The following is a 120,479-nucleotide window of genomic DNA, read 5'->3' as shown; positions in this document are numbered from 1 at the left end:
AACCAAATTATACCTGTCATAAAAACGTGGGACAAAAGTAATAACTTAAAACTCGAAACAATATAAAATGTGATGAAAATACACAAGTCATGATCACACATTTTTGCTAAGTATGGTTATCAAAAGCTCATTATTAGGCCTCGAAACAATCCAGAGGACATTTTGCACATTCTCACTTTAAATAAAGACGACAAGGTCACTTGTTCCAATAATATTAAACGCATAAAGTTTTGGAGAATTTTGGACCTCTAAGCTGCATTAACAATCTTTTAGAGAAAAACTCGACAACAGCTCATTTAAAGCTGATTGATTTGTATATAAAAAAGGAAAAAAAAAAACCTCTTGCTTGCTGAGCAATTCCGATATTCCTTTTCACCGAGCCAAAGGGTAATGGAAAAACTGTACACAATACACAGGTACTCAATACAAGGCCAGTGAGAGTGCATTTGGATCAAATCGTTACAATATTGGACTGGTTCTTAGGGACTCTGTGTGTGTTTGTGAGTGTGTGAGTGTGTGTAGTTCACGACAGACATACAGTACCATGTAGTTGCCAGTAATAGATAGGTACAGTACTGTACAGTCACAAAGTATTCACAAAGGGTATATACAACAGCTCTGGAAACACTGTTGGATCATGCAGGATGTTTTTTTCCCCCAAAAAATGCAGTTCAACAGTAACAAAACGACAAAAGGAAAAATCAGTACAATCACACAGACGTTTGTATAAAATACAGTGATTTAAAAACTTCTGTAGACGTCTGTAGGATGTTGATATCATAACATCCAGGCCGAATCCCTTACAAAAAGCATAGGACAACTTTGGTGATGTGTATATGATCAATTTCTATGTGGGACAAAGATAAAACACGTTAAAAAGGACAACAATGATAAAAAAAAAAAAAAAAAACAGACAAATTTGAAATAAAATAATAAATATATAGACGAGAGAGAATGATTTGATCAAGCACGTTTAGGCTGGACAAAGACAACAGGAGCCATTGGCACACATGCACTTGTGAACAAAAATGGTGCTGAGTTTGATGAGGAAGAGCCAAACATTACAATAAATATACAAGAACGACCGCAGACTTGTTGGAGAAGAAGAAGTGAGACAGTTCTTAAAGTAGATTGTTTTATCTTTATTCCATTCTCTATTTTTCTCCCCTCCGCTGTCTCAACCTTTCTCTCCCCGCTGTCTTTCACAAACGCTCGCAGGCAAACAAAACAGGACACGTAAACATACACACACATAGGTATATACACACACTGGCACACTCACACACACACACACACACACACACACACACACACACACACACACACACACTACATTGCACAATGTGCACTCATTTCCTCTGTTGACACTTGAGGACATTTTAGCTCGTCCTTTCAGTGCTCTGATTCTGATGAGTTCCAGTTATTCAACTGTCACACACACACACTGAGAAGTCTGGGGGTCAAAGGGCGTGGCATGTGCCAACGTTTTGGAAGAACATGTTTCAAATAGGTTAAAAACACTCTTACAAGACAATGTTTTTTTTTCACAAAGGAAAATTATAATAAAAAAAAAAAACAAAAAACAAAGCTACAACACTTTTCTGTCTCTCCTCTGTGTTGCTTACACATGATGATTATAGCTGCACAGTTTTCAGTTGAAAAGTCACAAATATCATATATGTGTATGTATAGTATCACTTTAGTGCCCGCCAATATGGCTGTAAATGGTGTGTTTCGAGTCAGGCGGTGGAACTGGTGCATGGAATCTTTACACAAGGAAAAAAGGGAGTGCGAGGATGATTGGCATTCCTGCTTTGTCCCTTGGAGTTCCCAAGCAGGTGCCTCTTTTCAGCCGTGCTCCTATGCCACACATTATCTGTTGAGAGACTTTGTACGTGTGTGCGTGCGTGAGCATAGGAAGCTGCTTGAAGTGTCGATAGGAAGTCGGTGAGGTGTCTGTGGACGGACAGTCAAACACATCACGACTCCCGAAGGTTCAGGAGGGTTTTTGTAGGGGAGGTGAAGGGCTAGTTGTTCTCGAAGAGGGAGAGAAGGTCGTCATTGCTATTGGCAGGAAGGTCGGGAGGGTCCAGGTATGATAGTAACTCATCAGGGTTGGCCAGCTCTGGAAGCAGCTGTGGATAGAAGGCACAAAGAGACTATGAGCGGCAAGGCACAACCTAAAAAAGGACATCTATCTTTCTGACGCTGGGTGACTTTGAATCATGCTCAAGTATCCGTTGAAGCCGGTTTACACATCAACACCGATACCGCTGCTTAGAAGCAATTTGATAGTCAAACACAAACAGAGCACACAGCAAAGAGATGAGAGCAGCTGTAGCAGACAATTAGCTGTTAACATGTAGCTTATAGTGCCCAGAAGCGGGCACACTTACATCCAGGGAGGGTTCAGGCATATCCTGGGCTCCCTGACCCATCTGCCCATCTGAGGAGGGGTTAAAGTTCAGATCGCTGTGGGGGTGACTGTTCTGCCCAGGCTGCTGAGGCTGCGGCTGAGGCTGCGACTGGCGAGGCGGCTGCGATGATTGGCCACTGTGATGCAAGGGCTGCCCTGACTGGCCACTGTGATGTAAGGGCGGCCCTGTTTGGCTGCCAGGGTGGGGAGACGCATGCAAGATCTGCTGCATGGAGTTATGGGACTGATCTGGATGGGACATCTGCAGGTGCGAGAGGGAGACAGAAAGCGAGAGGGACGGAGAGTGAAAAATAAGGAGGAAGATAAAGTGAAAGAGAGAGTGAAGGGGAGGATGTTAGGGGGGGGGGATGCGTGGGAAGAAAGAGAGGAAAAGCGAAATGAGCTCCAGCGTGAATAACATGGAACAGGCCCTCTAAATGGAAGCTGTGATCAGCAGACATGTACAGCTGCAACATTATACGGTGACATGAGCATGTGAGCATGACTGAGCACACATGCTGGCTAGAGGCACAGGCTGCACCTTGTTCAGATAACAAATCTGAATCTGTTTTTTCAGTATGGCACAGGTTGTCTGGACTTTCCCATATTATGCTACAGGGTAAAATACCTTTGCAGTAGATAAAAAAAAGAGACATAAAACTTAAAAGTCAGACCAAACTGCATTATATAGTGATATATTCCTCCCATAAGCATTGTTACATTGGCTTAGGAAAGCAAGCAGCCCTGGACAACTACTACTTACTGCATCATTCAAGCCATGATTAAGGGGCTTGTCCTGCGAGAGGAGACCACCAGGTCCATCTGGGGGGTGGGAGAGCTGCGGGCCATGGATGAAGTCACTCATAGGGGGGCCTCCTCCTCCTCCTCCTCCCCCTCCTCCAACTCCACCACCAGAGGGGTTCCCATGAGGGAAATCAAAGGTCCCTTGACTGTGGTAACTGTTGCCTTGAAGAGCAAAAAGAACACATTTTGTCAAGAGGTGGCCTTGCTGACTTGTCTGATGACCCCTTACTGTTGCAAAAAGTTATCTTTTCAAAGTGGTTGCATAACAGGATACACACACTCTACTTTTTTTTTTTTAATGTCAGAGCAATGAGCTTATAACATTTTGAAACAGGCTCAGCATAAAACTCTCCTTGCGGCTGTTTCTTTGTTTAATGCACTAGAGACACATAAGTAGTTCCCGCTGTAAAATGAAAAACAGCCCACTTTTCCAACAAATGAGCTGACTATCCTGTTATTTATCTACACAGTAGGATCCGGGCTGCTTTCTTTACCTGCTCCGGGATAATCTCCCCCGTTGCCGCTTGCATGTTGACCTAGGTGTGGGGGGTAAGGGCTGGGACCTGGTCCAGGGCCGGGCCCAGATCCCGGGCCAGGACCCGGCCCCAGCTGAGCAATCATCTCCATCACATTGGGCATGGTCATCTGACTGGGGCTCATGGTCTTAAAGCGCTTGGCAAGTGGTCCATCAGGGTCCTCTTTGATGTGTAGCTCAGATTTAATGGGGACAGGTCTCCAGCTACATGTAGGGTCAATAGTGACTTCCTCAAACTCTGAACTATTAAAGGAGAGAGTAGAAAGTGTTTGTTTAATTTTGAAACAATGGGCTCAAAGTTATAGGTGGATTTAGCGAACGAAAGAGAGGAAACTTACTTTTGGATGGCATTGAGGATTCCCCACATGTACTGGTCCACCTCCAGACCTTCTAATAATGCTGTTTTACTGAAAAGAGAATAAGCAGATATAATACATTAATAGAGGCATTCCTTATTAGTAATTCCATCTTTACATCCCAGAGATTTTCACTTACTTGCACACAGGACATCTCCATGTTCCCCTCTCACAATTGAGTTGCAAGTAGGACTCCAGATCAAAGCACTGCGAAGAATAACATCAGCTCATTAGAATGATCTTCTCCCACTGACAACAATGTGTGTCACAATTTTTAAATCAACCACAAAGTGTAGCTGCCTTTTTAAATCTGAACAAACCTGGACATGTTTGCAGTCGTGCCCTCGTGCGGGTAGCTGGATGCGTCGGAAAGTAATAGGACATTTCAGCGACACTTTAATGGCCGTTTGCTCCACACCGTCTTCTCCGTTTAGGGTGGTGTTGCCTGCTGAGGCCGCCACGCTGCTGAAGTTCCTCTTGACTAAAAAGACAAATCATTTTAAAAAGGAACGCAAACAGTTGCAGGTGTACTTCAAGACCTATTTTAAAACAAACCATAAGGAGAAACAGGTGTGAGCTTGTGTAATTAAGATGTACTTATGCATATTAACAACGCTAAGGGACAAAATTAGCCGTACTCTTGGTGATGCAGTGTTCTGCAGGAAGGAGTCTTTTCTTCAGGAGCCCCTGGAGGACAGATCGCACAGATGGCCTGTGGACCAGCTGCAGCACAAACAGGTGCGACTGCAAAGCAACACAAGAACATTAAAAAACAACCAAAAACAAAATCCAACAGAAAATTAAATTAGTGGCATGTATATAATAAGTCAAATCGCCTATGTCATAATCATTCTAGCGAATCTTTCTCTGTATTGTTGGTAGTTAGACATCGTCCTGGTAGTGTGTACTCACACAACAGCAGGCGGTGACTGTGATCTGGATGGTGTTTCTCCCAGGTTGGCATACGTGCTTCAGGTGCAGGGGTTTGTGGGAGGTTTTGTTGTCTCCCCTCTCGATGGTGAGGGGCGTGGCGTTGACGCTGACCTGGACGGAGGCGGGCCAGTTGGTGTTCATCTGCCTGTCTTCATGGTGGTAGCATTTAAACTGCAGCTCGAGGTCAGACCTATGGGAGTCATAGGACAAGAGGATCAGCGGTTAGCGATAATATTCAGAAACATAAAGTACTGATTCTGTGTCTGCAAATGCGTCGAGTCCATAAACCACATTCCTATTTTTTGTGATTTTGGTGCAAACTGCAACTGATGTGCAAACATAATGCAAGTGAAGGCTTGTGCAGCGGTCCTACCTCCACATGAGGGTCTGGTGGACGGAGGGTCGAAGGTGGAAGACGTGGTTGCTGACAGCCAGGTTGTGCTCCAGGCGGAAGGGCTCCAGCACCACTCCATCCCTGACTGGGAACGTCAGCCGCAGCTCCTCATTGGGGTTAGCTGGGACAAGAAAAACAGGGGGTCAACTTTTAATCTAACACTGGTTAAGTCACGCAGCGCCTCAGAGGAAATAAAAGAGCACAAGGAAAAAAGCAAAGAAATACATCATATGAACCATGTGTTTCTGCAAGAGCTAGAGCTAGCTGGAACTGCTAGAGCGCTCACATGGAGGGGGAGGAAGTGCTGTCATATTTGGTTTCATGTCGGGTGGAAATGGGGGCTTCACGTCCGGGTTTGGCGACAGGTACGGCGGAATACCACTTCCTGGGGTCATAGGAGGTGTGGGATTTCCAGGGACCGGGGAGTGGGGGTAGTTACCCGGTCTGGGGGGCTGTAAAAGGCAGGAAAGTGCAATAATGTAAACATCTGCAAAACTCATTTCACATACATGACTGGGTCAAATTCAGCACTAAGGCACTGCTGAATACATACCCCGTTGCCTTGGCCGTAGGAGTATCCACCTCCAGAGAAATTGGTGCTTTGACCATTGAAGGGCTCTTGCTGTAAAAGAAATAAAAGCAAACATATTTTAATATTGTTTGTTACAGCACCCAGGTATAGACTATGTAGTTTGTCACAGTGCTTGCTGAGATAAGCTCCAGCCCCCATTTTGACCCTGAGTAGGAATAAGATATTGTAGAAAATGGATAGATGGATGAACGGTGTGGCGTTACAGACCTTGTAATACTGGCCCATGGGCATGCCGGGTGGGTATTGTCCTTGTCCCTGCTGACCTGGCATCCTCTGGCTGGGGTAGTTAGGAGATGGCAGCGGCCTGGAGGCGCTTGATGTGGGGTACTGCCCCTGCTGTGGTGGGAACTGATTGTTTGGCCCGTACTGCTGAGCCCCATAACTTGCCTGGAAGTTAGAGGAAAGATTTTTGGTAATATTTAACACATTTGGGCTCTATTTTCCAAAAATCAACAAACACAAAGGCACCAGCATTGTTTTGGAAAATTCTGCTCATATGTGTGAACTTCAAGACGCCATCACTGATGTGTTTTGTTTGCAGCATTTTGCATAGGATGTTGCATTTCTGTGGTGTTACTAATTATATGAATATGCTTTTATGCGCATAGGACGCAACTGCAAATACTCATAAGACATGACAGCAAACGGCAAAAACGCAATACTATAATAATCCTCTTGACATTACAGAAATATATTGTGAAGCTGAGTTTGGACTTCTGTTTTTTAATAGAAATGACAGTGTAGATTTGATGGCACTCAGGAATTATCCTAAGGAAAGGCCCGCCACTGTTATTCTTGGAATCTGTGAGTAATAGCTTTCCAGTAGATTAAAACAAGTGTGGTGAATGGAAACATGGAACACACATGAAAGGTGATTTGGGAGGTCTGTGTAAATGTGCCTCTGCCAACTAAAGCCACAGAAATATCCTGCATTTGTGATAAGAGGTGGCCTGAGCAGGGTTTAACACAAAAGCAATTCTGTGCCAAAATGAGCACTAAAATTATACTGTGCCATCTAATCACCATAATCACGGCCTCTTTTGCATCTCACCTGGGTGCAAACATGTTTATAGATGCAAAAAATGCTGCAGGCCCATGATCTGGTGTTTGGCACCAGAAAGAAAATGGAGTCCATAACCTATTCTATCAGATCTTTCCACTCACCTCCCCAGGATAAGGCCTCTTGATCCCCTGCATGGGCATGGACTGCCGTGGTCCTCCGGGATACCCTTGCTGAGGCATCCTTTGGCCGTGAGCTCCAAAAGGCCCCATGCCTGGAGTTCGAGCCTGGTTCATGCCCATGGGGGGGCCACTCATATTAGGGTTGTTCATTGCTGATCCCATGCTGGCTGGGTTCATACCTCCAGGGGGGCCTCGTGGGCCTGGCTGGTTCATGAACTGGCTATTGTAGGGCTGAGTGGGGCCCATTTGGAACGACGAACACATCTGGAGGCAAAACAGAAGGTTTCAGTGTTTAATATGGTTATTTTGGATCTTCAGCAGCTGACTGGATTATAGGTTCCTGTGTAGTGTATTTGTACTTTATCATCTCTTTTGGTAAGTGGCTACATGTGTTAGCAGGTGTGTACTATACCTGTCCATACTGGTTCATATCTTTATTCTGGGTTTCCTGCAGAGCTGCCACCGTGGCTGTTGCTGTGGCTGTCGCCGTGGCAGCAGCGGCAGCGACAGCAGCAGCTGCAGCGGCGGCGGCCGGCTGAGTGAAGTCACCAGGAGGACGCGTGTGGGATGTTATTCCCATACCTCCTGGAGGAGCGTTTGGACCTCCAGAATAACTGCAAACATGACAGAATGAATCATTATGGTACATTTTATTGCTTGATGTTTTTTTTAAACGGAAAAGCAGAGCGCCCAGTCTCTTACCTCCCACTATATCCCCCAGGACCTCCAGGGTAACCAGGCCTGCCGTACATGCCCTGCTGCATGTACGCTTGGCTGGATCCCCCTTTGTTTGGAAACTGTTGCTGCTGAGCGTTGAACTGGGGTGAGTTGAGCCCTGCTGCGCTGCCAGACATGCCTGATCCCATAGGGTTACCTCCAGGATTCATGGGGTTATTGCTATTTGCCATTGGGTTACCAAGCACCTGGATTTAACAAAGCATGACACAGGACGATAAAAGATGCATTAGTAAAATAAACAAAGCAGACAAACTGTTTGAGTCAAACACTGATTGTGTGTGAGAACTTATATAATAACAGACCGGATGCTCCTGCTGCATGGACATACCTGACTCTGTGACGTATTGGTCACGCCCCACACTGTTGTAACCACAGACAATGACCCTGGGGGCTGGTTGGTGTTTTGTTGCCAGGGGACAGAGTCATAGGGAAAGGATCCATCACTGGAAAGTAGATCAAAACAAAAACATGTGCCTGATGTCACTTGAAGTTTCAATTGGCCAAGACAAGAGCCAATAGAAAGCCAACCGAGTTGCATATCCATCCAAAAATGTGAATAATTTGGGAATTCTTCTTGCCAAAATGTTAGTCAATTTGAAATGGTTGGCGTTCAATTTCAAAACATGTTTTCAGCCAGGATATCTGCTAATGGCTGCACAGTGAGATGAGTAAAAAGCTCCAAATGAGCCGATCAAGAGTTGCATGCCCACACACACACACACACACACCACTAAGAGCTAAATATGATTAAATCATTAGTTGCTGAAAAGTCTTTGGATATGAATAGGCAGAGAGCAGTTGGAATGTTTAGCAATCAGATTTAAAACAAATATCAGGGCAAAATATGAGATTCTGTTACATATAATAAACAAGCTAAATCCTCATGGGGAGAGGCAAGTGGCCAGTGGAGTGGGAAGGAACTGCTGCTTTTGGAGAGCAGCTTGTTTTCCCTCAGAGGTTAGCTCTTGGAGAGGACGACATGTTCAATATTTCCTCATAAAGGCACAACATTATCCCAAGATCCTGAGCAGAGGTAAACAGGACTATTGGCTAACTCCAGGCTTTCTTCTTCTTCAGGAGAGATATGAGCACACAATGTTCTCCAAAAACATTACTTCACAGTTCTCTTCCCGGCCGGTTTGTCCCTCCACCCCTCAGCTCCACTCAAAGTAACTCTGGTTCTTCTACAAACAATGGAAATCTGCTGTGTCTTAGCATACGTATGAAAAAAGCTCTGAATTCGAGATGATAGATACTGAAGTGAACCTCAGTAGGCTTTCATGAATTAGTTTGGTACACAGATTACCTAGATTTGTCAGTGGTACCACTTTGGACTACTTTGTCTGACATGAATAATTTAAAATTATTAACTGCACGCAACCATATCTTTTTTTTAATTTTCTTTATCCTGCATTTTCAATGATTACATTTCTCTTTCTCTACATCTTCCCTGACATCCACATCTCCCATCTCCCTACACACAGCACCCATCTAAACTAAAAAAAAACGTGACTATGCAAAGGCTTAAGTCAGGCAACCTCACTGTTGGTATATTTCAGATGACAGTCTGCAGTGACAGCCAGCTGACAAAGGCCACAGTATCTATAACTGGTGACATTACATCAACTTCTCCCTTTAATGTCATGTACGTGTGGGACGGATGTAGGCTTGGGACTGATGTTTGTGGGTAATGTGGGTGCGTCTGTGTGAGCAAATTTTCCACTGATTTGTACTATGAAAATCAAATAAAAGTGTTTAAATCATAAAGATGTAATTAAAAGTAAAGTTTGTAACTTTATACTGTATATGTACTGCACTCAATTGGTAATAACTAGATTTTATGCTGTCCAGTTTGTCCTTCACACTCCTCTTTTGGGATACATAATGACCCCAGGAAAAAGCATCATTTCACTGGTAAGGTGGGAAACCAATAACCTTGAATTGAATCGTGAATCGACTACAAGACAAGCACACTCTTTATTCAACTGGCAGGAAGCGTCTCACAGGCTCCCCACTGACCTGTGCGTGAGGCCGGGCTTCATGCTGTTCATGCTGGGCTGCATGGGGACTTTTCCCGGCGGTTCGTTCTGCCTGTTCTTCTGGTGACGCAGCAGGAGGAGACGACCCAGCTCCTCGCACCACGACGACAGCAGGGCTGAAAGGAAGACGCACACAGACATGCATGTGCACAGGCGTTAGTCTCCCCTCAATACACACACACACACACACACATATGTGCCTTCATGAACATGGGTCTGCACTGTGTATTCATGTGGCTTTAAGTGCATGTTTTGAGATCTGTGTGTGGATGATCACACGGAAAACAATTGGATTTTCTTGCATTCAACTGTTATAAGTGAGCATCTAATGAATAGATGCAGCCTGTCGGTCTCTCAACAGTGCAGTGTACAGCTGTGATTCACACTATAGGCTTTGTCCAGAGCCATTCTGCCTGAAGTTATTGCTAAAACCTCCGGGGGGCAGCATAACTCAATAAACCTACATTGATTGTTTGCCTCTGTGGATTTCACAACAGTTACATCACACCATCTCTACCTGCAGTGTAAAATATAAACTGAAATCTAGCTAAAGCACAAGGGACCTCCCAGTTTTTCTGCCACAGAGAGAGGGAGAGGCTGAAATGGAGCATGAGAGGCAGACAGAGAGTGGCTGAGGTCACAGGTATGATCTAAGCGGGAACTACAATACTGTGATATCTTCACTCATCACCACCAAACTTTCCATGTCATCTCATATCTCTAAGGACTAATCATAACGTGCGGCACTCTCATTCTCTTTATGAGGACAAGGGTGCTTATGATTAATGATGATTTTATTTTGGGTTTTTTTTTTCCAGTGCCAATCAACTTGTCTGTCTTGAATCCATCAGAGTTGTGTGGCTTTTTTAAACACGCTGTGTCTTGGTTGTAGAAAGTTGTGTGTACAAACAAACAAAAGAAAGATTGCTGTGTTCAGTACCTAATTAAATTATTTAAGATGCTATTTTTAGCGGTGTAGACCCAGATACACCAGCTATTAGGAAGTGCTGTTACCAGATTTTGAGTTTCAAGATGTAGAGTTTTTTTTTGTGTGTGTGTCTGGGGTTTAAAAAGTACGTAACACTGGAACTGACAAAGCATTGTGAAGATTTACATAAAAATGTCTGTAATGGCCTCGTAAATGAAATGAAAATACAAACATGGTTGTAAACGGAAAAATGAATCAAGCATTGTGATTTTTTAAAGTGAAACCTGTGAGTCTACAATGAGCTGTGCCATCATTCACCTGTGCTAATAAATTGCTTGAGCTAATAATGAATTAGGTTTTCTGAGGGATTCATGTCTTGACCTGACAAGTGACTATTTACACAGACAAATAAAAAAGGGAGAGGAGGAAGGGGAAGAAAAAAAAAAAAGAAAGGGATGAAGAACAAAGTATAGGAGCAGTAACATTTTCTTTTGGAGGGTGGAGAGAGCCAAGCCTCCTAGTTAAAGAGGAATTATTCCACCCTGCCATTACAGAGAGCTTATCTCCCCACTAAATCACCACCTCCACATCGAGGGACTGTCTCTTCAACTGGCAACCTACCATTTAGACCTAAAGATCAGCTCCAAGCACAAGTGATGGAGTCAGAGAGAGAGGGAGAGAGAGAGAGAGAGAGAGAGAATCAGAGGAGAAAAGAAAGAGGTGACATATCAGTGTGGCTACGAGCGACCAAATCTAACAAGCGGCCAAGGCCAGAGGTAGTTCGTAACAGACAGAGGGTCCCGCCTGGGGCAACGTGCATATTTAGCAACCTTAGTACAGCGTGCACGACCTTGTTCTCACCTCATAGCCCCCTGTGTTAAAGCCCCTGCCAACACCACCACACACCCGCAAGTGGGCCACCATGCTCGTCTCACTGTATCTCTCCACTCTGCATTGAATGTCTTCCTCACACACTGTACACACCCACAATGCTCTCAGTCACTTTGTACACTTTCTGTTTGCAACCTCAAGCTCTATTGAGATCCATCCTTCTAAACTATCATCAGGAATGGAGAGCAAGAGGGTCAGACGCCAAGAGCGCAGACAATCCAGCTAACAAAACCAACACAAGATTATTAAGGCAAGGTTTCAGTCTTGTTACACCTATCTCGTTTGTCCTCTTTCATTTTGCCATTTATTCACATTTCATGTACACTAAAGTGCTGAAGTTAAGCCATTCACTTTCCACTGCGAGCTCAAAGAGCTACCTGACGGAGACGATCCAAGGCCAATTGCTTAAGAACTTCTCGCTAAAACCTTATTCATTCTGCACGGTCTTTACATCAGCAGCTTCCACGGTCAAAGAAAATGTCAGCGATGTGTATTAAAACTATGCAGAATGTAAAAAAAAAAAGGTATGATTTTAGTGATATATAATGCTCAGCTGGATCATTGTGAACCACATCTGGAGAATTTCTATCACAAGACTGAATATAACAACAACAACATAAAATAAAAGCTTTGATTTGTGATGAGAAAACTCTGCAACAGGTGAGATCAAAGCAACAGCTCAGGTTTTGGGTAAATGGCACTAGTTTTTCCACCTTGTGCAGAATAGGATCTTTTTCTTATGTCTCTACGTGCAGTGTGAGTGTTAAACGGCGAGTTTAGCCTGCCCATGCCCAAACACTGCATATCTAGAGGATCAAGTAGCAGCTCTGCAGAACGTCAGAGCTATTTGATAATGTGTTGACATGACAGTTTGCAGTTGGGTAAGAAAGTAGAGAGACTGTAGCCGCAGAACGTAACATTAGGCATATTGGAAGCTTGTGACAGCATCGCCTGAAGGCACCTTCTCCAGCACTGCGGGTTTGTAGTTGTAAGTCTAATATTAACACTGTTTTCTTCCTCAGTACTCCCACTTTAACTACACTAGAGTTTCAAATAAACGTATCTGCCTGTAGGAGTGTGTAAAAAGGAGTCGATCGGCAGTCACATGTACAATTTCTCTGCGAGTTAACAACAGCATTTGAGGTTGTCTCTATTTAAATATGGAAATTACATCATAGTTTACTTAGACATCGCAGTCGTCTATGGGGGCATTTAAAGGTGTATTTCCCGGCCTTTGAGAGAAGCTGCTGCTAATCCCGAAGAAATCCGGTAATTGAGTTTATCTAGGCTAATCTCACCATTCATACCTTTAAACTGCAAGCAGAGACATTAAACAATCCCTTAAATTACGCGGCTATTGCTGTGATTGACTAACGTCTACAGACTGCAGTGACACCTGAGCCTTAGTCTGAAGCTATTGTGTCGTGTTGAGGTGCTTTCAGAAGCTTCTCCGTAATGGGCTTTGACACAGAGACCTCCCTAACAAGTGGTCTGTTCTGTCCTCTACCAGCAGAGAGAGCAGAACATGAGCTACATTTTCAGGAACTCCTGAACCCTCCCGGAACGGCTCCATATCTTGGAAGCTGCAGCTTTTAATTGAGTAATGCCCAGAGACATATGGGACCTCCTAACTCAGGCCGTATTTAATGCTGTATGGCTGACTGATAGCAGAAGCCCTGGCTCATTCTCACCTCACCTCAGCCCCTCTGGGAGCAGCACGGAGGGAGAGTAAGCCCTGGTAACAGGCTGCAAGGCCCATTAACTAATGACAGAGTGAGTGTACAAGTCCTCTTTTACAAGGAACCCCAATGCTAATTACTATGAACTGTGATAGTGCTGTGTGTGTGTGTGCAAACATTTGTGTGGGTCTGTATGTGGTAAAAGCCTCCAAGCTATCATTTGCCGGTTAAATCATGACAGATTGCTAACTATATAATTCTAGGACACTTTAAATGTGAGCACCCCAAAATAATTCAGTTAGCTGCATGACGGTAGTCCCCCAAATGTGAAGCCCTCCAGCCGCCACATGAACGCAATGGGCACATCAGGTTTAGGAAGGTGACTGAGATATCGTTGCCTCTCCATGAACTACTGTGTCCTACAGCAAGGCAGTTAACACTCTACTCTTTCAATGGAGATGCTGAAGCCAGCAGCAGAGGAGGTGTCATTGTGCTGTTCCCAGGAGTAAATCACTGAGCGAAATGTGTTATATGACTACAGAGGAGAGTATAATTTTCGTTATAACCCAGCAATTGGCCTACACAGTAGAAAAGAATGAGCTAAAATGGCCTAATTCTCTGCTAGTGCATGTCAGATACAAAATGAGGTGAACTTTCACCCACTGAACGGCATTTTCAGTGGGTGCAAACAGATGTTATATTTTTAGTGCACTCAATCTATAATTTTGCAGTTCATGACATCTGAGTTACAGGGGCAGTAGAGCTCATAAAGCACGGAGCACAGCGCAAACCATCCTAATTGGCAATCCAACCTGTTTTCATGACTTTGCCTGGTAAAGCTAGGAAGGCGTTCCAACATGGCAGAAACACAATCTAAGTCCTCATTACAGCTAACTAATTGTGACAGAAAATCACTTAAATATGACAAAGAGTGGAACATTTAATGTCTTTATTAAATCGAAAGTAAGGAAGTATAACTGCAAAATTATACGTATGTGTAAATGTGGCTTTATGCAACATTTACATGTGCACAACAATAAAGCAAGCAAAGATGGCGTCCATTGTTGTGCTGGGTAACACTGTCTCACTGCGTTGTTGTTAGTATCCTGACATCCAGCAGAGTGAAATATCGCTGACTGACCACCTAACTTCAATATCAATACACAGCGTTATCTACTTTCTTTTAACAATGCCAACTAGCACATACGTCATCCAAAAAAAACATTCTCAATAGCACAATATGGAGTCCATGTCTGTATTATGTATGTTACCAAAGCTCCTGACCTGCTATTATGGAACTTTTTCAAAAGTAATTACAGCTACGAGTTTATTTCTCCATATCAAACATAAGAAAAAGCCAGCCCCCTCGATTGGTGATTAAAATAAAATAATTCAGCTCTTGTCTTGATCGCTTTGGTGAATTTTATTTACAGCTATCTGACTGACAAAGCTGGGTTTTGGCGTTTGACTTGTTACAGCCATCATTGGAGTGCCACTTCTTTTTCTGAATTTGTTTTGGGGAAACAAACACATTGGAGTTGGGTTTTTTTTTTTTTTTTGGAGGGGGAGAAGTGCATCTGTTTCCTCTTAATGCACTACCATATCATGTTATTAATATGGCACCAGAGATAAGCTACTGATATGATATCATGTAGCAGCTGTAGGGCTCAGCTTCTTTGTTGTATTATCAATATTATTCATGTTTATGTTGCTACATCCAAGAAACCTGTTACATGTGACAGTTGCAGCCTCAAAACTACTTTTTTCACTATGACTGTACGTGTTCCTCTACCTTTGTTGTTGACAGTGGCAACAGCAAAGTTGAACCTTGGAGGCACAGTTATATGGCTAATAGAAGTTTGTGTCATATTCTGCAAGCGCAATTTTTAGATTTAATCCGTCTATGTATGTTAGACAAATCTCCAGGTGGAACACACATGCCTGCTCTCATACTGTACATCCTCACATCACCTCTGCTTCTGAAATGACCAAAAACTCTGGCTGTAATGCCAAATCATGAGCACCAACATCGGTCACACCAGGCTTTGATAGAGACATGTAATACTATGCATGCAGCTCTGCAGTAGTTTTGTTGATGACAACACAGACAAAGGAGAAAGTACTACATGAAAATTACACTTTCTGAGCATGAACACTGCTGCACTAGACATAAAAGCCTTCTGAGACAATGTGTGGGATGATAAAAAAGAAGCAATTTATAATAGGTATCATAGGCAGAAGTCTGTAAAACACTAGCAGGTAGGTCTGTGCTGTGTGGGTACAAAATATTATGTAAAAGACAAATATGGAGGGGATATAAAATCCTGCAAAATAAAAAAAAAAGTCATGCTTTTTGCAGAAGTGTAATGGAAGCCATTTAAGCAGTCAATGATATCCCCCATCCTGCCCCCTCTCTGTTCAGCCCACTTCTCCCAAGAGAAGAGCATATCAAATGGGCTTTAGTCTCAACAGCTTGGAGGCAGAACAACTCAAAAATGCCCTGCAGAGAGACAGCTCCGTGTCACAAATCACAATCAACCAAAACCAGGACTTTAACATAACTAACTGTTCGCACATATCAAAAAATTCCAAATCTGAAATGGCCTCTAAGTTAAAATGTGTTTTTTAGTGCCATTTTTTTTTCTCACTTTTAATTTTCCATAAATTTGTGTTCATTTGCATTGGTAAAACAATGCAGTTTGGCTGGTTTGACAGAGTTTCATCCACAACCTCTGGCAGTACACCAGACTTGAGGACAGAGGGGGGAGAAGATGGATGGAAGGATGCTACACAGAGGACAAGTGGAGATGGAGGGAGTGGGCAGATCCCCTCCTCCCTGGGATGTGTGTGGGTCACAAGCCAAAGAGATGCTGCAGCCCAGAAGGGAGGGTAGCTCTACCTGAGTCACTCTGACATCTCCTGCAGGTGCTGGTTTCTGTGGGGTTCAAATTACACATTTTTAAATGGGGCAGAGTTATAAGAATCAGCATGAACACCAAACATAATGTAGCATGACGGCTAGATCTGACTAAGGGTGCAAAATGTCAGAGCTTGGGTGGGAAATGTGGGATGTCCGTGTCGCATGTGGCCACAAAAAACATCCAACACAGTCCATTACATGTTTAATGTATTGTGGGGTGTGACTAGTTAAATTGAGCTAGATTGAGACTCAATGCAAAGATGAACATTTTTTAATATTTATGCCATCTTTAAATGGCCACTCATTAGTCAGATACTAAAGGACAAGCACATATCCCTTTTATATTACTTAAAGTCCATTTCCAAATGTATTTAGGAAATGAATGAGTAGTTGTTAACATTTTCCCTGACATATTTATAATCCCAAAGCACCTTATAATCTAAAAAAGTCCCATAGTCCTATGACTAATTGTTGCAGGTGTGACTGATGTGGTATTTTTTTGGATCCTGTGACGCCAGCGCATGGAGCGACATAACAGACCACATCAGTTCCACAGCACTGCAGGTTTTCCTCTGGTACAGTTGTTATGACAGGGGTTATGGCATCGACCTATGGATTCGACCTACACCCTCGCTGGGATATGAAATTCAGGTGGCCGGTGTATCTGCGTCACACGCTCGGAGACGGCACGTCCCGCTCACAGCTCTAAGCCTGGGGTCACGACCTTCCACATCTGTATCAGAGAACTGTCGCCGCACTCACGATGATCCTACATATGCTCGCACCACCCATTATCCACAGATCTGAGTCACACAGTAAATATGCACTGTTGCACTCAAAGGCATGTAAAGGTAAACAGGGAAATAAACATTGGTATACAGGTATGTGGAGACAAGCATACGTACAAAAACAGAGAACGAGGAAAGTAAATATGGAAACTGAGGTCTGTGCTGGTGAGTAAACAAGCGCAGCCAGCGTCTGGGCTTTGTTAAGATGTGCTTATACAGTGAAGCACCTCACACGGCTAGGAAGAGCATCAAAGAACAGCAAGCTGTGAATGAACTGCTCTTATCAGCCACGCGCAGCTCCCCACCACTGGAGGGGAACTAGTAAATATCACATGCCTAATTATAACACACTCCTTGTCTCAACTTCTACAATGTGTCTTTCATCTCGCACTGTTGTTCCTCCAATGAAATCATTAGGGTGAAAAACACAATCAAGAATTCTGAGATTTCCTGGGGCTGCTGTTTCATAATATAAGACAGTGATTAAAAAGTAATAAAATTCCAGCTGTGGCTCTTTTACAGGTGGATTAGCAGAGGAAGACTTTCTTATCTTGTCAGTTGTCCACAATAAGATGTCAAATCACTTTGACTGAAGCACAGAATAGATAAGAAGGTGATTAACAAGGCTGAAGAATTTCCTGAAACAAGAACGCGGTATTGCCCCGGGGTGCTGAGAGCTCCATTCTCGCAGCTATCAATACTTGACAACAGTTTGTCCAACCTGAAATTCCTCTCTCAATCCTCAGGAAAGGAGATCTAACGCTAATTGACTCGGCCACCAGCTTTCCGTGGCAGGAGGGAGGGAGGGGCGTCGGGCATGGCAATGATTCACAGAAAAAGCAGAAACAAACTGCAAAAACAAACCTAAGATGAACACATACAGTTCAAAGTCAAATGTCATGAATGAGTCACTAAACACACTGATGGGAAGTGCTCAGACTGCAGTCACTGGAGGCCACCGAAGTGTGTAGAGTAAGTGATACAAACAAAGCGTTAAGAGTCAGAGAGAAAGGAGGAAGGTGGGAGGCTGGAGGGGGAGAAGGGCTGCATGTGGCTGCAAAGTTGAGAATGGTTTACATCCTGCTCAGGCTAACAGGAAGTGCTGCAGCCCCGAGACGGCTAGCTGGAAGTCGTGTTGTGTTATACTGCATTCTACATAGGTCAATGGATGGTTGTGTTATTGTTTGCAAGAGCCATTTGCTAATTAAGTTGTCACTTTTAAGGTTAGATTAAACACTGACTGACTAGCCTGCAGCATCGAGTCGCCTTTATTGCCTGGCTGCCCTTTACTCATTCACGTGAAGGAAGTGTTGCGTCCCTCTGTGAGCCATTTGACAATAAGAGGTACGTGGAATGCTTTTAAACATCGCTGAAAGATTGCAACAAAAAAAGCAGCCATTTCTGAGCGCTGATCTAACTGCATTGTCTTTCCATGACTACACCCCCCCCCGTCCCCCGTCCCCGCTCCCCCCCTCCCCTCCTCCCCTCCTAATGAGTGGACAGGCAGACAAGCTCTGGCTCCGAGCACAGGTCAACAACTTAAAAAAAGAACCCACAGTGGAAAAGTGGGTCATCTTCTCCTGACGTAGAAAACACATACACTAACGCACATGCACTCGCACTCTTAACACCAACGTGCATTCGTGCTTCTTTAGCTGCCGTCAACTGGAAGAAGTTAGTGAACGTGTGGACTCATACAATCTTTATTCTCCATATCAACAAAAAGGGAAGTGAGAGTTAACATTATTGCATTTGCATTTGCATTAGTGTGTAACATTAAATAAACTAAATGCAAACTGAAAAAAAGCACACTTGAGTTAGTTTTCTTATCTCTGTGAGAACTAAAGACTTAATGTACAACCAAAACTTATTTCCCTAACCCTAAGCATGGCCAACAATCCCCTTAAAATAACACACATTTAAACCCACTTTAAACCCCAAACTTAACTCCTTTGATATTAAGGCCAAAGCATGACCACAACCTCAACTGTGACCCTGACCCACAGAGCCTGGAAATAAGCCAAAAATGAAGCAATAAGTCGTACTATCCTTGTGCACAGTGCACACAGACAAGAACCCACTCAGAATAACCCCATGACAGAACAGCATGTAGGTCAACCTGTGGTCAGCTGATCTGTCCTGATCCTGTCTTGTGTGAGCAGCCAGTGATTTAAACTGCAGTAACACTAGCACACAAGACAAGATAGAAGCACATATTATTTATGGCCTAAATTGGTCACAACAGACACACGTGAAACCACAGTTGAAATGAACAGGTATGCATTTAGCATATATTAGAGAATTTACTTTAAAGAGAAAAATCTTAACTTATTACACTTAAATACTGTAATTCTAATAGCATTTTAGACCTAAATCAGATGTTTAATTGGCCTCTGTTAACCCCATATCCTGCCTCATGCATGCACACACACTCAAATCATATACCAAATAGTTTTGTGCAGAGATACACACATGGACAGCAGGCACAAACACACACACACACACACACACACACACACTTACCCAGAGCCAAGCAAAGTCCCTGCGCATCTCATCTCATTCCCTTCATAGCGTAGAGAAAAGACTCAAGTGTCACAAATGCTCCTGTTCCCGCAGAGGCCAGTGGCAACTCTCAAAGCTTTTGCTGTTTCCAAGCCTCCTGCCAGTGCCTTATCACTCTCACTCTCTGCACATATCCCTTTCTCTGCTCTCTCTTTCTTTCTCACTTCCTCTCTCTTCTCCTGTCTTCCCCCCTCTCTCTCTCTCTCTCTCTTTTTCTTTTGCTCACTCTCTTTCTCCTCCCTTGCTCTCTGATCTGTCTTTTTCCCTTGTCCAGCGTCTGCACAATGCACATCAATTATTCAGAGGCAGTCTCCCGGTTTCTCCTGCTTATCCAATCAGAGAAGGGCTCTGCACTAATGGGCTCCTGCTGTACCTGCTACCGGCTCCAACACACTCTTGAGACAGCACAGGGTGGGGGTGGGGGGGGGAAGAGAGGGAGAGAAATAGACAGAGGGAGCAGAGGAGACAGCCTAGGAGGAGGGAGGATGAGAGGAAGAGATAAGACAGTGAGCCGACGCAGACAAACAGGAGCAGAGATAGAGAAGACAAGATATTCAAGTGATTCTCACCTCTGTCGTGAGGTGCTGTTATTGATGTGCTCAGCCTAGTTTGTCTGGAGCTCCATTGCCCTGTTTCCCTAAGCTGCAATCACACACTTAGACAGTGCACACAGAAAAACACATGCACCCGTGCATAATCCAGCAATGGGACTGCCATTTGTCACGAGGGAAAAAGAAAAAACAGAAGACATCAACGGAAAAAAAAACCCAGCAAGCTCAGATTGCAAACTTGCATAAATGGGTGGAGCTTAATATGCTAGGCTGGCAAGAAGCCAATGCATGAGAGAGGAAGTGAGAGGAGAAGAAAGTATGTGATGTAAAGATCAATCCATTCAAAGGCAGACAAATAGTAAGTTATCAGCCTTATCAGAGAGGGGATTTTTGCCTGCAGGACAATCTAACCTGACAAAGTCCCCTTGTCTCAATTAGAGGCCACTTTGTAAAACCAACTAACATCAGAGGCTAGCAGAATATCAACTGAGTGCAACTGAATAAGGAAGAGAGGCTTGTTGAGGGTGAATCTGAGTTCATCTTCTCTTCGCCTGCCCCCTAACATAACCCGACATGGCAAAACAAACAATCTGGATGAATGAACAGGAAAGACATTAGCTGTCATTGTTCTCTCTCTCCTTACCAAAATGTCGAGATGTGCTGTGCAGCCGAACAGCGGGTAAGCCCACTGGCCTTGTGACAGCAGAGGGAAGTTGTCTTTGGTGTGGCTTTTGTGTGACAGACACAGTCAGTCATCAACACTTTCACAAATATCCCATGCAGAATTGAAACATACACAACAGAGGCATTCATGGGCAGATATATAACTTTAAAAGGGTGTGTCAAAAGGCCCTGGGGGATGATGGGTGGGTGGGGTGGGGGGGGTTCAGTCCTGAGGTGTGGGTGCCAAATCAGTCAACCCTGAACAAAAGGAGGATTTAAATCATTTGCTCATCCGGTTTTGTCAAGAACAAAGTCTTCTGTGTATTGTGTACGACTGCACTGCTGGCTCAGCTGGGATTTTACCAAAATGAATTTACTTGCAACTGTGTAAACCAAACCAATTAAGTAGCAAGTGATAGAAGACCCAATCAGCCAGAGGCAGCAAATGCAGCTGCCATAATAAGTATTTCCCCATGAGCTTTATTTCTATAAACTTAATAGTGAAGTTCTGAAGGTAGTTTTGGGTTGCAAAGGGGTTTCATCATCTAAGGCGAACCACTGGAGAGTGTCAGATGAGAGGCCCGTCTGCTAAAAATAAACCCTGTTTCCTGTTAATAATTCAGCGCGCTGCTCTTACTCAGCAGTAATTAAATATAAAAGTCTGTAAGGTTGATTGGGTCAGTAACAAAGGATGCCTACACCTTCCTCTAGTTCTACACACACAGCTCAAAGATGGAGAGAAAGAAGGAGTGAGAAAATCAATCAAGTGAAAGTAAACTGAGACAGATAAGTGGAAGACATGTCGGGTTGTACGTACGCTCAGGCACCCACACAAAGTGGAGGGGGTCTACACAAAGTCTAACAGGAGCACTTATTTTTCATTCATTCTCTTGCATTGCTTGCGGAATTATGGGAGATATGACTTGGTGAAATGTTGTTTTGTGATCTATGTGTGTGTGTGTGTGTGTGTGTGTGTGTGTGTGTGTTTCACAGGCCATGGGGTGACTTACAGCCACACCCTGGGAGTTTTCTGTCACTGTTGACAGTCTAGCTGTATTCCTGAAGTCATACACCAGATCGCTCCGTTAACTGACCGACGATTCTGCAGCTCTGCTGGGACAATTTCTTTTTAATGTCAGATGTGAGTGGGCGGGGGAATTTACCAACCATGCAGAACAAAGCTGAACTCTTTTCATCATATTTCCACAGTCTTTTTTGTAACCCTTGTTCTAAATCAGCAGAAGAGGAAATAACACACGAAAACATCAAAGACAACTGCCACTTGTGTGGATAAAAGGTATCTTTAAAATCACCTAATATTTTACCACAATAGCAAGCGTTGAGTTCTGCAGCTCATCTGTGTGACTCCTGATGCCCACATAAATTATTGAATCATTATTTCTTTGAGCAAGACAGAAGACAACAAGCGGCAACCTGCATCTGACTTAAACATTAAAGTAGGTTTCTGAGAACATAGCGATCATTCCATACCTTTAATCTGCAGCGTGTTAAGTCACGTTGAAAAGATAATACACAAACGCTTAAGTCACGCTTTAGATTCACTTTCCTCTAATTAAACCTTAACAGGACGCGGCAATGCCAGGCAGCAGAGGCAGGAAAGTTGACATCGACTAACTGCTTGGTGACAAGAGAGGCAGATTCACCGAGGAAGGAAACTGTAAAACCCTTGATAGATTATGTGGCTAATCTGATTTGTTGTCTGCTGTATTTCACAGTAGCCCAACAGCTCAGAGTCTATTAGGGTTGTGTGTGTTTGTAGGACAGCAGCACACCTATTATCTAATGAACCTCTCAGTTGGAAGTCTCTGGTTGGCAGACCACAGATTATGATGAAGGAAACATCTCTAAGAAGATTTAAAAACCGACTACGGCTTTGTAAAACACAGCATTTGAAAAAGAAACGGCGCGCATCAAGTGCGACGACACAAAAAAAAAAAAAAATCCCAACCTGGAAGTCAGTAAAAGAGAGTAAACTATGTAAAGATGCTAACTGCTAGTAATGCTAACAGCATAAAAGCTGTGCATCCTCGCTGGCTCTGAGAGTTAACAGTGCTAATGCTAGCTCGCCTTACAGCAGATAAGTCTCTTCACTGGCTGATTCCAGATTAGAGCAACGCGGTAATCCCTTAGGCCTCGCTGCAAGGGTCGCAATCTCCAGACAGCTCATCAGCAGCAGTCTGCTGTTGCTGAAAATCTCTCCACTTCACTCAACAGGTCTCACAGGGCGGCAGTTCACACTTTTCTAACAAGAGGACTCTTGCATGGAGGGAAGACACTGACAGACGGACAAACAAATAGAAAATTAGAAATGCAAGACTTGGTGCAAAATGTTCTTTTTTACTTATGGAGGTCATATAATTCCTTGTTCGGCAAAACATTTCTAGTAAACTATTTGTCTAATCACCCACATCACCTAGTATCTGCATGCGCTCCGCAGAACAGAGGGTGTTTTGTAGCTGCAGTGAGAAATACGCACGTCAACTTAATTTTGCAACAACCCAAGTTGTCAATCTGCTAAAAAAAAAAAAAAGCAGGATAACCATAATTGCTTTATCAATTTCCACTTTAACTGATGCTCTGAAAGAAAGCATCAGAGCAATTGATCTGCAGTCTTAGGACTCTGCCTCTTCCCCCTGAGGAGCCCACAGAGAGCATCCCAGACTCCTTGGCCCTTGTCTGGGCTCTCAGGTGTCACATTTGTGGCCCTCTGTCGCCATGCAGACTGTCAGGAGATTTTGCTGGGGCTGCACAATTAGACACACATTCATGCATGCACACACACACACACAGACAATAAAAATACACAAATGTGACCATACAGACGGAGCTGACAGAGCAGCAAATGCTTCTCTGCATCTTTTTTGATGCATTTGTATGAGCGGAAGGACGTATCTCTGAGTTTAAGTGTGCATCACGTCTCCTCTGTCGCCCTCCCGTCTGCTTTCTCAGACAGACGTCCTTGTAACGGAGGTAAGACGGATGCTCACGGAGTAAGATCTGCCCTGAGTCACATCTAACTCCCACCCCAACAGCCGGCGTGCCTGCCTGTCTCGTTTGATGACTGGCCGCATCATATCTCCCATCCCCTCCACCCCTCCCTTCCCACCCCGCATAATTACACTACAGTTCCCATTTGTCCGCTGTGCATAAACAGCTCTTCCTGAAACCCAGTGCTGTCTTCTATTAGATCCCAGAACCATCAGCAGGCCTGAGGATGATTCTGACTGTCAGTTGGGCCCAGACAGCCAGTCAGTCCGAGCCATGCCTGAACAACAATCACATTATCCCAACACAGGAACACAGACAGAGAGAGAAATACAGCAATCAATATTGTACACTGACGTCTGTCTGACCACTTAAGTTCCTCCCAACAAGAAGCTTCCCACCACAACTGAAAGGGGATATTCAGCTTGTGCAAATGTTCATATGATAGGACCATGTGAGAGCAGAAAAACAGCAGAAACAGATACGTTTCTGCTACCTGCATATTCAGTTGCAACACATTGCAGCTCGCATGAGGAATTATGGGATAAGATTTCAGAGCGTTACTGTCAGTACCGCTGCTGCAGTTCCTGTTTTGAAATACTGACATACTGTATTCGTCCTGTCAGAAAAACTAAGAAATCAGACAGTTTTATCAAAATATTTGACTCTCACTACTACTCCTACTTATGTAACTGCAGCACAAAGGTTTATCTGTGTTCTGACTGGCTGGCTACAGCTCTGTCAGGTCTCTGTCAAGCAGAGTGACTGGTCCAGCACACATCAGCGACACCTCCCCGGCCATCCATCTCTTTCTCTCTCTCTCTCTCTCTCTCTCTCTCTCTCTCTCTCTCTCTCCTCTCTCCCGCCTCTACACATTTCACTTTGACAAATATACATGAACAGGCCGCTCCTGCAGGACTGTAGGAGGCAGAGAGGGGAGGTATGGATCGGGGGGAAATTGGATTTGATAGATCAATGTCTGAGGACAGCGTTAGTGCTCCCTCTTTCTCTCCCTCGCTTCACATGCGAGTGCATGCAGTCTGCACACATGCGAGCGTGGGTTTGTGCAGAGAGACAGTTGAGTAGACTGTTTTTGTGAGGCTACCACCCGGGCAGCTCATCTCAATAGCATATTAATGTTTAATGGGGGCTAAAAATATCTGACATTATAATGCTCTATGGGCTTTTTGTGTGATGTCTGTGGTCGCAGTCGTTTGTAGGAATCAAACATTTCTAAACCACAGACTCATGGTGACTCCAACAAACATTTTTATTTGTACTTATGTAATGAAAATATAATATTTGGCTATTTTAACTGCCTGTTAGGATAATTATGAGATTCTCCCTGTGTTGCTAACAAAGCGTTGTAATGACCTTTATATAGTGCTCAAAACACCATTCACAGCTACGTCGTGCGCTCACGGCCTGAGCAGAATAATTAAATGTGTCTGACTGGATAATGGTTTTAAGCCATACAGCTATCTGTTGTATTGTTTTATTTCATGAAAAGGTGAGTAAGCGCAGCATTAAGAACAATGAGCACTGTATGGTTCCACGGTCTTGCAAGTCAACAGAGAGTAAATGGGATGATGTATGAGCATGCATCTGATGGCATTTTAGTAAAGCGGTGTGTCTTACCTGCAGACTTGGGAGTGAATTTGTCTCTGTTGGCAGCGCAGACAGCCAGCAACCTGTAGCCCAGGTCCAAGTCAAACCCCTGCTGAGCAGCGACACGACTCACCACCTGGGGAGAGAGCGATGGTTCATGAGCGTAGCTGCTATCTCTGTCTATCGAAAAATTAGTAAATTAAGCACTTTTTTATGCAGTACCATAAAATATTGATCTCTTTCATGAATAATGAACGCTAAATAAACAGTGAGCCGCAGTAATGGCATCTTATCCTTTCACTTTCCTAATTGTGTTAATATTTTGAGCCACTGCTATCGTTTCTTTTGCTTTCACACTCAGATTCAGGACACACAGTGAGATGTGGACTCTGCTGTCTGGGTTGCTCCAGTGATCCACAGTCAGGATGAGTCTGATGACTTTATCAACCTCCAGGAGAGGTGAGAGCCGCTCTGCAGAACGAGAGTGTCTGTCTGAAAGGTTATCCTCAAACAAGCCCGCTCTGGCCCTAAAGTGAACAGTTTGTCTCCAAACTAAAGGTTGGTTCAGTTACAGAGCAGGAAAATGTGGAAATGATAAGTATCGGGGGGGCCTGTCACTGTTGGTGTGCATTGGAAGCCAGTGTAGAAAAAGAGTAAGTAAAGTGTGTTTCAGAAGAATTCCCTGGGTGAACAAAGGTTAAACAATCCTCCTTTGCCCTCTAGTTTTGAGAGGAACCAGTCCCCAGCTGTAAGATTTCAATAATCTGTTTTTGTTAATGACTTCAAAACGAGGTTGAACATTTATGGGGTCTCCCTGCTCCCTGACTCTGATATAACGCTAAAGGGGATGCTGAGTGAGGTTAAACAGGACTCCGGAGACAGGGGTAAATCATTATTAAAAGGGAAACCCCTTTGCTTTTATCTGCTAACAGATGACAACTCCTCTGCTCCCTCTGACCTCAAAACACACATTACCATTAACAAGGTCTGCTGGGGTGCCTTTTAGAGAGCCAACATAACAGCTAGCAGAGATCATAAAGTGCCTTTGTCACAGGTAATATAGCCGCTTGAGCACTGAATGAAAAACTGTGGAAATTAAGTCAATAAATAAGGCTCGTTTGATTGTTTTAAATACTTCACAACAGGATCTATTCAACCCAACTGAATTTTGCAAACGACGATGATTCTGACAAGCGGTCGAATCATGTTGCTGTCAGTCGTTTCATTTCCTGCGTGTGTGAGTCTGCCCTACAGTTTGTGCAGGGCAGGCAGCCAGCTACAGAGGCTAGCATAGATTCAACACGGATTTAACTGTGTTTCACCTCATAAGCCTTTTTCAGCTTAATCTCCCTCTGAGAATGTACATCCAGGCCCATATTCCTGTCAATATGAAAACAGCGCTGTAAGAGGTGCTGGAAGGTTACTGGGCCGTTCATGTTCCTGTTTATCTTTTTGCTGGAGGAAAAAAAAAATGTTTTGTAGTTTATTTTTGCTTGTCGTTGAAACAGTTGTATGTGAAAACAGCTCCTAGTGAACAAAACTGGCTATTTTCTAGAAGCAGAAATAACACAGACGTCTGCGTGCAAACTCTTGATACAATATGCATAAAGAAAGGCGACATAGTTTGTATATACTGTGACTTTGTTGGTCTGTTCTGTGCACACAGCATCAATTGTATGTCTGCAATCCTGAGAGAGGGATCTCTCCTCTGTTGTTCTTCCCGAGGTTTCTTCCATTTTTCTTTGCTAAAAGGGCTTTTTAGGGAGTTTTTCTTTATTCAAACCAAAGGTCTTAGGATAGAGGGCGGTGCAAGCTGCACAGACTGTGAAGCCCCCTAAGTCAAATCGTGATTTGTGATTTTGGGCTATATTAATAAAATCTCACATGACCTGACATGAAGACAAAATCCCTGAAAGAATGCGCGGACTTGTTGCGAGCTGTAATTCTCCAGATAAGAAGCCATTTGCTCTGTGAGTCTGATGAAACAATTTAGCTGATGGAAACAGCCCCATGCTGAGAGGGATCTCAGTGGTGGGCTCCATTGTATAGCTCTTTATCAGCCTTTAAGAGGCTTTTATTGTGATTTACACATTAATGAGCATTTATCTGTTTGCTCACGCTACCACTTCAGCTGGGGACAATGTTCCCTCTCAGTGTTTCAAAGACTGATCTCAGCGATAAAAGCGTGAAACTTTCAATTCTCTGCTCTGCAGCCTCATTCAGACATGTGATAGTGTGCGAGAGTTTTTTCACACACCTGGCACAGGCCACTTCTTCGGTCCTGCACCCAGTTTGAAGAATGGTAGCTGTTGAACTGAAAGGTGATAGCCAGAGGTGACTGGCTACCCACAATCCTGTTCAAGCCTCTTTTTTTGTGTGTGTGTGTGTGTGTGTGTGTGTGTGTGTGCGTATGTGTGTATAAAGCGCAAAGTGGAGACCAGCAGTGGGTGACAAGGACTTTAACCTGTGTCACTGGCCCCTGATGGCCTGAGCAGCTGCCTTGGATAACTGCTGCATCCAAACCTGGTGCGATTAAAACCTGCTACTAACTGCTTTTACATAACTTTGCAGGGAGGAAAAGGTATAACCCAAATATGATATGAATATGAGGCTAACAGACTCAGAAGTGGACACATAAGGCTGTCTTTTTTTCCCCCCCGAAGTATCCAAAATCTAATTATTGTTTTGCTCCCGTCTCCTAAAAAGTACCTGAAAAACCAAAAGAAAACCATAATTAGTGTTTGCGTACCGTCAGACATCCCATGAGGCTTTGCTCGAAAGGTCGCTGGAACGCCCGGGGATCTCCACACCAGTCGAGCAGCTCTGTAGCCGCTGAGTGGAAGTTGGCTGGGTTCTGTAAGTGCTGTGCAAACACAGAGAAAGGACATTGCCATTAGAAACAATGGGAAATAATCAGCGTTATTTTTTTCAGATTAAGTACAAATTAGAAAAACACTGAAACCAAATAGTTTCGCAGCCTTGCGCTCTCCCTCCAAACTGCCTTGATTTAATGTCTTGTGTTTCTGCACAACCCTGTGAGGACCTTGACTCCTTCCAATGTACGCCCACTCGGGGCTCTGCTGCATTGTGGGAAGAAGATCACACCCATATCAACAATGATGCCAGTGTTTCCTGTTAATCTCTCTTGGCAACACCCAGGCCTCACCCCCATGACCCACACAGCAACCAAATCTTTCCCTCCAATCCTCCGTCTCTCTCTTCCCCTCATTCATTGCCTGTTTTCAGACTGTAACAGAGCCTCTGCACCAGAAGTCCACTGGCTGGCTTGGCTGTTCACAAAGAAAACAACCTTGGTTCTGGCAGCTATGTGTGCAGACTCAATACGCGCCTTTGGTGTGTTGTCTAATCTCTTTCAGTCTCTGTCTGTCTCTCTCGCTTGTTCACTGAGGCCTGAAACAGTTGAGTCTTTTCTTCCCAGTGTCTGAAGGCTACTCAGGCTGGCAGGACACAATAAGCGGTTTTAAAATTGGGCTCCCTTTCTTCATGGCTCAGGAGGTTAATAGCTCTGAAATGGCGCAGAGCTGCAGCTTGTTCAGTCGGCGAGATTGAGCCCACTTGAAAGCATTTATTATTCTCATCTGGAGCTGAAGTATTTTGTTTTGTGTGTTCTTGCAGAGAAGGTAGAACTATTGTCTTTAGGGGGCAGCAGAGGTGAACATTTTTGAAAGGGCAGCTTTGCGGCGGCGTGTGACAAAAGGGCTCTTCGGTGCGAGCGAGGCCTAACATGTCAGGCCTGGTACCCGCCCGCAGGGAAAATCTCTAAGAGTTTCCAATGATACCATAAGCTTCAAGAGAGGCCTTGAGTGACTCATCTTTTTTGATGTGAAGATTAGCCATTATAGGGTTAGCCATGGACTCTCGTGGGTTTGACTGACGATGGAGAGAACCACGGAGAGTGAGAGAAAGTGAGAGATGCTCTTGTTGGGTGAGAGGGAGGAGAAGAGCCTGTTCTAGATGAGTGATATAATCTGGCATTATTGCTGCTTGATGGGAGGCGTATCAGCCTCCAGCGCGAGGGGAATCAGAACTAGCACAGCAGGGGCTGTCTGTCTAGATCTGAACTCACAGCTCCTCCTGCTGCACCGCTCGCCACCGACTCTGCCTGACAACCTCGACTCTGGTGTGAGGGGGAGGACAGCAGAGTGAAACAGCTCTGCTGAATTTTGGGAGGAGGATGGGGTCTGAGCTTTTCTTGTTGTTGTCGCTCTTCAGGGTTGGATGAGGACAAGAATGGGGAGGTGGGGGGGGAGACGGCTGAGCAGCAGCAGCAGCAGCAGCAGTGAGTTTCACCAGACAAGCAGCCAGACGTTTGACAGACTGTTCTCTGTTAGATAATGGACTGACTTACCCTTTTCCAGGCCAGCCAAGGATCAGGCTGTTCAGTGCCTACCTGGCTGCATGAAAAACAATAAGACCTGGCTTCCTGCCAGCGGCTTTCCCCAAACCAAAACAACACCCTGCTAGCAGAGCCGCCACAAGCTCAGAGCTCGCTGACTAACTCGCTGCCTTTGAAGTCAGGTTTTACTACCAGTTCTATTACAGCCAGTGCTGAGGAATATACAAACCAAACTACAATTAGTGCATTTATTAAGCTAGAAGTGTTAACTCAGGCTATTTAGGGCTTATCAGTGACGCTTGAGAAAATAACTGAGGAGGCTTTGTGGAGCAAGGAGTGTCAATTCCACCAAATTTTACTTGTATGAGAAAAGCTGACATTTAGAAATAAAGCTCTCGTGACGTCGAGCACATCGCTACGAGCAAAGCAGCAAAGGACTGAGGGCAATAGCCTGTTTAGATAAAGGTTATAATAGTGGGTGCCCAGGAATTTAGGTGAGGTGGGATGGGGAGATTTAACAGCAGGCACAGAGAAAAGGGATGTGTCACCTCATAATCGCGAGCTCAAAGCCCCATCATTCACTGATTCACTGTAAGGCATGGTGTCATATGGATGTTGGGAGATCTAAAGGATCACACCCACATAGCATAAACAAATAAGCCCACAGCCTGACAGCCAGCCAGCCAGCCAGCGAGCTCTTGTAGACTATTAATCACAGGCAGAGGCGGTAGCCCTGGGTTATGTCTGTCTGTCTGACTGTGTCTTTCTATCTATATCTGTCTGCAAGGAGTCTCCTGAACGCTCGCAGTCAAGGAAGCATTTAAGCAAAACCACAACAAGGGCCAGCATACGTCAAGAGTCAGCAACGTGATGTAAGGGAGCACAGGAGCAGGAAAACAGAGAAACAGAGTCGGTTATGTTTCTAGTCTCTTTGAAGTCTCTTCTTGTGGTCCCTGCCAGATTTGCCTCCCTCTCTCTCTCTCCCTCTATGACCCTGCGCAACATGATCTGTGTGACTGGAGCTAATGGCCAGCAAAACTGATGCCCATATAAGGTGCTGAAAGGAGAAAGGAGCGTAGGAAAGGAGAGGAAATGTAGAGAAAATGCAGATTCTTGTGTCTCTGCCTCTGGAATCCATGTCTGCGGAGCACTGAAGTTAAATGGGCTGCTACACACGGGTCGTAATACACACCTGTTTGATGCACTGCAGCCTGTCATTGGTCTGCTGGATGTGCCGGTCCATTGATGGTAACGTGTTCATCTTGATGTCTCTACCGGGACGCCATTAAAGTTCTTTACTCTGTAAAAGAGGAGGAGGAGGGGTACATTTGTTAGAACAAGGTTATTTTGTCAGGTCATCCGTGTGAAGAGTTTGTAGCCTGTGAAGTTCAAACAGCATTTTAGCAGTTTGACAAATTCTCAAACAGGGAAGCCAGCTTGTTTACGCACTGACTCATCACAGGGCTCGATCCGCCTCGAGCGAGTTTTTTTGGCAAGTGCATGAAACTGAGATGTTCCACAGCAGCACCGTTAACGACAAATAGAAACGAGACGAAGTAGAAGGGAAACTTTTTTTTTTTTGTTTGTTTTATGTTACCTATAGGAGGAAAATCTTACACTCGCTGCAACTGAGAAAGGACATCAACCGTTATCTCTGTTTAAAAGAAGCACACCTTACAGTCAAGGTTATCGGTGTGACACATAATTTATGCCCAACGTCTACGAGCAGATAACGCTCAGCTGTTCAGCATCTCTTTCTTTGTGTGTGTGTCTTCTTCTGATCCAACAGTGAGCAGCAACAACAAGACAATTTCAGCCCCACGCTCACTACTCTGACCATCTCTGAGAAATGGGTTGAGGCTGGATTAATAGGTATCATGCTGGTTTGCCAGCGAGGCCTCCGTCCCTCACCATCCCTCTGTGTTTATCTCCATCAGTGTTGGTCCGCCTCACATTCCTCCACACAAAAGCCGAACTGAGAAACCATAGGTGGGGGGGAGGGGGGGGGGGAGCCAGGCTCTAGAAAGCTGCTCAGTACTGATAAAGGGTCCCCCAAGATCCCCCGCTGTGACAAACGGAGCGAGAGAACGAATACGATGGAAGCATAGTGCTCAGCCAGGGAGTTTGTCTGGTGGGCTTATCTAAGAAAGAGTATTACAAGTATACGCACTCTTTTTCTTGCTGTTACACACACACACACACACACACACACACAGACACACACACACACTTAAGAGCATGTAAACACAAAAGCTCAAATTCTTCACTTTGATTAAGCGTAAAGGTAAAACTTCAAAAGAACACCTTGAGAATAAGAGTGTATTACTAATCCTCTGAGCTTAAGCATTACCAGAGTAGAATTACCTGGAGTGCACTTGCATAAAGTCTCACATTGCTTGAATGAGTAAGGGGGAATTCTGGAGCAAATGTGGTCAAACGGTGGGCAGCCAAATGTCTCTCGTTAGGTTAAATGGACATGACGCCGCATTGGTTTTTCACTGCTTGTGAGAAGTCCCTACAAAACAGTTAAGTTTACATTCTGCAGGGCACAAAGCCACCCTGACCACACATAAAATGACCATAACTTTGGGTGGCCTAATTCTGCCGCGCTGTGGTGTCTCCCAGACTCCAGCAGATGTCTCCCTCTCCTGCTGCTAACCACCGTGTCTCTTTCACACACTACACCCAGAGCAAGTGGTCCAGAGAGGGCTCCTTTAAGCCCTGACAAGTGCTACAAATCCCCTTCAGCGGCCAGGCAGCTCCCCGGACCGCTAACAGGGCACGCTCCAGCCCTGTGTTAGCCGTCTGACCTTGTGGCTATTGATTAACTGTTTCTCCTCCAGATCCCCTTCCTGCTGTCCCAACACACCCACAGCCAAGACTGTGGAGGAAGAGGGTTGGAGGCAGTTGAGAAATCTGCCTCTTTTACCCAATAAGCTCTTCTTTTCTTCCTCCTTCCCTCTGTTGTGCATTCACAAGGTCCAGCACACACACACACACACACACACACACAGAGACACACACACAGAGACACACCTCCTCCTACAAACGGGCAATGCTTTTGTTAGTCGATGAAAAGATGGGCCCTCAGGTTCTGAAAGCAAAATGAGTGAGGTGAAAATGTGACTAGCCAGCCAGGCTGTGTTCAGTCAGCGGTGTTGTAACTGAGATAAGAAGTCAATCCAAATATGTGTTGCATAACAGACAATGCTTCAGTGGAAACATGGCAGAAGCCCTCCTCCTGCCCCACATCCTCGCCCCTCCCAGTTTACGATCAAAATAAAGCACTAATCTGTCATATCATCATAGGAAGGGGAACAAGTTGAATGTTTTCACAGCAAAATGTTAACATCTCAACCTCTACTTATTCCTCCGTGGGATGACTAATTACCTTTGGACTGAAAAAGCTTGGGATAGCAGCAGTATGCGATTTTTCTCTCCTTTTCTGGATTATTCTGTTTCAGACTTTTCGGGCTACTGCTTGTTTGAGCGTGCACACGCTGCAGACACACGCTTAATCTTTATTGTCTTCCAAATGTCTTAATCAGCTCCACTCAGCACTGCTTACCAGAGGTGCAAAGAAACGGATTACACATCCAATTAAGCTGTGCACATTACAACCTCCCTTTAAGCAGTGGGAGGATGCTGTTATGAATCAGAGCAAAGTAGCAAATCACAAATAATACTAACATCCGAGGAGGCTTCTGTTTCGTTCTCTTGCCGTCTTAAAAAAATAATAATACACATACACACTTTTTTGTTTCAGTCCTTCTCTCTATCCTGAGCACACACAAAAAAAAAAGCTGGAGGAAGTGGGGCAAGAAATAAGTGCTCAGAAACAAAAGCAGAGTAATATGAAAGGCACTGGAGTATGGCAGGAAGGGGGCAAAAAGGGACAGGCTCAGTGGGGAAAAGAGACAGAGCGAAAGGGAAAGAGAGTGTGTTGGAATTATCTCTTCATTATCAGCAGCAGCACACACACACACACCCACTTATTCATGCACACACACACACACAGCATATGATCACTCATAGCATGAGTGATTTCTCATTTCAGACAAATGACTACCACCTTTGTCAAGTGCGGCTTGCTTTGTGAATGTGTTCAGTCAGTGGGGGTTGCATGGAAGCTGTTACACAAGCGTTCATGATACACTCCAATACTGTGTATTGTACAGAAGCACATTAGGAGCGGGGCAGAATCAGAGTCAAGATATCAATATTGGTTATTTCCAACAACTATATATATATTTTTGGACGATACAAGTGTGTACAAAAGCACCTTTAAAATCATCAAACATTCACTTTAATCTAATTCAGTTCAGTTTGTCCTGAGTCTGCCAACACAAGCACACATCTAGAAATAAAGATATGATAGTGTAAAAAAGGACACGGCTAAGGTCAGTAGCCAATCCACATCTGGTCAACAATATCCAACACCACCACAGCACACTATGTTAAAAAGTGTTACCAAACAAAGCAAACTAAACAACAGCTTAAAGTAGTCACAGAGGACATGTTAGGAATCATATACATCTTTTTACTCTGCGTTTTTATCAATAATTATAGAGGCGAGGTTAACAACCCCCCCGAAATTGATTCATGTCCTTCTGATAAAGGGATGTAAACCAGTATATCAATGAAAAGGTTGCGTAATACATAAGAACTCTTCATATGTGTAAAGCAAAAATAAATTATCTAGACAACAGAAATTTGCTGATAAAAATACATGACTTGTGTTATAGGAATATGATCCCACTGAAAGGCAATTATATCAAATTATAAGCCCTGTTATGGAGCACAAGTCCAGTAGCCACATGAAAACTTACCATGGTGTTTTCTTAAAGCTGTCTACTACATTTCTGAAGTTATGCTGTGGTTTGAATGCATTTCACAGGCCCAGAAGGGAAGATGTATATTCAGTGCAGAAAAGATTTTCAGTGCAAGTTAAATAATTATAGGTTACCACTGCAAATAACATCTTTGGTGGTGTGCTTAATCTTCTACTGTCCAGCCGATCCTGTATGTAAAGTGTAGAGGGCAGTGCTCAACAGTATAAAAGGTGAAACCAAGGGTGAAGTCTGGCCAGAGATCATCTTCATTATTCAGCAAAAGTCTGAAAAATGAGAACAGAACTATCACTCCTGCTCACTGGACACAGTAGGGAGGATCTCCTCCTCCTCCTCCTCCTCCTCCTCCTCCTCCTCCTCCTCCTCCTCCTCCTCCTCCTCCTCCTCCTCCTCCTCCTCCTCCTCCTCCTCCTCCTCCTCCTCCTGGCCACAGCTTTTCTTCCTTTCACTACTATGTGCTTTTTGCTTCCCTTCTCTATAGCCCTCAGACATCATTAGAGCCACCCAGCATGCGACTCCTTTCCACCACCTTCCATTTTCCGTTCTATCATTTTCCTCTCCACGTCCCTCATATCTCAACCCTCCTGCCACTCTTCCTCCCTCTCTCCCTCCCTTCCTCCCTCCCTCCCTCCCTCCCTCCCTCCTCCTTCTCCTTCCTGGGGCCCCGTGCGGGAGCTGCCATAACAGGAGGTGGAATGGATTCATTTGCTCTAATGTGGTTTGGGCTGCAGCGTGGCACGGCACAGAGCGACACTTTCTCCTGGTGCACAGAGCTCCTCTCCCTCTCTTTCTCCCTCTGTCTGCAGTTCATGTGTTTTCAAACAGGCCAATCAACACCACTCAGCTGTGCTGGCCTCTCTCTCCCTCCCACAATCTCTGCTCTCAGTGTGTCTCTAAAAAGCCACCAGCCCTCTCTAACACACACTATTATCTCTAGTGGCAAACTCCCATAGCCAGACAGTCCCTTTTTCCTCTCATTGCCTTTATTTTCTCCAGTCCACTCTGTCCTCAGCTATGGTTTCATTTTTTTTAGAAACCTGCATCCATCCTCATAATCTCTGTCTTTCTGCCTTGTTTTGTTCTTTGCATTATTTTGCTAATCCTCTCCTCCGCTAATCTCTAACCTCTCTCCCTTTCCCTCCCTTGGTCATATCGTTCCCTCTGGCCTTTATAAAAAAGTCTCCACACGGCATCATAACCGCCAGCCTCTATAAAAATTTGAAATGATTTGTCCCAGGGGTGGGAAAAATAAACTCCAAATGTTGCCGTTTGTTTATCTTCTGTTTTAATGTGACAACCACAGGAGCACCGGGCAGCTATGTGACACCCAACACTGCAATGCAAACAGCTGTGATGTGGGGATATGCGAGCTGTTCTGTTGCCGTCTATAAATATGGAGCTTCAGTTGTGGAGTATTGCAGGTATGCGCCACCAGATACCCCCGGGAGCAGCCGATTATTTCACCACTCAATGTGTGGGATCAAAAAAAGAGCACCATGTACTAAGTGAGCACAGAGGTGCCCTCTCTTTTAGTGCACACTTAGGTTTCAGTTAGACACTGGCAGCATTCTAATCAATAAATCCATTCATTTGTTTGTTGATTAATTGATTCATTGTTTAGAATAGAAGATTTCCTCCATGGTGTCTTTGAGTTGCTTTGTTTAACAGTGATACAAAACAGAAATAAAAAAAGCTACAAATCCCCATATTTGAATATGTCAGTGTTGCGTCGACAGCTTGTCCCAAAGTGACCAAAAAGTCAGTTATTGAAGGTTTGAGCTGCCAGCACACTCCCCCAGAACTGCTTGTCAGATGGTTGAAAAAAATCAGAAGGCCCTTTCCCCCCGCACCTTTCCAACGTCGGATTATGGGGTGTGTGTGTGTGTGTGTGTGTGTGTGTGTGTGTGTGTGCGTTTCAGACCATTTATGTAACTTTCCGGAACTGACAAATCTGACATTCACTCCCACTTCACACCACGATTGGTCAACTGTGCAGAGGTGGGAGAGGAGCCGGGGCTTGGACGACTCTCTCAAGCTCTCTTTTTTTTTTTCCGTTCTCGACACAACTATTTCTGTCGCTTTTCATGTGAACAACCAAGTGCAACACTTCGAACGTCTTCCAGAAGAAACTGTCACAAAATGTGTGCTGTCATCCACGGCTTTTCACTCCAGTATGGCCGCCCGGAAACAACACGACTTGACTTTCGACAAGGACAGCATGTCGTACAAACTAGTTGTGTTTATCCATAACCCAACCCCTTCACTCCGCCATTTGTTATGTCATAACCATAACAAAAACCTCAGGCGGTGTCTTGTCGCCTGCTGTATCATGTAACGATATTGGATCAAAATACAATTCGATTCTAGTGTCAGTAGACGGTTGCTTTATGCCACTTTGCTCTCTCTTCCTTCTATTTGTGTGCGGTTAGTGCACACGCCCGTGTTTTTGTTTTTATTGTCCCAAGTGCGTCAGTGGAGAGGAGCCATCTATCTAACCATGAGATATGAAATCAGGTCATCCACGAGCAGAACGGAGCTTGAGCGTCACATGATGAATGAATGAACTCCTTATTCCATAGAATGTTCCAGTTGCTAAGAACTATAAATACCAGCTGGGGAAGATTGTATGTCCTGGCTGCCACATGTGATTTTCCACTTTCACGAAAGGCGAGATTCTATCACTCGTGATGCGCGAGGGATAAAGCAAGTGTGTGTGAGTGTAAGTGTGTGTGTGAAGAGAACACAAGGCTCATGTGTGGCCTTTATCACTGTACCAGGCCATCACAGGACTGTCTGAAACACTGAGCCCTTTCCGTGAAACAGTGCATAAATCTCATAAGCTTTATTAAGCGGAATAACAGCAGTCTAGTACATTTTTAAGAGGAATATGAGAGAGGAGATGACAGAGTATGAGAGGAGAGGAGAGGAGAGGAGAGGAGAGGAGAGGAGAGGAGAGGAGAGGAGAGGAGAGGAGAGGAGAGGAGAGTGATTGACAGCGCAGTCTGACAGGCTTGTGTAAAGCTAACCTTATGGGCCTGACTCCAGCAGAGCTGTTAGCTCACACACCGCCCCCTGTGACTGCTGAATGGGTAAACTGACAAATTCCATGTCCTTCGGTTTCAGCACTGGCAAACTGCTGACCCAAATGCAATTAAACAACCTCCACTGGGGTGAGTGTAACACATCAATGTACGGCAGCATATGTATGTGCATGTGATAGTCCACAGTATGTGAGGAGAGAGTGATGAAGTGCGTGCAGGAAAGAGAAACAGAGAGACAGGGGCAGGGAGTGAGACTTGCAAAGAGTGAGTGCGATTCAATCTGCTCAGTAAGCCATGAAATGGTATTGGTGTCATTAGGGAGAGCAAAAATATATCTGTGCCAGTCTGCCCTCCACTCCCCTTGTCTTTGACACTGCAAAAGCACAATCCTTACTAAAAAAGCAACAAGCCCAGCCTCTCTGCGCTTGGCGGAACAAAACGTCCTACGGTGCTCTAGCTCCTGCAGAACAACCTTCATTTTAACCTCTGATCTTTTGCAGGACAAATCCAATAAATCAGGAAAAAGAAACTATTCTTTCTCATTCGAAAGTAGAAATCACTGTGAAATTATACACATATAGTACAGCTGCTTAAGTACAGAACATGCCATTTGAATAAAACTCAATAAAACGGTTATTAGACAGCAGTACATGGAATGCTTTGTGAAATGATTTTTTTTTTTCAGTAAATAAGCGATGAGGAAAAAAAAAATTTCACGGCCTTGCTCACTCAGTTATCACAGCGTTGATCGACAGCGCACAGCCCTGAGTAAATTCAAAGGACAAAGGACAAAGTCAGTGGATGGCTCATAACTATTAACTCAAATATCAGAGGTATTAAAAGTACATAATAAAAACAGAAATTCTGACAATCAGCTGTGAAAGAATCAATACCAAGTGGCCACATCAGATCACAGGTAGATTTGTTTTTGAGTTTCCTAAACTCAAAACTGCCTGCATTCAACTTCAGTCAATACCAATGTGATAGTTTATAATAATTTATCAAGCAACAGCTTCTCTTAAGAAGATTACGGGATGATGGCATCTAAAGAGAACATCCAAACTTAGGCTGGTCAACTGTCCAACAGCATATAACTAAGATGTCAAAATCTATCCAAAAAAAAATCCTTATTGATTTTTCCACCACACTGCCTACAGTAGAGTTGATACAGAATAAGAGATTGTTCAAGGGCACTAGAATAAGACTGGTGTTTGCTAGTACCTGCACCAGGTTCTCCGATGGAAGAAAAGTCTGGGTTAACAATGATGCAACAAATACAAACAAATCGTGCTTTCAAGCTTTGCACACTGAAATCCTTTGATAGTGGATTTTTACTGAAACGGTTAATAACCTCAGAGGCAGCGAGACCTTCCTACAGGGGCAGAGGGGATTCATTCATCTTGCTCTGTGTGTGTTTGTTCACCACTGTGTGTCGGAGTGAGGGTATGAGCTGCAAAGAACTCAAAACATCTGCTGGCTGTGAAAATCAAACAGCCTAATGGTGTACACAGAGCACCAGCTTCATTCACTGATGGGACAATCCACACAGGTACTATTTGGCACAGTGAGCGCAGAAACCAGCGTTGAAAGGCTAATGTGCTTCACTGCAGCTTTAACAAAACACTCTTTTAGTGCTACAAAACACTCGACTGGTGTGTGTGTGTGTGTATTTATTTGTGATCTCAAGCATCGTTACACAAAGTCCATCCTATCAGCTTATCTTCACGCTTGCATGTGTGCATAACATGTCGAAATGATGTTTGACATCGCAGGCAGACAGAGAAACGCACATCTTCCATCCTCAAGAGGCTTTAATGTGTGCTCTGATATGCTTTCTCTCTAAAATGTTATTCTACTGTGGCTCTGCTTGGGAGATTTGAGGTATGTAGATGGAAGTGCAGGAAGACAAGACAGACAAATTGATGGGAAGAGAGAGGGAGAGAGAAAAACACTCATACAACATATAACATGTAGAGGGAGGCAGGGAGAGACGTGCACGGGGAGATAGTGGAAATGGTTACAGAGCAGGAGAGAGAGATGGCGAGAGGTCATCCCTGGGTAATTTGTTTCGGTCCACTCGGAGCGCAGACACACAGGGAGCAGGTAAACCAATTACAGTGTGACATGAATCACTAAGACCTACAGACAGCCACGCAGCCGGCCGTCCGGCTAGCCAAACAGCCAACCAAGTGCACGCTGTCTCGTTCCCTAAATGCTGGTCAATCACGAGCCACAGCCGTCGCTCCTCCCTTGACCATGATTGCACATCTGCATGGAACTGATGAGAGACAAAAACAAACATAACTTCCCCACAGAAAGATCCTGTGAAGCTCGGACATCTTTTTTAGCATTCATCTCCAATTCATCTGGGCGTTCTTTTGAGGAAAATACTAACATACAACGCCTGCTGGGGAACATTGGGGATTGACCCCCAACATGAAAGCTGAATAGGTGATGCATTTTCCAAAAGCTGGCACTTCTATGGTGGCGTTATCTGCAATAAATCTAATCTGACATTGTGTGTTTTGGTTCTTCATCATTTTCAAACCACAAACCATAATAATAACAATAATAATGATAATGATACACCGGCTTTGAAGAGGCACAAGGTTGGATGTCAGATCCCAATGGATGTCAAAGCCAAGCCAAATACTCCAGGGGGAGGTTATAAGTATTTACATGACAAAGACTTAACCAATTACTTTAATTTCCTTAATCGCCCAACGGCTGTCAAGATGATGTCGTGTCAGGCCTCACTCACACTAATGCCACAGGCTATATAATAGAGAAGCTGGAAACAACATGAAAATAAACAATCATGTAGGTTCCTTTCTCTATGGCAACGTTCCTAATCCTCAAATAGATGCTAAACTGACAGGAGCGTCATGAAAATCTGTCGACCACAGAAAGGGAAGAGAATGAAGGTGACAAGGAGAGGGATTGGACTGGATTAGATATCACCTTGGCACTTGGTTTGATTTGATGTGGCCTTGGTGCACGTCGTAGATTCAGGAGGGGTAAATATTTGATGAGGGGTGTTACGGCGTTGGGCTTGCTGCTGCCAGGGGCTGTTCTAAGGGAGCAACTAATAAAGACAGCAGCAGGCAGGTTGTCGATCACCGCTGGGGCGCTGGCTGTGCAGAAGTGGCTGGAGAGCAGAGCGGAGCCTGTCGCCCCTTCAACATGTTTACCAAAAGCACCGGGTCCTCTAATGTTAGCTCAGCGGGCAGAGATGGCTCTTCCCTCGACTGTACATCAGTATGCACTCTCATGCATTTGCACACACACACACACACACACACACACACACACACAGGCAGGGAGCACCAGTGGGGCTGTAGCGAGACACAGTTGGAAGAGATTTCTTAAGATGTTAAATCTACCATCTTGCTTCCCCTTGAAATTAATAAGGGCCTCTGAGCTGCTCTCTGAGAGCCACTAACTGGCCATTTGCACTGTCTGGCTTCACTGGAAAGGGCACTCCCTGCTTCCCCTCACGAACCCTCCGCTCTCTTTCTCCATTTTTTTTTTCTCTGTCCTCTCTCCATCACACCCGTTGCTCTCTTTCGTGCCTGCCTGTCTAAGCCCACAACTTCTTATTTTTCTTCCCTCCATCTCTATTGTCTTCCTTCCATATCCACCCTCTTCATCTCAGTCCCCTCTCCTCTCCCTCTCTCTCTCTCTCTACCCCACCTCCTCCTCTTTTCTCTCTCTCTCTCTCTCTCTCTCTCCATTCCTCTGGCCCTAAAACCAGCCCCTCGGCCGCCCGCTTGTGCTCACTCAGATGGCTGTTACCATGACAACCCTGTTCTTTCAGCTCTTGCAAAATAATGAAGACAATGTGTTTTCCATTTAGATGAGTTTTCTGGCGCAGCGGGGAGATATGGAGTGTCCATCTTGCCTCCTCTTTCACTGCGGAGGAAATGTAATAAAAAAAAAAAAAAAGGGTTTCTAACCTCTTTCTCTCCGACACTCCTTAGCTGTGCCTCTCTCCCTCTCTACACACTTGCACGCACACAGGTTAGGGTGCTGTGTAAGCCAGATGGGTGGTAAAATGAGCTCAGTGTTTTAACCACAGACAGACAGAATAGCAGCAAAAGCTAACGTTTGACTGGTGTTACAACAAAGAACATCATCTGCAGCATTTTGTTGCATCTGCAGTGTCATCCCAATGTCAAAAAATGGACTGATAGAGGTAGAGATGAGACTGCGCTGATTAAGAAGAAAGGCAATGAAATCACAGTGGCCAACTTGTCCGTGATCAATTTCAGGAGTCCTACATCCTGTAGTCACATTCACGCTCTGACAGTGATAAACCGGGAACATTTTAACTCGTATTTGGGGTTTTTTGGACTTACTGATGATATTTTCACAGCATAATGCTCCAGTGCGGGAATAAATGCCATGACAACTAAAATTAATGGAAAGAGCCTTTCTTTTTTTTTCTTTCGCTCACTGGTGTGGATTTATTAACTTGCACAGCACACTAGGGGATTTGCAAGCCAACCACTTGTTAAAGACTGAAAAGTAACATTTACACTGCACCGATTAACTCAGTTACAACATCCTGCCATTTTTCCCCAGGGGTTCAACATGAACAAGCAAATCTGGGATTTATTATTATTTATTATAGACCTGCAATAAAAAGATTTAAATGTGAAAAAAGGTAGACTTTTCACAAGACTTGAAAATTGGTCTGTGTTTAAGTTGAAAGTGAAATACTGATTAATTTGAGAGTTCCTCGTTGTTTGTATTCACTGTTAGGACTTCGCAAAGGCTTCAGAATAACATGTCAGCATTTAAAAGTTCACGCAGCTGATCTGTATAGGTCAGGACTTGGTTTTCTGGATCACACACTCTGGCATACTGTATGCACCGTTGGGAAAATATATTGCCCTCTGCCCAAGAGAAGAAACACATATGAGAGAAGTAGAGAGAGGGAGCAGTATAATATGTGTATGTCTGTGTGTTTACAGTGGAAATAGTGAGTCTGGGACATTTTCTTTGGGTCTCTTTTCCAGTGTTTATGGAGAGTGGTGAGGAACAACACTTCCTGAGAGGAAAGCCAGCTTTCCGAGCCCAAACCCTCTTCCAAGCCCTGCAGACGGGGAACGCTCTGTCTCCAATTTATGTTTTCCATCCAGTGCCGTGTAAACACGAGTGTAGAGAAACTGGTATGTGTGTGCATGTGCGTGTTTCAGATAATACACACACACACAAAACAAAGGCAGGCAGGCAGGCAGGCTAATCACGGACAAATAAGCCAAAACATCTCAGAACGCAGTGATAGCCCAGCGCGCACAGTGTTTACCGGCTGCGATAGACCTTTCTCATAAAGAAGCTGCTACAGAAATATGACATAAAGAGGGTCAAAGCTTCATCTAAAACCCACTCCACTGACCTCCGCCTACTCCACTCTCAAGTTCTCTTTCCTCAGCCTGTCAACACCGGTGACAGAGGGATTTTAAAAGGAAGCTGGGAGGAGAGTCTCCTACTCTCCTTCTCACTGTCTCTCTCCCTGCCGACCGCCCTCCGCTCATTTTTAATTACATCCAGATTAGACTATTAATGAAGTCAGTCTGATTTTAACAACACCTACAGGGAGCGAAGGAGGGCTTTCCTCAGCCGACGAACATATCAAATCACACATGGCTCCTGGCCTTGACAGGTTGTGTGGCCATTAGCCCAAGTCAAATGACTCGTGTCATTTTATTTGGGCTGATGATTTGATTCTTTTTTTTTTTGTTTGTTTGATGAGAAGAGTTCTCCACCTTTTCACAATGTGCAGTTTTTAAAAAAGGACACAGAACCAGAGATATCGTCTTCTCTTTTCAAAGCATTCCACCTCCCTTGTCAGAACTGGATGCCTACATTACCCACAATGCATCCAAACCGCCCACAGTTCAGTCAGAGATTGAGGTGTTTTATGTTCGGATGCACCATCCATCGGCTCTCTGCTGTTTGAAGTGCACGGAGGTGGTGACGACTCGCCTTTTGTGTGCCGTTGTCTGCGCTTAAACAAACCTAATCATCGACTACAGATACGCCGTCATAGCGCCTTCTTTTCTTACGTTGTTTACCGACCTGCTGCGAGGCAAGTGACTGATCAGTGACTGATCCTCAAAGAATGCACATCCAGTGATGCACATACGAACATGTGCAAATACAAGGTGGGGATTGTACATTATACAGTATAGTGCCGTATGTATACAGCGATGGCAGCCCTTTCATGAGCAGGGTGCCCGTATGGGGGCTTTTAAGTGCTCTGGTGATGCAGTTGCTTCCCACACGCATCCATATTTGATGTACAGCATGTGGTGGGAAACAGTCTCTGTGCTCTAGGCACTCTGATCTTCTCAAGACAGTCCTGTCAAAAAGCATGATGGCACGATACGCAACAGTAACAACCGTAACAGTCTCATCTATCTGTTTACACGTGTGCTCATCCCAGGTGCGTGCCATTAGGCGTGTGTTCTTGTCCATGCGTGCACTCCAATGTCTACCTCTCTCTGTACTGCCATTGTCCAGTGCCACCTGCAAAGCACAGTAGCATTAGAACCTCTTCACCACCACACACACACACACACACACAAATCCAAACAGATCAAAACACTGCACTCCATGAATCCAGAGAAAAGCCTGTTTACTGATGATCTGGTGTGAATACAACAGGCGGCTGGACTGGGAGATGGAAAGAGAGAGAGAAAGAGAGAGGTGAGGGGTGAGAGTGGTTGAGGCAGTGATGCAATCGGGGAGTGGCCGACTGCAGGGGCTTTTATTATCAGCCATTGTAAAGGAGCAAGGTGGGATAATTGGTCTCCTAAGCTCAATGCGCAGCATGCATCTTTAATGAGCCCACACTGTTGCTTATTTAATATATAGGCAAGAGATTGCAGATTAGGAAGAAATGCTGTAAAATGCCGATGTTTAGAGAAAATGATGGGCTGAGGGAGAGATAGAGATTTTTAATTATTCCTCTGTTTTGGCTTCTGTTAATGTTATTAGTTATCTGTTGCACACTTGCCGCATGAATCGTGCCAGAAAGACAACTTCTAAATCAATTGTGTAAACTGAGAGTGATACACTATTACTGTATGGGGACATTTGTGTGCACGAGTGTGCATACAATACATGGTCATTTCATGATATCAAATTTAGGGGTGCATATTCAATGTTGATTTTCTCAATTAATAAAAATAAGTTAACTAAAATAAGTTTAGTCATAAAATGAAAATACGGAAAAAAACAGAAAAATGATCAACATTTCTGCTGATCAATTTTCTGTTTTCTGTTCAGCAAATCCATTAATTTATGGTCTTATGGTTTCAGCTCTAACTGACCCAGCCTTTGTCGCGTGCTCTTACAAGGCAACAGCAGATTATATCATTCATTCTTGCAGCAAACAAAAAAAAAAGACACATTTTCATTATCCTAAGAGGGCTTGAGAGGGTGATTGAATCTCACCAGCGACCTGTTAACTAGGACATATCGAGAACCAGGATCTGCACACTCCTTTCCAAATTCACTGTCTGTAAACCGGCAACCAGAAGGCCAACCCTGCTCAGCCAGATACTGTGGGGAAGTATAGTTAGCGAATAAAACACACACCAGCTCCAGCCAAGACTTCTGACATGTCAAAGCACCTCGTAATGTTCTTACCGACCTCAAAGCAACAAAAAGAGCAACCTTTCGCATTACAGCAGTCTCAGGTGGGCATTAGAGTGCTGCACTGACCAGGAAGTTAAAAGGCTGGTGGCAGGGGGCAGAAGCACCCAAATTTAAGTGAATTAGGAAAACTAAGTCGTGTCTAGCCCTGGCATGAGTCCATCCCTCCTTGTTGGAGGGCATAGTGCCTGGGCTGCCACCTCATAATAGCATTAAACACCTCCCAAAGTGATGTTTGGGAGTGAGTACACTACAACCCAAAGGCTGTAAAAGAGCTGCTCACAATAGAGGACTGCACTTGGACTTAGAACAAAAAGTGTTTGGGAAGAAGGGGGGGATTATAGAGGGGTGGCAGGAGGGATAAAGAGAGGACAGGAGGCAGAGAGGAGAAGTGGCAGGTGGAGGGAGGTTGATTAATGACAGGTCTTTTTGCTTCTCCCCCCGTCCCCCCCACCCCGCCGTCCTACAGTACTTCCTTCAGGGACCCCACAGACCTCCTCCAGCATCCTGCTCCGAAGCCCTCCATGAGATTTTCAGTCTGGGTCCATCCATCAACCCCCGCTCCCATCGTGACTGCATGAAGCAACAAGCCACAACAGAGGACCCCAGTCCCCTAACCCTAACTCAGCCTGTTAACACGGCAATGAAAAGTGCCTGTCACATTTTTAAAGAGCTTACAGTGACATCTTGAAATTGTTTCGTCCAACCAGAATCAAACGTATGTCGTTAACAATGACGCAAAACAAACTGAAAGCATTATTATCCAGTGCTGCTACAAGTTTCAGCGCTTTTCTCACACTTTTCTTACTTTAGGAAATTATTTTTCAATGTAATGTAAAATGCTGTCTAACCAAAAGCACCTTTACTAGAACTCTGCCTACATTAAATAACAGCAACAGTTCATGTGTTCATCGGCAGCTCTGATAGCTGACGACCTTTAACACTCTTCTTCTACCACACATTTTGATCGGAGCCAAAAAAGTTTTGTGGTTCCATAACCAGCTCTGCATTTGAGGTGCTGAAAAATATTGACAAAACAATAATGGTGAAAGCACAGCAGGGGTGAACAGGACCTATGTTCTCTGTACATATGTCGGTACATATTTCTGTTTATACTGTACTCTGTCAGGTTGGGTAAACAGGGTACATAGTCAGCAGGCCATGGCCGTTCTCTTTGATGCGAGTACAAAAGCAGCCTAGCGGATGTGAGCTAGCCCCCACCTCCACCTCCACCTCCACCTCCACCTCCTCCCCCAGCCCAGCGGCCAATCCTCTCCTCGGACTGAGCAACACACACAAACAGAGACGCAGAGAGCTGAGCATAAGCATCTGGATCATACAAATGAATTCTATTTTCTGACGGCAGACAGACGGACCCACCGCACGGCCCGCCGCTAATCTGCCACCTCCCCTCCTCCTCCCACTACCACCTATAATCCCTGACAGAGAGACAGACAGCGAGAAAGAAAGAGTTTAGGATAGGCTGAGGGAGAGAGGGAGGGACACTTGCATAATAGTGAAAATAGGCTTGATCTTATCCCCGTGCCCGAAATGAAATAGACTGCCCCCACTGGCTAAATAAACACTTGTTGGCCACTTTGCTAATGCTACTCAACACAATGGAAGACAGATGATGTTTCATTCACACTCTCGGCTGCCTTGTTTGATTTGCTGGCACAGCACAGTGTATATAGTAGGAGAAAAATAAACTGTGCAGTCCGATGAAAGCTGCAGCAGTGTAGGTCTGACTCCAGTCCTGTTAGGTGACAGAAGACTCGGCCTCAAACATGCTCTGAATGAGAAAACACATGGTTAGGGCCATATGTCTTCCAATTAAGCGTAACTGACTCGTAGTTTAGCGTAATCTCCTATGGGTTTGTGTGTGACCCCGGCACAGCGGCGAAAGGGGAGTGGACATAAAGATGAGCGTGTCTCGTGTGCTACAATATGCGCTTTGTATTCATTGCAGATAACAGGAGGCAGAGGAAAGAAAACAGCAGCCATTGATTTTGTGTGCTGGGCAGGCGTTTCTCCATTCCAGAGTCTGGTCGATACATACACCAAGAGCAAGGAGCACAGGGGGAGTGAGGGGGTTATACATCACTCTGGACACTGCATACACTACACACATACACATCGACAGTCAGCGGGAAGTGGACACAAGATCTGTCAGGTAATCACAGCCATCTTATTACCTACCGGCACCTTCAGAAAAACTAACACACATTCACGATCAGAGGCGAATACCAGCACTTTGCAAATATAAGCCTGAATAAAGGCAAAATGAACAAATGGACTCGATTAGGCAATATCTTTACTGAGAGTGGGGCAGAAGAGAGTGCGGGCATGTTTCAGCATTAAATCCTTTATCAAGTAGCCGGCAAATCAAACATTGATTTCCATGGGCCACTGTGCCGGGGGCAATAAGGATCTCCCTCATCAACTGGAGGCAGCGCAGACCACACACACACACACACACACACACACACACAAAACAATACATACACAAACACACCGACAGCAGCCACTAAATGGACTTTATGTCGAATAATAATCATCACAATCTGAAAAGGAAAAGCATTTGCAAGGCTATCCTGTGGTTGTCCTGGTTTTAGAGCCAGAGGGAAACACCGGTCAGCTTTGATCAAAGATGCACAGCCGGGCGGCGCCGGACAAGTGGCCATTAGTGACAAATACGAGCTCAACTCATGTTTAATTAGACACAGAAAAAAAAATAACACTGCTTTTACTTGAAGCTTGCTGCTTTTCTTAACTTGTGTCCACTGCTTTTCTGCATAATTTGTGTCATATCAATACTCTCATCGGTGCCGTCTATGAAATCTAATGTTTATCTATCCAAAGAGTAAAACATTTAACAAACTCTTTAACTGTGGACCAGCTTGTTGTAAAGTGCACATTACCTAATGAGTACCACCTGTTCTTGAGTGGGTGTGTGTCCATGAGATTAACATAATTGACACTCTTTAAGTTTTATAAGGCTATCTGTTCTGCTCCATTTGTGGAAAAAAAAAAAAAAAAAATCACAAAAATGTCACCCAAGGGTAAATGGAAAAAAAAATAAAACGCAAGCACTACGGAGCTTTACGTCCAGCTGTGAGGAACCAGCAGACAATAAAGAATAATAATGTCAGCTGTAGTGTTCGATAAAACGTGATTAAATCAGAAAAAATAACTACATCTGTCGACAACACGTCACTGCAGAATCACAGCAGAAATAAAAAAAGAATGGTTTGACAAAGTTAGATGTGAAAAAATTCTTGCAAAGCAAAGTGGTCCGGGACTTGGATGGGAGGTAATCAAGGGGACGTGACATACATGAACTGAGGGCAAAATACCTCCATTGCAGGCGACACTGTTGGGGGCAAAGGATGTTCCAGTGGAGTCATGCACATGAACCCTGAGGAAGCTGTTGGAGCGGGAGAATTTTTCTCCAAACCGACCGCCAACATATAGCAGTGAAATATTGGAAGAAAAAAAAAAAGTTGCCAAACCACTCATAGCAGTTGATTTTTGCTGAGTTGCTTTATTTGTTTGTAGTTGATTTAGGTGACATATTTGATCTCTAGACTTCACACCAAGGCTACGACACACTGTGTGTATCATTGAGGTCTAAAAAACATGTTAACTGTATATTTACATTATACATTTTATTAATTTTTTTAAGTATTTTTTTTAAAAGTGTAAAGCCTGCATTGTTTACATCCGTGTTTACTTGATGGCACACTTCTTCTTCTTCTTCTGTGCTGATAGATGTTCTGATAGTACGAAACAATGTCTATCACGTCACCTCTGTGCATATGCAACAAAAAAACGAGTAAAATGGGGATGCAGGGAAAACGCTGATCCATAGTATAACTAGCGATCAACTACTAGTGGTATCTGTAAGGGCTCTTGCATGAAGATGATGCGCTATGAGAAAAATATCACTAATCTTTCCTGGAAAATCAATAGTAAGCATTTAAGCAATTTCCAAAAAAACACATTTGTTGATGTGAGAGCGTCAAGCTGAAACAGTCACAACACGACTGAAACTCCACCGAGTACACTGGGTCATTCTCAAACCAGCTCGGTCCCATGAAATTAAACTGTTGTGACATTTTAAGCTGTTAGCTGAGAGCCAGTCTGAGACAGAGGATGACGAACAGGCGCACACAGAGGAACATAGAAACACAGGCATGTAAGAGATACACGCACAGGGAAGCAAAATGGAAAAACAGGCTCAGGAAATTGTCCGGTTCCTGTATAAGAGAGGTATAGAAGGAAAGAGGAGGGAGTTCGAATGGAAGAAAACAAGAGGGAGAGAAAGACTGACAGAAAAAGACAGACAACAAGTCTTATGTAACATTCGGTTACTTTATTTTTCAGACGCACCGACATGTCAGATTGTCAAGAGTTTCCACTAATTGTCAAAGCCTCCAAATCCTCTAAGAGAACAGTCAATTGTTCCAAAGGGTTTTTACTAAGACATGTAAGTCAGGATGTGGCGGCATGTGCATCACGTGCAAGCGACTTGTTATAGTTTCACATGTATGGGCCACATCCTCCATGTTCGTTGATTTGTAAGAATATTTGCACATTAAATCTGACCAAAAGTGTGTGAATGCATCAGACATGGGCTGCGAAGCATCTGTTTCAAGTCATTTATCCACATAAATACTGGTGAATCCCCATTCAACTGGAAATAGAAACAAACGCTGAATACTAATTAATAGTCAATTAGCATAATTCCCCCCCTCCGGTAAGCGATATGGTATTTAGGGCAAAGGAGACCACCTCCATTCTTATGGAATCAGATTTGTTTCAAAAGTTTCAAGCAAAACTTATTAAAAGTCAATCAAAATAAATGGATTTGAGAGAGAAAAAAATGAACTCAAGCAAAAAATTATAACCTTCAAAATAAAAAATGTCTCTTGAAAACAAATAACTCTAACGCTTGGTAATTAAAAAAAGTTCAAAAAACTTTTTTTTTTATGATCCTCAGGAGTCAATTCAAGCAAACAGGGGAACAACCTCCGGGTCACAGCCGCGTCGCTCAAAAACTCAACAGCCAATAGGAACGCGCCCTTGAAAGAGCCCGCCCACGTGATAGGTCTGTGTCAAAACTCAAACAAAGAATCTGGCAGCGCAAACGAAAAAGCCAGAAGTGAAATCAAAAGAGAGAGAGAGGGCGAGAGCAAAACTACATCCTTGAACAAAATAAAAGACAGAGTTATTTGTTTTCAAGAGACATTTTTTATTTTGAAGGTTATAATTTTTTTGCTTGAGTTCATTTTTTTCTCTCTCAAATCCATTGATTTTGATTGACTTTTAATAAGTTTTGCTTGAAACTTTTGAAACAAATCTGATTCCATACATTCTTAACCGCCTTCATCACAAAATAAAAAAAAAGAAGAATGTCTGTTTGAATGTAGCAGAAAATTATAAATGTCACAAAATTCATTTAAAAAGTCAGTAAAAGTTTGATCAATACCAAAATGTTGTACGTCTCCTTTTCTACCAACATTTTAAGTGTGTAAACTGGAAGATGAGTTGCCAAAGTTTAGTGACCCTGAAGATAAATACTCAAGGAAACATGAATGAATGAATGTGTGTCTGAACTGTCTGCAAGCTGTTATTTAGAGCAGAAACAATTAATCAGTTAATCATTAACCGCCGTCAACTATTTTTATAATTGATTTGCATTAGAAGCATTTATGAGGGTGTAAAAGTACAGTGGTATATTCACTGTAATCTTCTAAGAATTAAAATAACAATGGGAAAAACAAAAAAATGTTGTTATGTTTTATTTCCCAATGCACCAACAAAATGCAATGTGTCTTGTGAGGAATGTAATGTATGTGTATATGTGTGTGTGTGTGTAACGGAGCCTGGCCAGACCAGTGCTTCCCTGACCGTGCCAAAACAGAGTAAACTTTAACCTCTGAGGAGCAGGACAGAAGACCCCGGCTGAAATCTGACCTTTGGGTTTCCACTCTAACGTGAAACCAGACAGACACCTGACACTCTGGGTTCTCTCTGATGCATGTGGACTCAGACACACACACACACACACACACACACACATAAAACACACTAACACATACACACAACATACACAAACATGGGTGTCGAGAGGTCAGTCGGAGCCACTTGTATATCCAGTCCACATAGACATGCACTAAAAGTACACACGGGACACAAAGAATTCAACAGGCACATAAAGGCGCTCAATGTCAATGACGCACAAAACCTGCACTCAAGTGACTCTTGTGTGTCATTATCCTCGTACACACAGGCAGTTCTCACTTTAAACAAGCATTTCTCAACACGAGCAGCAGATATTACTATGCTATTGTATCTGGTGCAGTGGGCGAGTATGTGTGTGTGTGCGTCTGGAGACAATAACAAAAGAAACACAGTAAGTGTGCACTGCTCATGTTTCTCCAGCAGACGTGTTGAGTCTTTGTTATTGGACGAACAGAGTAGAAAAGAAAGTTTGTGGGTGGTGGGGGGGGGTGAGACTATTACTGTGTTTTCTTGATCCATTAAAAGAAGTAGACTCCTCGTGTGCTTGTGTATGCATGTGTTCATCTGTATGTGGCTCTGGAAGTTCCTGTTCGGCAACATGTCACATTGACTCACTGGAAGGTTTTGTTAAAGTGAAAAAAGGGGTTTTTAGAAATAAAGGGTAACATATCTTGTTCTTGTTGCAAACAAATCGCGTAAAAAGAATAAAACCAACAATGCTTTTGTATGTCTCTCAATAATTTTGATTTCCCTGTCAGTCCAAAGTCCATTCCTTCTTGCTGAGGACAGACATTTTTAAAATATCACAAATATATAGTTTTGTTTCAAGTCTTTTCCTAAAAACAGTGGGACACTGTAGTTTTTGGCACATGTTTCTCAAACAGGAGTAAACAAAGATCTTTCACTTAAGCGAAAGTAGCAATACCACGCTGTGGAAATACAAGATCAGCATGATTTAAGGGTGTAATGTTTCGTTCGTTGAAATAGCCTATGTGTGCTTTTCTCATGTAGAGTTCAACGTTTTTTTTTACTGTCATACTAGAAATGTGAAATAACTCCTTAATGGCAATGGAAGGTGGACAAGACAAAGTAAAAGATGTGCAGCCCTGTGCAGACGAGGATGATGCAGGAATTCAGCAAATGATTAGAGCACTTGAGCCATGTAAGAATATCTCTTCTCGCAAAATATACCAAACCGAAACTAAAACCGTGACCCCGAAACCATGATATGAGCCAAATCGTGAATTTTTAACCGTTTAACCCCTAGTGCAAATGTGTGCAAGCATGTCCTTTTCCTTTTCACGGTTCATTAAGAGTAACCACTTCACCACTAGCTGTTTTGAAAGGGGGAGCAGCAGCTCCAAGCTCATTGTGGATCCACTAATCCTTCACTTATCTGAACTACGTCAATACTGCTGCTGGCCACCACCTTCCACTCCATTCCCTGCTCTGTGCTTCCTTCTCCTCCGTTTATTCCCTCAGCCCTCCACACCCTCACCGTTTCCCCCTCCAGCCTCCCAAGGTGCTGCCTGAAATCCATCCTCTCTCTTTTCCTTCCTCTGGACAAAACAGAAAGGGTGCAGGGAGTAATAAGGCAGACCAGCAGGGGTGGGATGGCCCTAGTAAGGTTATTAAGCCTCACACACAAACACAAGGTTCGCCACAAGGCCGGTAAGGTGAGGCCCCAGGGGGCTGGGGGCCATTTCTGTTTGTGTGTGTGTGTGTGTGTGTGTGTGTGTGTGTGTTGGAACACTTTGTGTGTTCATGCTGGCCACCCACCTTTTATTGGCAGCAACAAAACAGCGTTCGCTTGATATTGTTTTCTGAAGGCCAAAACCAATACCCACTACTACATCGTTTTAGACTAAAGCTGCCAGTATTCACTGCTTTGTGCTGTCAGTCAATGTCTTAGAATTGGATCATATTCGTGCTGAAAAGGAGCCAGATTCTGCATGTTCTCCAAAACTTTATTCTTCAAAAATAAAGGACTCTTCAAGCATCATTTAGGCCACCGTGTCATAGCAAAACTCTCCACAGAAACCTAAACAAATTCAATTCATTTAAGTGGGTTAACAGCTCCTTGAGGCAGAGTGAGACATGTTTCACTGCAGGTTTTACAGGCTGTCAGCCCCTGTAGCTGGTTGAGTACAAAAATTTGCACATCAAGCTGTAAAAAGGTCTTTGGTTTCCTTTGTCAAATAAAAGAGTAAAAATATACGCCGTACATGGAAATTATGAATGGAGTCGGACCAAAATGCTGCATTAGTCTGACCTGGACTTACTGTGGGTTGAGTAGAGGAGAGGTGAGGTTCAATTGTAACTAGCTCCATCATTACAGCAATAAGGATAAAGGCTCTTTAAACAGGATTTGGCCTGACCCACTCTATAGCTGGGAGCTGATACAGCAGTGCTCAGCCAGTGGTGGATCATTTTTCATCTCCAAATCTGCTTTGGCGTGGTCAGGAGTGCCAGTGCGAGTGTGGGTGTGTGTGTATAGCTAGGAGGGGAAGCATGGCACACACACAAAACATGGAGGGAGGGAGGGAGGAAGGGAAGGGCTGCCAGCTAGGGTGGGTTGTGGTCCATCTCTTGTGGTTTTTATTGGTGCTATCCTGACAACACGAGGCTGGGTCTTCCCTCACTGCTCAGCTGAGCAATCAGGTCACCTCATCTTGACAGACACAAACACACGCACACACAGACGTAAACACACAGAGACACACACACACACACACACACACACACATACACACACACACACACACACACACACACGCATAGACACACAGTACATGCCGCCTGCAGCTGTTGCCAATGATGTCAGTCCTGATTTGGCCAAACTAGCCTTTTGTTTCACAGCATGAACACAGAAGAGAGGAGGAGGCTTCATGTGGCAGTGCAGCAAGAGTTTTTCTGTCTCTAAGATTTGTTTGGATTAAGGATTAGCTACCGGTTGCTGACATGAAATTCTCAAAGTAAAACAAAGACATTTTTTGTGCTCAAACAGTTCATAGCTTAGAAAAACTGACAATTACTTTTGATAATTAATTCATGATTAAATCATGTATCAGTGAGAGAGTGGAGGGAATGCACACCAGTTGTTAGAGGGGTGATGTCCTCGATGAAAATACAGCTTTGGGAGGAGGAAGTGGCACAATCCACAGCAGCTACGAAGCAAGAAATTCTATTTTATCACTGAGAGATTTCGACATAAAAGTCCTCCTCGGGGTATTGAAGGTGTTGAGGAATCGTAGCTATGAGCGTGCAACTTCCTTCTCTCACATCTAAATCATTCATCAAGCAAAACTCTAAACATTCTCTAGTTACGCCTCCTAAAATGTGATGATTTTCTGCTTTTTCTGTTTCATAGTCTTGAAAATAAATATCCTTGGGTGTTGGACTGCTTGTTGGACAGAACAATTAACTTAATGGATGTCACTTTGAACTCTAGGGACTTGTGATGTCTGGTGACATTTTCAAGATGAGCTGATCTGTAGATTAATTAGATGAAAATAACAACTTTGCAGCCATTTTCTTACAAATTCATAGATAAACGAATGATATGCATGTACCCCCATAGCTAACATTCAGAATGTATCTCTACACTGTATGCGTTTGTGAATGTGTAAACCGTTTTAGACACACTAAATGGTAAAAGTGAATGGAAGGAACAAACAGCAACAAGTATGATTTTACACCAGTGTATGTGCAGTAAATTGCCAAAAAAAAAAAGAAATATCAAAACCTACGAGCTCTCGATAAGTGCCAGCCTCTACAGAAGGTTACTGACACCTCAAGTACGAAACGGATTTAGTGTAACACAAAGTTAGAGACCACAGCTCTAGTCAAACGCCCCCCTACCCTGTTCTCCAACACACACACACACACACACTCCGCCTCCAACCCCCTGATGTCTGTTGGCAGAACTGTCTGAGGAGCTTAATTGGTACTTTCTCATTTTTTTCATCTTTCTCACTCTCTTCCTCTCTCCGTCTCTCTATCTTTGTCACTCTCTCATTCAGCTGCGAGCGTGCACATGTGCACACGTCTGTTACAGTGTAGGAAAAGCACGAGTGCCTGTGCGTTTCCGTGGCAAGAGGACAAGAGCGTGGGTGCCACTAAATGAAACAGAGGCCGGAGCAACTGCGCACTCTGTGGCAATGTGATGGGGCGAGCCAACTCGGTTAACCAAATCTTGGAATGAGCCTCGACTGAACAAAGCTCATGCCACAAACACACACACACAAAAGCAAGCGCATGCACGGATACACAGACACAAGTTGTCCTAGAGCCCAGGCAGCTTTCCTGCTGCCGATAATGAGGAGGCTTGGAGATGTGCATTTGTTTGTGCAGATCTAAAACACACACTTAAATGGCTTGCACACCCTGCCAATCACACACCAGTTTCAGTCAACAAAAACAGCATTCTGCTTACTTTCACATTTGTGTACAGTAGCTATTATTACTGCACACTCAGAAACACACACGGAGTCACATATCACACCTGCTGACATGAGATACAAACATGAGCATGAGACGCTCTTCCACTGAGCCATTATGCTGTCAGTGACATTTTCGGAAATAATCCTACTTCTCCTGACATTTCAAGCAGCGGCTGGTTACAGTACATACTGCTGTACAAGCAGCCTGCCTCTTGATCTGAGATGTGTTTCGTGGAAGCCCGGCAGCCAGGGCTGCTTGTTGGAGCAATGATTTGATTAGGTTTGCGCTGATTACAGCCTTGTTGGTTACAATATACGGCTCTATCAGAGGCAGCAAGAGGGAGAGAGGCAGGGAGAAAGAGTGATTGAGAATGGGATTGTCAGTTTGTCAAGCTGTCAAGAGCAATGCTGTATTGTACTTCTGTGTTTAGCCGAGGTGTGCGTGAGTAGCCGAGCGGAAATTCAAAATGAATCAGCTGATATCAAAGAGTACCAGTGAGGATATTAATACAAATCTGGGAGCAGTTATCAGCACTCAGGAGAGCGATACGATGCTGTGCGTGGACTGGCCCCTTTGAATCGGATCACGGCAAAGAAAAAGGAACAGTACATCTGAACGGCTCCCATTTCACAAACAACGCTATCACAGACAAACACTTTCAACGGCAAGTGCCTTGTCTTGGCATTGTGCTCGAGTGCTGTAGACTTTGCAGCGCAGTGGCACAGCAGCTCAACCGTGGTGTGTAATATTGGCTGAGAACAAATAATCTGAAAAGCCTCAAATGCCCTCTGCCTTTGTAAGCTTTATGAAATATTAACCAAATTAATCTACAGTCTTTTTTTTTTTCCAAGAGAACATACTGTGCTGCAACTGATTCACTGTAAACCAACAATCATTCCTGAGATTGATCTGAAGAACTGCAGTAATATTAACATTAATTATTCTCATCCATATATTATGTTTTCTATTAATTAGGTCTGTGCCAGTGAATGCTGCTCTGCTTGTTGAAGTGTCAGCCACAGAGCCACAGGCGTCTCTCAGCGAAGCTTCATTCCAAACAGCAAGTGTGCCGGGTGGAACACGTTATTATAACATTATGGGGGCTTAACAGCAGCACAGCATCTGATCAGAGGGCAGATTCGTGCTGTACCTCCTGAAGATATTTATAAAGACCGATATGATACCCTGTTTAGCAAAGCAATTTCTAGTGGCCTCAAGGCAGAACAAAAGGGCAGAGTTCACTGAGAGCAGAAAGAGCTTCACTCCAAACATGTGACCGGAAAATGAGGGCTGCAAAGTAAAATAGAAAATCATTTGAAGGGATTTTATAGATTGCAGATTTAATGTCCGTCTGATGGAAAAAAAAAAAAAGAGGGAGAGAGAGAGATCAGAATTAATCCTCTTAGCTGTTTGTTTGGTAATCTGATTTAGTCTGATTTTTAGGCTGCTATCTCTGGTTATGGTTACTGATGCTGTCTCTGGATTTGACCACAGCCATTTTCACCTTCAACACCCCCCCCCCTTTTCCCTCTGGTATATTAGGGTTTCAGCCTGACGTATAAACAAAATATCTGTATATGTAGATCCCTTGCACGGTTCACCAAATCCAGCAATGTGTCTGCTTATGAAATGATTCCCCACTCTGACATAGCTCCAGAGAGGCACACTATGGCTGTCCCTGCTCCAAATAAATGACCTACTTTGCACATTAACACACATTTACATGCAGGCAAATTCCATGGCAGGTTCATAGTTTCTGTTCCCGGATCAGACACTTTTCGCTTCAAGTACAACGTGGCTCCCGTCCAATTCTTAGAAAACGCAGCGTTTTTTTCTTTCTAACTCTCCTGCCATCTTTAAGGGGATCACTCAAGCAGCACAGCTAAATGGAGACAGGTTAAACCATATTTCCTTTCAACCTAACTGGAAAATAGGTGCTTAATATGTGCCAGGTTCTCTTGCTGAGTGGTACTTTTGTTGTGCAAGCATGTTAAAGCAAGGTGAGGCTGGCACAGAGGCCCACCTAAGGTGCTCTCAGCTCAGGCAGAGCTATTTCCAGACCACCAGCCCCTCCCGTCTCCTCCACCTCCACCTCCACCTCTGGTGGGGAAACCAAACCACTGCACAGGCCCCACTCACAGACACGACTCAAGAATGGATCCATTATTCACACAGGCTGTTAGGGGACTGGCACACAAGGGTGGGATGTGGGAGTGGGACACGAACACTCACTTTTACTTAACTTAAAATTGCTCAAGCAAGCAAAATACTAATGAGAGTTGAGTATTTTTCACAAAAGAAAACAGGTAGCTCAGCATTCCATGTATCATTAGATGTGCAGTACAGACGTACAATTGAACAAATTCGTACACATTTCTCCGCAGTGATTCGATAATGTAAAGTAATTGAAACAGCTCCTATAGAAACAGACTTGCCACTGTGCCTCGGTGTGGAAATGATATGTGCGAACTATCAGGGGCCATGTGACTTTAGACGCACACTGAGAAACACAACACAAAGCAGGGCAACACAATAGTGCAATGAAAGTCAACAAAGCTTTAGACACACGTCATATCAAGTTCAGAGAACGCTTGACGGCACAACACAGCTCGATGGATGAATGTGTAAATGCTCTTTCTTACACACACACACACACACACACACACACACACACACTCACTCACTCACTCACAGGGGCCAGATTGTATACGAGTTTGCTCACGGACCATGATAAGAAAATGTGGTAAATGCGTAATCTGATATGCATGACTTGAGGTTTCTCTCTGCCTTTCTTTTCCTCTTGGAAATCGCAGGTTGCATCCATAATTTACACCAGCCTCCGTCTGTTTCTCTCTTTTCCACTCTGCTCCCTCCCTCTTTTTTCTCTCTCCATCTCCTCTTCTCTCTCTTGGCAATCTGGCTTTTGCAGCTTTGCTCATTAGCATATTGCAGAATGTGCAGATGCCACCAAAAATTATTCACCTTCCAGCGCTTTGATGCCGTTTCGCATGTACACAAACTACACTGTCGACATTTTGCAAAGCCTCCCAAACAAAAGCAGAAGGACAAGGTCTTCTTTTACTCAACTGTGTTGGGGCCGTAATGCGATGTCCTTTAGTCTAATGTCGCTCCTCACATCCTCGCTCACCCCAATTATATCATCCATCACACCAGTCAAAGGTTTTTGACACTGTGATGACGATTGATGGAGTGTTTCTTCTCAGGCAAGGTTTAAATGAACACTTTTCATGCAGTCTAAGGGATAACTGAATACATAATATTCATGCTGTTCAAAGGCTAATTGAACACAGTATTCATGCATGTTTTTGCATCTAATGAGGCCTTTTCCTGCAGGTTATGGCAGCAAATGACTGGAGGACTGGAATATGGGGATTAGCAGTTTTTCTCCACTTGGAGATTGATATTGGCACTGATACAGGCAGATCAATAGCCATACATGTTAACTCACCATTGGTTCAACACTGCTCATACTACTGTTCAGGTTTCACACTCAAGGGACAGCTTGAAGCAGCCGCCAGAAAAGTATCACTACTGTGGTATACATGCGAGAATGTGGTCTTGTAAACATCACTCAAACAGGCGTTTTTCTATATCGACCACATCAGAGGAAGAATAGTGATACAGTGAAGCAGGCATCACAACTTGTTTGGGCTCTTGTGATTTACAGCTCTGTTACCTGACAAGTACCAGATGTCTACCAAACAAGGAGGAAATGCCATCACCCATAAAAATCCAAGCCCTGTTATGCAAATCATCATGTAAGCATATGCTTTCATTCAAAACAATGGCAGTTAATTCACCATGTTCTCATCTGTACGTGGTCCTATAATGTTCTCTAAAGGTGTTTTGACAGTAAGACAAAGACTACTATTAATTCCGCATCACAGGATTTTCCTCCACAGATGATTCAAATTTAAGTATTTCTGCCCTGAAACTGAAAATTCTGTACATTCTTTTGCTCCTCAGAATCAAAACATATTCTGTTTTCAATTCATTCTCTAAAACACACTGTCTTCTGCCTCAGTTACTGCATAACATGATCACCAGTGCATTCTGTTCTAGGACAAAACGCCTGTGTGTTTAGTGGCTGGTGTGACACAACAAAAGACAAAATACAAATAGCAGCCGTCTTATCTTGTTTGCAAAACCACGCTGAAGCATATCTGTATCAGCGTATGAGTTGATGCTTAACAGTTTCGGATGAAGACATAGGTGATAAATCGGGATCCTTACCAGAGTGGATGAGCACGTTCCTGTGTTTCCTATTAGGCAAAATCGGTTTCCTAATCCTCATCAATCACAGAGCAAGTCTAAAATGAAACAAAACAGAATGCAACGCACATCAGGGAGTGTGACAAACCACAATCTGCTTTTTAGTGATAGGAAAACAAGACTTAGGTGGCATCATTTATCGAGATGAAATAAAGCACCCTGTTGTGCATCTGACAGATTGGAAGCTCATAACAAGGACTGACAGAGCTGGAGAAAATGTGCATCTCTAATCCCCGCCAAATATGAAAGATAAAACACTTAAATGACAAATACAAGTTGATTTCTTGTCTTCCCTGTGAATATTTTGCGCCCATCTAGTTGCCGAAGCAGCTGTCTTTGAACTCTCCAGGCTCTAATCATGGAGGAATATTTCTCCTCTGCTTCTGGCTCTTCTCTAACTACGATGTGCAGATCTCCTAATGGGACGACCACTCGCTGACTATTAATGCACATCTTACTTTACAGCACCGCATCTTTAACTCACTTATTTCTGTGTTTGAAACTCCCACATTATTTCATTAATATTCTGCTACGCTGCTTCCTAAAACCGTCTGGCTTACATTTTCTCCACGTGCACTCGTACAGTAGGTGGAAAGAAGACTTGAGCTATCATCACAGGCTACAGATTGCCCCATATTTAATTACTGTTAACACCAGCGCTAGCAAGCTAAATACGCCTCCATGTTTTATTCATTTTCCCCCATATTTGAGTCAAATTAAATTAGTCATATGAGTTTAATTAACTAAATATGATCTGATATTGTAATTTCACACTTGGATATGGGATACAAAAAAGGGTACTTGAGCACAAAGAAACCATAGTAAACCAGTGCTCATTAGAGGCTTGCATATGCAGTAATGTTGGCATTATCAACAGCAGCATTAGCTGACGGGCAGCTCCTAATCAAGGTTTACACACTGCTAGGCTACTTTTTCTCTTAAAGAACCGGGATCACTCTGTTAAACCATTATTCATTGCTCCCATTAGTCATCGAACCGTAGCTAATACGAGTGACTCCCCTCATATTTTCAGGGACCTGTGCTCTGCTCATTATTGTTACTGAGGAACACAGTAACTGCAATTAGACAAAATATGTAAGTAGGAGAAAATAATTGTTTTTTACTCCCATTTAAAGGGTCATTTCCACCATAAAAAAAAAAGTTTCAATTTACCTCTCGTTGTGGCTAGCCACAGAGGGAGCACTCGGTTTTATGATGTAGGTGAAAGAAATTGTGGTTTTCACAACAAAATCAATCATCTCCAATGCATTACTCATAGTAACAGAAACGCAGTTTCTTGAAAGAATATTTATAAGTCACCCACACATTGATTTGGGGTAGGGGCAGAAACCTGAGAGACAGATATGTCGAAACCTAGCCAAACAAAAACCAAAGAAAAATATCTGCATGGCTAGAGGCGACTGAAGGCAATTGAGAAAACTGTGCTTTTAAGAGCTTTAAGAATACATCAAAATGGCTTTGAAAAACGTTTTTATACACTTTTGTTATAATGCAAACAAGCTTGAGAAAAGTATTACCAGCGGTGTTTTCCCCATACACAGTATACTTCACATTCAACCATTTTTAAGCACTTGTGCTGGGGAAGGTCATCCTTTTGCAACGAATCAATGATGCTGACATAGACTACAAATGCACTCACCTCAAGACCTGCTGTGGGTTTCCCTATTCATCTGAACCTGGTAATTTCAATGCCTATGTGTCTTTAGTTAGTCTTTAGCAGTTCTACAGCACAATGTCTAATGCTGGTGTAATTTCCCACCCATACAAATGCTCCATCATGGCACTAAATGAGCTGCAGTGAGTGATATAAAAAAGAACAGTTATTTACTGATCCCTGATAATGAAACATGAGGCCGGTGTGGCGTGTTTTCTCACTCTCCCCGGGAGGAAATATGGCTGCTCAGAGCTACGCAGGCTTGCAAAACACTGTCACACTGCCTCACGACACAGGCAGAATTATCAGAGAAAAAACAAATGGAGACATTGATTCACAACTTGTTTATTTACAGCCCTCTCTGGAGAAGAAATAAATTCCCCTGTTGAGGCTTTGTTTCCCCATCATACGACACAACGGGATGCATGAGAAGAGGGGTGAGCAGGCCACACACACACACACACACACACACAGAAACACACATACAAACGTAAGCACATGCACAAACACACACACGAAAGTCTTACATCTGGATTAATCTCCAACGGGCGTCATCGCAGATGCCATTAAACGTAGCAGAAGGCGAGAATCATGCAGGAAAGAGGCTGCCATCTGAATAATTTATTCAGGCTCATCTTGTCTCACACCAGGGGGACTTCTGCTTTCAATTTACGCTGTTCTCCTACCCATATTCAAATCAGGGAGCAGATTTGTTGTGATTGGCACACGGAAGGTCAACGTTAGCGAGCTAGCGTCAACGCTGTCCTCAGTGGGCTGGTATGCTGGTCTATTAGCACACTAGGGTAGTGTGTGTGTGTGTGTGTGTGTGTGTGTGTGTGTGTATACGTGTGGCAGTCTTTGTTTACCTCAATGTGTGCTGGATGACACTGGAGAATAGGCCTGTGGAGCGCAAAGACAGCAGTGTGTGTCTGAGCTTATTAGGCTGCTTTCCAAGGACACAGGAGGCTCTAGACATTACACTGGCTGGGGAAAAACACTATTGCTAATCATAGCAGGAAGATGTTAGGACTGCAGACACAGAGGGGGGGGGGGGGTAGGGGATGAAGACAAAAAGTACAAGGGAGGGAAGGGAGGACGAGATGAGAGGTGGAGGAGGAGAGGAGGAGAGGGGGAGGGAGGCGGAGAGGAGGGAGAGTGCAGGATGAAGTCATGGCTCTCATGCGTGTCCTCACTCTGGGTGTCACACTGGGACTGAGAAGAGGACGGAGGACGTTTCAGTAAGGCGCAGGTCATCTGTGACAGGATGAGCTGCCATTAGCCAAAGGCACACAGAGCAACTGACAAGCAAGAGGGGAAAAAAAAAAAAAAAAAACACTCTCTACGAATGACAAAGTGTATTTTCAAGTCTTCCAGCATTGGAGGCAGCACAAAGGATCAGTTTTGTTGTTCTGTGCTGTTGTTGTGTGATTCCTTGGGGAACGGACAAGTCTATTTCACTTCATACTCCATGTAAGGGGCATACATGCAACGGAGACAGACGCCACATTTGAGACGTGAGCGCTGTGTCCAACGGCGCTTGCTCTTCTAGAATCGAGCCTCTCGTTCTCTGAAAAGTAATCCAAACTTTCAAGAAACGGGTTACGAGGTTGCTCGGGTGCAACTGTGCTTACCAAGCAAAATGCCCTTGTCATTTCCAGTAGTAAATTGGTATGTGCAAGCTAGCGCTGATGACAGGACTTGGCTGTTCCAAACCGTTACAGGCATGAATGGCCCTGTAGTAGCCGGGCACAGTGTAACGGTTCAACAAGGCCTCTTTAACCAGCTGAATGACAGGCAAGCAGACGGGCGGCGAGCCAACCACAGACATTCAGCTCTGGCTGCTGTAATGATGCCAATTCAGCCAGACCAGAGAGACCACGTGATGAGGGCAGAAAGAGTGGGAGAGGCCAGTCGAATTCTATGAGCGCATCAACAGTTAGGTCACCAGGCTCTGTCTGTGTGGCTGATTTCTCTTCCATGTATCAAACCGCCATATGTTTCCAATTTTTCCACCATTGTCTAGCAGGTCTCTTAAGTTTACTCTTTAAACAGTTCTGCTGTCTTTTCGTTACCGTGGGGAGTCTACGAATGGGTTGACTTTTTCTACTTTAAATGCCAGGCCTGAGCGTTGCATCAGTAGCCTTTTGCACCCACTGCCTTGTGGAAATCTCCGTGCAAACTGAGGGGAAACTCGGCACCAGTATGACACAGCATGGAGGAATGCACCAGCGGATGTGGCTCTCTCCCTCTCTTTCTCCTTCTCAGTCAACCCCCATCCTCTCCTCCTCCCTCTCCCGCTGTGGGCAGGTCCATGTGCACCCAGTAATTATCAAGGTTATTTTCTCCAGAGGGCCAAATCCCTGTTTATGGGCATGAGCGTGTGTCACAGGGCCCTGGCTGTCAACCCACAGGACGCCGACTCTGTAGACAAACCCAGAGTAAAATCACGGCTTTGGCGACACCGCGGTCGCAAGACCCTCCTTTGCGTTTGCTCCCATTAAAAAATTTAAAAAAACATGTGATTTTCGGTAGCTGTGTCATGACCTCAAGTGAGACAGCAAAAATGATGTTCTGTGTGAGCTTCCACCTCAGCTCTTGCCAAAACTGAAGAGTTATTTCTGGAAACCACCAACTTGAAGAAGGGTATCCAGCAGCAAAGAGAAAAATGACACTGAAGCGCAAAAAATAGCAGAGCCTAACATGTCTTTGATTTAAATCAGTGATATTTACTTATTGCGGACACAAGGGCAAGAGCACTTTATGTTAGTTCTATTGAACTATAAAAAAAAAAAAGGCTACAATTTTGTATTATCATCAGTTTGAATCCAGTCCTTTCCCAGAGCCAGACACTCTGGAGAATTGTGACCTGGGCTACAGCACACATTTCCTTTTGGCAGTGACTACAGAGGAAGTGAAAGGCCAGTGGTCAACAAGCCACGTAAAAAAAACACTGACCAAACAGACAAGCTAGGTATTTTACCGGTTAATTAGAGGCAAATGGGAGGCAACTTTGTCTTCTGAATGGAATTCAGAGTAGGTTTGTTCTCATGCTAAAGTAGGTTCGTAAGCAAACAAGAGCCTGGAGCAGCTTGAATTACTAGCTCAAAAGTAAATCTGCATGTAACAAACTGCTAGCCAGGGTCAGCAGTGCACGCACACACACACACACACACACACACACACACACACACACACACACACACACACACACACACACACACACACACACACACACACACACACACACACACACACACACACACACACACACACACACACACACACACACACACACACACACACACACACACACACACACACCAAAATCGGCTGTTCCCTTCACAAAAGCTGCTTCCTCTCCGTTTCATCACGCAGGCCGGGCTTTGTTAGTGTGCGGAAATGCCTCCAGAGGGAATGAAAATACTGGCAAGTCCATGCAGCTCTTTCTGGAGATAGACGCTGGGGAAAGAGACAGGTCCTGCAGCTGCAAGATCACACACACACACACACACGCAACCACACACATGTATGCCAAGTGCCCATGTAGGTTGAGGGCTCAGGTTACGTACAGAGATAACCGTGTTAACCTAAAGAACATAAACACCGGTGTGTGGTTACAGGGCTGACAGGGAACCAGAGGAGTCAGAGGAAGCTTGCACTGACAGTACAGAATCTAAAGTTGGACTAATGTTGTCACGGCTGCCACAAAATTATAGGCAGTGTCACTGTGAAAGCTCATACCACTGCTAAAATCAGGGGTTTTCCAGCCTGGAAATTACATTTGGAGAATTTATTGACCCAGCTTCCTAGATTCATTAAATCATACAAGTATTGTTGTCTTGTTAAGAGATCCCAAGATCCCAACAGTCACAGAGAGGCCAAGAGTAGTCTGAGGAGCTAAAAATCATAACTGATGGCTAAACTGCAGTGTCTACCCAGTTTCTATACCCGCTTATCCCATTCAGTGCAATCTAGAGTCCCCGGTTCACCTAAGCTGCACAAAAACCACCCAGAGGAAACGCAGGCTGCGACCAGGAAAATGTGCAGACTTCACACTGAACGACCCCCAGCCGCCACGTGGGTGTGAACTCCCGACCTTCATGATAACCACTGAGCCACTGTGCAGCCTCGTACCTTACTAATGCTCTTAAATGTTTGTGATATTCCATTACCTCACTCGATGGCTATCTCATTTTGGCAAAAAAAACACGTGTTTGCAATCTGACGACGGCAATCCGACAACAGATGATTGCAATCAAGCAGTCAATGGCCAGCACAAAAGGCAAAAACACAGCAAATGAGTAAGAAACAGAAACCCCTGATTTATAGGAAAACATAATGTTTTGAAGAGATTGGTCCATTGTTCGTGTAATGAAACTGCAGACACTGAAACCAACCATGTGCTTTATGCTAATCCATTCTATTCAGTATGTTAAATGATTGCAGCCATTCTATCATATCTGTGGCATTATTATCCAAAATAAGAGGTCAAACCTTCAGTAAACGGTTGTCAGTGGTGTTTGTTACTTTGCCCTGCAAATTCACAAACTGTAAAACATTAAAGAAATCTAAAATACACCCAACACGCCTGCCAGGTTAATTAATTGAACTATTTTGGGCAGGCAACCACTGTACATAGTGATTTTCAGCTCTGCACCGTCTCCCTGTGCCACCCACACTCGAATTCAGTTGACCCCGGACATTTCAAGCAATATGCTATTTTTATTTAATATTTCATGTAAATTGTACCTCCTACACAAAACTGACAAAACTCAGCTGCCTACTGCCATGTCTTTTTAATACAGCTGCTACAGTTTACTGAGATCACAGTAGCAGCCTGTGTAAATATTAAAGGTGCATTCTGGAAATCCAAAAGCAGAACTAGATAGCTTAACATTGTAGGTTACTAGTATCATATCAGTATTGATAAATACCCTGAGTTAATATATCTAAATTGGTATCTGGGGAGAAAAACTCTCTGGTGATCTCTAGAGTCCATTTCCCACATGCACTGCAACCCGGAAATCATGTGGACATTGCCCGAAGGAGCTGCATTTGAAAACGCAAATGTCCGAATCAGCTGGACCAGACATTTAACAGACTTTACCCTGCCAGAGTCTGTGGAATATCCAGTTGAGCCGGTGCGTGAATGGAGCAGGAGTGGGCGTGTTAATGTCGCCTCCATCATGTGACCAGTAGAAAACAAACGTCATGCTCTTCTCTCCACTCTTTTGTTGCTATTGCAGATATTTCAAATTACATAACTTGTCTGCCAAACTGGCTACTTTACTGTACTTTTTGCACCATGTCCTGCTTCTTGCATGAGTATTTCCAGTAGGTGAGCATGCATCTGACACGTAAGATCTCCTGTTGCGTACCACACTTGTGAAGGGTAAACTCCGGACAATGTCTAGACCCGATTCTCCGTTTTCTCCGATAGTGCCTGCAGTTCATATGAGAAAACAGCTCAAGATAGAACCACCAACCCCGTAATTAGTTTAAGATCCGCCATCCCACCTAAGCCACAGCCAGGTGCTTTCACTCTTGCACTAGCCAGATCCCACATATCACGGTAAACAAAAACATGTACTAAAACCTAGCGCTGCGTTGAGAAAGACAGCTGTAACAGATAACTCTGGTAATGATTTTTTATGTTCACCCTCAATTAGACCTTTTAAATAACTGCCTTTGAAAGTTAGCTTGGACTCATTGAACTCTGTTGTAAATCAGGGGGTCCCTCCTAGAGGAAAGGAGAAGTCAAAATAAGATTCCTGCTTTGCCCAGATCATTTCTCCTACACATAACTGAGCTCAATTTAACATCCATATGAGATTTTGACCATTTTCTCATTGTTAAACTCGGTTCCTGGGGAACAGCCTTCCTCTTGTCTCAGCATGATCCTAATTCAACATTAATGTAACAGTAACATCTAACAGAAAACTTGATTGGCTTGTAAATGAGTCTGCACAATATCAGAAATTCGTCTCAGTGATCGAATTCAAGTCTTAAGTCTGTGTATTTTATCTGTTTTCAGGGTCGTCTCATTTCTATGTGCCTCTGGCCACAGCAAAAGAACTCCTGCGTTTCTTGTGTTTCAACCGTTATTCTCAGGCTGGACATGATAATTTGCCTTTGATTGATTTATTCTGTTGCTCCTTATTTCTACTAAAGGTGGGGGTCAGAATTCAGTAATCCCCAAATAAGATGCTTGACCTCTGGGTTTTGTCCATTATCTCTACAGTGAAATGACAGTAGATGTGTAGATGTATGTGACAGATGTACCGGCTACAAGTCCGTATTAGGAAGTTTTCTTTACATATAAGCGTGGAAAACTGGTGTACTGGGGACATATGGTTATTTAGTGTGTCTGATCTCATAACTTAACTGACAAGCTGTGCGACACGCTGATTTCCCAAAACTGTGTTCCTTTAACAGCAAAAAGGTGGACTTTTGACCAAACATTTCACTGAGACACTGTTTTACCAGGATGGTATCAGGGGAAAGCAGATTCAAGATGTACTGACTGAGTGAAGGAGCTTTCAAGACAGCTGCTCGAGTTTCTTTCTGTCACTCTCGCTCGCACACACACACCCGTGCAAACACGCACTCCACTCCCTCTCTCCTTTTTAGCCAGTGACAGCAGGCACCCAGCGATGACATGAGGAGTGTCTCTGGCAGCCAGTAAGGCAGCACTAAACGGACAGAAATATCTGCTCTGACAGACGGACAGACCGTCACCCACTACGACGTGCGTGCAGCTGTCACTGAGCTTACCACTCCTCTGGTTTGATTTTCCTTTATGTGCTTCTCTCTGCACTCCAAACTGTGTCTCCCTCATTTTTCTTAGAGCTATCTTACTACATTGAGAGGCTACATTGTGCTTGGCTCTGTTTTGGCTCATGGCCAGAGAGGAGGAGGAGGCAGTGGACAGAGGGGAGGAAGGAAATTTGGTTTTCATGAGGCCAACTGTGGAGCATACAGCCATCCTCCACTTGATGAGCACTGGCCTGTACAGGTCTGGCTCTTTGCTCCTTTCATTTGCTCATTCTTTTGTTCTAAGTTTCTTTCGCTTTCACACAAGAATCTGTTCTCCCTCGCTCTGCCTGTGTAGCTCTCTCAGCCACAGCCGTTCTCAATTAGGAGGGTCACGGAGCGGAGCGGAGAATAACTGAGGGCCTGGTATCTGGAGCTGGAAGGATCTAAAGATCAGCAGCAACAAGAAACCACTGCTATGACATGCTGCGCCAAAAACTGGGCTGTGGCCGCCTGTGTGTTTGCATATGTGCGTGTGCGTGCATGTTGCATAAATCTGCTCCGTGTCAACAGGTTGTTAGTGACCTCTGACCTCCACAGTTAAACAGACATGAATATGACAGAGCCGCTAATGTTGTGATCGGCAGAGCTGTCCTCTGCCCTGCTGACATATAGATCTATTTGTTGTTCAATTTTGAGTTCTAAGGGTTAAAACAATGGGAAATCACTAATACACAGGGAGGCACACCCACGCACAAGATCTTCAACCCATGCAGAGCGCTGCTTTAATTGCTTTGTTTCAATGGTCCCCTCTGAATGGCGGAGAAGCTGGGGGCTGCAGTTTACAAGACACATCTGCAGGTGTTGCATTTCAAACTGAGAAACTCAAGCTGTGAGAAAGAACACATACACTAACGCAGGCACACAGACAGAGGAATATACAGACAGACTGTCTCTGTCTCTTTCTCTCGCTCATACACACACTGCAGGTGCAGCACTGTTCAGTACTTTCCTCCACGGCATTGAGCCTGAAAATGCCGGCACATCTGAGCGAGGTGAAATTGAAAATCTCTTAACATCTGTGTCTCTTTCTATAAAAATACTGACTTTAATGTGAGACAACACCAAATACATGACAAGACAAAGCCGAGGCACAGTATATTGAGCACAGACATTTCAAATAAAGAGAAAATATGTGCGTATCAATTGGGAGTACCACAATGTGGCTGACGCTTCCCATACTAATACTTTCACACTAAAAGTCTGACAAAGCCATAAATACCACCACCTAATGTGGCTTGGGGTCACGTAGGCTTTAGATAACCTCTCCAATGACGGTACAACTTTGTGAAAAACTACTTTGTCGCCACACAGCCACCGGTGCATGTAGACTCCCTCCACAATGGATCATTCAGAACTATTTTCACCCATTTAATGTGAAACCTCTCGGAGCAGTGTCTCTATGAGAATCAAATCTGTTTGTTATAGCTCGGAGTCGAGTAGTTTGGAGGATCGCGGGTAGCATGTCTCCTAATTCACTGGAAGAAAGAGCAATCAGCTAAGCTTCAGATGGCATCCGACAGATTCAATATCCTTTCTTCAAGCATCTCTATTGTAATGCTCTCCCCACGTTAGCGTGCATGCCGAATTTAACACGTTTCTGATAATCTATGCAAATAGGCCACAGATGGACAAGACGGTATCTAATTGAGAAACATATGTATCGCACTTTTAGAAATAATTCTTACATCTCCCTTAGCTTTTTCTCCTTCATCCTATTTCCGTCAGCCTTCATTCATTCGTTATGAGTTACGTGCGACTGTGATGCTGGCGGCTTGCCACGCCATTTGTAAAAATTATTCAAATGAGGACACCATGTTTCTTTTGTTTACTGCCTTGAATGGCAACATGGAAACAAGGTTGGAGTATTCATGAACGCCATTTCTCACTCTGACTCTCGCGCTACGACTAACAGCGCCTCTCTCTCTCTCTCTCTCTCTCATCCTCTCTGTGAATCCCGCCGCGCCACTGGGGGAACGTCCTGGGCATTAAGAGCGGCCATTAATGAGTGTGTGGCGTGGCGTGTTGTGATGCACGGCATATTACAGCCATTCATCAGGGCCGGGAGACACTTGACAGGCGGACAGCCAACAGGTTGTGTAATCATATAACACAGTCATGTCAGGCCTGCCACAGCTCCGTGTCCCATTCAGGCCTCTAATGTTATTTTCCTCTGGGTAATTGACGACGCCAGACAGAGAGACCCAATGATGGATAACATCATGGAAGGACCGGCACAAAAAGATGGCGGCCTACCGGTGTGATGTCATTTCAGATTACATCAGCATTTGGAAATATTTAAAGGAAAATTACAATTTATTTATGTAGTATTGGCCAACATTTCTATTGATCACGATCATTTTGTACTCACCTTAGCAATTGCTGAGATCACATGTAACATGATGATATCAGTAAAACTAAGTCAGCTGAGGCAAAAAAAAAAAACACTTGTAATTGTAAACAACCAAATTATCTAAACTACTTGATACAGAGCTAAAACTGAAAATGAGTGCACCCACAATATTGGTAATAGTCCCTCACTGCACAATAAATCAATTAAACCAGAGAGCCATCTGGAAACTGAATGTGAATGTTCATGGGTAGTTTGTGTAATAATTGAACCTCTTCACCTTTGTTTTCTCTGCCAGAGTTTGGGGTTTGTTTCCAACCTGTCTCTTTTCAGCCCCATCTGACTTATTTTTAGCAATGTCGCCTTGTTCCCAGATCACAGCAGCACAATGCTATTATTACCTGTTTGTCCCTTTTTATTTTTTTATTTTAATTATTTAGGAATTAAAGGAAACTAGAAAAGTAAGACCCAAGTTGTATGCATGCAAGAAAACAAAGCCAGGATCACACCTTCTTGATTCATTCTGATCTATTTGAATTGCACACTAAATCCATGTGTATTGCTTATTAGGTTTAATGAGTCATAATTGTGCAAATGGGAAAAAGTCATCTAAATCTTTAAAAGGAAAACATTATCAGACATTAATCTAAGTTACTGCATTAATTATGTCAAAACACGACAAAGTTAAAGTGTTTCTCTGGTAATTATAGTGTACTAGGAATGCCATCTGACACTGAGGAATGTGTTGCAAATATTCCACCTCCTCTGCACAACATAACTCTCAGCTGCATCAGAGAAGTAGAGGTGGCCCCGAGGCAGTGTTAGACATTGTTAAGGATAGCAAGTATCCTCACACAACCTGTTCTGCTCTGTCCCTAAGCTGGAAAAGAGAAGACAATGTTCTCTCTCATCCTCCCACTCTCACCACTTTATACCTCTGCTTGTTTGTGAGATGCCTCTCGCAGCGCACAATCCAAAACAGGCCAGCTTGTGTACATGAAAAATGGGCCGATAGACGCAATGAATATCACCAGCAAGGATAAAAATACACATTTCTGTCTTTTGAATATCATCAGTGTCCTAAGCTGCAGGACCCCAAGAAACTCCTTCTAGACTGAGAGTCTTGATTAGACTCTTATCCTATCTTTGTGCATGTCTCTCACACTCTGTGTCACACATATACGGTATAATACCTACATGTACAGAAGGACACACAGGAGCGTGCACAGCTGTGGTGTCCATTACATGAAAACATTTATCCCAGACAAACTGAAATAAAGGAGGAAGAGGAGAGGGATGATGGAGCAGGACACAAAATGGAGGGAAAGAAACAGACAAGAATGAGAAAAGACGACTGGGAATGGGAAGTTAATTCCCTTGGTGTGAGCTAATCCCTAGGGGCTCTGACATCCTTTGCTTTATCTAGAAACAGCGTGCGGCAGAGGCGCAGACAACACACCAAAAGAGCCAGACCTAGCAGTGGCATACTCAGACTACGTCCACGACATCCAATAATATGAAGATGCTCCTTAAAGAGCAAACGATATGCCTCCATGCTATAGTTTTTAGATTGTTTTCATAATGATCTGACACCCAGCCCAGTTATTCTGCTGATTCTCAGCTTGTTGAACTCCGTTTTTCTGCTGCTGTGTTGAGATGTCAATCATATTGCTAGTTTATGAACACAAAATCTTACAAATAAACAAATACAGGCTAATGGCAACATCTGTACTGAGTAATAGGTGACATCTAAAATGAGTGAGTGACAACAGAGTGGGTTAGAGGCACCTATGTCTGTGTTTTTCTTTCCCAAATATATTTTATGTTTTCAATGTCTAACAGCATTGGGAAACTGCATGACAAACGCACACAGTTCAAGCTAACCAGTCACAGCTCTTATTGTTGCCAAGAGGCATCCGAGCAGTCCCAATAACCCCAAAGTGTAGATACATTTTTGAGGAGGTGCACATAGCTACAGCAGTACATGTGTAGACTCTGTATGTAAGCTGTAACTCTTAATTTCACCTCTAGTGTGAACACAGAGCACTGAAGGAATCCACCCAACCATTATACAGTCCCACACACACACACACACTCTTCCTCAATCTCAACTCCATCACCTCACAACAGCCACAGTGTTCAGTGTCAACAGTGGTCACACTATGTGGTGCTAACATTAAAAATGCATCCAATTAAAGCTGCAGGGGAAAATACTCCTCTGTAAACGGCAACAGTCTGTAACATGTTTGCTGCGATGATAGGCTTTCTAAACAAATTAAGCCAGAGGAGCTCTACATTACTCATCCCGGCTGGCTGTCTGGCCAAATTCTGCCTCAATTGCACAGTTGTTTGATCAACTGTTGGTGCGCTGAGTATGTGTTAATGTGAGAGGGGGAGAAAAAAAAAAGATACGAGTCCATGGATACCAGGCAAGATGAATACAGTATGACAGCAGCAGAGAAACGCAGTAAAACTTCTTTTCCTATACTTTCATGTGTCTGCAGTCATGAGCTGTCACACTCTGCAGCTCTGTTCTGTCGGCTGGCAGCGTCTCTCTTTCTTTCACTGTGCATTACTTGTCACTCTGCCGATGGTCGGCGCTGGCGTGTGTGTTTGTGCGAGTGTGTGTTAAACCTGTCGCTCTCTGTGCTCTGACGTCCGTGTGCTTATCGCTTCGGCTGATCCCTGCATGTGTGTACAGTATCTGTGTCTGTCTGTCTGGACATACGTGTGCATGTGTGTGTGTTTGTGTGCCAGGCAGATGTTCGTCGGGCGGTGCCATTGCTCAGCGTTCACACACACACACACACACACACCGCACTAAGGAAGATTAACCAGCACTTTATTTATCCATTTGCTTCCTGGATCTGCTCCCTCCTACCATCCAAAACCCACCAATCCTCCTTAATCCCTAGTAGCAAAGACTACAGGAGGAAAGGCAGAAAGACAGTGTAAAAAGGTGGCAGAGTTTTGCACCACTCTAGACCTACTTTAAAAATGAGAAAACGTTGAGTGCACACGCACTAGAACTTTGAATTTGAACCACAAAAAGATCACAATACGCTCTTAAAAATATCACAATTTATCTATTTTTATTGCTCTTGTGTATACATTTTGGGCAGTGCTGATATTCAATTTAATATCAACTGACTATAATAAGCCACCTAAAACCACAAAAAGCAGACAAACAGACAAAAGCAGCCCATTGTTAATTCAGATTAGAAATAGGGTCAGGTTAGAGTCGGGTAAAGTCTAATTCTAAGTCAGGACTGTGGTTACTAGAAACACACTAAATCCGAAAACTACACTTGCATGAATCTTTTTCCCTATTCTGCAGAACAGAAAGTGTGTTTTTTGGAAGCGAATGGTTCTTGAATCATCATGGTTTTGTTCTATTCTCCAAGTATTGACACTGGCCACAGGCTCAGTGGGGACTGGCTGGGTTTTTTCAGAGAGAGCCAAACAAGATCCTGCACAGCTCCTCATAAACAGCAGCTGCAGACTGCTCTGTTCCCAGTTCCTCCCCGGGCCACCAGCCCAGGAGGGTCCAATCAAAACCAGCCACATTACGCCCTCACTTCACTTTTGCGTGCCAAGTCTGCTCCTTGTCGGAAAAAAAAAAAAAAATCCAGGACTGAACCAAAGAGCATGCACAATCACCAAGCTGTGGATAAAAAGAAAATTCTGTTTACCTGTGTGAACTTTGACCTTGGTCGTACAGCCGCTGTGGTCGCCACCCCCTCCCCCACCCGGCCCTTCATGTATTCCTCACGCACGGTCCCTCAGTGAAACCTCCTTAAGTGGTGATCTGAGGGGAAGGAAGAAGGAAGAAAAGGCGGTTAAATTTCTTTTAATGGAATGCCAGGGAGAACCTGGTTCAGACAAAGGACAAATTTATCACAGAGAAATACACCCTGGTGTTGAAAAATGTATGCAGGAAGCCATGAGGGAGTTTGCTATACTGCCCCATTTACTCTACCTCCTAACCCTGCCGGAAAGTCAATGAACCAATGAACAACTGCACCACCTATCACACTGCCGTGCCTGTATACTGCAGCAGTCCTGTATATCCCCCCACGCGACCCCATCCCCCGCTGCACAGGAACAATGTCCTTCCTAAAGGTTATCAGCAGCCTGGCTCTTGGTCAGCCCTCATCCTGAGTCCATTACACACACAGCAGCGAGATTCACTGCCTTAATACACCTCTCTTAGTCTCTCCTCACTGCTTGGGTGCACCCGTTACAGACTAATACAAATCCAGGGTAGGCTCAGAGTATACACAGGTTCTGGGATTAGCCCACCAGCGCCGGTCTGTTTCCAGACAATCTGCAATGCACTTCAATACAAATAGTGGAAGTTTCATTAGGAAAGCTGTGATGAACCACCATACCAGTGTGCATATTATATGACCATGATTTTAAGACTAACCCCTCCCTCCCACCTTTGGATTTTTTTATCCATGCAAGCTCCATCACTAGGTCAAAACTTCAATTTGTCCAACACTAATGACCTGAAATATCTGTAAAACTACAGCACAGCCACATCTATAGTTTGTGTTTGGCGGTAATGAGCAAATTCTGCTTAGCTTAGCTTAGCATGCTAACAGGTTTAACTCAGGTGGTGAACCAGGTGAATACTACATACTGAATATCAGCATGTTAGCTTTGTTACTGTGGTCATGTCAGCATGCTAACGTTTGAGCCAAGTCACACAGAGTGACTGTAGACTGTAGTTTTAGTCGTGCTTTAGGATCCAAAACGTCTTAAAGACGTCAATTACGGCTGATGTACCACATTAAACACACCTTAAACATAATGTCATATTGATAATATCTGACAATATATAATAATATGTTTATTATAACAATGGATCAAATGATCAATATGTATAAAAAGGATCACTTGTGGTGACAAAGCCATGAATTATCACCCGAGTCTGCAGCTTTTCGGCATCTTAAAGATTATTGTTTTGGTTTTGGGATGCACAACTTTACTGGTTTGATACAGATCGCCTCTCATATTTGCAAGCAGCTTTTTTCAGCAAAAAAGCTCTGATAAACCCACAATGCATTACCTGCCCAGCAACAAATGACTGACAGACAAAATAGCAATTGTGGTGAACACAGTGGAGCAATTAGCTGCAAAAGAGAATCTCCCTCAGGAGTTGGTGGAGACCAAAATCAGAGCTATATGTCAGTGAATATTGGACTCCAAATGAATGCTAATGTTACTGAATGTCTACTAGACGTGTAAACAGGTAATGGTTTGCTAATGTTTTCAGCACAACAACTTAGTAATAATGCGTCACTGTTTGTGTTTACAGCTTATTGTTCTGGCCCCAAGTAGCCAAAAAAAAAATCAATAACCACTACAATCTGTTATTATTAAATATCTTACTATTAGTGAAGACTTTTCATTTAAGATGGAACAAAAACAGATATTTGAAAATAATACTTCTCTTTTCTTTACATAACTCTTAACAGAAAAACATGAGATGAAAGTGTGTACGCCAACAGAAACAGAGACTAACAATTTTATTAACTTCAGTCTTTATCTTAAGGTCTTCTGGCAAAGGAAGTCCCATAGGAGGACACTCCAGTCTCTTTACTCTTCCATTGTTTCATCACTTAAAATCTCAACCACTGGTGCAAACAAGCTTCCTTTGCTCGGGGCTGCCCTTGTGGACATTTTCCAAGAGGTGCAGTATATTTTGGTACTTCTAATCAGAGTCAAAGAAATCTTGGCCGGTGGGACGCAGCCATTTACGTACAAATATGGGAAAGTAGAAGAGATTTGATATCAGTAATAGGCTACTGGAAGGAACTACAACAACAGTACGAGTGACTTGCTTTAGAACATTTGTGTCTATGGGGTACAGTTTAATTTTTGGAAAACACCATGCTTAATCAACATCAAGGTAAAAAACATGGCAGAAAATTTTAAATTTGACAAAGTCTGACAAAAATGGCTTTCTTCTCAAGAATAAAAAAAAATGTTTTAAAAAGAACAACACATGGATGTTTTTAACAGAAGGGGTGAAAGGATAGAAAGGGCCCCCCCATACTTCTTAACACCTGCTCATTCATTTAATCCACGAGAAGAAGGGAGCATACTGAAGAACATACTGTGGGAAGAGGGGGTTGATTTTGGACTTAAGCCAAAAAGAAGAGGACAGGATGGAGGAGAAAGCCATAAATACGCAGGGAGGCGAGCAGGTGTCGCAGACAAATGTGATTTACAGGGTCGATGTCCCGTACAGTGCTGACAGGTAAGCCTATTAGGTTGATATTACCCAGCCATAACACGCACCGATGGACCCTCTTAAAAACGTGTGCGCGCCGAATGTGTAAAGGTTATGGGTTTAAGAGAAAGATTATAATATCACTTTGTTAAGTTGTCCATACATTAAGTTCTTAAAATTCAATTATTACATTTAAGCTGATTTGCTATTGGCTTATTCATTCAATTACATTTTTTTTCCCCCCCCAAAGGTGACAACATATAGAAAACCATACAAAGAGCTATGAAGGTTTCTGAATGTTGGTGCAAAAACAACATGGTTTTACTACAGCAGAGGTTTTAGTTTAAGAGCACTACTGGGAAAACATTTTTTCTCATACTCTGAAATGACATCAGGCTTCAAAGCCAAAAAGTGCGAGAGAGAGCTAAATACTGAGATGGCGGTGCATTTCTTCATATTGGAAACTGTCGGGGAGCAATCACTGAAGAATGCAAACGTTTATGAGAAACTAAATGCACTAGAACATCGAGCGGAGATCTGCAATCGAGTTTCACTTGTAATACTGCATGAGAGACACGAGACTACAGGAAAATTGCTACCACTTGAGCCGCACACTACAGATGGTGTTGAGAGCAACACAGCACAAAGCAATGTGTTCCTTAATAATGTGGTGAATATTGCAGTGAAAAGCTGAGTGCTTCGTACTAGCTTCTGCAGACTCCAACCTTTTTTTTTTTTTTCTGTCACAAGTGTGAAGTCTTTCATCCCAGATATAAGAGGCTGCGGTAAAATCCTCAAAGAAACTAATCGTGTTAAATGAGGTTTGTGTCTGTATCTATGACTTTTGAGTGTGTGTGTGTGTGTGGGGGGGTGCTGTGGGGGGTTATAGGTGCCTCTGACAGACTAAAAATTCCTGTCACCTTTGAATCTAAACTCTGTGTCAACTCTCCACTCCAACCAGCCATCTCCTGCTTCATAAAAACGCTTGGTATTACACTCTTAACACTTCAATCCTGGTAATCGTATCTGATGATGTGGCTGCTCATTGACTGAGGTAAACCAATTTTCTGCGCAAAGTCTTTAAAGTGATTCAAATGCTGGAGATGACAAAGCCCAAGTTTGCCAGTTAAAAGCCCTTAACACCACAACGTTTACTTTAGCTTCCTGGGGGGGAATTCTAATCTCAAGCGACTGCTCGACCCATCTCAGACTCACACGTGCACATAACTCACATATATACACACACACACACACACACACATATATATATATATACACACACACGCACAGACCCACACGTATCTTATGATCCAAGGCTGAGGAAGCAGGAGAGCTATAAAAGCCGACCTCATCTCCTTAAAACAGGCAGGGCTGTCCCTGGGCGTCTTAACACAACTCATCAACTGTTAAACCAGAGAGAGAGGCAGAGCAGTAAAAATCAATGCCCCCCAACACGGCAAACAGCAGTCAATGATGTTAGGTGGAAGAGGAAAGAGCGAGAATTTGCAGCTGCGTCTGGAGAGGTACGGAGAAGCAGGAGGAGAGGAGGAGAAAGGCGGAGAAAGTCCACGTTGAGCTAAAAGCAGTGAGCTAATATATGTAATTGATTACCTCTATGCAAATAGAAGAACTCTAAAAAACCAGAGAATGCAATTTAAAGCAGGAGAGTCTCGAAATCGATTGTCACTGTGAGTGAGAGAAGCCATTTCCCTCTGGCCAAGATAAAACACTTTACTAGGAGCTGTCAGATACTTATCAGGAGGAAATTAGCAGAGGAATACCATTTTCCCCAAAACAAACAGGTCAAGCGTTCCTCCTCCTCCAGTGGTCTCTCCCTCTTCTTCACTCTTTCCCACTCTGATATCATCGTCTGTTATTTCCTTCCGTTTAAATGCCAACAGAGAGGAGGCTGGGGCTACATTTCATTCAAATAGATCATCTGTGAGGCCGGCCCCGTGCTCCAGCAGGAGCGGGCTGTTGTTTGAAAAGGAGAGGATGAGGTCCCCGGCTCGCCCCGGCTCCCGGGAGCAACCCCGGAGCCTGCCAGCGCCCGCACGAACACACTGACGCAAGTCTGTCCTCAATCTCTGAGCCAGATCTCACCAAAACAATATTTGCCTTTTTGGCCTGCAGTCTGTGTTCCCGGCTGAAGGGAGAAAAAAAAAAAAAAAGACAGAAAGAAAACACACATAGAACAGAGCACAAAGAGATGTGTCGAAGGCAGCAGCCCACACAAGACCGCATCGTAGGAGAGAGAAGAGGGCAGCTCGGCGTCAACATCAACACCAGTCCTGCAGTCATCGCTCAGCAGGTAATTATGATAACAACATGTTCCCTAGGCAGCTTCTCTCTGATTTAGTTTCCGAGCACTCGCTCTTCCTAAAATCTCCACCCGATAACATCTGATATGATTACAAAGGCAAGATTCTTTTCAAGGAGCGCCCACTTACGTGCCTCTAATTTGGTGTATAGTAACTCTCCCTCTTGTCACTACTCAATGATGCTTCTCATCTTATTGTGTATGCTTAGTTAAGATGTAGCACCATTCGGAATTTCAAAACATTTTGGAAAATGCAGTGACTTTAATGAACCTCACCTACTAACACCATCTGTTATTGAGCGCTCCACTGCCTGCTATTGCTTTCAATTGTAAACACAGCCTTGCCACATGGGGAAATACATCATTTCATTGTGTCTTTTATCATCCAGTTTTAACAGTGGGAGTTTGGCCCTGAATGGAGTCAGCAGAGTTGACCCTGTGATTACCTCTGCGATGCGGCATTTTCCTTGGCTGTCATCACAGTCAACCCCTTAAACAGCCTGAGCTGCTCTGCAACGGGGCTAGGCTGTTGACATACTGAAGACATTTAAGATAATCCCAGAGATGTCTCTGTGTTTTCCAAGATTACATCTTCAAAGGGGAAATGCGGCCGACAGCCTCTACTTGAAAGGGAGCGAGATGCGGAGGGCTCTTGTTCTGAAGGAGGGGGTGGAATAGCTCAAGAATGCAATCATGGTTTTGGAGTGGAAGAAGGCCTGTCCTGGCTAGCTAAGCAGGCGGGAGGGTGAGAGGATAAGAGGGGGCGGGTGGTGGAATCAGACCTGAGAAAGAAAACACACCTGTTGGATGGGACAAAACAGAGGGAGGTAAAGAAAGGACTCTCACCTGTGTGACCTGACAACGGCTGTAAATCACACAGTTCAATCAGTAGCCCATCCCGTGCCTTTTATAACGTTTGGTATGCTGTCCTATTGAGGGTAATGGTCAGGTTTAGAAGCTGTAATAAGCACAGTATATGGCAGTTGAAAGCTAACTGGTATCAGCCTGTAATGTCATTACTTTATTGATCCATCATTCAGAGCTTCCATAATAATTTGATAAAAATGGCAGACATGGTTATGTTTTAACATTGCTTTCAGAAATTCAGAAATAGGTCATACAAGGATATATTTCACTGAACAACACTGTAACTTAACTGATACTGGATTTGCAGATGAAGCCGTGATGAAATATCAATTGATTTTATTTCTGGATTGTGACCATAATATGTACTAAGCAAGATAGTTGTACAATAAACTTGTCAAAGCTCAAAACTATGACATAAAGTTTCTCTGTCAACTCAAACAAGTCTTTTCCATTTCTCCATAGCAATTTCTTATTACTGAGCAGCCAACACACACACCAATATCAATACATCTAATATCAGCTGATATATTGCCGGGCCACATTTATCAGCCTAGTGGTACAAAATACTGATTTGATTAAGGATCTCAATCCTAAAAGCTAGAAATTACCATTTGCTATCATCAAAACACTATGGAAACAGTTGTATAATTTCCTCTGGAGCTTTCTGAAGTCTGAGAAATAACCCTGATGATGTCAGCAGGGTTATCTCTGTTTGGGTTTGAAGACTACAAATTGATAACAGAAAGTCTGTGTTACCAACTGGGGCTTGTGGGAATTAAAAAGGCAGGGGGAGTCTCACAAAAGATGTTATTAAGTTGTTAAGTTATGTTTTTGGAGCTTGACCTTTACAACGGACTGAAAGTTGGGGAATCTCAGCCTCAGATAACTTGGATTCTGACGAGCCCTTTCTGTCTCTCTGTTGGAAGACTCATAACTGTGTGAAAACCTTTGCTAAAATTCTAAAGTAAAGTAGATTTATACTGTTTCTCATTTCAATGCAGATGGAAAACTGTTATAGAAGTGTATGCTAGTATGTCCTGGTGCAGACTATCCACATTCCTGTGGTTTCAAAGTGATCTGTTGGATCAAAATGTGACAAAGTGTGACGTTTGCCAAGTAAAGTGAAGTTAGAGTTTATTAATCCCCGAGGGAAGATTTGTCTGCTGCATGTGACCCAACCTGACTGTTTAGGATGTAGGAACTTCCTGGTCCCTGGCTGCTGTGGCTCCAGTGATCATGACTCAACTCCTGCATAGCTTCCAGGCAGTTCTCTTCCACAGTGTGCTTTACATACTGCATCACCACAAAGCATTTCTCTATACTTTGCGTGACATCTGTGAGGAGCAGTGAGCTGCTGCGCCAGCACGGACACTTTGCAGCTCCCGCCATAAGACCAACATTAGAGATTCTACATGCAATGTGCAACGCACAAATTGGTCAGGAAGCACTGAATAAAAGCAAGAAATTATGACTCATATCTGAAACAAATGTCAGCAGTGACGTCCTCTGTGGCTGTGAGCACCTCTTAATGACTCATGGAAGTGCTCACTAACGTGGTTCTGACAGACGTAGAAGTATCCTTCTAGTCGCTGAGCGGCATTGTGATGACATTGATGACAATTATAGGACAGGAGTATTTTCAGGGGGAGAACTGTGAAGACCTCACAAGTGATAATGGCAATTTCTATTACATCAAGTAGCAGGCAAAAAACTGCTTCCCTTTATGCTTCCCTTCTGCTCGGTCCTACTTCTCGACCGGCTTGTTGACATCATCAGTGAGTCAGCGACCAGAGCCCAGAGCTGGGATCAAAAAGCACAGAATGAGGTCTGTCTATTATCAGCTGCACATACTGTACGCCATGAGAAGGCGCAAACACCCAGACAACGAGGCACACAAGTCACATAACCACCAGAAGGCTATTTTTGAGCTGCGGAAGAAGGGGAGACAGAGGAAAACAAATATGTCATCAGCAGGAGGTTGGGGCTGAGTAGATGTATCAGCTGAATCATAATTGAGTCTCACAGAAAGCAGCGTATTTTAGAACGAGCACCAATAAACAGCGATGTAAGTGAAGGCAGACAAAGCAGCAGCAGCATTAGATACAGCGTGGTTCCTCTGAGCGAGCTCTGCGGTGGGCCCCTCCTCCGTCCCTCCAGCCTCACAGGCCACGGTTGAAAAATTAATGCAGCAAACTGACAACACTTAGGGCCTCCCTTTCCCTCTCTCTCTCTCTCTCTCTCCCCTCCCCATGTACCAAACAGGATCAATTACCAAAGCAGGACTCCACTCAGTAGCGCTAAAGAAACAAGAGGCACTCTCAATCACAGCTGTGTGTGTGTGTGTGTGTGTGTGTGTGAGGTTCAGGCAGGCTTATGATGAGCAGAAAGAGGAGGAGGAGGTGGTAATAGTCTGTTTGCTTCTCTCTAATGACAGCAGCAGAGTGGATTAGTGAGCCTCCTAACCCATCAGCATCACTCCTCTCAGTAAGTGACAGAGCATGTAAATAACCAGTTGTGGCCACTAGCGGGAGGAAAGAAAAGAGGGCGACAAGGAGCATGTCTAAATGTGTGTAATGCGAGTGTGCGCGTGTGAGCATTTTGTGCGTGGCCCCTCATTTGTATGCAGGTGGAGATTTCGAGGAGTTCCATTTCTACAACATCAGCCAAGTTATTCAAATGCAGCACATGTGACTGAAGAGGATAACATAAAGAAAGGCATCAGCAGAAATGGCAGCAGGCAGTAATCCCCCAGCCAGGCCACTTGTGTTTGCCACGCAGGCAGTCAGCGCTGTCAGTGGCAGCACCCATACAGGCCTTATCAGTGGCAGCCATAGGGCTGTTCTAATAACCCTGCTGATGCTCCACAGTGCAAGGACAGACAGGGAAACGGACAAACAGACAGACAGGTTTCACTTCCCACTTAAAGAAAGGTATCAGCCTGCTCCTGTGTGTGTGTGTGTGTGTGTGTGTAGGTGTAGGTGTGCGCGCAGCGTGAGCACATTTACTCATTTCCCTCACTTTGTAGCATGTCATGCTCGGACAGCTTCATACATGCAGTCACTTTCATCCAAACGCAGTCCAGTGTAGAGTGCATTTGATGATGAAAACCACACACACGTGCACATTTTGCATTGATGACAGCATTTTCTAAACTCGGGTCATGCTGGTATTGCAGCCCCAGTGGGTGCGTATCTGATTCCGGCATCATTATCACCATTCAAAAAGGTCAAGCACAGTGCTTCCAGCCTGTTCTTTGTGATTTATGCCTTTGTGCTATTACCTCTGCTCACATTAATCCCCATCTGTAAATCTAATCACACCGCATCACCGTCGCAGCTCCTGGTGCTCTCAGGGCAGAAGCCGTGGCCGACGGGAAACAGCTTACGTAAATATAGCACAGTTGACACAAGATGGGCAGCACAAGGTGTCACGCTGCTATGACGAGAAACACAGATCGGGCTGCAGATAAGAACAGCCGTCACTGTATTGTTACTTTTCAATTATTGTCACTGTTCATCTTTATCATTACATCCTCTCATCTTGATATACTTTTCATATCTCCCGGGGAATCTTTCTCATCTAAAAAGACTGAGGTAGTTGTTATTGAAAGGAATAAAACAACGCGGACACATTGTCGTAGGTCTCCATTTGTAGTCAATGAATAACTTGAATACTGACACCAGTAAATGAGGGTGTCATTCAGTTGACACAAAAAAAGAGCAGCATTGTCAAACAGAAGCGCTAGCAGACGTTCTCTGGCCTCATGTGAGCCAATAATCACCACCTTCAGAAAGACTCTTCAACCAAATGAAGCGCCATGAAAACGCCTTCTTTCGCGTGCCTTGAAGCAGCCTTGAAGCACTTGGAGCAGAGTGGCCGGACGCTCTGCTCTGTGGCTGCCACATGCGGCACAAAGACTTAATCGGATCTCCTGTGTGGAAGTGCAGCGGTGCTCTCGGAGAGAATTCCCTCTGCAAGGGCTGATGGGAACCTTGGCAATGACACAGAGAAGCCTGCAGGCCTGTCAGCTCGTCTCGGTGCAGCACAAATCAGCACTCAGCTCCGGAGAACTTCTACTGCTGCACTGACACGCACTCATACACTGGCTGACACGAATCTCCAGCATCACTTCAAACATCCACTCAATCTCTCAACATCATACTCGACATGTAGCGCGTGTGAGTGAGATTCTCCCCATGAACGCGGGCTGAATCATTCTTGCTGTTAAATTAGATATTGTGTGGCACACAACCATCTCAAGATAAAGCCCATAGCGTAAATCCAGCTGGATCCGAGACTGCGAGGAGGATGAACTGTGATGGGATTTTATTTAGTTAATGTGGCACAAACTGTTTAATCAACATTATACAACAATTTGTGACAATTTTCTGTGCTGTATCAAAATGTTTATCCAATATCCAAACCTAGTCAAGCAATTTCACTTCTAAACACATTTTCATTCAATTAATAAAACATAAACCTATGATAATATCAATGAGAATTTTATAAATGATGTCTTAGTAGAAGTCTAGAATCACTTTCCTTCGAGCAGAGCAGATAAAAACAACAAACCAACGCTAATTGTTGCGATCAATTGCAAGCATCACGTTTAAAATGCACAATATACAAGTCCCAGATGAGCAGAGTTTTAAGTAATCAATACAAAGGCCCTAATTCCTTTGACAGATATAATCAACTCAAGATTTCAAGATGGTGACTGATATTTTATGTGCCACCAAAATGCAAGGAGAGAGCTTTTAATAATTGATGGTGCTGGAGCAGGGAGATTTTTAACCGCTCTCCTCCTGTTATCAATCATTAATGGAGTTTCCATCAAAAACACTTCAACCCCTCAAGTATCAAATCTCTCTTGAAGGTGGAGGGCCCACATTCAAACATCCCACTTATTCAAAGGGCACACATTGTGCTCTCCCTTTCTCTCATTTTCGCTTGCACAAATTAGGATAATAACAGCGCAAATTACAAAATTGTTCACAGCGCAAGTGTAAAAGTAGGCATTTTAACTGAGGTCTTCTTGTGAGTGATGAGGGTTAATGGGAAAATTCTAAATGTTTAAAATCCGTGCTTACCAGCTTTTTTCTTGCTCTCTCTCTCTCTCTCTCTCTTTGCTGTATATACGCAGAGCTGTTTAAAGCTCGATCTATCTGTCCGTCTCGCTCCGCTCTGTAAAACTGCAAGGCCTGCGTGGTCAAAGTCACACAGGACACGATGATGTGCATCGGCGACACTCACAAAGAGCCGAAACACCGCTGCTGCCCTTTAAAAACAACCACAAGGTTATGCACAGCACTGTATGCGCACGTTAAGATGCACAAACACACACCAGAGTCAACTAGTTTACTTCTATGGACTGACTTTAAGGGATCAGCCAAGATCCTTCTGGCACAAAGTCCACTACCCAGCTGGGGTTACATTGTGTAAAATGTACTTCTTTCACTGCTACATCTTCCCCAACCATCCTTTGGCCTCACACACACATCATACACACACTAGAGTGCTGCAGCTAAGTGATAGCAGAAACGATAGAGTATTCCTAATTACCCATCAAGATGGTTTTGACAGTGTTCTGTGTGCCAGTGATCAGTGTCCTGGCGCAGTGCCAGCAGCGTCTCGGTTCTGTTTGATTTGTAGCTGCAGCTGAGTAGCGGGTGGTATACCAGGAGAGCTGCAGTGCTACTCTCTTTCACTTTCTCTCCCTCCCTTTCTGCTTCTGTCATCCACCTCTCCTTCCCCCTCTCTCAGCACACACCCCCCCCTCCCCTCTCACACTGTCCTGTTTCACTGGCCCGACCTTGCCTGTCATCAGTATAAAACACCTTTTCCAGGCTGGTGCATAACAAACGCACAGAGAGGACACTGAGAGGATTCTGCTGGAGAAACTTCGAGCTGGAAGAGTTCAGGTGCAAAAGTGAGCAGGATGCGTCTGTGTTTAGGACAGAAGGCTCTGCTTGAATTTGAACATGGACAGACTTGTGTTTTCATACAACACTAAAACAATTAGCTGCTTAATGGGCTCGTTTAATTGACAGAAAACGTATTGGCACTGACTTTAATAATGCAATACAATAAGACAAGCGGTTCTGTGTCAGCATGCTCACAATGACAGTGGTTAACCTAATGTTTACAATGTTTACCATCTCAGTTTAGCATGTTAGCATGCCAACATTTGCTAATTAGCATGAGACACAAAGTCTAGCAGAGGCTTATGGGACTGTCTTAAGTTTTGCAGATATTTGGTCATAAATAAAGTATTGGAAACTGAGATTTTGACCCGATGACGATGATAATAGAGGAAAAGTTGAGGGTTATGACGATTAATCCTGGAAGAGGCATGAATGTGTGTAAAACTTTCTTGGCAAACCATCCAATGGTTGAAACTTTTCACTCTAAAAGCTCAAAACTCAACCTCATGGTGGCTCTGGAGGAAAGTCGGAGGATCACCAAAGTCGACAGGTTTAATCTTCTTAGGACCTTAAATGCCTGCACAAAAATTTTAGGACAATCCATCCTGTAGTTCTTGAAATATTCCAGTCTGGGCCAAAGCGGGGGACCAACAGACCGACATTGCCATCCCTAACATTTGCTTCCAACTTCTTACTTTTGGAAATATCATGTGCGTTTTATTTTAGATGAGATGATTAATCAATTACCTAAAAAAATAAATAAATAAAAATCGACAGACTAAATAATATAATTGCTTGTTGCAGCCCTCCTTTACTTAATAAGCTATACAAGGTATGTGCAGTCACTGATATAATGATGTGAACTGATGTAATGAGATACATTATGGCATGCAAAATAAGATACATCAAGGTGAACGGGTGTTATTGAGGACAAACATGAACCTATTAAAGAGCGATTTATACAGTGTAAGCATTCTGTGAGACTTGGCTGTGGCACTGTAAGTGAACGGAATTAATGCACAGAGCCAGCCAGCTAATATTTGCTTAGTGAATGTTATCTGAAATTTGCAGCGTAGCGAGTTTTTTCTAAATGTCTTTAAAGTGTACATTGGCTATGAGTTTGTCTAGTCATATGAGCCATTCTCAGTTTAAACCAGTGCAGCGGTGGTGCTGAAAGGTCGGTCTACACGGTGACTATGTACAGCATATTAACTCACATAATATAACTTCTTTGTAATGACCATATTTAATCAGTTATTTTCAATCTTCCTGTCATGTGCACTAAAAAAAGCATTCAGATCATGGAGCCATGGGCTTGGTGTCCTGCCAACAAAGTGTCACAGGTCAATTATCTTGCCGAAGATAACAGCGGTGTCTGCCATTTATCTAATCTCGGCCTGATTTCCATCTCAGGGATTTATACTAAGTAAACAAGATGTTAAGATATTCATTTTGAAAGGGGACAGGCGTCACAAAGGGGACTAATCTACTCGTCATACATTCTAGCCTTTTACTTTGTGACTCTGCTGACTCACATGTGATGTGCTGAATCAAAGCAGCTTCAGATTCAGTGACTCACGAGCTTTGTGAAGCTGAGTATTCCTGAGGCTTTGAGCTAATCAAATGGGGCTACCGCTTTATCTTAAAGGACCATTATGATGGGTTTGTAGCCTGGTTCCAGACCTCTGAATCGCTGCCCACATCTCGGATTTTTTCAGCAACTCACAGCCCATTGACAGCCAGAAAAATGGGCACAAAAATGGCAACAAGCGTGAATGAGATAGATGCAGTTACACAGGTTGCTGTATATCGACTTAAATTACAACGCTGGAATCTGCAAATCTCTTAAATGAACGTGATACACGCCAAGTTAGCTGCTCCCAGCAACCACTTACCACTATGGAAGTGACTGAACATTATGTTGATGAAATGGATACCGCACGCATCGGTCACTGCTGACTGGTAAGAGAAAAAAAAGACAGTAAGCAGCTAACACCAGCATGACACTACACGGAATAATAAGTGAAAACAAAAATGGCAATTCACTCTGATTGTCAGGCTAGTGGCTTTGTTGAGCTACAAGACATACTTCAAATTATTACCAACCATTTTTAAAAGCACACCACAAGTTTATAGGATTCTTTTCCCTACCTTTGAGACAGAGAGCAAAAACTTTAAGATAGACAATCCATCACAGAGTCGTTGTAACCTTTATGCCCTTTTTATCAAAGTTGCTCTAGAATTGTGTGGTATTTTAGTTGCAAACAGGGACCATTTTCAAAACTCGGCAACATCTGAGAGCTGACAGTCGAATGCTGAAAAGCACTGCAGTGACAAGCTGTGTTGTCAGAAAATCAAATGAATGAGCAAACATGGATGTGAAAAGGAGCATGTAAACTGAGTTGTTTCTTGCATTACAAGGGCTGGTCTCAAATCTCACATGCTGTAGCATCTTCAAATGCACCAGCGAGAGTTTTTACTCTTTGCTGTCAACTGCTATCACTGTATTCAGATAACATAACTTAAGGGCAACCACATACTCCATGTACTGAGGTATTAGCTGTGTCAATCAAGTTTCAAGTCCCTGCAAAGTAAAGCTCGAAATTTAGCGAAATGAAACAAATGGAGTGAAGTAAATAGATCTAGAAATGTTAGAAAATGTACATACATTTAAAATACAGTGCAAATGATTTGTAATGAATGGACTACAACTTGCAAAAATACTGGTACGGTGCTTTGCTTTTGACACTTCCTCTTTAACATTTCACATTTGAGATTTACCAGTCTTGTCACTTGGCACGAACTTACCCGATTCGAGGGAAAAGCTACCACTGCAACACCAATAAATGTCAAAACACTGAGCGGGATCAATACACCGCCATTACTTTCTCAAGAAGGTATGTGAAGTATCAAACTTGGCAGACACTGTGTATGTCAATCCACAGCAACAGTCTCTCTAACACAACTGAACAGCCGCAATTAACACCCTTTTATTCATTCTGTCATTGCTTTTGTCATTAATGGCGCTGCCCCAGGCACAAAGATCCAGTTTAACTGTCAAAATCCTCCTTTCAGATCAACTGCGCATCATTGCAGCTGACGAACAGCCTGAGAAAACCGGCATTTCACTGTGCTCTCTGCACCTGTGAGTCTAAGAAAGAGCTTTATCGGGAAGACATGGGACACTGCCAGCCCAGCTTGACGTAGTGCTACACAGTCCAAATGACAGACGCTCCACATAGAGACAACAAACAGCTTAATACCCTGGTGTGCGCGCGGCTGTGTGCAGTGAGAATTTTAATGAGAAAGACACATAGAAACATGGAGACCAAAACGTAGAGATAGAGCTCTTAGATTGTCTCCCACAGCGTCTGGACCGGCGAGTGCTACTCTTCCTGACCCCAATGCTTCGAGCCACAGATCAGATCAGGGACACTGTGCGACAGATGTCTGCCCTGGCGCTCTGTTCCAGGCATGAGTGCTGCTGGCACACACACCAAAGAAGAGGAGGGGAAAAAGCAAAAGGGAGAGAACAGGGTGAGCAGAGAGGAGAAGATGGATGGCATGAAAAAGGAGAGGAGAGAAAAGAAAACAGAGACGAGAGAGGAAAAGGGAGAACAGAAGGACGGGCGGGGGATGAGGAGCGTTTGCCCTCGGAAATCAGACATCACACCACACAGACTTTATCATCAGGATGAGATCCACTCTGTCATGTCTCTGTCACACAGCAACCAGCTTCGTCAGAAAGTGACACTACAAGTTTAGACATAGCTCAAGCTGTGACTCCCACCCTGACTGACCTGGGGGAGGAGCAGGGACCTCACATGCACTAAATCACCATTAGTGCTTCTTAAAATCCGTTCAGCGCAGCCGAGGGGCTCCGAGAGACTGAATGATGAACTTCTGCACGAGGCAGAAATGCACACAAGCCTCGTGTCTGAATTTACAGAAGTAAGGCTGATAAAACGAAAGACGAGATTGTTCTGAAGCCATTGAAGCCTCTACATAAAACCCAACATACGACCTCCGCACAATGACTCTCCCGCTCGACTCTCACTTTGAGGAGCAACACGCAGAACAGAAGTTGAGAAGAGAGAAGAAGGGAGCTAATTATAGCCTCACAGCAGGATAACCAGAAACAAACTTGATTATCATCATCGTCAAGAAGGCACAAAGGAAACCTGCTGCCTGCCCCCTTCCACCACAATCCAATAGAGAGGCTTTTAGCCTTCGTAATGATTTACAAAGTGACAAGTCAAACAGATTTACTGTGACAGCCTGAAAGGGACCAGCACGAACACCACTACTGCTCACGTGACCAGACCTCAGAGCCCTTTCCCTATTCCTATTTCCCCTGTCACCTCCCCTCTTTCAAGCCCCCCCCCCCCCGTTCAAGGGGACAGCGAAGAATGAAGCTGGCTCAATGAAGGCAGGCAACAAGCCTATTCAATTCCTCCCTTGCTCAACACGAGCCCCCTTCAAACGAGAGGGAAAAGCTCCGCTTTGTGGAAGTTAGTTACTTAAAGCGACAGCCCCCCAGATAAGGATCTGGTCACGGAAAACTTGTGGCAGAGAGTAAATGGAGATACCTTTGTACAATTTTAACACCATTACCCAATGTTTATCAGATTTAATGAGCCATGAATGTCAAGTGAAATTTCCAGCTTGCAAGAGCAGCTGACAACATTTGTACAGCAGCCTTGGCCCTTCAAGTGGCCACAAAACACCATTACATACACTTATTAACCTGCACAGAGTGGTCATAAATATGGAAAACATTAGGCAATTGTTGCTGCACACTTTTCATTATCATTACTTTCTGAATAAAGGAAGTGTTCTTTTCTGCTTGCGTTTTCCATCCATATGTATTTGAAGGTATCTTGAGTGACAGGATCTACTTTTGGTGTTCATTTCAGTAGCGTCTGAAATATGGAGCAAATTTGTGTTTGAACAGAATCAGTCCCTCCAGGCCGGAGACGCTTCGCCTGGTGCAGTCATCATTTTTTTCCCCCTCTCCGTTTTCTGGAAGGTGAAAAACACCTTGGCTGTTCCGAGCTTTGAAAACAGAGCCACCCCTAAAACCATCAGAGCTGGCGGCAGAGAGATGTGTGTGCGGAGAATTCTCAAGGAGCAGAGACCCTCGGGCTACGCAGATTCAGTTTCCCCCTTTCTGGCTTCCAAAAACAAAGGAATTCCAGAGAAAATCAGGGCAGGACCTCACCCCAAGCCTCCGCCGCTGCTACTACCCCCGCCTCCTTCTCTCTTGCTCTCGCACATTTCATGGCAACATGCGCACACACACACACACACACAACACGGAGAAGGTGATTTCATGCAACCATCAATGAGACACACCTCCTCTCTTGTAATACAACCATGTTGATTTGATATCCAGGGAGACATGGTTACAGAGACATGACAAGGAGAAAAGGATGGATCAGTGTGTGTGTAAATGTGTGGGGGCAGGCAGCATAATGTTTGGCCCCAATTCATATTTCACATCCACGTCTGTCTGCTGTTGCTGCTGCTGCTGCTGCTGCTGCTGCTGTTGTTGTTGACCATCGCTAACCAGCACAGACTTAGACGTCAGCTTACTCCATTTATGCTGTAGCCACACAAATTAGCGGGACATTGAGCAACAGCCTCAAGATGTTGCGGGTCAGACTGCGGTATGGCAAACTTGACCCCCCCCTCCCTCCCTCCTCCAAATACATGAGTCAGGCATGAAACGTGTGATGTCCTCACGTGTATCTTTAACAACGTCAACACATGCCATTCAGCTTCTACTGAGCTCCGACCGGGCAGCCAAGTAAAGGTTACAGCATGACTGTGAAAGCAATGTATGGCTGAAATGTGTAATAACTCTATTAGATGCTGCTAATGTATGTAATCTGAACTAATGGGTAGCTGTTGGGGTGGGACCAGACACAAAGGAGCTCTTAACATTTCCATTACTTCTTTCTACTGGACAAGTTACTTGAACACTGACCGAAGAAACTTATTTAGGATGCTTTGAAAAGAAAGTAGTTACTTAGAAAAAAGTTTTTTCACTGAAAACCACAAACACCACGATCATGGTGACTGTAGGGGGAAAAAAAAAAAAATCTGAGAATCACCAAAGCCATCAACTGATATCCACCAATGTGTAATAATTGTTGAGATAGTCTGGACCAAAGTGATTCAGCATGATTCAACAAAAAAAATGTAGGCGTGAGTTAGACATGTTTTCTGTACAGACCATCCCTCTTCTTCTGAGCCATTTAACGGTGTTTTAGATCTGATGAAATCCACGCTTTTATTTTCTCTACCGCACATATTTGAGAATATTAAAACGAGCATCCTTTAAAATCATAAAACAGAGGGACCCTTGCAGCTTTGTCAATAATGTTTGCCAGATAATTAAAGAGCCCTGGGAGACAATGATAAACATTGTTTAGAGGCTGATCCCTGGCAAGCGCCAAGCAGTGCATCATTGCTGTCTCCGGAATACACACGATTAGCCCGGTCTCATTACTGATATGATAAACGACGGCTTCCACCGTGGCTTTGGTTTGCTGGGAGGACGTACTTGTAACACGGGGAGATTAGAAAAAAGTAGTGAAACACATTGCCCCAGTAATGACCAGGAATAAACCAGAGATGGGTTATCTGCAGTGCATTGCAGATACTGTTTGTGATATTTGCACGGTCTGGTCTGCAGCCAGTTATGATACTTTCAAACATATATTATACATTGCTGAGATCACCGTTTAATAAAGTGAACTTCTTTATTTGTTTCACTCCTCATCGCAGCCCTATCTCCTCCATCCTTAACTCTCTCTCTCTCTCTGTGAAGTTAATGCTGTAGCACAGCCTCGGCCCACCAGTTCGTCTCTCTTTACAGCTGGTGTATACACACAGGGGTTTAAAATATGCCCCTTTATCTGAGCCGCCCAGGCGGGAAAATGAAAGGGATGTCAGTCCTTAGAACCCTGGGAAAGCGCCAGGCTCAACCGCCAGTGTCAAAACCGAGGGGAGGGCACGAAGCGGGCAAACACACTGCACACAGTAATAGACTTTTTCTGTCACTGAACAATGTCGAAAAGCAGCAAGAAAACAGTCTTAGTAGGGCAGTGGAGCTCAAGATTGTATGCCAATATGATTTGAGGGGCTCTCCATAACAACCACAACGGGCTTCATTAACAGACCAAAAGCGCAAGTAAAAAAAAAAAATCAACATCTAGAGTGCAGCCTTTCCCCTGCTTTAAAACTGAATCCTCGTCGGCGAAAAAACTTTTTATTTGCACACAGTATGCGCCTGTATGAGTAAAAATTAAAGCCACTGTTGGAGATCTACTTCCCTTCAACCTTCGCACTCTCTTCATGTATAAAAATGAAGGTTATGTGAGAGGGGATAGAGCTCTCTCTCCCCCCCCTCATGACTGACATCGCAGGCGAAGAATAAATGCTGTCCCTCTGCATTAGTAAATCATGGTTAATTTACTTTGTCGGAAAACAAGGAAGTATGTATCCCTGGAGGCCATGTTAGAGACAGTCCAACCGCCTTCAGAAAATCTCTGCCATCACTCCATCTCCCACGCAACCTGCACCAGAAAAACAACATCACCATGCACTCTGAGACAACAGTGCCGACTAGACAAGAGACTGTTTATAGCACAAATCATATCATAAACACGGCATTTGGCGGATTATCTTCATAAAAAGATTCATTACAGGCTATAAACTAGAAAGATTTGCAATATGCTGCGTAGAGAGTTACTAAAGTGTGGGTAAAATGAATTCATATGATGCGGATCTCTTCAAAATGCATTACCGTTGTTTGAAAACCTAACAGGTTTCAACTTATTGACTCAACCCAGCAGGCGCAGTACTTTGCTGGACTGGTTAGTCTAATACCTGGCATGAACTCAAGCGGCGGGCAAGCTGCATGAGAGCGAGCCCGAGCACAGTCCTGAGTGGCTGTCTGGCAAATGAACCCATGTGGGACACTGTGTAAGGTGTGAGGACCTCTTGGAGGAGGCTGCAGTCTGCGCTGGCTTGCAGGCATGCTCCGGTATCAGGAGAGACAAGGCAAACACAGCAGATCAGCGCTGAAACAGTAAACCCACTGACCCAGCATGAAGAGGGAGAGGGGACTAATTAGTGACTGTACTTACAACTCAAAGGAGAGGGAGAGAGACGAGGAGAAAGGGAGGGAGGGGAAGAGCACACACACACAACACACACACACAACACACACACACACACACACACACACACACACACACAACACACACAACACACACACGGAGCACGCAGTTGGAGGATGAGGACAATGAGTTTGTTTAGCTTAAACAGGATTTACAAGCCAAACAGGCACACGCCAACGCCACTCACTCAGACACATACTATCTCTTTTCCTCTCTATCGCTACCCCTTTCTCTCTCCACCTCACCAACACAGAGACACAGACAGGCTCTGTGAGGATTTCATCAGCAGTAAAAAAAAAAAAAGTGAGGGTAATTGCTTGCGATGGTGAGAAGTCTTGAGTGCAGGCGGCAGCGGTGGGCGACTGGATGGATGGATGGAGGGAACATTTTGTTCCTCCTGTGCGGGCTCCGACTCTCATATTGTTGCTGGTGAGGCCGGGTGTCATTTATGATTCAAGGGCCCCAGCCTCTCGACGGATGGGAACAGGACATGGCCACTGTGACGTCCCCTGCACTCGTTTCTCAAAGAACATCAAATCAAACATGCATGAGACGGTGACAGGGTTGGGCCAGCAACTTCTTCTCTCTTCACTCTACCCTTCTCTGCACTCCGTTTCACTCACACAAAAAAAAAGCACTTAGAAGACTGCATCTCCCCGATGATGGGAAAGCTCAAGGTTGACATGACAGCTAGTTAAGTTAAGTTGATGTTTAGCCAATATTATACCACTTAAACAGATATCTGTCAGCATCGAAACTGATTAAGACACACTACACTGGTTTAATACAGAGAACTCAACTGAAGTGGAATGTACCTTTTCTAAAATCTTATTTCATTCAAGGAAGGGTTTCGCTGAGAGCAAACGCAGATTAATAGTACCACCCAGTTTCACACGGCTGAAAGCAGCCCAGCACAGCTACAGTTTTCTACAAATTGGTCGCCAGACTATGCTGTTTGCTGCTGCTTGAGGTTAAACGCTTTGCCCAGGGACTGAACATTATTCACAATGACTCTCCTGACTTTCTCAGCCACCTCAGAAGTTTAAACCGACCATGTTTCAGCCACAAGCCGAACGGCGGTGACATGGATATGGAGTTGAGGTTTTCTTATCCCTGCGCCTCACGTCGGTCCACTTTTGGGTCTCTGTGCCGGGCTGATGTCATCTCAGTCAGTCAGTAGGCAGGACGGGTTACATCTGCTGGGTGGTTCATTTGCTTTTTCTTTTTTTCTTTTATTAGTTACGCTACTTTTACCAGGTTTTAGCTTGACGATAGCTGAACGGCAGACTTATGGGCAGAACTACATTAAAAAAAACCTTTAGGAAGTAGTTAAGCGTCTGACACGAGGGCACAACCTCAGCTCAAGACTGAACATTTCAAGTTGAAACTCCCTCTAAGGCCTTATTCTCAAAATGAGTCTTTAAACACTCTGAGGGAACACAAGTTTTTCCTTATTAAAAGACCAAAATAGGCACATTGAAAACAAAGGCTCAGTCTAGATGAAACGTACTGCCAAGATGAACCACAAGTTAGACAGAGAGAGAGAGAGAGGGAGAGAGAGAGACAAAGGCTGACTTGCTCAGGACACACGTGGGTGGGTTGGGGCTGATGACGAGACACCAGACAACAAGAATCCAAGTCAAGTGAACAGGCAGCAAGTATTTCACAGCACTCCTCAAACCAACACGAACAGTTACATGAAATGTCGGACCTGTCAAAACATTGATTAGCGTTTGCCAGGTTTTGAGCACTTAGCAGGCTGCAGCTGTGCCGACACACTGTAAAGAGCAGCGAAGACCGCGCAACTTGGTAAACTGCTGAGCCACGAAAAAGCTAATTGCTCAAACACGAGTAATTAGTTCTTTGTCCTGTGCCTACTTTTGATCAGCATTAACTCGCCGCGTCACACACGTACAAAGATAGCGAGTAAGGTGCACTCATCCCAAGAGTTTGGAGAATAGCTGCAGGTGTTTGAAACCGATACATCAATTTGTGATATAACTTGTTGCAGCCTGACGTATTAAAACGACTGAATGATGATTATGAGACTTTTTTTTTGCTACTGAAATGTCTACAGAGAGTAATCTCTACATTCTGTCTCCCTGTTTGGTTTATGGAACAAACATACTGTTGCATATAAACATACGTCTTCTTCCTCAAGCTGCAACGTGTAGCGCTGCCAGTGCATGTGTTGCCTTTCTCTCTCTCTGTTTGAGATTTCGCTATTTATCCCAGCATATTTCTGGCAGCATCACTTTCACATTATGGCGTAGAGGGACAGACACTCCAGTCTCGTACTCGCATTTGCACACTGCACCTTCTCGAACAGCCTTTGTGAGGAAAGAAACGACAAATTTGATTTCAAAGTGAGTCTACAGGAGCCTTTAGCCTGTTTAGTGAATCAGACACTCTTCTGTCTTGTCTCGCAGCCTGGCTGGCTGGCTGGCTGGTTGCAGAGAGGCCCCAGGAGGGACAACAGAAGGAAAGAAAACTCACACACACACACACACACACACACACACACATACAGACAAACACACTCACTTCCAAGTTTCAAACAGTTGCAGATGGCTTTAATTCCATGCCCTCTTTCTTTCACAATTTATCAGGTAAGCTACTCTGAAAGAGCGTGCCTGCTTTTCATGCTTTGCTGGGATGACTTAACACTGCTCCGGTTCATCAGAAGGGAAAAAAAAAAAAAAAAGAAAAGTCGAACAGCTCTAATTAATGTGGTGCGGCTGACAAGTGTTGCTGCTGAAACAATTTCATTACATCACCAATTTAAATTACCAAGGAAGGAGACACTGGAGGGTGCACCCATTCAAAATCTGTTTACACACTCTCTTAGGCCGTCATACGGGGAGTGGACGCAATAATACGAACACCTGCAACCCAATGCAATACTCCTGCAATAAATACTGTGTGGGTTAAACCTGTAATGTTTGAGACTGTCACATTTAGTAGGAAATGGAGCTTTTTAGTGTTTGATGGGTGACTGATTTCCTGCTGGTGGTGACGTTATATCCACGTTATCTTATCTGCATTATGGTTACAGGGCATCAGCGCAGACACTGAGACATATCTGAATACAGGAAGGATGATGTTCCACATTTCTGGTATCACAAAACTCCACAACTCTGAAAAACTAGCAAATGATTGATGATCCGCTCCTCATCTCGGCCCCTTTCACTTCACCGCCTTACTAACGAGGGTAAAGACTCCTTTTCACCCCCTCCCAAAGTTTAGCTATCCTGTAGCAGGGTGCACGGTAATGAAAGAGCGGCAGTCTCCTCCTCCCGCCGGGAGCCCCCTCTCTGCTGCGCTCTGCCCCGGCTGGCCTCACATACAGATGGGAGGAATTTTTACGGGGAGGGTCCGCCAGACTTGAGGCAGAGGGCTCCGCTGAGTCAAGCAGCTCAGACACACTCTGCTGCAGAAGAGCTCCCAAAATGTGATTCTGCTGATCTCCATCAGATGGTTTCATGACAAGTAAATCATATATACACATTCATTGGCGCTGAGACATAAAAGGGGGTGTGTGCAGTGAGGGTTTTAGTGCATGTAAATGATTACAGAGAGTGACCACTTGGAATTACAGTCACACTCGAGTATTGTCTGGTAGAAATATCCACAGTGCATTAAATTCATTGTGACAGTAAGCTATGGATCACTTAACCAGAGAGTCCACTAGAGTCCCATTAAGGGCCCATGAAGGTCCAATAAGCTCTCACTGATCTTTGAATGATCCCTGAGAGGATCCCATCAACACAATCAGTGTTATCAGTGCACCTCAAGGTGGCAAATGTCACTGAGGCTGCATTACAAGGTGTTGGTTAACAGAATATAATAGAGCACCACACGGACGGGCCTGCTAATTGCCTTACAACAGGTAGCCAATAATAGCTTTGAAGGGAGTCAACAAGCCCAGTCACACTGCTGACTGTTAGCTAAGTGACATACATTCTCAGTTTAGCATCCACCGAGCCATCAGCTGATCGACCGAGACGAGCCATTCACCCCCACACACACACACAATCACACAAACACACACAGAGACCTGCAATCACTGAGTTTATATCACACTCCTCTCCAGTGTCTCCACAAAACGCATGCACCCATCATGAAATAACCCCGCAGACACGCTGACTTTGGCCATTTCGCTCCAGCGCAACTCGTCCACACATGGCACAAAACACGGCACACACAGCGCGCACTAGCCTGGATGTTACGCCGCGTAAACGCGCTCCTCTGCCGCCAGCGCAGCCCCAGTCTGACACGAGTTCATCGGCGGCTGTTAAAGGTTTCCAGGAGGTCACCCTATTGTTAGCAGGTAGTGTCTGTCCAGCGGGAGGCAAACCCCATCTTGAGCAACCCGCACGCAAGCACGCATTCAAACCCCGCTTTTGCAACACAAAATAACCAGGCGCGAAACTTACTTTCAGCTCGGACCTCAGTGGCAGATCCGCGTAATGTTCCTCCAAACCTCGTGTTTACGGTGCTCCTCTCTCTCGCTCTCTCCACTTCACAAAGACGACGTGAGAGCCCCGGAGACGGTGTGAGTGACTGACTGAATCAACTACCGTAGAGCACGGCAAGTTGAAGTGTCAGATTACACTGGCTATTCAGTTACCAGAGAGAGCCGTGCTCACGGGTCGGTGCCAAAACGCGGCCTGGATGTCCGCGGAAGGACACCGGGTGTAAATGTGTATCTAGACGCTAATGGGCTGCTAACAGCGTGTTTCACACTGGAGCTGCAGCTATTGTCTGCCTCTGTGTCACTACAGTGCTGCCTTAGTTCCGCCCTGTGTGATCAAACCAAAGGTTACCAGTTAATCTAACCATAGCTTATTAGTTTTTAAGCTATTAGGAAATAATAAAGTCAAATAAACTCAGCACTTTTGTAGAATGTTGCTTACATAAGCCTATTTACATCACTATTATAGCAACAACCTATACTACAGCAACAACAATAATGATAACAATAATGATGATTATAATAATTATAATAATTATAATAATAATAATTATAATTATTATAATAATGATAATAAAAAGGCTGCAAAAAATATTATTTTCTATGTTTCAGTGTGTTAATTCTAACAATAATGATGTCAAAAATGCCCATCCAAATTTCCCATGTCCCCTAAACCCCAAATTATCCTATAAGGTAAATAAACTCACCAAATCTACACACCAGAAGGAATCAGGAGTCGAGCAGTGTTTGGCAAAGTTAATTCAATCAAACAATTAATCTATTATCAACATTGTTGCGGGTTAATTTCTGTATATAAACAAATCAATTAAGCTTGACTGTTAACTATTTAAAATATATGAACAGATAATTTAAAAAAAACTATAGTTACTACTTGTATAATCATACCACTCCTACTACTACTACTAATAATAATTATTATTATTATTATAAATTATTGGGATGATGGTGCTTTATTATTATTATTATTATTATTATTATTATTACAGTAGCAGTATAAGCAGTACAGTAGCCACAAGCATAGCTGTATAAATGGCATAGTAACAACATGAACACTGACAGTAAAAGGTTTTTCTAACCTGACCTGCTTTTCATCCACCCACAGTGTGAACCTTTGCAACCTGCGCTCCTGCTCCAGCTCCCCTTGCAGGCGGGGCTCCGTGTTTTGCGGGTGGCCGGTCTCCGGTGGAAGCCTCGGAATAACAAAGACGTGTTTGAGAGCAGCGGCAGGCTGGGCTGAGCGGTGACGTCAAGGAACAATGTCTCCCCTCCCGACACGCACACACACGCACGGCAGCTCACACGCACGCCAGCACACAAGCTCTCCCTCTCTTCCTAGTCAGGCAAGGCTGAACTGCCCAGAGGGAGGGCCGCTCAGCTCGCAGTGCATCAGATAGAATCACTCACTCCTCATGCTGCGCCTGCACACAGGATTTCTTCAGCGTTTTTTGTCCTTTTTTTTTTTTTGTTTGTTCTTTTTTTTTGTTTGTTCTTTTTTTGTGTGTGTGTGTGTGTGTTGCTATTTTTTGCAGAAAAAGCTGTGGCAGATCAGTTGCTGCAAATAAAGCATCATGCAAAAAAAAAAAAAACAACAAAAGTGTGCCTGTGCCTGCACTTTACAAACACCTTACTTCCCTTGCCTGATAAATTTGGATACAAGATCATCAATAAAGGTGACAAGCTTGGGTCTGCTGAAAGGTAATTCACAATTTCCCTTCACATAATGTCATCAATCCGGGGGTCAAATTCCTGTCAGCAGCTCTTGGCCCGGGCTCCTCTCCTTGAAGGGAAGGAAGGGGCTGCCATCCTTTTTAGCTTCCTGCCTGCGGGGCCCCTGACACTGATGCAGTGAGGGTCTGAGCGGGGTATCAGCACAGAGGGGAGGGGGAGGAAGCGGTGGTGGAGGGGGGTGTCTCTATCACAGTGTCTCAAGGACACCTCAGCCCTCTGGTTGCAGCAGCTATACGCGCTGATGGGGGACAAACGCGGCTGGTGACATCACCGTCTGTGGCAGTCACTCATTTTTATTTCGGGGAGGCCTGTTTCTTAGATGAAGACTGGGTGGGAAGTCAATGTCACAATGTTTCAGCGTGATCTCATGATCAGATTTTTTTTTTTTCTCTGGAAATGGCTCATCGAGATGACCCTTTGTGCCTTTGTTCCTAAGCTGCCTCTGCTATTGATGTCTTTGAGCCTGCCATGTTGCAACACAGATATTGATGTTGACGCTGTGATTCACTTAAGACACATCCTATACAGGTTTTTCCGAGGATCCTCAGGGCTTCTTGTTGTCAGACAATTTGAGCCTTTTTTTTTAATTTAAGAGACAAGTGTAGGCTTCACTATTACTGTTCCCCTCAGAGCTTGGAATCAACAACTGACAGACCTATTGTTGGTGTTTGCTCTTTAGGTTTCAGTCTTACCATAATATCATATGTTCTGCATCATCCATCAAGTTTTTGTTTAATACCAACTTAAGGTGACACGGCCTGTTACGGGTGTCAGGGGGCCGGCAGCCGTTGGGGTCACTCTCCAGTGTGAAACAATGGTTTGTTGTCAGAAGTCCTCGCTTTCATAGCAAGGCGTACGCCTGAGCCTCTCCAAAATGATATGGCCAGATGGCTGCCAACAAGATGGATGGATTATAGGTGGGGTGACTTCAGCTTGACTTGGCGCTGTGTATAATTTCATACGTGCAGTATTTCAAAGGGCTGAGTGAATGCACCAAAGGAGAACAAAGAGAACTCTCAATGAAGCGCGATCAGACAAGGTTAATACATATTGCATTGTGTTAGAGTGTTTTAAATCAACATAGGAAAACTGTTTAGGCCTTAGAACGTTAATGACAATCAAAGCCAGACTTGGCTTCCTACTTGCTTTCAAATGATGTGCATTTCTCTCTGACACTTTGCTGTAGGCTTTTTCGTGTTGGCGACAAGGCTTCTCTCTGTGGAGGCAGCAGGAGGAGTGATGGATGCTGCTGTGGCTTCATGTAGCTACATGATGGAGGGAGACTTTCACTTGTGCTGACATCAGCTCTCGCGTTCACAGAGAGGTGTGATGGTTGTTTGCAGTGCCACCCTGCTGTCGCCACCACGAGGCTCCTGCTGCTGAAAACACTACACTCAAGTACTAATAAACAGGTACTATCACCGGGAGTACAGAGTGACTGAGTGAATGACTGATACCTCTTTCACACTGAAGCAAGGACCAAGAACAAACACAATGTCCTCCGTTGGTGTGAATTGGATCTCTGACCCTGGTCGGAGACACTGCTCCTAAACAGTTTTTTTTCTACCAAGCTCCAGAAATGTTTCTTTGGTTTGTAAGAATGTGCAACTATGATTGTCATATGTTAAATGCAGTAAAATACGACTATTACTACTAATGATAAGAATGATAAAAATAGTAATAATAATGATAACAACTGTCAACATGATTGCAGTGATCAAATAAGAGGAGAAGTCCAATGACTTTACCCCAAACTGTCCATACATTCAAAAACAATTCTGCCGTGAGTCCCTTTAATGATAAAGTCCACATTCCTATACAGGGAAACCTTCAGCCTTGAATGGAGATTAATCTTTTGATTTTTTTTTTTTTGATGAATTGTTTAGTCTATGAAAGGCCAGTAAAAGGGTACAAACGCTCATCACAATTTTCCAGAGCCTTAGGTTTTTCAAACTGCTTGTTTTGGTTGATCAGCGGGCGTTTAGCTTGATAAATGACTCATACAATTAAGCAATTATCAAGTTTGTTTTCAGTTGATTTTCTTTCGATTGACTGATCACATAATCGGAGAATCATTCCAGCGCTAACCCTGAGTTGAGATGTACACGATCAATAGTCTGCTACAAATGGTTAAATGTGGGTTGAACCCGTGTTGAATATCCCACATAAATGTGTGTGCGTGTGTGTGTGAAAGTGGTATTAGTGATGAGTGGCTGAGTGACTGAAGGAGGATGAGGGGAAACAAGGTTTGATATTCAGGACAAGCAGAGAAGATGTGGAGGCAGCAAATGGATCATCTCCTGCATAGAAAAGGCAGAGGAGCACTATTTTAAAACAAGACAAGAGGAGTCTGGTTGAGTACATCATTGATTGTCTCTGGCTGCGAGAAGAACAAGGAGCTGAGAGAGAGAGAGAGAGAGAGAGAGAGAGAGAGAGGGACAGAAAACAGATGATACGACTGCTGGCTTCTGGAAGCTTGGACAGCCTTTTACAAATGCTCTCTCTCTCTCTCTTTCTCTCTCTGTTTTTCTCTCTCTCTCTCTCTCTCTCTCAATCGTTCTCTCAATTTCTCTTGTTTTTTTTAGCAGTGTATGTCGACTGAGCAGTAGCAGATAAGGCAGACAGCCAGGGCCCCATGCTGACTGGCCCGACTGGCTGCGGGGAGCACAGAGGCAATCAATGAGTGCTCACAATAGAGCGCCAGCATCCAGATAGCTAACAGCTCCCTGAGGCCATGGGAAGGAGGTGGAAGAGAGGGGGATGAGACAAGAGGGGGGGGAAGAAAGGAGAGGAAAAGCAAAAGAAGGTGGTGGGACGTGGGTTAAGAGATTTTGCGCTTTGACACATGGGTGTCATAGGTTATTTCCACATCACTGGCTGTATGTATGAAGCACTTAAGCGCCATACCTTCATGGTTGTTTCTTCTCACTAAAACATGCGCAACTTGGGGTCAGCATTCAGTTCAGAAACTCTTGGCTGCATCAGAAGCAGGACTCATCAGTTATGAGATGTGAAGTGAAGAGTGGTGGTCTGATGCTTGGGGTGATGGCTGCGGTGATGGTGCTATTTTTAGTTGGCTTCTTCTTCCCCTCATTGTTTGTGTGGTTGCATGCATGCGTATGTGTGAGCCTTTTTTTTTTTTTTTTTATTATTATGCAATGCAGTATCTGACCTTGGGAGGAACATGTGCCAGAGGGATAGGGAGAGAGCTGAGTGAATGTGTGACCATTTCAACCTCTGTGTCATCCTTGACTGCACAACTAGCTACCTCACTAGTCACAGAGCAGCTCTCACAAGGACTTAGAACATTATTAATTCAGCTTATTCAGTCCCATACATACATACATACGCCTAGATTACCTGCATAGTATGTGACACTTATACCAAAGCCTGGTGCAAGGCTGGAAGGGAGAAACAGGTGACTTTTTTTTTTTTTAAAAGTATATATATATATATATATATATATATATATATATATTTATATAAGCAATTCTCTTTTGTGCCAGTTAAAAAGGTGAAATGGCCATTCAAAACACCACTCAAACCTCGCCATTTAAGACAGCTCTCAGAAGGAACCTGTGCTTTGTAACAAGGATCTTGTGACTGGAGTTAAGAGGGAAAACAGGCTGGCAGACAAGCCACCTAAGCTAGTGCCTATTTCTCAGGATGACATTAATATAATAGCGCTGGTGCCCAAAACAACTTTGTATTGATCCGCATAACCTTTTAAGCCAATCGATTGCTGCACTCCAACTCAGAATGCTTTGGCATGGGCATGTTTTCAAGCAAGGATTTGTTGCAGTTGCATGTTAAATATTGTGTCTTGAGGGCTCTTTTCTGCTGATGTGTGAGTAATTAATCTTTATTCATTTTTTCAGCTTCTCATTCATATAAAGATGCAGTAAATGAGTTAAAATCAGGAAATTAATTTCCTTTCAGACTGACTGTTTTGTCTTGCAAGTATTTTTCTGCAGTGGGTCTCTTGGTATCACAGTCCCTTCATAGTTTAAATCGTTTTTTTAAAAAGATATAAATACTGTTATGACATATGTAATGTACGTTTAAGCTTGCCGTGCTGACTCATGCTCAAATTGCTTCCCAAAATAGTGATCATGGTGACTCATCCTTGAACACAGATTCTTCACATCCATTTAGTAGTTACTGATCCTGGAAGGAGTTCATGAAAAAGCTGAATGGCCAAACACACTGATGTTGTTCGTACTTGTACGGCAAACTGCTATTTCCGCTTGAAGGTGAAAGCAACTGGATTCAAGGGGTCTTTCATGTGTATCTGCCCTAAAACATTAGCAGTTTACATGCTTTTGCTAAACTTGAGATGTTAGAAGAATATTTGTGGGGTTTAAAATGTCCTCTTGTATTGGAAAAAAATGTCTTCCAGTCTATCAAAGAGACACGTTCTGCTGTGTGGCTGGTGAGATTTTGAAAGCAGATGTTGGCTGGAAGCCATTTTCCTGCTTTTCACATTTAAGATCCTCGGATACAGTTGAATACACTCATGAAAAGCATAAATTATAACCATGTTTTAAACAAACGTGCGTTGGAGGCTTGTGTATATTGTGTTACATAATTACGGTGCCTTTCATACACAATTCATTCAAGAAGTTTTTGTATATTGTAGTTTAGAAGCTTTCGCATGACAAATAATCCGATGAAATACACTGAGCTTACATATATAAACTATATGGTATGCATAGTCCAGAAATCCTCGTAATCATGTTGTATATGAACTGCGGAGCATATGTGATTTTAGGAGACTCCTTTCATATGGATATTTTGGATTTGGAGGGGAGTAGAGTGGAAGAGGGCATTCATAACACTAGCACTGCAAGGGAACACTCACAATGTCTATTTAGCATCTTAACAACAGAAACACAGCCTGTAGCCTGCTTAAGAGCCTTAGCCATCCCAAATCTCTGTGATTATATACATTAACAATGACTAATCATGTTATACAACCTACTACTCTCCAGTTCTCCAAGGCACTGTGACTGAGCTCACAACCTCTTGCATGTCTCTGGAGGCCAAGTGTTTTGTGCCTCAGAGTTCAGGACAGAGCTCGGAGCCGCAGAGCAGCAGGAGGAGGTATTGAATCTCCTCCAGAAAAAATAAATAACGCTCTTGTCTGCAAGTGACCGGTGCTCACTCCCAGACTTTCAAGGCGGCTCGAGTTACTGTGGCCCCTGACAGGAGCAGACAGGTTGTGTCTGAGAGAAATACCTTCCCACAGATGACATCATTGTGCGGGAGAGCGAGGGAGGCAGAGACTGAGCCAGCAATGGCTCCACACCACAAAGGCGCGATACTCAATCAAAACCAAAGATCGTGTCCTGATCCCGTTCTCCTAACAAGCTTCGTTTCATAATTTCATCTGTAAGAACATTCTGTCTTCTCTCAGAAGGTTTAGCTGCATCTCTGACCGATTGGGACCCTGATCAGGCCGAGACGTATCTACGATGGAGGAAAGCTTCAGTCTTCGGTTATTAGTATTCGAGAGACATGAAAACATGACCTTAATTCCCTGGAGTGCCAATGCTCAGACAGTACAGTTCTCCAGTTTAATATATGCCCACACACACACACACACACACAGTCTTTTAGACGAAGAAATAGTGTGATCTAACAAGGCAGCCTTAGAGATGAGTCTATTGTGTGGGTTGAAATTAGCTCCCACCACTCTGCGCCCAATGAGGGTGGTCTCCCCTGAGCGCTGTGGATGACATTACAGGGATTTGTCCGTGAAGATCTGACTCTATTACAGCAGATAATGCTCTGGTAGACAACCACAGAGATCAGAGAGAAAAGCATGTTGCTCGTAATTTGTAATCATATGTATCTCAATTATCTAAAATGGCCTCATCTTTTCGTCTTCACTGATTGTACAGCAGCACAGAATCGTGGAGGTTTACTGAGAGCAGCGTTGTGTGAGCATTTACTGTCAAATCTCCACACTGGATATACAGTGAGGTGTCCACACTGTATGGGCAGATTTAATGGATAAGAAAGCTAAAATATTTAAACCAGAGAAAACATGGATACCACAGAAGACAGCACCACCTGCTGGTTGAGTCAGGTCAGTGGGGCAGGAGGGTTTGGGGGCTATTCTCACGGCGCAGACTGTGATCTGTGCACTGAAACAGGATTAGTTATGGAATGAAACCAGGCACATCCATGACAATCTCATCCAGATGCTGCTCAACACGGTCTCACTCTCGGTTACTGCAAGTGTTGCTGTGAGCGAACGAGAGACTTGAGTCACTGAGCCTAAAGGGTGTGTATGTTGTGGTGATGAAAGAGTAGCCAGGCCAAATCCTTGTGAAAACAAAAGCTCTCCACTGCCTCTCCACTCCATCAAGTGCGAGCGATGGCACCAGGAACCAAATGGTTCAGTGGAGATTCTCAGCGGCTTGAGGCGTAAAAATCAAAAGGGTGCTTGTGCTCCTGAGGCAAACGCAGGACGAAATTATTTGCAGTTCTCCAGCGGTCATTCATGCTCTCCATGCTCTCATTCTGTTGCTGACACCCTTCTGTGATATGACGCAATAAGTGGTGTTTTAGCTGTGCAAACATCTCGACAGACTCTGGACCGTGATGACCAGCAAGCTGTAAACCTCCCAGCCACCCACATGTTGCGACATACGAGACCTACTGTACACAAACATAAAATGACTCATCTGTGTAAAAGACAGGACCCGCCCAGGTCCCTCGCTGAGCAGTATCAGCATACCAGTATCTATACAGCCGCTGTTGCACCTGACCCTACACTCACCTCGCCACCGCTTCCTTGTCCTCATATCCTAATACTGTTTGGAATGTGTCGCCAGGCAACGGTCTCCGTAAACACAGCACCTGGCAACAGGACAGGAAACCTCCGCAGCTCTGTGGAAAATTAGATGCCATTACTGTGTGCACACCCATTTGTTCAGATAACTGGAGATGTGTGCACGAGCTCTCTCTCCCTCGATCTCCACTCTTCTGTTTCTACTGCGAGAGAGCTCCCGTCTTGTAGTTCTGGATATTTGCTCCAACCGCCTCGGTCTTTCCGACGACAATCAACGACCTAATCTGTGTTAGTTCATGAACTCCCAACATCAGCTCCGATTCCTCCTCATTACTATAAGCAGCCTTTCACCAATTAACTCCCCCACTGATTTGCATTACAGAGGTAGCCAAGAAAGTGCCATTACTGGACCTCCACGCTGCTTACTCTGTCCCATCAATTTCCTGTTATTGTTGGCAGTTGAGCTGAGGCCCCAGTATTGATCCCTCACCCCGGGAGAAGATAAGGTGGGGAATCGAGATGGATTCCATATCTATTATCTAATGGAATTCCTCCTCCCAGAAAGGGCTATGGATTTTCTGCCATTGAAGCTGTGAAAATGTGTGTCTACGTGGGCCTCTGCTGTGTCTATGTGTGTGTGTGTGTGTGTGTGTCCTGTCTCCAAGCGCAGAATGACGCTTTTGTAGGATGGATTAATGCAGTAAGCAGAATATGGTGGAAAATGGCACTGAGGCTTTGCGGACTGTTGAAGCATTCAGGGAAATGCACTCTCTATGAATGTGTATTGACCTGCTGCTCTCCAAATGGCCCTTTCACAGAAGTACACACACATAGGCTCTCATGTGTGGAGTGCTGCATCAAATAGTGACACACAAAGTGCCGCTGTGATGGGGGCTTTCTTTAGGCTGTGGCTTGTACATCAGAAGGGTACCACTTTTACACTTTTATACTTCACTTTTATAAGGGGTTTATAAACTGTACGCTGTAATGGATGATAAATCATTCACTAATGCTTCACATAGCAGTTATGAGCCAGCATGAGTGACACCTTTCACACGCACTTCATCATTTCATCCATTGTTGATGTAAAAATACTGATTATTGCACCTGTAACAAATGGATTGCAGCCTTTTCCCAGGAGGTCAGAGGTCAAATGGCCAATTAGAGGGGTCAACCAGATTAACTAAAACACTAATAACGGAAAGCAAACGTCATGCTGGAGCAAGATGAACACCAGCCAGAAACGTTTTTCACAACCTGGCAAGCCAAACATTAGTCTCAGTAATGGCTTATAGCTGATATATGAAGAATCAATACATGATTTATTAACCATTAGTAAAGCCATTAATTACAACTTACAAACACTGTGTAAAAGCCACTTAGAAAATGGTGCCTATCAGAGGAGGAACAATTTCACGAAGAAAAAAATGAATAACTAAGTGCGCTGTATCTATGACATGATCAACATGCTGACTGTTCAATAGCACCCACTCTCTCTTTGTGTCTTTCTTTTGTTTCTGCATTCTGCATGCTAACTTATCAGAGCATCAGATAAGCTGCCAGATCATCCTCTTTCTTAATCACGCACAGGCACAGGCTGACCCTGCACAGGCAGCAGCCCCGATTTTCATTTTCTAATATCCCATAGACATTAAGAAGAATTTCAGACAGCACATACATGCGAGAGGTGGGAGATGCTGAAACCACAATATTTCTGCATCCCATTATAACTTGATTATCTTTCCAAAAATTGAGTCACTGTTGTAAAACTGTGTTTGGAACGCATTAAAATAATGAACAACAACCAGTCACCATGATAGCGCGGTTTCCACCAGCTCTGTGGCCTCAGAATACACATAACAATATTTTACAGGGGCTTAAATCGGTGTGCTACGCAGCAGAATGCAGGTGGGTCTATGGCATGCTCTGGGATGATAAGTCCCTGTGTAATCAAGCTGTGCCACAGTTGCACATATGGTGAATCTTGTCATTCTGAGCGCGTGCAGATAAGACTGAGCCTGCTTTACAACACACAAGTGACAGAGCTTGAGTGTTTTGTGCATGCAGTCAGGGGAAGGGAATTGAAAACCTGCTTTGATTGTTGTATATAAGTTGTAGTTGTTGTAGTTGTCTTGCTGGTTATAGCTGCAGGATAGTTACCATGTGCCTTTCCCTGGACCGTACTGAATGGACACACATGCACAGACATGCACCCCTCTGCGGCGCGGGCTAAAACCCAGAGACAGAAGTCAGTCCCGTAATGGGGAAGGTGATAGCCTTAGTGGGTAAATGAATGTCAGCAGCAATTAGAGGCCCGTGTAATAGCGTCTAACAGAGAGGCCACAGCGCTGACGGGTCAGGAGTTTACCATGTATCACCAGGATTACATCCACACGGAGCAGACACTTTCAGCCAAGGACGTCTCGAGGACAGCGAGACAACAGGACATGCACGCAGGCACGGTCCGCACAATATGAGACCAGCAGTCTCACAAAGAGCAGGCAATGAATGTGCATATGACCAGGGCTAACAACGTGGTACTAAAGCCACTACAGCTGCAATAGTTTGTTGTCCTTCATCTTCAGCTACAGCAAGTGTAGATATTGAGCTTAAGGATGTAAACATCATGCAGGGATGAGACAGCACCACAGTAAAGAGGAAAATGAGCCCATATTGTCAAAGTGGCCTCTGGGCAACATACGCACGCACACATGCCGGTATGTTTCACTATCTTTGTGGGGACTTCTCATAGACACAATGTATGAAGTAACTAAATAACACTAACCTATCGCTGACGCTGACCTTGACCATGAATAAACAAATATTTCGACACACAGTTTTGTCAATAACAACAACATAGTTCCGAAAAACGTTCTCCAATGTTCTCCAAGTAGGGTCCATCCAAATAGCCCCACAAAACACTGTGGGCCCCATACAGTGGGTGTTCTCCCAGTTTTCTGGGTGTGTGTAACTGTGTAATACAAGATCACACACACACACACACACACACACACACAGATTTTGTAAGTTGGTGCCCCTGTGGTTAAGGGGTTAAGACACTGACCACGAACAATGTCAGTGTCCTCAGTTTGTGTCTGGCCAGGGACATTTGTCTGTTTCTTTTCCAGTTTTAAAAGGTTATAATCATGTTTAGTTCAAGGGGTGGCCATGGTAATGGTTGCAACTAGGCATCTGCTGCTATGGTTATAGTTAGACTAAAGGACAAGAGAAAAGGGACAAGAGGTGAGTATTCAGAAATGTAGTCAGGGAAAGAAAGAATGAATGAGTGAAAGAAAAAGTGGAGTAAAAGGTCTTTTGCTTCATATTAAGAAGTTTTCCCATGAGCCCGACACACTGGGCTAATCCCATCTCATGCTGACACTGTGTCTACCAGCAGAGAGAAGGTTCAGGGAAAAGAAGCGGGGAGGTAGAGGGAGGATGATGGAGGTGTACAAAAGACGAGGGTTGAAGGGGAAGAGGAAAGAGATGGATAGAGGGACAGAGGGAATCAGGAATGCTGTTTAAGACCACTAGCTCATGATTGATTGGAAGGACTGCATGGTGGATACGAGAGGGGGTCTAGTGAAGGGCACGTTTATGCTTTCCATCTCAACAAGTTCCTCCCTAGTTCACACCAGCAAAAACAACAGAGCAAAATGCAAAAGCATTCCAGATGATCAGAGAACCCGAAGGAATGTAAACCTGTGGTGCTTTAATTCTGCGTTTTCTGTCATTCCTCCCAACTAGACGCCTTGTGTGGTTGTCATCCCTGAAGTGTGTAGGAGGTATTGAAGATGGCATCAAGCTTAATTAGATATAATTATCCCTCTCTCTGTATCTTCAACATCCAGGCCTCAGCGGTAAATACTGTACACTCAAACACATCACACAGCACCCTCTGTTGGCTGGACGAGCCACTTTTTCTGAGTGTTTACTTGAAGTCAATGGGCCATATGGAAAGTGGAGAGGCTCCAGTTTTGACACCATTAACTTTAATATATCTGTCCCTTGGTGCAAAGTGTCTGAACACACTCTGTACTCTGGCGCCAAGCAGGATAGTTTGTCACCTCTGTGAGCATTTAAAGCTGACTGTGGCTGGCGGAGGAGGAGCAGGTTGTGCTGATGTGTAACAAAACGGTATCAAGCTACAACAGCCAGCAGCACAGAGAGATTAACACACTGTATCCTCAGAGAACCACTAACCATATGCGAGAAAAAGGCTTTATTAGTGTAAACATGTGATCTGAGACTTTTAATCTTCCCCTTGTCATATGCAAACCTGTTCCTATTCTTACTTATAAGTACATTTTATTACTTCAGTAGTGCTCATTTTAAAAAATAAGGCTGATATACAGTGTAACCAGTTTAGCATTAGGAACTCTTAAAGTCTTCTCACATAACTGAGCTTATACAGGATGATCAAAGTATATTTGAAAAAATGCAACAGAGAAAAATACTTGAGATGTGCGCTGCACTGATTGAAGCAGAACATGTCTACAAGGCTAGTTTAATGGTTTAAATTTAGTTTCCCTTTTCAGTAATGCTCACTCAGTCGCTTCCAACATGCTTGCAGATGAAACTGTTTGCATCCTATAATAATCTCCCTGTGTCCATGGCAACCATGTTTCTTCCTGGTACCAAGGAGCTCAGGTGCACACTGTTCCACCACACATCCTGCATACACATCACACACACCCACACACACACACACACACACACACACACACACACACACGCTCAAGCTAACGTCTCCCCTGATAACACAGCACAGCTTGCATGGAGTGAATGAAATGAACACCAGAAACACCCAGCAAACTGTTACATCAACCCTTTGTGGCAGAGTCCTCCCATCACATCTGCTTTTGTTATCGCCTCATAGGGGCTCCTTTCTGCTCGGTTAGGGTTCGAGGGAAATCTGTCTCTCACTGTCCTTTTTGCTTTGCAAAATAAAATATAAGGGATTTGAAATCGTACAGACAAGTGTGGTGACGCCAGCATATATTTATGCACTTTAAAGAGTGGAACTACACCAATTTAACCATCTGTTGTTATATTTTCCACATCTATTCCAGCACAGGTAGGTTTCTAGAGGATTTTTGGTCACTGAGGATGGTGATTGACACTCAGAAGATTGATATTGTCTCAGCTAAAAGGGTCTGTGTCACACAGAATACAGAACATTATATTACAATGCTCCTCGTGTCTGTTTGCCGATACGACCTTGCCTGTCAAAGACTCCTAAGTGGCATAATTGCTTGTACAACCTTCAGGAGGTTGTGTATGCTTGTCCCCCATTAAATTCAAGCATTTCTGGACAGCACATGGACAGTGCACATTAAGGGCGGTGTCTTTTCCCTTCTTCTCCTCCTCTCCGCCTTTAATCTCTTCCCAATCTCTCCATTCCTCTCTCTTTTTATGAGAACTGTCACATTCATTCCCCTTGCTCTCCTGCCGCTAGTCAAGTCCCCGCCAGCCGCCAGTCTTTGCCTAAGGGTGTGTGATAGAAGAGCTTTCATTTATTAACGATTATATCACTAACACAAACCAGACCAAAGAGCTCCTTTTTCTGCTGAGTGAAACACAGGAGCAGCAGTGGTCATCAGAGGAAACAGAGGAAGTCCCCACATGGTTGAGATCTGCTGGCTTCAGATGAATTCTCTGATCAACACGTCAGTACAGAAGAAAGAGACATTACATTAAGGCCTGCATGCTTCTATCGAAAGTCAAAAGCCACAGTGTGATCAAAATGTGTGTGATGTCTTTTACTTCTGGTGATGTGTGAGACCGGTCTGACATTAAATCTCAAAGATCCCATTAAAGTGTCTACAGGTGTACAGGAGAGGTGAGGTGAGAGGTGCAGACATGTGAAGCAGAGATACTGCTTAAGGCGAAAGAGATGAGAGCATGCTGGTGTGATTAGTTATTGTAGTTTGGCACACTGATTTCGTCTGTTTATCAATGTATGTGTCAATGACTGCCGCAACTTGTGTTATGAATCGCACTCTCTGAGCCATAATTCAGTCAAATATGAACACACAGTCATGCTACACATATTATTGATTCCATCGTGAATTACCAGTCACTAAATGCACTTAGAAATCAAAGAAAAAACCAAACTCCTCATAATCCCAGAACTCAGTTTGCTTCAGTATCAAAGTAATCCAGTGATAGTTATCTGTACATCCATGGATCAGCTGCAAACAAGAATTGCTAATAGTTAATTCGGCATATGTATAAGAGTGTCACTAAACAAACAAAACAAAAGGTTAAAAGAAACAGGGCTCAACATGTAGCAACATTACATTTCCTGTTTACGTCCCACAAAGCATTATGGGAACTACAGACCAAAATTATCCTCCTATAGCAACTAGCAAATTAAGATATCAATACAAGTGATATAACAGTGCCATTTTTGTCACACTTTCAACTGTGCATGTATATATAGAGTGCAGATGATGGAGAAAAGTGCCCCTGCATGTCTGCTGTCAGCGCCCATTCTGCAGTATGTGTTTCACCTAGTTTTGATCCTGAAAATCACAAAGTACCTCTTGAAGTCCCGCTCATAAAATACATTTCAACCTCACAACATCTCGTGGGATGGATTGTAGAATTTAAACAGTTTGCTGAAGCCTGTTTCTGTAATTTGAGGTGTAGTGATTTGGATTAAACTGTATATGAAATAAAGAGAAACAATAACTGAACCTGAGCACAAATCACCCAGGATGAAACTAATTCTAAATATAAACACTGATGGATAATGATGGTGGAGTAAACATGTACTTAGTGTTTTGGCAGTCTGTCTGGTCACACCATTACATTATTTACCAGGCAAAGGTGGAGCCAACACAAAGACATGTTGGCTTGCTGGCAGACTGGCTGGTCTAATGGTTGCTCTGTTAGCCTGCAGTAATCCAGCCCAGCTCCCCTGTCTCAGCAGCCCTCCATCTGTCATTGGAAAGCCGCAGTGGTCCCCCAGGTGGGAGCGTTGTGTCAGCCTGGCAGGGTCATTACCGCAGGGCCTGGGAGTGCTGCTGGTGCAGCCTGCTCCTCTGCAGTCCCTGCCCAGCTCTAACCCCTGCCAGGTAGCAAGATCTCACACAGACCTAATGTATTCACACTAATTAAACTGTGCCAGGCACCACAAGCGCCCAGCTGTTAAAATAGAAAGACCAACTGTTTGTATCAGAGGATGGCAATGTCATATTCTTACCCCCATTACCACCTGGATCACCTGGCTCTGAGAGACACCACAGAGTGCCGTTAGCCCGTTAAATACTGTATGTACAAACATTTTCTTATTAAAATGCTTTCTGTTTGCCTTAATCAGATATTAGACAGTGGGGAGATGATAGGAAATGACAGGAGAGACAAAGGATGACTTGCAACAAAGGATATTGACCATAATTTAACCAGGGGCATTGAGGCTCTCAGGGCTAACAGGATCATAATGTGAATTTTGAACATGCAAAAATATTGCAAAGGATTAAAAGGTTATTATTATTTGACAAATATGTGTAAATTCCACAATCAAACCACAAAAAACATCAGTGGTATCTGGTGTGTCTCGCTATTCTGCTGATTAACAGCTCAAGGCAGTAATCACAAAGTAGTTGAAGAAGAAGAGGGCGAGCTACTGAAAATGGATATAAAACAATAAAATAAGATGAAGGGAGAAATATTCAACCCATGCTGGCCTCGGGGTTGCACAGGGTCAGGGTTGTATTTTGGTGAGGAACAATAAACTTCATTAATTTGACCTTTCACTTCGACCATATTTAATGAGCACAGTGGATAGATAACTGGTTGGGGTTAAGGTTAAGTTGAGTTGAAGTTTGGCTGGTCGGGGTTAGGTTAAAGGTTGATTTCAGGTTAAAGGGGCAAACAAACTTAAGTGGAAATAGACACAACAAGGGAACGGCTTGAGGTCTGAGGAGGATGTGGAAGGCGGGATGGTGGTGGTGTTAGTGGTTGGCGAAGAGCAGGCTGGTGGATGTAGAGAAGGACACAGAGTAGTTGTAAACCATAGCAGTGGTAGTGAGAATCCAGCCCTGTGATCCAAGCCAAGGCTGTGAGGAAGCACATCATGAGTGAGACGGCTGAGGGATCCTCTATACATGTATTTTTGACCTGCACAATGTGCTCTCTCTTGACTTGTTATGTTGAGAGCACAGAGTTCAGACTCGATGATAGGAGACAAAGCCAAAAAGTAACAGTGAACTAGGAATGAAGAGGAAGAACAAGTTGAAAAAGAAGTAGTGTGACGTTTGGGACCCTTGCCATCTACAAATGCTGTGTTTCATGATTCTTTTAGCTGGTCTTTTTATCCACAGAGATGAACTTTGTCAGCTTTTCCAGACAAGGCGAGTGCACTTCTTGCCAACAGTTAATGTGATCACTAAAAAACGGCTGCCTGGTTAACACAGAGAAAGGAGGAGCTGAATGCAGTCGTCCAATATATTAGATTGCTTATTGGTGATCTCCTTCCAGAAATGTTGCACGGGTGGACAAGTAATCATCCGAAGTGTAAGAGGAACAAAGTGAGCAGGTGTTTGATTGTGAGAGATCCTTTCGGGACAGATTTGAGTCTAGAAGTTGGCAGTGGGTGTGATTGATAGTTATGCCTCCCATTTTGTCTTCTGGAGAGAAATGGAAGTGTTGTTGAGTGGTTTTAGCTCATAAAATTCACAATCTACTTTGCAGTTATGGGTGCTTGGAGATTGTGTTATTTTTTTTATTGACTTTTGATGTTACAACAAATTTGGTTTGAAGATCATGAAGTCAGGACTCAATTGCTTTGACTATTTCTCGGCTAGATCTTTATGATATTTGTTTGCTATGTAATGCCCTTATAAGTCATGTTTTCTTTCTTTCCTCCCTTGTTTTGTTTGTTCGTTTCTCTTTCTGTATATATAGTATTACATTATGAATAAATCATAGTGCAGTAAAGTTTGCTTTTGTCTTATTTAACCCAAGTCTGGTTTCATTCATTTTCATCTGGAGTCATTTCTGATTTAATAACACTCCCAAAAAGTAGGTTTCATATACTATTTAGAATTTGACTTTTATCTTACAGTTGGTAGTGATATAAGGTGCTCCTGTTGACTTGCCTTTGTACGCTGTCCCAATAATGGTCTTACCACATATCGCGGCTGACCCACAAGCCCTTGCCTGCCAATTTGCATAAATCTCCGTCTAGATCTGACAGTTACTAGGCAGCACAGGCGGGGAGATGCCCAGCCCCCGCGCAGAAACCAGGCCACCAACCCTGAGAATGGGAAGCCTGCCTTCTTGAGTGACAAATGTGTCCACGGTCTACTCGCACTGCCTCCTGTATTGTGTGTAAGTGTGTGTGTGTGTGTGTGTGTGTGTGTGTGTATGTATGTCTGCATCTGTCGGCACATGTGTGGGTACGTCTCGGCATGACATGACAAACAAAGGGTAAAAGGCACTCCAGGGCTCAAAATAAAGTAACCTGACTAAAAATATAGCGTGTTATACATGCGGTCTAAACAAAGTTAAATCAACCTGGTTTTCAAGTAAATACTGTGATACTATCTACTGTAGTCAGAGCTGCAGTGCAGCATTATAGTGATGGAAGATAAACAGAGCCTACACATACAGTAGCTACATACAGTAACAAGGATAGTGCAGTAAAACACCTGTGGGAGGTGCTGTGAACCATGACAGGCAGGTGAATAAGGAGAGTCCATCCCACTGAACCCTCTCAGACATTGCAGTGACCCAAGAAAACCAACCTGACTCTAACGATCTTCCCACACCCCTAAAAAGACTCCTGATATACTGATACACATGGCCAATACTATGTAGACAACGAGGTTTTTGAGTTTCTAGTGTTTGCACTCAGGTTTTTAAGTAAATTGAAAATGCTTAAAAACAGGTGGATGGAAATTCCAGCTCATCTCAAAGGTGTTGGATGAGATTGTGGTCAGAGGTCTTTGCAGACCAGTCAACCTCTTCACACCAGACTTGATAAACCATTTCTTTAGTGACCTAACTTTGTGCACTGGAGCATTGTGGCAGTGGGAAAGGAAAGGGCCTTTCCCAAACTGATGCTTAACAATATCATTGCACACTGGAGGGGGACGGGATCGTCCACATTCGTTTGGCCGTATAACTGCAGCTAAGAAAAATGCTGGAAATTGTTCAAAATTAAACCTGATTGGGTCAATTATCATCTCTGATATTTTGGTTGTCACACTTTAAATCTAATGAAGAATTATCTTTCAAACAATGAACCCAGAGGGCTCTCATCAGGTCAGTTTAGCTGTGCTGATGATACTTATCTAAGATACTTGATATGAAAATGTCAGGTGGAGCTAAAGGACCATGTTGGCAAGTTTAATGAGTTTCTAAGTGCTTAAGTAGCCGCATTTGGACACATCACTGAGCTTGAGATGGGTCTCTGTCGTCTCTCCAATTAGACATGAGCAGAGGCTTACTGTACTGTGAGGCCAATCTAAAGTGACAGTCAGAAAACAACATGGCGGGGATTGAGGGGATGAAAGATGGAAGTCAATCGGAGCGTGACAGACCAGTCATTTCCCAGAGTAGAGCGCTGACGCTCATGTCTGCCTCTCTCAGTGAGTGTAGCGGTACAAATTACACAATAACAGTGATTTCCTGCAGTTATTTTAATCACACAGCCATGAATTATACATCTATGGGTACATCAACTAAACTCTGTGATAATGTGAGGAAACAAACAGCAGTGACAGGAAGTCCACCAGAAAAGGTCTTAGTGACTAAGGGCCACTGTTATTTTCCATCCAAGTCCTGCTTACACTCACATTTTCTCTCCTACATAACATGCCTGGGGTCTTGTGTTATGCTGTGATAATACAATGTCCCCAGCACTGACATTGCAGCTGTTTACACATTCCCTATTGAGGAACACTTTCTTTGCAACACCCAGCCCGTCGGTTACATAACGCCACATACTTGCATGTGGGTAGTATGCCAGAAAAGAAGGCAGGTGGGTGGGGGTAGGGGGACAAATCTACACACTGCTCAAGCTGTGCGCTCGGGCTGAATGATGATACAATTAGACGTATCCTCCACTTTGATACTGTTGTTTTGGTTGCGGATTAAAATGCCAGACATGAACCGTGCAAAGGCAAACACAGCTGTTGCACCCCTGCGATAAAGGTGGTGCTCTGCCCCGTCTTAAACATTGTACAGATCTCTCAGCGTGAGTGCGAAGAGTGCGTAATCACCCTGTTTCTGAGGCCGTGAGTATCTGCCCATTTAATTGATCTAAACATGATCTGGACAAAAGTATTCTCCCAAAGCAGCTGCTCACCTCCTCCAGATGACGGCTGTATACCAATCAGGATTCAGGTGGAAACGTTTAGTTGTGGTCTGACAAAACCCCAGCACTTCAAAAGCACTTTTGATGTTTCCCCCTCTGTTTTTCCAGGCCACTCATGCATCAGTAGTTTCGTGAAAAACACGGACTCTGAGACAATATTAGAAACGATGCCCGCAGGCGGTTCTTTGAAGCTGAACGCCAGAGCCAGTCGCCCAGTCAGCCCATTGGTAGCATGCTACCCTCCCCACTAGTTTGTACGATGCTGGTCTTCAGCTGGGCTAGAGGGAATACAAAACAGCTTTTTCCTCCAACTTATGTCAGCAGTGATGTTAAATCTTAATATTGCAGTCCGGGCTTTAACAGAGGCCAGCGAAAATCTCACAGTCATTTGCTCAACGGAGCATGTAACATTTGGCATGAAGCAACTCAAGTAGATCATAATGCACTCATTTCAAGTTAATATAACCAAAGTCAAGTAGTATCCCGGTGTTTTAGTCTTCTGAAGGATTAAGTAAATATTCATGATGGCACAGGTTCACATTCAAAATCATGCTTGCTGTTTTCTCACTGCTTTTCTTCACTAAAATACTTAAGAAAGCAGATTTATCCCAAGAAGCCCAAAGCAATAAACTGAATAATGTCGCCCTGGCAGTAAACATAAACTCCACGTTGGCAGTACTGCATTCACAACACAATTCGTTCTCATCTTATTTGATCAGGTTTTATGTTAAGTCTTTGCATCAGATGTCTGAGATTCTGGGTTGAACCTCGCTGGGAATAAACATCACCACTGGGATGCTAATCATAGCTGTTGCTCTTGGAATAGCTGCGCCAGCAGGCAGGAAATCATGCATATGTTACAGCAGCCATTAGGGATTACCTGGGTGTTCTATTTTATGCCACTTTTCCAACAAACACACAGAGGGAAAGTACTTAAAGAAATTGCTCTTCCTATAATAGTTGCTAATGAGCCTTGTATTGATATATCAGACAGATGATGGTTTATGGAGACAATTACTGCTGTCTGTGTCACTTTGTTACATACTTTACTGCCTACAGTCATTGTATTTACACCTGACCTTCAGTGGAAAATATTAAAGCGCTTTTGGGCAATCAAAACAAGATTTTTACACACAAAATTAACAATGTTTGATTTAGAAATACAAGCAGCTTTTGAGAAAAAGCAATTGTTGTAGTCAGTTTTTGAGTCCTACGTCGCACCATTAAACCAGAGAATGTGCATTTCCCTGTTAACTTGCCTGAACTGCTCTCTTCCTGATATTCATATTTGATAAGCACCTCTCACCATTCATCCCCATCTCCTCTATCCCAGCTCTTATTTTTGCCAGTGCAGTTGACTGCACAACAGGGAGCAGCTTATATTCGGGGTTCCTCTTAATTATTAATGGTCTTCTCAACACGTAGCTTAATCCATCTACATAACTTGAGATACTGACACAGGGAGAAATCACTCTTTCTGAGGTGCAA

At 43.9% G+C, this 120,479-nt stretch overlaps 1 protein-coding gene across 4 annotated transcripts; it reads right to left on the bottom strand.

The window, feature by feature from the left end:
• Window positions 1–2,017: 2,017 nt before the first annotated feature.
• Window positions 2,018–74,846, bottom strand: zmiz1a (zinc finger, MIZ-type containing 1a). 4 transcript variants are annotated; one of them, XM_070840793.1, is made up of 22 exons: window positions 74,792–74,846; window positions 31,135–31,242; window positions 28,335–28,448; window positions 25,616–25,721; window positions 9,970–10,105; window positions 8,279–8,393; window positions 7,915–8,135; window positions 7,625–7,826; window positions 7,195–7,476; window positions 6,238–6,417; window positions 5,992–6,060; window positions 5,725–5,890; window positions 5,418–5,559; window positions 5,024–5,234; window positions 4,750–4,855; window positions 4,432–4,592; window positions 4,251–4,318; window positions 4,094–4,162; window positions 3,715–3,998; window positions 3,180–3,382; window positions 2,397–2,678; window positions 2,018–2,135 (listed from the first exon to the last, which is right to left on the bottom strand). In XM_070840793.1, exons 2-22 carry the CDS (start codon window positions 31,201–31,203, stop codon window positions 2,028–2,030), a joined length of 3,294 nt encoding a protein of 1,097 aa, XP_070696894.1. In that variant the 5' UTR covers window positions 31,204–31,242; window positions 74,792–74,846; the 3' UTR covers window positions 2,018–2,027. The 4 variants fall into 4 exon arrangements, with proteins under 4 accessions (XP_070696894.1, XP_070696895.1, XP_070696898.1 ...); XM_070840794.1 differs by lacking the exon at window positions 2,397–2,678; XM_070840797.1 differs by lacking the exons at window positions 25,616–25,721; window positions 28,335–28,448; window positions 31,135–31,242; window positions 74,792–74,846 and adding an exon at window positions 20,327–20,365.
• Between the last annotated feature and the right edge of the window lie 45,633 nt (window positions 74,847–120,479).

The sequence above is a fragment of the Pempheris klunzingeri genome, chromosome 12, assembly GCF_042242105.1.
Source record: "Pempheris klunzingeri isolate RE-2024b chromosome 12, fPemKlu1.hap1, whole genome shotgun sequence".
NCBI lineage: Eukaryota > Metazoa > Chordata > Actinopteri > Acropomatiformes > Pempheridae > Pempheris > Pempheris klunzingeri.
Note: the sequence above shows the minus strand (reverse complement) of the source record. Positions and strands in the feature narration are given on the sequence as shown.

Coding starts and splice junctions, on each gene's coding strand:
- zmiz1a (XM_070840793.1), bottom strand. CDS start 31,203: ATGAACACGTTACCATCAATGGACCGGCACATCCAGCAGACCAATGAC. Junction 25,722..28,334: donor GCCTCATGGGATGTCTGACG/GTACGCAAACAC, acceptor CTCTCTCCCCAG/GTGGTGAGTCGTGTCGCTGC. Junction 8,136..8,278: donor CCAATACGTCACAGAGTCAG/GTATGTCCATGC, acceptor TGTTAAATCCAG/GTGCTTGGTAACCCAATGGC.